General features: G+C 55.9%; 5 protein-coding genes and 1 long non-coding RNA gene across 11 annotated transcripts; 3 read left to right on the top strand and 3 right to left on the bottom strand.

Annotated features, from left to right (window-relative positions):
- Positions 1-4,871: 4,871 nt before the first annotated feature.
- Positions 4,872-18,824, top strand: LOC120409470 (inositol-trisphosphate 3-kinase B-like). Of its 2 annotated transcripts, none has more exons than XM_039547607.1 (8): positions 4,872-4,984; positions 8,449-9,228; positions 12,610-12,694; positions 12,954-13,167; positions 13,444-13,648; positions 14,110-14,211; positions 14,565-14,636; positions 15,014-18,824. In XM_039547607.1, exons 2-8 carry the CDS (start codon positions 8,782-8,784, stop codon positions 15,251-15,253), a joined length of 1,365 nt encoding a protein of 454 aa, XP_039403541.1. In that variant the 5' UTR covers positions 4,872-4,984; positions 8,449-8,781; the 3' UTR covers positions 15,254-18,824. The 2 variants fall into 2 exon arrangements, with proteins under 2 accessions (XP_039403541.1, XP_039403543.1); XM_039547609.1 differs by having other exon boundaries at positions 4,876-4,984; positions 9,126-9,228.
- Positions 18,825-20,259: 1,435 nt separating this feature from the next.
- ATG2A (autophagy related 2A) lies at positions 20,260-58,282 on the bottom strand. Of its 3 annotated transcripts, XM_039547605.1 has the most exons (42): positions 58,112-58,282; positions 52,224-52,386; positions 51,109-51,252; positions 50,079-50,181; positions 49,482-49,644; positions 48,985-49,131; positions 48,611-48,707; positions 47,211-47,375; positions 46,516-46,658; positions 46,196-46,280; positions 45,002-45,239; positions 44,248-44,407; positions 42,155-42,253; positions 40,919-41,092; positions 40,509-40,761; positions 39,704-39,806; positions 39,222-39,381; positions 38,637-38,779; positions 37,806-37,966; positions 37,301-37,458; positions 36,592-36,742; positions 35,570-35,763; positions 34,993-35,073; positions 33,842-33,948; positions 33,122-33,214; positions 32,219-32,289; positions 31,621-31,697; positions 31,071-31,241; positions 29,829-29,955; positions 29,235-29,458; positions 28,728-28,957; positions 28,509-28,644; positions 28,045-28,239; positions 27,480-27,581; positions 25,737-25,821; positions 25,226-25,415; positions 24,652-24,724; positions 22,703-22,785; positions 22,279-22,400; positions 21,733-21,887; positions 21,090-21,242; positions 20,260-20,872 (listed from the first exon to the last, which is right to left on the bottom strand). In XM_039547605.1, the coding sequence occupies exons 1-42, from the start codon at positions 58,280-58,282 to the stop codon at positions 20,636-20,638; spliced, it is 6,087 nt and encodes a 2,028-aa protein (XP_039403539.1). In that variant the 3' UTR covers positions 20,260-20,635. The 3 variants fall into 3 exon arrangements, 2 of the variants coding, with proteins under 2 accessions (XP_039403539.1, XP_039403540.1); XR_005601310.1 differs by lacking the exons at positions 20,260-20,872; positions 21,090-21,242; positions 21,733-21,887 and having other exon boundaries at positions 22,346-22,400; positions 24,652-24,762; XM_039547606.1 differs by lacking the exons at positions 20,260-20,872; positions 21,090-21,242; positions 21,733-21,887; ... (1 more) ...; positions 22,703-22,785; positions 24,652-24,724 and adding an exon at positions 26,967-27,081 and having other exon boundaries at positions 25,393-25,415.
- On the top strand, positions 56,771-70,192 carry LOC120409471. The gene is made up of 3 exons (XR_005601311.1): positions 56,771-56,898; positions 68,798-68,957; positions 69,782-70,192. It is a non-coding gene; the product is annotated as an uncharacterized LOC120409471 (long non-coding RNA).
- Positions 70,193-73,358: 3,166 nt separating this feature from the next.
- On the bottom strand, positions 73,359-81,239 carry LOC120368835 (solute carrier family 22 member 6-B-like). The gene is made up of 10 exons (XM_039481483.1): positions 80,871-81,239; positions 78,231-78,334; positions 77,770-77,924; positions 77,154-77,322; positions 76,720-76,843; positions 76,363-76,481; positions 75,283-75,500; positions 74,700-74,808; positions 73,855-74,058; positions 73,359-73,431 (listed from the first exon to the last, which is right to left on the bottom strand). The coding sequence occupies exons 1-10, from the start codon at positions 81,237-81,239 to the stop codon at positions 73,359-73,361; spliced, it is 1,644 nt and encodes a 547-aa protein (XP_039337417.1).
- Positions 81,240-86,094: 4,855 nt separating this feature from the next.
- On the bottom strand, positions 86,095-94,444 carry LOC120369055 (solute carrier family 22 member 6-like). Its single transcript, XM_039481945.1, has 10 exons — positions 94,073-94,444; positions 93,620-93,723; positions 91,362-91,516; positions 90,647-90,815; positions 90,198-90,321; positions 88,340-88,449; positions 87,290-87,504; positions 86,702-86,810; positions 86,297-86,500; positions 86,095-86,167 (listed from the first exon to the last, which is right to left on the bottom strand). The coding sequence occupies exons 1-10, from the start codon at positions 94,442-94,444 to the stop codon at positions 86,095-86,097; spliced, it is 1,635 nt and encodes a 544-aa protein (XP_039337879.1).
- A 4,626-nt stretch (positions 94,445-99,070) lies between these two features.
- On the top strand, positions 99,071-121,387 carry PPP2R5B (protein phosphatase 2 regulatory subunit B'beta). Of its 3 annotated transcripts, none has more exons than XM_039547698.1 (14): positions 99,071-99,186; positions 103,950-104,772; positions 111,305-111,501; positions 111,803-111,904; positions 112,261-112,353; positions 112,988-113,118; positions 113,919-113,978; positions 114,341-114,449; positions 115,898-115,951; positions 116,036-116,086; positions 116,453-116,572; positions 116,982-117,109; positions 117,487-117,588; positions 118,069-121,387. In XM_039547698.1, exons 2-14 carry the CDS (start codon positions 104,574-104,576, stop codon positions 118,214-118,216), a joined length of 1,494 nt encoding a protein of 497 aa, XP_039403632.1. In that variant the 5' UTR covers positions 99,071-99,186; positions 103,950-104,573; the 3' UTR covers positions 118,217-121,387. The 3 variants fall into 3 exon arrangements, with proteins under 3 accessions (XP_039403632.1, XP_039403633.1, XP_039403631.1); XM_039547699.1 differs by having other exon boundaries at positions 99,087-99,186; positions 104,071-104,772; XM_039547697.1 differs by lacking the exon at positions 99,071-99,186 and having other exon boundaries at positions 102,391-104,772.
- Positions 121,388-123,348: the final 1,961 nt, after the last annotated feature.

Here is a 123,348-nt window from a genome sequence, read left to right on the forward strand (position 1 = left end):
GCACAGTGAGAGGCGGCTCCTGCCCTGAATTGCTCCCAGTCTAGATGGACAAAGGAGGGATTATTCTCCCTGTTTGACAGATGGGGAAACTGAGGAGCAGAGGGATTCAATTGCTTGCCCAAGGTCAAGAGTGCTTGTGGCAGAATCCAGACCCCCTGACTCCCAGTCTGGTGCCTTCCCCCCAAGCCACTCTAGCTGAGAGGTCCCCAAGTGGTGAGGACACAATGGGATATGGCTGTGAGGTCGTGGCAGGTTCTGGAGCAGCCCATGTGCCTGGCTGTGGCAACTCCCTGGGGATCGGGCCATGGCTGCCCAGGTATGGTCTCTGCCCTTCCTGCTGCACTGGGCTGTCCTGAGTGGGACCCTGACCCTTGGCTGGGCCGAGGGACCCTGTGAGAAGCAATTCCGCATCAGGCAAGAGGGGCCTGGGGCCGAGGGCCGGGCAGGGAGCCCAGTGCAGGTGGTGATGGTGTGTGGGGTGGCTGTGGCTGTGCTGTATGGCCTCATCAAGGCCGTGGCATCGGATCCCGACTGTGAGGAAGAGGAGGAGGCCGAGGAAGCACAGAGTGAGGTGAGGGTGCAGGGATGCCACCCTGGCAAAGGAGGTGGGGACACCAATCCGACAAAGAGGGAAGAACCCTAGCCAGGAATAGGGGCAGGCACACCAGTCTGGCAAAGGAGGGGGAACCCCTGGCCTGGCATGGGTTGGGGGCAGGAAAACTGACCTGGCAAAGGGGAGGGGGGCAGGGCCACCAGTCCAGCAAAGGGGGTGAGAGCCTACATCAGTCTGCCAAAGAGGACAGGACTAAAGCCTGGAGTACATGTCCCTTGGCTGACAGCTTCTGCCATGTGGCTCCAGGCCAGTGCATCACACACCCTCCCATGGTCCCTGCATCCTGGGCTGGGATCCTGCTGACACAAGGGGATGGGCTGCCTGCCTTGGACATCCCAGGCCCAGGCCCTTGCCCTCTGTTGCTGAGATACACTGCTGGTCAGGCATGCAGAGAAACTGCCCCAGGGTGATCACAGCCGGAGACAGACGGGGGTGAGGAGAGTGGGGGGCACACGACATGAGACAGACACACTGCCCTTGGCCTGCCAGGGAGGGTTTGCCATGGGGTCCTTGGAGGATCCGGGGAGACAGTTACAAACGTCAGGGTGGGGGAGGATGGTGGAATGTGCAGGGCCACTATGTACTTCTGTCCATCCACCTTCATACAGACCCCTCCATCTATCCATCCCCCCACACCCCTGCATCTCCCATACCCGTTCTTTCATCTATCTCCCCCATGCTCCCTTTCCATCACCTCATCTAGCCCTATACATACTAATCTGTGTATTTATTCACCCGTCAAACCAGCCGCATACACATCCCCCTCTATCTATCCATCCATCCATCCTCTGGTGGTGGGGACTCCCCCAGGGGAGAAGAAGTTGGAACTGTCCTGGCCCTGACCCCAACTCTCTCCCCTTGGCCAGGCCAGCGAGGGTTGCAGCACGGTAGGCAGTGAGGTGGGCAGCAAGGCAGTGGCTGTGCCTCCGCGCCCTGTATGCACACCGAGGAAGGCCAAGGAGAGACACCTACGAAGGCTGAGCCAGATGGAGAGGGAGCTGCAGGGCTTCCTGAATGAGCTGCGGAGGCGCAGGGAGGCGCTGGAAACTCGGGGGCTGCAGGGGGCTTGGGGGGCCCAGGGAGAGGAGATTTGCCCACCAGAGTGGGACCTGGACAAGCTGCGTGTCACTGTCTATGAGATCTCAGAGGACTCTGACTAAAGGGGTAATAAAGGACTGGAAAGCCTGCTCTGTCTGGTGCTGTTGGATTGTGGGGAGATGTCTGGGGAATGGGATGTAGGACTGTGGGAGAGACAGGTGGCAAGAGGATGGGGGGGAGGGTCAAGTGGTGGGGGATTGGGATGGAGGATCAATGATGCAGGGATGGGGGAAGAGGGTGGAAGGGGACTGGAGTGGGGAATCACTGAGGGGTGGATGTGGAAGGTGGAGGGAAGAGTGTATGAAGGAATCTAAGCTTCGAGATACTTGGAGAAGAAATTATGTAAACAGGGATAGAGAAAAAATGAGATAGTGGGGGGGCATGGAGGGGGCTGAAGTTTATAGATCCAGAGAGAGAGAGAGAGAATTAATAAAAGTAGAAATTAATTAGATAGCTAGATTCATAGATGGGTGTGTGGATGGATATAGGGACAGAAGGATGGATATGGAGGTGGATGGGTGGATGCAGGGGCTTGTATGTGGATGGATGGATGGGTGGAAAGATGCATATGGAGATTGTTGGGTGGTGAATGGGGATGGGTAGATGAATGAGTGGCTATGGGGATGAACGTGTGTGTAGGTCTTTATGGGTCTAGGTGGATGGATGTGTATGTATGGAGATGGGTGGATGGGTATGGAAATGGATGAGTGAGTGTGTAGAGAATGGGGGTATGGTCGGATGGATGGGAGTATATGGAGATAGATGGGTGGGTTTATATGGGATGTGTGGATGGACAGATGGATATGGGAATGGATGGGTGGGTGTGTATGGGGCTGGGTGGATGTGTGATGGGTTGGGTTACAGAAACCCACTTGGGACCGCCACCTGGTGTGCTGAGACTACCTCTGAGCCCGTTTTCCCTGGCAGATTGGGACTTCAATACCATGTCTTGTTGAGCCAGACGCTAGCCTGCTGCAAACACAGACTCAGATCTAAACCACGTCCCCCCAAAATTGCAGACTAACTGAAAACGGCTTAGAAAGTATTCCTGTCTCTAGCACCTAGTTCCCAATGGGATCTAAACTCCAAATAAATCCATTTTACTCTGTTTATAGCTTATACAGGATAAACTCAAAAATTGTTTGCCCTCTATAACACTGATAGAGAGAGATGCACAGCTGTTTTCTCCCCCAGGAATTAATTACTTACTCTGGGTAATTTATAAGCAAAAAGTGATTTTATTAAATATAAAAAGTAGGATTTAAGTGGTTCTAAATAATAACAGACAGAACAAAGTAAATTACCAAGCAACATAAAACAAAAACATGCAAGTCTAAGCCTAATACAGTAAGAAACTGAATACAGATGAAACTTCACTCTCAGAGATGTTCCAATAAGTGTCGTTCACAGACTAGACTCCTTTCTAATCTGGGCACAATCCTTCCCCTGGTACAGTCCTTGTTACAGCTCAGGTGGTAGCTAGGGGATTTCTCATGACTGCAGCCCCCTTTGTTCTGTTCCACCCCCTTATATATCTTTGGCACAAGGTGGGAATCCTTTGTCTCTCTCTGGGTTCCCATCCCTCCTTCTAAATGGAAAAGCACCAGGTTAAAGATGGATTCCAGTTCAGGTGACATGATCACATGTCACTGTAAGACTTCATTACCCACTTGCCAGCACACACATATACAGGAAGACTTACAAGTAAACAGAGCCATTTACAACCAATTGTCCTGGTTAATGGGAGCCATCTAGATTCCAAACCACCATTAATGGCCACACTTTGCATTACTACAATAGGACCTCAGAGTTATATTTTATATTCTTACTTTCAGAAACAAAAATGATACATTCATACAAATAGGATGAACACACTCAGTAGATCATAACCTTTGCAAAGATATGTTACATGGCCAGGGGTGGCTCTAGGTATTTTGCCGCCCCAAGCACAGCAGGCACACTGCCTTCCGCGGCTTGCCTGCGGGAGGTCCCCGGTCCCGCGGATTCAGCGGCAGCCTGCGGGAGGTCTGCCGAAGCCGCAGGACCAGTGAACCCTCCGCAGGCATGCCGCCGAAGGCAACCTGCCTGCCACCCTCGCGGTGACCGACAGAGCGCCCCCCATGGCTTGCCACCTCAGGCATGCGCTTTGCGTGCTGGTGCCTGGAGCTGCCCCTGTACATAGCATATCTAGCATAAAACATATTCCAGGTATGTCTTATTTACATTCATAATCATATTTCTATAAAGTATTACGGGGTGCAACATCACAGGATGGATGGGTGTATATGGTATGGATGGATGGACAGATGGATATGGGAATGGATGGGTGGGTGTATATGAGGATGGGGGATGGACAGATGGATATGGGAATGGATGAGTAGAGGTACATGGGATGGGTGGATAGACAGATGGATATGGGAATAGGTGGGTGGGGGTACATGGAATGGGTGGATTGACAGATGGATATGGGAATGGATGGGTGGGTGTATTTGGGGCTGGGTTGATGGATGGGTTTATATGCAAATGGATGAGTGAATAGATGGATTGACGGGGGTGTGTGTTGATGTGTGGCTCTGGGGACGGGTGGGTGTATATGAGGATGAGTGGGTAGCTGGAGCTATGCCTAGGGTTTGGTGTTCAGCTCTAGGGGAATTAGGAAGATAAGAATAGCCCTACTGGGTCAGACCAAAGGTCCATCTAGCCCAGTATCCTGTCTTCAAACAATGGCCAATGCCAGGTGCTTCAGAGGGAATGAACAGAACAGGAAATCATCAAGTGATCCATCCCCCGTCGCCGATTCCCAGCTGGCAAACAGAGGTTACGGACACCATCCCTGTCCAATAGCCATTGATGGACCCATCCTCCATGAATTTATCTAGTTCTTTTTTGGCCTTCACAACATCCCCTGGCAAAGAGTTCCACAGGTTGTCTGTGGGTTGTTACACTTGAGGCTGGATCTGGATTTCCTCAGCTCTAATCCATGCCCCGTTGTGGTTCCCTCCCACGTCCGGACCCCGCCCCCCTCCCCCATTAGAGCCACCCTCCAGCGCCCCCGCCAGGCGCAGCCTCCCTCACTCCTGCAGCTCCCCCTGGCCTGGACGGAGTCAGTCCCTCGGCTGAGCAGCAGAGGGCAGCGCAGGACTAATTTTACGGGGGCAATTTGTCAGCCATTCTCCCTCCCCCGCCCCCGCCATCCCCGCCCTCTCCCTGCCGCGGCCAGGCTCGCTGCGCGGGGATGCCTGTGCCACACTAGCCCGGACCCCGGCTCGGAAGGTAGGGGACATCGCGCAGCGTGGGTGGGAGGGTCCTCGGGGTGGGGGCAGCTGAAATCGGGGGAGGGGAGATGCCCCGTCTGCTCCGCAGCAGGACGCCCCCCCCCGGGGGCCGGAATGGGGCATGGACGCCGCCCCCCCTCATCCACGCCCGCCCTCGACCCGCGGGAATTCCCTGGGGTTAGGGGTCACTGTAGCACTTCCTGGTCCACATGGCGGAAAGGACCCCAACCTCTACCCCGGGAACGGGAGGGGAGTGGGGGTCTAATCGGTTAGGCTGGGAGCCAGGACTCCTGGGTTCTAGTCCCCACATCCGATCCTCCTCGTCCTCCTCTCCCTCAAACCCATAGCGCCCCCTTGGGCCAATGAACCCACTGATGGCTGCAGCTGCCCATGGGATTTTCCATGCACACGAATCATTGTGGAAGGGCAGCAAGACACCCCCTCTCCTCATCCCTTTGTGCATCTCTGGGGCAGGGAGAGCTCCCCCCCAGCCCCCTTTCTGCATGCACACGCACAGCGTCCCCTAACAATATGCCCTTCTTTGCCCCACAAAGGAGTCTAGTGGGTAGAGCAGGGGGCGCATAGCCTCATGGCTCATAGTGAGCGATCCCAGCCTCTTTCACCCCCTCCTGTGTCCCCCTCCCTGCCTCCCAGCTGTTGCCCTATGGCTACAGGCCACCAGGCTCCCCTCCCCCTGTGCCCACAACCCTGGCCTGGGATTCAGTTTGTTCATCTCATTCCCAACCCCCTTCTGAAAAGCCCCAGGCAGGGGCTCTTTGCCAGGGAGAGTGCTGGGCCCGGAGCCAGGCTGGAAAACCCTGTTGAGAGGCAGGGCGTGAGGTGGTGGTGGTGTTTAACCCACTTTTCCCTGCTTTCCCCCACTCTCCAGCCAGGGGCGGCTCTAGCTTTTTTGCCGCCCCAAGCACGGCAGTCAGGCTGCCTTCGGCGGCTTGCCTGCGGGAGATCCGCCGGTCCTGTGGCTTCAGCGTACCTGCCACCAAATTGCTGCTGAATCCGCAGGACCGATGGACCTCCCGCAGGCACACTGCCGAAGGCGCCTTTGCAGGGACCGGCAGGGCACCCCCCATGGCTTGCCGCCCCAGGCACGCACTTGGAGCGCTGGAGCCTGGAGCTGCCGCTGTCTCCAGCATGGGGACCCAGCTACTCGTCCCCCTTCTTGGACCTAGGACAGTGTTGGTCCCTGTGGTCCATTCCCCAGGGATCTGTGCGGATCTAGTTTTCAATTAACAAAGAGCTAAGGATCGAAGGCCTTCCCCCAGGTAGAATGTCCCAGTAGATCCCAGTGTGCCACAGCAGATCTTCTTATATCACTACCCATATTGGTAGAGCTCCATAGATAACAGCAGATCCCAACACATATGAGCAGGTCTCCGTAGATCCAGCAGATCAAAATGGGTCACATCAGAAGATCAAATCATAATAGTTCCAATAAGGGCGTAAGATAACACTAGATCATCCAGTCTGCCCTATTGTGTATCAAAGGCCATTAAACTTCTCCCAGGTACCTCTCTGTCAAGCTCAATGACTTAGTTAGACGGAAGCATTTCAGTCCTCACAAGACCAAACTGTTGAGCCCCAGGCAGAGAAAAGGACAGAGCCAGGTGTCATCGGTGTCTAAGGCCCCTGTGGTGGCAGGGAATTGGTGAGATGAGATATAGCTGGATAATCCCAGCAGACACCTCAAAGACACCCCTGCCAGTCTGACCTCTGGGGAAATTCCCTCCCAACCCCAAATCTGGCCATCAGTTACACCCTGAGCATGGGAGCAAGACCTGCCAGCCAAGCAGCTAAGACAGAGGAATCTCTGGACCATCTCAGACCAACTGTCCTCCCCATACAGTGTCCCCTCTTCATTTGTGGCTGATCTCTGATGCTTCAGAGGAAGGTGACCCCCTCTGCCACTGCCCTGAATCCCTCTGTTTGGTTGTGAATTGTGGGGGGAAAATTCCTTCCTGACCCCAGCAGGTAACCGGCTGAAGCCCTGAAGATAAGATTGCAGCACATCTCATCGGATCTCACTAGATCATAGAATACCACAATGAGATTACAGCAGATAAAAACAGATCCCGCAGATCTCAGTAAACCCCAGAGCAGAGCACAACCCATCTCAGCTGATCTGTGGGGACATTTCAGCAGGTCACAGTATATGACAGTAATTCTCAATAGATACCAGAAAATCACAATACATAACAACACATCTCAACAGGCAGGGGCGGCTCTACCTTTTTGGCCGCCCCAAGCAGTCATGCTCGGGAGGCGCCCCGGAGCCGCGGGAGCAGTGGACCTCCCGCGGGCCTGACTGCAGAGGATCCGCTGGTTGCGCGGCTCGGCTGGACCTCCCGCAGCTGCGGACGGTTCGCAGGTCCGGCGGCTCCGCTTGAGCTGCCGCAGGCATGCCTGCGGGAGGTCCAGCCGAGCCGCGGGACCAGCAAACCGTCCGCAGTCATGCCTGCGGCAGGTCCGGTCCTCCCGCGGCTCTGGTGGACCTCCCGCAGGCATGACTGCGGCAGGTCCGCCGGCCCAATCTGCCGACCCCCCCGGGAAAGGGCCGCCCCACGCGCATGCTTGCCGCGCTGGGGTCTGGAGCCGGCCCTGTCAACAGGTGTCAGTGAACTCACAGCACATTAAGTAGATCACAATCTCATTGGCTCTCAGCAGTTCACAAAGTCTGCAGCAGATCTGAATGGATCACAGGAAATCTCAGTGGCTCTCAGCCAATCAAAATTGTTTCCCACAGGTCCTAACAGAACAAAAGAGTAGATGACAATCAATCCCTATATAGCTGACCAGACCACAGCAGATCACAGTACAGCCTGAGAGACCAGGCTAGATCCTGGAGTAAATCACACACTGGCTGAACGTTGACTGACATAGATCACAACTGATCGTGACAAATCATATTAGATGTACTAGATTACGGATCACAGTTGTAGTGGATCACAAGCAATCACACTAGATCATAGGGAATCAAAAGCGACCAGCTGCAGTTAGGAGTCAGGATTCCTGGGTTCTTTCCCCAGCTCTCGGGGGAGAGTGGAGTCTAGTGGGTTAAAGTGGAGGGGAGGCTAGGAGCAGGACTCCTGAGTTCTGGATCATGGAGACAGACCCCCTCACTCTGCTCTGTGCCTCAGTTTCTCTCCTAGCCAAATGGGGAAACATAGCTTGGTCTGTAACGCTGCATCTCCTGGAGAAGGGGGATCCTGGCATCCCCAAGATTAGGGTGACCAGATAGCAAATGTGAAAAATCAGGATGGGGGTAATAGGGCCCTGTGGAGGGGAAGAGGGGGCAGTAATAGACAAAAGCCCCTAATATTGGAACGGTTCTGATAATATCAGGATGTCTGTTCACCCTACCCAAGATGGGCTGGGCCTCTGGGGGTGCAGAGCTGGTTAGGAAAATTCCCTCACAGCTCTTTTCTGTTCTCTCTCTTCCCCTTTCAGGCTCGTTGTGAAATCACTTTTCTCTGGGCCCTGGGGTTCATGCCAGGCAGAGATCACAGGTCTGGAGCTGGGCTGGCTGGGGGAGTGTAGGGGGAAGGTGCTCCTAAGGGCTGCCACCAAACATCCCCCCCCCCCCCACCAGCATATCAGATTAACCCTTCCCTCTCTGTGCTATTTTCCCCGCAGGGCAGACCCCACCCTTTTCCAGCAATGCAGCGCCCCAACCCGCTCTCTGTCAGGCTCCCCAGGGCAAGGAGATGCCACACGCAGTCAGTCTGAGCTGAACCCCAAATTGGAGTGCCCTGGGGAGACAGTCTAGGAACGGGATCAGCCATGGAGGGGCTTAATGGCCTCAAGGCCTGTCCAAAAGGCATCTCCCATGCTCTGGCTCAGGGAGGGCAGAGCTGCCCTGCTCCCTGTGTGGCAAAGGAGGGTGCCCCGGGGGATCCCGAGTGGAGAGGGGAGCTGGTCCAGGGCCCAGGGCTCCCCATGGATGTGGGGGGAGAGGGGCTGGCCCTGGATGGGGCAAAAGCATCTCCTGAGGATGGCTCTCCAAAAGGAGTCCAGGCCCCATCTCCTCATGGGACCAAGGGGAATGAAGGTCCCCCAGAAGCCCCCAAGCTCCAGCATCTTGCCATGAGTGGGCTTAGTGGTGGCCACGGCCGCTCTGTCTCCAGCTCCTCCACCTGCTCCTCCTTCGAGTCCTCGCAGGAGTCCGATGAGGTCTTCAGTGAGGAAGAGGAGAAGGGGAAGCCTGGGCGGAGGAAGATGCTGAGGAAGGTGAGACACAGGGCGCGGGGAGTGGAGCTAAATGCTGCCTTTGGTGTGTGATGGTCTGACCAGGGAACTGGGCTGGTATAGTATGGGGCTACAGATTGGGATTGAGGAGCACTGGCAGAGCTGGTGGGGGAGCCCAGGGCTGGGATAGCAGGGGGCTGCAGGTCAGGATTGAGGGGTACCAGCTTTTGTAGCACCCTTAGGTGACTCTCAGACTCCCTCCTCCCCAGCACCTCAGGCCTGGCTGGAGCTGGAGAGGCGGGTGGGAAGAGCGGCCCCTTTCCGTTCCCCCGCATCTCTGGTGCCTCCCACGCTTTCCTGCCCACGGCCATGAGGTTGGCCCTGCTGCAGGCGTGGGCGGGAGGAGGTCCCTGGGTGCATTAGCTTCACCCTGCTGGTGCAGTGACACTCCCCTACACACACGTACACACACAGCCATTCCCCTGGGGATAGGCCTGTGCAGGTTACTGCAGAGATGTTGTGTGGTGCTGTGTTGTGTATGCTGCAAGGAGGAGTTATTACACAGAGGCTGTGTTGGGAAGGGCTTGTGTGGTGTTGTGATTGCACTGCACAGAGAGGTGGGGTTGTGTTGTGCATGCTGTACAGAGGGGCTGTGTTGCATGGGGGTTGTGCTGTGCATGCAGGTTGTGTTGTGTTGTGTTGCAGGAGAGGGGCGTGGGGCAGGCCTTCATTGTGTTATGTGGGGGTTGCCTGTCTCTCCCTGCTCAGTCTCTCAGTATCTGCAGGAGGATTCCCCTCTGGGCTCTGACATCACTTCCCCTCCCTGTATGTGGTTTCCTCAGCCCTGACTGAGAAAATGGCCCCCCCTCTCCCATCAGACAATAGAGCAGGAAACTGTTGTGGGGGAGGGCTGGCTGGCTCAGCAGCTGGAAATAGGGCATCCCCCTGGTAGCTGGATCAGTGCCTGGGTCCTGCCTCCTGGTGCCATGGAGGCGGAGGCCAAGCAGTAATTAATGGGGGGTGGGGGGAGTGCTGGCTGCCCTTAAAGGCCTCCGGGGTCCCCTGTAGCCAGCACCGGGGCCAAGGGCTTTGTTCCCTGCCCCTCCTCCTGGACTCATGCCAGTCCCTGTCTTTGAGCATCGCTGGTGCCAGCTGCCTGCTGGGGGGAGGGGCAGGGAACCTCCCTCCCCAGCCCTCTACTCCCTTCCCAGGCTGAGCAGGCACCTGGAAAGTCAATACTCCCCTTGCATCTGCTACCACAAACCCCCATTGCCCTGGCCTGGGGGGGTGGGGAATGGGGAAGAGCAGGGGTCTCTAGGCTCCATCCTCCCGCCCTCCCCCCCCCGGCGCAGGGGTAGGGGAGGGATATGAGGGCGCATCCTGGCTCCAACCTTTCTCTTGGCGTGTCAGGGAAGGAAGTGGGGGGTGGGTGTAGAGGGGGATCCATGTCCCCTTCCTATACCCCTCCCCCACCAGCACCCAGCTCAGCCCCACCCACTCTGGACACTCAGATTTGGATAGATGAATTCCCCAGGGACCTGCTGGGTGAGGACAGGATTGGAAAGTCCCCCATCTCCCTCCTCCCCCCCCCCGCTGGGTTTCCCTGTGCTCCCCATGTCTCATGCCTCCCACCTCCCCTGCCCCCAGGAACCTTCCCTGCTCCCCGCCTGTCCTGTGCTCCCCAGGACACCTGCCTCCTCTGCTTCCAGAATCTACCCCCGCCCCACTCCTTCCCAGCTTCCCCCACCCCCTGAAGGGTTAATATGACTCCTGACAGAACCAGGGGCTGGCTGGAGCCGACTGTTGTGGAAAAAGTGAGTTCTTTTGGGTGGGTGCCAGGCCTTGGGTTTCCTCTGCAGCCTGCAAACCGGTTGGGAGCGGGTGCTGCTTGGAGCAGGGCCAGCGCCGTGCCTGGAGGGCACAGGGCACCCACAAGATTGCATAAGTGTGCCTAGTGCAAGCTCTCCCTGCAGGGCACTGCAGCCAAGCTTCAAGGCTGGGATCAGTGCATGGCACTTGCAAAGTGTGTGTGAGAGAGAGCAGCAATGCATTGCGTTGCGCGCGCGCGTGTGTGTGTGTGTGTGTGTGTGAGAGAGAGAGAGAGAGAGAGAATGCATTGCCCCTGGTTGTGTCTCTGCAAAGCATGTATTCATATGCAGTATTGCTCCATACCTAGCTCAGGGGCTTTCTAGGGGTTCGTTTGCATCCAGCATGCAGGTTTGCATCACTGCAGGGGGCCTTGGCTCCAGGGCTCTGTAGTGTGTGCACAGCATGCCAGTGTGAGCAACAGGGCATGATGCCCAGCTCAGCCCTCCTGCAGTTTGTGTGTGTGTGTAGCAGTGCATCACACCAGGCTGTGCAATGCGTGAACACACCAGACCCACTCTGCCTGCAGCATGTGTAGTTGGGTGCATGCGTGAGAGGCAGCTGGGAGCTCCCTTCCTGTGGGCCTAGGCCTGCCAAGGTTGCTGAGCTGAGATTGGAGTCGCTCAAGCATGTTTGTGAACACACACACATCCAGGAAACAGCCCCTCCACCTCCTTGGCAGAGCTGCACCTTCCCCTTTGAAATCCAACCAGCCCTTCACCCTAGCCCCCCAGCACTACGGGAAACTGCCCAGCCCTGTGTGGGAGATGGGAGCACACCTGCTCCCCGAAGCGTGCACCATCCCTCATGCAAGCACCAGCCCCTCCCTGACCCCCATGCGCATTTTAGTAAGGCGGCTGCAGCCGGCTCCGGTGGCAGGAAGGACGGTTGAGCCCCAGCACCGGAGTGACTCAGCGCCAGGCAGCTCACACAACAATGAGGCTGAGGCAGGGACTGCCTCGCCTGGGGACACCGCAAGCTGGAGATGCAGACGCCTTTCGGATGGCGCACAAGGGCTGTTTATATAGAGCTCCCTCGCCCACTGCCGAGATGCAGCCACCTCTGAGGTGGGGTGCAGGGACTTAGGGCTGATCTACACTGGCAATTTACAGCGCTGCAACTTTCTTGCACAGGGGTGTGAAAAAACACCCCCCTGAGCGCAGCGAGTTTCATCACTGCAAAGCGCCAGTGTAGACAGTGCACCAGTGGTGGGAGCTATGCCCCTTGTGGAGGTGGTTTTTTAAGAGCACTGGGAGAGCTGTCTCCCAGCGCTGTGCCACGACCACACAAGCCACATTAAAGCACTGCTGCTGTAGATTAGCTCTTACAGTGATCCTTCCCCTGGTGCTGAGCTGTAACCATCTCTGTGATGGGGCACAGGGGCTGTTTAAATAGGGATCTTTCACCCAGTGCTGAGATGTAGCTACCTCTGGGGTGTGGCTCAGGGGCTGCTTATGTGTTAGGAGGCTAGGATGAGAGTCTCGCTTTCAGAGGGGAGGGAAATATACTGGGGGGACAATCCCTTGCCATGCTGACAATTGCCTTCTTTCCCTTTAGACCAAGTCATGGAAGACATTTTTCACCATGGTGCACTGGTCCCTGCGGCGTCACAGCTCCTGGGTGCAGCTGGCAGGGCATGAAGGTGAGAAGGGGTTTCGGGGGGCACTCCAGGCCAGGTCCCTACTGCAGAATGAGAATTGCTGGGTTCTCAGCCCATTTTATGGTGGCTTGGATGTCCAGGTGGCCTGGGGAATTCCCTGCCACTGTCTCTCAGTGTGGCAGCATCATTGGCCAGGGGAATTCCCTGCCACGAGGTATTGCCCCACACCCATTTGTTCCCAACTAGCCCCAGGATGCCAGGGTTCCTGCCTGGCCCTCATTACTCCCACCCCTTTCCTTAGGTAACTTCAAGCCTAGTGAGGGGGGCCAGATCCTGAAGAAGTTCAGCACCGTGGAGAACACCTGCCTGGAGGCGCTGATGGGTGACGCACTGCGGCCCTACGTGCCTGCCTACCACGGTGTGGTGGTGAAGGACGGCGAGCACTACATCCAGATGGACGATCTGCTGCGTGGCCTTGACGCACCCAGCATCATGGACTGCAAGATGGGGGTGAGGTCAGTGCAGCGAATGGGGGACATATGCCTGTGGAACCCCCTGCCACTGGAGAGTGGAACCGATGCCCCCTAGAGGAGAACGGGCCTCTGTGCCATTCCCCACCTGAGCCAGCTGGAACTCCACTCTGTAGCCACATCGGAGGCGGTTCCCCCTAGAGGCAAAAGGCCCCATGTCCCTTTCCTGCCCCCCTGCCGTGGGACCAAATTGAAGCTGGCACCCCCTAGAAGCAAAAGGCCTCCACGTCCCATTCCCACCCCCTCTGCCTTTGCCCATAGGACGTACCTGGAGGAAGAGCTGACCAAGGCCCTGCTGAAGCCGACCCCACGCAAGGATATGTACCAGAAGATGGTGAAGGTGGATCCAAGCGCTGCTACGGCCGAGGAGCACAGCCAGAGGGCGGTCACCAAGCCCCGCTACATGCAATGGCGCGAGCACATCAGCTCCACCGCCTCCTTGGGCTTCCGCATTGAGGGCGTGACAGTGAGTGAAAGGGAAATAGGGGCTCCCAGCTCTACAGGCTTGCATCCGACGAAGTGGGTATTCACCCACGAAAGCTCATGCTCCAAAACGTCTGTTAGTCTATAAGGTGCCACAGGATTCTTTGCTGCTTTTACAGCTCTACGGGGCTCTGCTCCAGGCTGCAGCTCCCTGTATAAACAGCCCCACCCCAGAGGAAGCTGCATCTCAGCACTGGGCAAGAGATCCATGCATCAATAGCCCCTGTGCCCCACCTCAGAGGTGGCTGCATCTCAGCACCAGGTGAAGGGGCCCTGCATAAACAGCCCCTGTGCCCCACCCTAGAGGTGGCTGCATCTCCACACCAGGTGAGGGGGCCCTGTATCAACTCCCAAGGCAGTTGCATATTCTCACTGGATGGCTGCTGTACGGGGAAGTCTCCCCGGGGCTGCCTGTCTGCCTGAACCCTGCTGTGTGTCTCACAGATAGAGGGGGGAGCTGTGCAGAAGGATTTCAAACAGACCCGGACCCAGGAGCAGATCATCGACACCTTCCTGATTTTCACCAAGAGACAGGGGAGCATCTTGGTAAGGGAGGGGCACCAGGTCCCATGGGGTCACTGCCTGGGCCCCTGCCACCCACTTCATGGCACTGCGGGAGCGGGGAGGACAGGGAGGGGCAGTGGGTGATACAAGGCTGGCTGGTGGTATTTGGAGAGCAATCGGGGAATTTCAGCTGAGTTGTGGGGCTAGCTCACAGAGGGCTGGGGCTAAAGCACGGGGCCATGGGGCAGTGTGGTCATGCTATACTGGACTTGCCCTCAGGTGGGGAGAGGCAGCTTGGTTGTCTGCCCTGCTCCATGCCCCTCTGCCCCACAGAGCAGAGACACCCCCCTCTCTTGGGTACCCTCTGACCGCTTCCCCCCACCTTTACCTTACAGAGAGCCTACCAGAGCCGCCTGGAGAGCATGCGGAGCGCACTGCTCGAATCAGCCTTCTTCCGCACCCATGAGGTGAGTCTAGGGGAACCCAGGCATCCAGGACTTCCCCCTCTCCCAGCACAGTCTGAGAGGGCCCACAGCACCAGGTGCAGGGCAAAGGAACAGGTTCGGCAAAGAGAGGGAGGAGGGAAAAGCAGCCCCCCCGTACAGCAGAGGGGTGTGAGGCCAAACTCACCCCCCTAATAAGGTGACAACCCCCCCAAGCTATGAGCCTGCACCTCCAAGAGGGGAAAGGGATCCCTCACGTCAGCCAGCACCCTGGCCCTGGGGCTGGATTGAAGCTGATGCTCCCTAGAGGGGAAATGCCCTGTTTCCCATTCCCCACCTCCCTGGGGCTGTAACAAAGCTGGTGCCCCCTAGCTATAAATGCCCCTGATCTCTCCCCACAGGTCATTGGGAGCTCACTGCTCTTCATCCATGACCGCCAGGGCCGGGCCAATGTGTGGATGATCGACTTCGGCAAGACACTGCCGGCACCGCCCCAGCTGGCCCTGCGCCACGATGTGCCATGGACCCGCGGCAGCCACGAGGACGGCTACCTGATCGGCCTGCACCACCTCACCCAAACCCTGCAGGCTGCGCAGCGTAGGCTGGGGCCAGAGGAGATGCCAGCCCCCAGTGCTCCCTGAGGACCGGGCAGCCACCTCCTCCGTGGAAGCCCCAGAGCTGCTCTCGCCCTGAGCCTTACGTTGTGGGACCCTGTGAGACCTCCTCTGGACGTGACTCACCTGCCTCCTCTCTAGGGCCGTTGTGGGGGAGCTGTGTGGGGCTCCCCAGGACCCCAGTGCATCTTTGCTGGCATTGATGGAGCCTCCCCCGGTGGGGCAGGGCTCAGTGGGTCTTTCCTCCATAGGACACCCCAGGAGACACCACCACACTCAGGGTGCAGTATATCCATCAGCCCAGCCTCTGAAATCTGGGACCCGGCTCTCAGGCAGAAGGGTTCCACAGCCCGGATTCATGCTACTAACTCCTAACAGTCAGCATCAGGAGGGGACAGGCAGTGGGGTCAGGGCCCAGATTGGCCCTGCTTCTACCAATAGCCACAGCCTGGGGTGACCTTTAGTAGCAATTGCCAACAAGCACCAGGCAGCGTTGGCCCCGGATCTGGTTACCCAAATTGGGGGAGGGAGTCTAAAACCCCCTTGGGCACCTGAAATGGGAAGGAGATTCTCTGCTGTGAAATCAAGATGACAGCGCCTCGCTGCCCCAGGCAGCCCTGAGGCTACGCCGCCCTGAGCAGCCTTTACTAGCCCCCTCTGCTGAAGCTTGAACTGGATACAAAACAACATGTTATGCAGTGTGCAGATAAACAGCTCCCATGCCCCACCCCAGAGGTGGCTCTCTCAGCACCAGGCAAGGGGTCCCCCTTGTACAAACAGTCTGCGTGCCCCACCACAGGTGGCTGCTCCTCATGCTGGGAGGGGGAGAGGGGAGGTGGACAAACAAAAAGGGGTGGGGTGGAGGTGGAATTTGGCCAAGAAAAACTGGAACAATTAAAGCCCCAGCCAGTTAGCTTGGAGGAGCTGGTGCTGCTCCAGTTTCACGGGATCAGAAATTAGGGCAGGGTTTAAATTTAAGCCCCAGCAAGTTCTGTGATTCTAGAACGGGGGTGGGAGGGAGGGACGCTAGTTTTCCCCATGTTGCTTCTTCAGGCACAACAGGAGGGGTCACCCCCCCATGGAGGGGAATTAATGAGGTGTCAGTCCAGCCAAGCAGGTGCCGGTCACCTTACCCCAGGGGCTAGAGTTGGCCCCCCCACAGAAAGTGCCGGGAGCCCTTGGGAGCAGGACTGGCACATCCCCACACCTGAGGTGCTGTGATGCAGGATCATAATGACCAGGAAAAGATGGTGGCACAGGGGGGAGGTGGCCCCATCTGTGGAGGTTACAACCCTCAAGCCCAGCTCGCTGCATCATCCCCTTAATAAAACCTTAGTGTATCTTAACCCAGCAGCAGCCTTTCAGCCCCTGCTTTCCCCTCCCTGTGTAGAGGCACCTGAGGGCCCTGGCTGAGGGGGAATGGTGGGGGGACATTTCATGAACAGGTGGTAAATCTGAGCCCAGCTGTTCTGGGGAAGGGGTGTGTGTGCACATTTGTGCAAGGAGAAGGGGTAGGGTCCAGGGGTTAGCACACAAGGGGGTTGGGAGTCAGGACTCCTGGGTTCTAATGTTGGCAACAGCTGTGGGCACAGAGTGGGGGGGGGGGAATACACAATCACTTTCCCTACCCTCTCGTTTGCACAGGGATGCTTGTGTGCACACGCGCACACACACCACAAATTGCACTTCAACAGACTCAACTCCACTTGTCAGCCACCCAGCTCCCTACCGCAGCCACATATCTCAATCTTATCTCAGCCCCACGTGCTGTCCCTCAGCCACCGAGCTCCACTCCCCTTGCAAGTGTCTATCACCCCTCACCCCCCAGGACAAACAGCTCCATGTCTCTCTCACACCCACAGACATTGAAGGGGTGCACCTGTCTACATGCACTAGCCCACCACATGCAGGATGGGTGCTGGGGGCCCCCTAGCACAGTACAGCAGGAGAGTCAGTGTGGCAGGATGGGGGTTGGGCCCCTTTGTGTGTGAGGATTCCCCTGAAGTGCTGCTGTGTGTGTGCGCATGTGGGGTTCCCCACAGGCATGTTGTGGTCAGGGCTGGCTAACATTCCAGAGGGTTCCCCACCCCGTCACCATGGGTACCAAGGCACAAACAAACCCAGGCCCAGGGCCGTGCCAGCAGTTGCCCCAGGGCAGCTGGGAAGGGGACAGGGATGGGAAGGGGGAAAGCAGCCAAGGGCTCCCTCCCTGCAGGAGCTGGGGAGCCAGGACTCCTGCACCTCTATGCCTGATGGGGGCAGGGGTCTAGTGGTTAGAGCAGCAGAGCCAGGATTCCTGGCTTCTAGCCCCACTTCTGCTTCCTTAACCAAGTGCTGTTCTCTCCCCCCTCTGCCCTGGGGCTGGCAGGGGGGCCCTGCTCTTGGGGCTGGTGCCTGCCCCTGTTGATGACAACGCCCCAGAGCTGGCCCCCCGCCCCTCCTCCACCGTTAGAGCTGCATGGGGGAGGGTGGCAATCACAGGCTGTGTTGCCATGGAGACTGTTGATGCCAAGGTTACAGGTTGGGGAGAGAAAAAAAACCCAGGGAAACCAGCTCATTCCAGAGCTGTGCACACAGGCACCTGCAGCCATCAACCTGCCCCTGCATGGCTGGGACAGGCCAGGGAGACACAGCTCCCCCCGGGCATGCTCCACCTGCCGTGCCCCCCCACCATATCTACCCAAACCATCTAAGCTTCCACTGCTAAAAACTTGCTCCCTTCAGGCTCAAGCCTGCTTTTCCCAGCCCAGGGGCCCTTTTCCTCAGGCTGCCTCCTGGCTTAAAGGTCCCTGCCTGGAAAGGGAAGTTGCTTCCACTGAGACAAAGACCACAGAGAAAGGAGCACAAGGATTTCTGGGACTAGAAAGGACCCTAACTGGGCATCTTGTCTGGGCTCCTGGCTAATGCCAACCAGAGACCCTATCCACCCTCCCCCTACTCCCTGGAGTATCTGGGCCCCTTGCCATCTTTCCAGGATTTATCCTCAGCCCTCCAGCAGTGCTGGTGAGCACTATAGGCAGAGAGGGGCAGGCACTTCCCAAGCTCCTATGCCAGAGTAGGGGGTTCACCCCAGGGTGCTCACCTCCCAGCCCCAAGTATGTTATCAACCATGATGCAGTTACCCCTTCACAGTCTCTTTCCTAAACCAACCATGACACAGGGCTGACCCCTCCCACCCTTGATTTATTGAACAGGACACTCAGTACATCCAGGGCCGGCTTTAGGACGGGCAGGGCCCAATTCGAAAGAGCTACTGCTGAAATGTGTCCGAAGACAGCGGCAGCGATTGAGCTGCTGCCGCAGATAGCGGCAGCAATTCGGTGGCAGCTCAATTGGTTGTTGCGGTTTCAGGCAGCACTTCGGCGGAGGGTCCTTCCTCGGCAGCAGTTGTCTTCTGGGGCTTTACCTTGTGGGGCCCTCTTAGGCGCAGAGCCCGATTCATGGGAACTGGCCTAAAGCTGGCCCTGTACATACACACCCATGGAATGGGAATGTGTGTGTTACACTCTGAAACCCGGAGACCAGGAGAGGGGAATCACCCTTAACCAAGGGCAGGTTAGAGGCTATGACACAGCTGCAGTTTCTTACCCCCACTGTAGGGAGCAGGAGTGGGGCCTGGGAGCTGAAGCACCCACAAAGGGCAGACCCGGATTTCTAAAGTGGGGGTGTTGGTTTCTCCATGCCCATGTGCTGAACTGGGGCCTTGGCTTGAGCTAGGAAAGATGCTAGAGGGTGCATGGCCCCCTTACCTACTCCCACCATGTCCAAACCCCCGCCCCCCCCCCAGCACCAACCCAGAGCAGCAGCCACCTCCACTGTGCCAGCCTGCCACCTGCTGGGGGGGGGGGGGGGGCGTAATCCAGCCCCAAAGCCACCATCCAGCCAAGGCCCACAGCACAGAACACTGCTGCTCCCCCTGGCGGCTGAAGCTCAGTATTACACAGACAAGGGGAAGAAGGTTCTAGTGCTGGATCCGAAGAAGTGGGTATTCACCCACGAAAGCTCATGCTGCAACACGTCTGTTAGTCTATAAGGTGCCACAGGATTCTTTGCTGCTAGTGCTGGACTGTTCAGGCGGGTGAAAGGGAAGGTGCAGGGCCCCCCCGTTCTCCCTCAGTCACCTTCATGCACTGACAGAACTATGGGGCACCCCCCTTCCGTTCATCCCTGGCTTCCCCAGGAAGCTGACTCTCTCCCACAGCATGGGCCCTGCCCCTCAATGCAGAGCTCCCCCCTGCCAGAGGCAAAGGCAAGATAGGACCCAGGAGGCAGAGCTGGAGCAGTTTAGCCTGGGCAAGGTGCAAATATGGCTGTTAGGAGATAATAGCCTATTACCGCTGACAGAGAAGCTCCTTTAACTCAATTGGTACAAGCCTGTTCTAGGAGGCTGGGGGTGCCAGATTTGTTTCCTGCTTGCACCCCCTTAGGGATAAAATAAGCCAGGCAACGGGTGCACCGGTTTCCAGTGGCTGGCAGGTCTGTAGGGACCTTTCTGCAGCGCTCCAGGGAGGGATACAAATGGGGGAGAGGGGGCAGAGAAGGGGTGCCAGGACAGTTTGAGGCCCAGAACACCTGCCTTACAGTGACAGACTAAAGCAGCTCAGGCTATTCGGTATCAGCACAAGAAGGCGAAGGGGGTGACTCTTTCAAAGCAGCTCAGTGGCACCAGCTAGTACCACATGCCAGCAGCTGCACAGCCTGCTCCACAACACAGCAAAGCGACAACTGGGATGGCATGGATAGGAGCAAGCAGGGCATTACCAAAGTTGGGGGAGGGGGAGAACATAGCTCATGTGGGCACTGCCAGCAACAGGACAGGCCTCTGGGCCCCTCACCCCTGAACAGGGCCACCATCCCCCACCCGAGGCCAGGTGAGGTGGATGGTTTCAGCCAAGGATCTTGTTACCCCACAATCCCCCACCATGCCAGCCGCTGGGGACAGAGGCAAGAGGGGGACCAAGGTCCTTATTCCCTGTAATCTGATGCCTGGCCCTTGGGGAGGGACATGGGGCTGGAAAAGCCAGGCCAAGGGATCAAGTGAAAACCACTCACTTCCTTTAATACTCAGTCTCCTCATTTGGTTTTGGGGGAAGGGGGCTGCAGGGATCATGCAGGGGAGAACTCAAGGGGCTGATCAGTATAAAAGCAAGTCCCAAGCAACCATGGGGGGGGGGTAAATTAGGGTTCCCCCCCCCCTCTTGTCTCAAGTTGACAACATGCCCCCTTCGCACTACGGCTCCTTGGTTTGAATTGCAGTCCCTGCCCCACTGTGTCCTTGGCACGGCCTGGTTGGAGGGGCCAGCGGCTCCTAGAAAGGGAGGGGATTTGGCGTCCCCCCTAGAGAAGGAGGGGATGGCCAGCTGTTGCAGTGTCTGGGGGGCTGGGCTCTATGGCACAGTCTGTACCCCGTCAGTCCTGGCTCTCCTCCAGCCGCCACTTGAGAGACTCCTCCTTGCGGGCATCTGGCTTGATCTGGTTGCGCATTCCCCCCAGCAGGTTCGAGGTGGCCTCCGAAGCCACAATAAGGGGCTTGACCACGGTGGGAGGGATCTGGCGCAGGACTCCGCCCACCGCCCCTGTGATGCCCTTCTGCTCATGGCCCCGGGCAGCCACGTCGCAGATGGTCTGGGCTGTGTCAATCACGCCCTGCAAGGGAGCAAAGGGGAGCGATTAGTGGGGGGTCAGGGTTAGCCTGTGGAAGTACCTGACACCGGCTCTAACTGGAATCCAAACAATAAGACTCCCAACCCTAATGCTTCTGGGCCCATCACCCAGCAGGGTTAGGAGGGACTCTCCAGCGGCAGGAGTAGCCTTGGCCCCCTACATAGAAGGGGATGGGCCTTAGCGCAGGGAGGGACCATACCTCTCGGAAGGTATCATAGGCCTTGGCCACGCCCTCACGGAGGTCAGCTGGCTGCTGGCCCCGGCGCAGTTTCCGGGCGTGCTTCTTATGCAGCAAGGTCCGTGTCACAGGGGAGGTTGGAGACAGGATGTCATAGACTGTCTCAGCTGTGGCCTGGGGGGGGGTTACATTAAGAGATAAAGAGACCCCAACAGCACCCCCATTGAGACACCCCCTCTACCCCAGATTGCTCCCCCACACCCTATACACACAGACCCCTTCTCCCCAGAGACACTCGTAGTCCCCACTGATCTGGCCTATGAGCCTTTCTGCAGGGCAAGAGGAAAGCATCCTGGAAGGGGAGTAGGGGCTAGCTGGTTAGAGGAGAGTGGGGGACTGGGAACCAAGACTCCTGGGTTCTGTTCCCAGCTTTACCACTAAGTTTGGGCAAGTGCCTTCCCCTCTCAGTTTCCCTCATGACAAGGGGATGGGGGGCTTAGTACCTGAAAATCCCTTTCCGATGCTATTGCAGACCTCTGCTCCTTTCCCCACCCCCTGCCTTCCACACTGGCTGGAGAGGGCCATGCTGCAGCCCCGCCCCAAAGCCCCAGGGTGGGGAGCGGCCTGTCCCAGGCTGTGGATGGATGGGAGGGAGGGTTCTCACCTGTATGGCCTGCACCAGGCGGTTGCTGAGCTCCAGGGCAGCTGAGGCTGTGGAGGTCCCGAAGGAGGCAGCCCCACGTTGCAGCCCCCGGATGATACGCCCGTCCTTGCGGTACTGCTCGATGGGCAGCCAGAACAGGTCACGCAGACCGTGGACTGGGGGAGGAAAAAAAGAGGCCAACTTAGCCAGAAGTGGGGGAACCCCAGGGCAGAGATCACAGGAGAACAGCCCCCTCCAGGGCACAGCACCCTTTCAACCCTCCCACTCCAGACACCATCGTGTCCCTCCCGCCTCCATCACCCCCACCACACTGGGCCCCCATGCCCATCACCCACTCCACACTCATTCCAGGCCTCCATCCCCCTTACCTCCCACCTCTCCACGCTCACCCCAGCCCCTCTCTCCCCCATCTCCCTTCCTCCTGCCCCATGCCTTCCACCCCTGGTCTAGAGCAAGGTGGTTTTCCCTGCACTGGGGCTTGGCACAAAGCTGGGTGGGGGTCCCTGTGCAAGGAGAGGGAAGGGGGGGGCTGTGCCAGGAACTCACAGAGCTGGACAACGGAGTGCATGGGCCCCACACCACCCAGGATGCCTGGCAGCTGGTTCTTGCGGATGTCCGTCAGCCACTCAGTGAGGGCGTAGCTGATCACCTTGTCCACACCCAGGAGCCTGGTGGGGAACAGACAGAGGGTATTGTGGGAAAGAATGAGGCGCCCCCACCATGCCTTCTTAGAGAGGACTAAGCCCTGGAGCCACGCTATAGACTGCGCCCCACCCCCTCCCCAGCATCTAGCAGGGCTCCAGTGACCAGCGGTGCCAGTCAGGGTAAGAGAGCAGGGCAGAAAGAGTCAGCTCCATCCCATAGTCTGAGCCCTGCATGGGCACAGACCACACCCCCTGCCTGCATTGACTCCGCCTCCCCCGCCCCCAAGCCCAGCAGGATTGGGCACATCCCAGGCCCCACAGTTCACCCATGTCTGCAGCAGAGGCGCTTGAGCTTGAGCTCAGAGCAGTTGAGCTGGGCCAAGCCGATGAGGATCCCGGCAAAGGTGCCCTGAGGAGGGGGAGAGAAAGGGTTTGTCATAAACAGATAGTTAAGGGTTAAAGTCTCTTTTTACCTGTAAAGGGTTAACAAGCTCAGTAACCTTATGAACACCTGACCAGAGGACCAACCAAGGGACAGGATAATTTCAAATCTCTGTGGAGGGAAGGCTTTGTCTGTGTTCTTTGATTGAGTTGTGTGCTCTCTTTGGATCTAAGAGAGGCCAGACATGTCTCAAAGTTCTCCTGGAGTATTTCCTACTATCCAGTATAGTGAGTATTAGAAAGGCGAATTAGTCTTATAATTTGATTTCTACATTTGCAATTGTGTGTTTGCCGGATAAATATCTTTATTTCTGTTTACTGTTACTTTGATTATTCTGAGAAAGGGGGGTGGGGGAGAGCCTCTCCAGGTTAGACCCTGTATTTTTTGCATCCTGGTAATACAGAGATAGAAAAAAAAAGTACACTTTCTTTAATAAAATCTTTTCTTTTTTAGAACTTGATTGATTTCTTCCCTTGTTTGGATTTTCAGGGGAAGGGGAGGGGGAAAAAGTGAATCCCTCTTTGTTTGATTCAAGGAGTTTGAATCAAGGTATCTCTCCTAAGTACTAGGAGAGGGGAGGGGGGAAATGGATTATTTCCCTTTGTGTTGAGATTCAAGGTGTTTGGATCTGTGTTCCCCAGGGGAAGTTTTGGGGGAACAGGGAGTGTGTCAGACACTTAAAACTTGACTGGTGGCAGCGAGAACCAGATCTAAACTAGGATTTTAGTTTAGAGGAGTCCATGCAGGTCCCCATCTTGTGAACGCTAAAGTTCAAAGTGGGGAATAAACCTATGACAGGGTTAAAGCGCTGCTGATGCACGGCCCACACTCCTTCCCACAGCCCACCCCTGCATCCCCCTCCACAACACTCCCTATCCCACACAGCCCCCCCCAATGCCACTCCCCTCGTATCATGTGTATCCTGCATTCCCCTGCTCCCACCCCCTGGCACTGTCCTACCCCACAGTGCCATGCACACCCCCACAACCTCCTCCCCCAAATAGCAGTGCTGCCAGCCAGGCACTCCTCTGTTCTAAACCTGGTTCCCACACTCAGCCCTCCTTGCCTCAGTTTCCCCAGTTGTAGAATGGGGATTACATCTCCTGTGAACCACCACCTCCCCCACAAACGCAGGCATGTCTCCACCCCCACCCTCCAGATACCCCCTGGTTACAAGAGAGGTTAGCTCTGTCCCCACAGCCCAGGCAACCAGGTCAGTTTTGATGGGATCTCCCTAGGCCAGTCTGATTTCAACTGACACCACTTTAATTTGTTTCACACCAGTTAACACCACCCTGACCCCAGCAGGATTCAAACCAGTGACCTAAGGGTCAAAGGCATCATGGATGGTCCCACTGTCCCCGCTAGTGCCAGCTCCTGGGGCTACATTAAGGGCCACCTGACAATAAGCCAAAGGGGTGGATTCTGCACCCCTGGAGAGGCTGCTCAGCACTGCACCCCCAGACCCAGCAGAGAGGGAGCAGCATCCCCACCGCACAACTCTAGAGCCTGCCCCACTCCAACCCCTACCAGTACCAGAGTTGTCCCCCCCCCCACACACACAGACACCCCACCATGGGCCAGATCCACCCCTCCCCCAGAGCCAGATGCCACCCCACTACCAACCCCCACCCCCATGCCCACTCCTACCCAGGACCAGATCCTGCCCTCAAGTCACAGAACTCATCCAACACTATCCCCCTCCACCACCAGTCCTTCCAGCAGGAGGCAAGAGGCTTTGGCTAGTTGGGTAGTTCCAGACCCCTGCTCCCTCCACACCACCTCTGCCCCACCCAGAGGTTCACTGGCATCTCCCCACCCCGCCCCACTTACCACCTGGTCCATGGTCATGTGCTTCCCATGATAGTCCAGCCAGATGGGCACTTCTGATGTGAACCGGAACTCCCTGGGGGATCAACCAATCGGGACAGAGAGCTAGAGAGACTGGCAGACGAGGGGGCAGGACTTACAGCCAGGCCACCTCATGGGCACAGATCTTATGCTAAGCAGGGCCCGAGCCCAGATGGAGAACACCAAAATCTTGGAGCTGCAGGCAGCGGGGTGGGCACTCAGCAGGGGGCACTCTCCCCCTGCAGTGAGTGCTGACCCCAGCGCGGTGCTAGGGGGCTCTGTGCTGCAGGGAGCAGAGATCAGTATGAAGCACTCTGCCAGACAAAACATGTAACTAAGGTCCTGCTGCTGCGTGGTCATTGCTGGTCCCCCGGGTACCTCCTCTATGGATCAGGCTGTGGGGACCCCTGTGATCCAGGCCGTTGTCCTAGCTTCCATCATTTCTGTTCTGCCTCCTTCACCCCTCATGTTCCCCCACCCACCGCTTCAATTCAAAATAAAATTCCCCTTCGCAGCACTTCCTGCGCCCCACCCCAGAGGCAGCAGCATCTCATACCTGAAGTAGATGGGTTGGTCCGTGGAGGACGAGGCATTGGAGGAGGAGCTGTTTTCGCTCAGCGTGGTCTCCACAGAAGCTGTCATTTCTACCCCCACCAACCCTGGCCCCCGGCTCCCCTCCTGCTCCTTCCCCAGCGATTCGGACTCGGTGGCTGGGCTGGCTCGGACCCCTGGATCTGGGTGGGCTACTGGGGGGAGGGGAGAGAAAAAAGATGGTCAAGGAGCAGGGGCTTCACCCCGCCCCAGGCTGTACATGCTCTTGGCAGCTCAGGCCTTAGCAACACCCCCATCTTGTGGTGACAGGTGGTAGTGTAGCAGGCATAACAAGCAGGCAGGAGCCCAGATTATAGTCATTGTTAACACTTGGTGTGATCAGACGCTCACGTGGCCCGAGAGTCTGTCCCCCTGCCTCAGTTTCCCCAGCATGAGGAAGGTTTATGCCGGGGCTACAAAGAGCCAGAAGATCCCTCCCCAGCCAGCCAGCACCTCTGGGCTACTCTGCAACTTACCTTCTGTCCCAGCCTCCAAGGGCAACACAGGGTTAATGCTGACAGCCAGGCTGGTGAAGAAATCCTTCAGGAAAAACAAGGCATCCTGGTGGGGGGGGGAGAGGCAGCAACAGGCAGTGTTATACTGGAAGGTGGGCAGCCCTCAGTCACAGACCTGGCTGCGCTAATTACCCTTCTTTTAGGCTAAATGGAAGGAGAAGTTAAGCCCCTTTATGAGGGAAAGAGCTGGAAACAATAAAAGCCACTGCCGGAGGCCGCAAGCCTGAGCCATGTGGGCTGTGGGGTTTCCAGACCGCCTGCAAATGCAGGGGCTGGGGGATTGCTTGGCAAGCTGGGTGTGTGTGCGAGGCAGAGGGCCAGCAGACAGCCAGAGAAGTGGAGGTGAGTGTGCCCCTGGAAGACAGCAGGGGGACAGAGCCCCTTGGGCACCGGGCTAGCTGGAGAGACAGACTTGGAAACTGTGAGCAAGGAACCAGCTGTTCATTCCTGGTGTGATCAGGGACACAGGACTGTGGGCAGGGGTGAAAGTGGGCATACCGGTAAGAAGCCGGTACCATCCCGTACGCAGCCCATGTTAAAGTGTTGCTGCGACAGTGTTTTAACGTCGCTGCCCCTTCCCCGTCAGCAGCCCTGCCGGCTGCCGATGGGGGAGGCAAAAGGGGCAGCTGCCCCGGGGCCAGCGATTTAAGAGGGCCCGGGACTCCCAGCCATAGGTGCCGACTCCATGGGTGCTCCGGAGCTAGAGCACTCACAGGGAAAAATTGGTGGGTGCTCAGTACCCACCGGCAGCTCCCCGCCCAGATCACCTCTGCCTCCGCTCCGCCTCCTCCCCCGTGCACCACCTGCCCGCTTTCCCCCCCTCCTTCCCAGTGCTTGCGAAAGAGCCGTTTTGTGCAGCTGGGAGGGAGGGGGGAGGAGGGGGAACACGGCGCTCGGGAAGAGGTGGGGCCAGGGCAGGGATTTGAGGAAGGGGCTGGAGTTAGGGCAGGGACTTTGGGGAAGGGGTTGTAATGGGGGCAGGGCCGGGGGGGCGCCAGCACCCACCGGCACTGGGGAAAGTTGGCGCCTATGCTTCCAGCCACCGCTGCAGCAGTGGCCGGAGCCCCAGACCCTTTTAAATTGCTGCCGGAGCCCCTGATCCCCCAGCCCGCCCCTTCCGCCCGAGGCCCTGCCCCTTCCGGGGGCTGGAGCTGGCCCCCATACCCGGTAAGAATTTAATATTACTTTCACCCCTGACTGTGGGGACGCTCTTTGTAAACAGACAGGATTGCACCAGAGAACTTGCCCCCCTCGCATCATCAATTTCTCCTCCTCTTGGAAACAATAACTCGGCAAGACACCAGATCTGGAAAAAAATCGCTCAGGCCAAAGGGGCACCAGGCAGAGTCAGAGCCCATCATTGGGAAAGGAGCGGGTGGGAGAATCCTTGAATGGGGAGTGGGGAGGGACAATGCTGAAGCCCAGGAAATTGGAGCTCTAGGAGAGAAAGTCGGTTCCGAAGTTCATACATGTAGACACAGGCCTTTCTGCTCTAGGAGGCACCAGCTCTGATCCAGCCCCACAGCAGGGAACTGACATACAAGGCCTTTCCCCTCGAGGGGGTGCTGGTCTGAATCCAGAGCCAGGTCATTAGGGACCTGGGGGGTGGAAAAAATGTATCTGGATCAGGGCTCCCCCAGGGTGCGAGGCCAGGGCAGGGAGTCTCTAGGCAGGGCCCATGGAGCTATCTGCAGCCCCCCTCACCTGGTCGATGTTGAGGCGCAGCGGCAAGAGGGAGACACGCAGGCAGCACTCGGGGCCGCCCAGCCCGGCCTCAGGGCAGACATGCAGGGCCTTGATGGTGAGCTGTGAGGGGAGGTGGCAGTCACTCACGGGGGGGGGGGGGAAGGGGGGGTGTACGGTCCACTTCCCTCCCTCAGCAGGGATGGAGCAAGCACCCCAAACCTCCCCCAGTTCAGATCTCACACCCAGCCCCAGCACCCACCCCACACCAAAACGCTCCCCCCAGAGCCCTCCCCCTGCCCAGATCCCATCCCTTCTTCCCAGAGTCCACTGCCCCCTCTCCCAACCCCAGTGCCCAACCCACACCAACTCCCTCCCTTCATACCCACCCCAAATACCTTCCCCATCCCCAGCTGCAGTGGCTGCCCCACATCACCAGCCCTCAGAACTCACCCCTAACCCAGGCCTGGATCCTACCCCACAACCTCTCCTTAAGCCCCAGCACTCATCTCATATTAACTCTCTAGTATCTGCCCCATCCCACCCCAGCCCCTTACCCATCCCTCTGTCAGCCCCCTGGCAGTACCATGTTGGAGTGGGCCCGGCGTGGCATCTTCTCGCTGGTGTACAGGTAGAGGAACTTGTTGATCTGGGAGGAGGCCAGCCGGTCACGGATCTCCAGCTCCTGCACGATGAACACCTGCCGCGACACTGGCTGCTCCTCCAGCTCCGCGGACGGCTTCTCTGCCCCACTGGGGTAGGTCTCATGCTGGAAGCTCACCTGGAGGGAGAGGAAGAGGCTAAGGCTTGATAATAGTGTGTGTGTGTGGGGTCCCTGACAAGCCAGACAGCCCCCGCCACCCCCCCGCAGAAGTGCTGGGAACAGAACACGGCTCTACAGTGTCGGGGGAGTTGAACATCATGTCTATGACAAGGAGGTCAGACCAATGGGCCTACCCAGCCGCTATCCTGTGGCAGGGAGTTTCCCAGAAGAGCCTTTGTGGGACAGATGTAAGCCCCACCCACTCACACACACACACCCTCCCTCACCTTGGTGAGCTGTATCTCCATGAGCAGGTCATGGAGGCGCCCAGTTCCACCCTGCATGCGCCAGGTGTTCTGGGGCCGGTTGGCCATGGAGGAGCGGGAAGGGGAGCTGCGGGCGCTCGACGGGCCGGGCCTCATCCTGCAGGGCGGGGGAGAGACAGGATCAGAGCTGCTCAGCCCAGCCCCAGGGCAGGCCGTGCCTGCCAGGCAGCGAGGTCTCACCTGGGTGAGTGGGCGTGTCCTGGGGGCGTGCGCCCAACCCCAAAATCCCGCCCTCCATAAAGGTGCCAGACCACTGAGATCTCACGCAGCATGACTCGGCTCTCAGGCAATGGGAAGTGTGCCGGGGCCTTCAGCAGGTCTGTGCTGCCCAGCGGGCGCGAGAAGTAGCCGTCCTTGATGGGCACTGGCCCTTCCAGCAGCTTTGTCACCACTGGCTCTCCATCCTTGGGCTGGGGTGGGGGGTGAGACACACACAGAGGCAGGCCTCAGAGAAAATCAGTGGACCCAGGTTCCAAGCCCTGCCCCCAAATATCCCACTACCTCATCCTTCCTAAAAAAAATCCAGGCATTTGGACCTGGCCTTGCCCTGCCCCACACCCAACCTTTCCTTGTCTCTCCCAGCTCCCCATGGACCCCAAAGCCCCACCCCATATCAGTTACAGCCCCCCAGGCCTTCCCCCTCGGTCCTCCATCCCCATGTGCCCCACAGGCTCTGCCTCCCCTTACTGGGATGCCCATGCCGGGTGCGTCCAGGATGCAGAAGTCGTCATTGTCGGTGGCCTCGCTCTCCTCCTCGCTGCCCTCCGAGGAGCAGAAATCTAGCCCCACTTCCATGGGGGCCGGGGGCAGGGCTGCAGGGGGTGGGCGGCAGGGCTTGCCCCCAGCACTGTTCTCCCCTGGGAAGAGATACACTGAAACGGGGGAGGTTTGGTGCAACTGCCCGGCATCTCCTGGGAGGGGAGAGGGACATGGGTGAGATCAGCCCCAATGAGATACTCCTGCCATCCCGCCCGACATTCCCCCTGCCCTGGATCGAGTCAACCGCCCCTCTCGCCCCACATTCCCCTCCCAAGCCCCGGATCAGGCCAATGGGCCCCTCCATCCCTGGAACAGCCCATTCAGCCCGCTGACCATTTGGGAGCTAGGGGTGACACTAATTTCTCTAGCTCTGCAGCAGGAGTGATGCAGCCACATGCCACCCAGCCCCCAACCATTCCCCTCTGCCCCCCGCCGTGCCCAGCAGCCCCCAAGGAGTTGAAGAGGCAACGAGGGGACAGCGTGGTCCCCTCGGCTCCCCAGGCTCTCGCTGGCACCCCCTACCAGACTCTAATGTCAAGTCCCTCAGGCTGCGGTCGGTGTCGATGAGGGCGTCAGTCAGGTCCCGCTGGTTAATGGTGGCCGTCTCGGCGGGCAGGCAGGAGGGCAGCGAGGCCGGGCTCTCTGACAGCTGGGGGCCAACGAGAACCAGGGGGTGTTATGTACCAAATGATGGGTACCCATGGATCAGCACTGCCAGGGGAGAGCAGCCCCACCCTGCTCCCTGGGGCACAGCACACACTAGCACTGTGCGGGGGCACTTGGGTCAGTGCTGACGGCCAGGGGAGACACCCTCTGCTGAGCTAAGTTCCCTTCAAGCTGCGCAGCCTCCTATTAAGCCCCACAGGCCCCAGCACGGACCTGCCTCGGCTGGGGAGAGAGGAGCCCCTCCCTCAGCCCAGTCCAGCTGGAGCTGCCGTAGCTGGGGAGAGAGCTGGGGGGAGTCCTGTCTCCTCACTGCAGCCCTGGGACAGCCTGCACTCCAAACCCCTCATCCCTGGCCCCAGCCCAGAGCCTGCACCCCAACCCTCTGCCCCAGCCCTGAGCCCCCTCCCACACTCCGAACCCCTCGGCCCCACCCACACGTCACCTCCATATTGGTGCACATAAAATTCACTCCCCACATCGACGTAAAAAAATTAGAGGAAACACTGCCCTGGGCCCTCCTGTCCTGCAGAACAGTGCCCCCTAGCGCCGCAAGAGTCTGCTCTGATTGCTAGGGCAGAGCACCACCTACTGAACTCCCCCCGTCCCTCCAGCATATGCCTTTCCTTCACAGCTGTAAGGCCCAACCATCAGATCATCCTGTCCAAGCTCCCACAAACCGCAAGCCAGAGAACTTCCCCATGAGATCCCTGCATCCAGCCCAGATGTGATGGTTGAGCTACAGTGCAGCTCAGAGACAGTCTTGATTTAAAGGCCTGGAGCCCACCCCGCATCCCTGCATAAGTTGCTGCAATGCTGAATCTCTCCCTGCTAAAAAACAGAGACTGCCTTATTTCTCCTCTGATTGGTGCAGCTTCAGGTATTGGATCTCAGTCCTCCAGCCATGCCCCAAACTGGCTCAGCCCCACCTAACTCAACTACCAAAGATCCCTGAGCATGTCCCCCATTCAGGCACTGAACTGGCGTGACCCTGCTTAGCTAGAGCTTTGGAAGATCCCCATGCAGGTCCCCCATCCAGGCACCAAGCCAGCCTGACCTTCTCAGCTAGGGATGACACCAGTCCAGCCTTCCTCTCCCTACCTGCACCTTCTGGCCAGCGATCTCTGTTGGGCTGTCCTGCCGGGGTGGCGGGTGGAGGTCCCCGTGGTTGACCACGTACTGGATAAGGTTGGCCAGCATGGCGCAGGAGTCGGCACAGGTATGGAGATGCACCACATTGTTGGAGCAGCGCAGCTCGAATAGTGGCTGAGTCTGGGGTGGAACAAAGCGAGTGAGAGACAGTATGTGTCATACTGGGGTGGGGAGCTAGAGCAATGAGATGCCAGGTCCTTGGGAGAGGTCAGTGCAGGGCTCCTGATGGGAGGTGGGGCAGCTTAGGTCCCACAGGCTCAAATCGCAGCAAGGCTGCTTCGAAAACACAGAAGCTGCACTGGAGAAGACTCTCACACCGCAAGGCTACAGCGATGGACAAGGAGGGCTGAGAAGTCACCCACCTCCTGCATCCAGCCACATGGAGTATCCTCCCGACCCTGCGCAGTCACCTCTTAAGTGGGGGGTTCTCTCCTGGGATTTCCATTGCAGTTACCAGGCCTGCCCCCACCCCGCCCTTTCTGGCTGGGCTGAGCCTCACCAGCTTCCCGTCGGCGCTCCCCTTCCATGTGGTGATGACCAGCTCGAGCAGATCCACGTCCAGGACGCACACGTAATCTGAGGCCAAGGGAGAGCAGAGATTCAGCCTGACTGGATCCCTAGGTCTATCCTGGGCTCTGGGAAGGGAGCGGGGCCTGATGGGTTGGAGCAGCGGGGGCTGGGAGTCAGGGCTCCTGGGTTCTGTTCCACGTTCTCTCTCTAATTTGGGCATGTCCTCCCCCCTCTTCTTTGTGCATTAGTTTCCCTGCAGCAATTAACACACCCAGGACGGGGGACGGTTAAATCCATTCAAACATTTGGGAAGCCCCTTGAAATCCACAGATGGAAAATTGTTAAGCAATACGGGGTGTCTTCTACAGAGCCACCTGCCAGCATGCTGGGCTATGAGCGACAGCTCCCCCATCCAAATACTGACCAGGCGCAAGCTTGCAAGACCTGCCGAGAGCCCAGCCTGAGGGGCTATGGGGGCATGATGCTTGAGGGATACTTGCTGCTCCCCAGCAGCCTTTCAAATAGCTGCTGTTTTCAGTGCCCAGAGCACAGCAGAAGGACGGACATGGGGCCCGTCCAGCTCTTACCCTTCCGCAGATCGACCATCTCCACATCGCATTTGTCAGACAGGTAGACGGCAGAGTCATCCAGAATAAACCTGGGGGAAGGGGCGAGCGACTTAAACCCTGCCGCCCCTCCAGTAGGCACATGCCAGCCGGATCGGGTACAATCAAGATCTTGTCCATCACTGTACAGTAACCATGAACCCAAGGGCCCCACACAGTGCAATAGGTATCAGGTTGCACTTCTGGCCCTGGGACACAGACCCTGACTCCCACCCTGGGCCAAGCGAGTAAGCGCTGGGGAGTGGTGGCTCAAGGAATAGGACATGGGTCCTTTCCCCTCTATAGGGCATTGGTGCCAATCCAGCCCCGGGTGGGAAGACAGGGAATGGCACACGGGCCCTTCCCCTCTAGGGGTGCTGGCTCTAATCTGGCCCCAGAACAGTGGGACTGGCTGGCTCGAGAGGATGGAGAACTGGATATAGAGCCTTCTAGGGGGGTCGGCTTTGTCCTGGCCCCAGCGTGGGGAGACTGGCTGACTCAGGGGGGCAGCGTGCCAGCTGGCGTGAAGAGACTGTGCATGGGGGTGAGACTCCTGCAATAAGCATGCCCGGCCCAGCAGTTCATGGCTACACACCCCAGGTAACTGGAGTAGACACAGGTAGAGAAATCACTCAGGATTCCATCGTACTGGGCTCCTTCTACCATGCCCACCACCATGGCATCCAGGCACCCGCACGATGGCAGTTCCAGAGCTACTGACCCCAACTTCTTCCACACAAGCCACCACTTGGTTATTGTGCGCAGCCCAGGCCTGACCCAGAGGGAACGGGTCTCAAGCCCCCTGGTCTCACCAGCCCGGGGAGAGACAGGCCCTCCCTGGAGAGGGCAGCTCCCTTGGGTTGTCCCCAGCTGGAGGACGCCTACCTGAGCAGGAAGATCGAAGTGTCCACAATGATGTTGCTGGACAAGGTGAAGGTCTCGGCTGTGATGAGCACGCGGATGGGGAGGTACAGAGGCCTGAGGGGCGAGATGGTAGTGACAGAACCAGCGTGAGGGTGGGGTGTGATGGGAGGGCTAAAGGAGCCAGGGAGAGTCCCCGCATGGCAGGGTTATCCCACCTGCCCCCGCCAAGATGGATCTCAGCCTTCACAGGGGACAGATGAACCACGGCTGCCCTCTGCTGGGTCCTTACTCCTTGCTCTGAAGCATGCGGTACTGGCCACAGCCAGAGACAGGACACTAAACCAGATGGACCTCAGTTCTGATCGTGTCTGGCCGGGCCAGCGTTCCTGTCCCTGCTGAGACTATCTCAAGGTGACAGAGGCTCCCACCATCGCATCCAGGATGCCAAGATAAGAAGGAGAGCCTACAGCAGAGATCAGGCCAGGTTTTGTTTTAACAAAGACCCCACTCCCCTCCCAGAACTGGGGAGAGAACCCCGGAGTCCTGGCTCCCAGACCCCCCTGCTCTAACACACTAGACTCCACTTGCCTCTCCGAGCTGGGACAGAACCCAGGACCAGATCTACCAATCTAACTTCTCTATCTCACCTCTGTTCTTCCTGTACAAACAGCCAAGGGCCTCTCCTATTTTACAGCCACCCTTTTCCCCGTGCGGCTCACTCGCCTCTGCTCCCCTCAGTACCTGTAGTCAACTGCACAGCAGAAGAGGTGGGTGTGCAGCACCGTAATGACGGTTGGGGGGACAAAGCCCAGAATCGGATCGTCCAGTACATCCAGGAAGTCAATCAGCTGAAAGAAAGAGCGAGAGTGTGAGCGTGCGCACCCCAGGCAGCAGGTCTTCATGGGGGCAGAAAGGCCAGAGCCAATCCCCCAAGCTGGAGGACACCCCCCAGCCCCCCGATCCCTGCATCTAGCCCGTCTCCTGTGGTTGAACTAGGAGGATTCTCTTTAGACCAGGGGTGTCGGACATACAGATCCAGCCTGGCCAATGCATTTGTGTTGGCCGGAATCTCAGATTTCATGAAAAAAGGAGTCAGTTTTTAGGCCTCACAGCCTCCTCCATGTGCCTAGAGTATAACCAATTTCATAGCCTCTGTCTGAGTCTGCCAAGAGCCCGAGCCAATGGCTGAGAGATGCGGGAGCTGCACTGAGTGAAAGTGACACAGCGAGCTGCTAGTCTCAGAGCTGACGTTTCCACTTGACACTCTCTCATCTGGCCCCAATCTGTACCAGATTTATCCTCACAAAAACACCTCTTGGAGGCAGGGTTCTTATCCCCACTGCAGATTGGGAAACTGAGGCACAGAGAGGCAAAATGACTTGCCCACGGTCACCGCAGGCCAGTGGCAGAGCTGGAAATAGAATCCAGGTCTCCTGAGTCCCAGTGCAGTGCTCTAGCCATTCGGACACCCAGCCTCACTCCAGCACCACTTTATAAGTAGGGAAAAAGAGGCCCAAAGACTTGCCCAAGGTCACACAGGGAGCCTATGGCACAGCCAGAAATTGAGCCCAGGTCTCAAGTCCCTGATGAACACCCTAACCACTGGGCAATGTCCCCAACGCCTGCAAGGGGCAAAAACTGCCACAATTAAACAAAGATTCAGGCCCTGCCCAGTGAATGAGTTTGACTCCCCTTAGCTGGACACCAGGGCATGAGTCCAAGCCATGTAGGATCCAACCTGTCCCCTGGGAAAGCTCCACACCTTATAGCCATGCTGGTGTTGGCCCAGCTTCCACTCCTGGCCCCAAGTCTCCCTCAGCCCCATGGCTGCTACACTGCAGAGCTCCCTCTGCTATTCACTCCAGGATGGGTGCTTCCGGCCCAGGACATACCTGTGTGTACCAGCTCTGATTGGTCAGCGCCATGTGATGTCGCATGGTGGCCCCTTCGAGCCGCAAGGTGACCAGGAACTCCTGGATTCGGGTTGCAAAAGGGGAGATTGGGGAAGCAAAGTTAAAAAGAAGGGAGACCCACCCCAGATGGGGCAAGGCTCTGCAAGGGGTGGGATGGGGGGAATCCATTTATGAACCCCCTTAGGACATCTCCCCCCAAACCCACCAGGCCAGCGGGCTTCTAGCACCCCCACATGCCAGTCCACCCCAGCTGGGCCCCATCCAGACCCATGGCCGTTCATGCCAAGTCACCCCCACAGGGGGCAGAGCACAGGGAGACAGGACTGTCCCAGTGGCTCCCTGAGGTGGGGAAGGAACAGAGGAGATCCTACAATAGCCTCTAGGAACAGACAAGTCAGATGAAAGCTGGCGCTGAGATGTTTTAAGTTAAGACAATAAATGCTGCAATCCAGGGAGGAGTTGCTTTGGCTCTTAGCCTGTTTGGAGAAGGGGGAGCAGAGGGAGCCCGTCCAGCTGATTACCCTCCTCCACGACCCCGAGAGTGGAGACAAGATACCTTGATGTTCTTCTTCAAGTCCAGGTTGATGCGGATGGCAGCCGAGAGCATCTTGAGGGGCCTGTCCTTCCTGCCGCCCGCCAGCCCGCTCAGCACCCCCTCCTCCGAGGAGTAGATCGTGGGGTGCAGCCTGTCAGGGGGGGTGAAGCTGGGGATTTCCAAACGACTGGCCAGGAAGTAGTCCTCTACCACAGCTGAGGGGACACAGAGAGTTTGGCTGGCTGGCCGGTCATCCTTCCCACCAACCCCCTCCCAGTGCCCTGTGGGACACAGCACTAGCCTGGGACTCAGCTCTGCCACTGGCCTGCTGGGTGATGCCAGGTAGAGAGTCACTGCCCCGTCTCCCTTAGTAAAATGGGGTAATGATCCTGACTCCTTCGTAACCCACTCCAACAGCTACTGATATAACCTTGGTGTTAACTCTTGCAGCTGCATCCCCACCCTCTCCAGCATTGCTCTGTCTCTTTAAGAGCCACCTCCCCCCTAGATGTCCCCCCTCCCCACTCTGAGCTGCTGCTGGATGCAAGAGCCTCCTCCTTTGCAATCCCCACTGCAGGGAACTGCCTCCTGGCAGGCCTTAGCCCAGCTGCCTCTTTGGCCCATTGGCTGCTCCCACCGGAGGTCACCACGAGGTTGGGCACAGAGGGCAGCGCAGGCCTGACCTGCTGCCCTTTGGACTGGATGGGCCAAGTGAAACCCCAGCTCCACCGCACTTCATGAGATCCCTACAGCGCCCCCGGAAGCTCTGAAGAAGGCAGATGGGTCCAGTGTGCCAGGGAGCAGGGCTGCGACTCGGCAACCCTGGGATCTATTCTGTAACCCTGGGCCCCTGCCAGTTGCCCCAGCCACTACATGGGGATAGGTATGAATCTATGGCTCAGCGGGAGAGTCCTAGCTCCCAGCCCCCACTGCATCAGCCCATCAGATACAGGACCACAGCCCCTACTCTAACAGACGAGATCCCCCTCAGGACAGAACCCAGGAATCCTGACTCCCAGCCTCCCCCGCAGTTTGAACCATACCTTTATGATAAAGGGTGACTCTCTCTGACTCTATACAGAGGTAGCCAAGCTCCTTCTGGCCCTTGTACTGGGACACGCTGAAGATGGTGCAGTTGTCCACATCCAGCACGATCTCTCCATGGGAGTCATCCAGCTTCTTCCCCGCCTCACCCTGGGGGCAGAGGGGAAGGATGATGAGGGTCAGATGCCCCAGTGCAGACCATTGTCCTTCCATCCCAAAGGGTCAGATGGCAACAGTGACCCAGCACTGAGGAGCAGAAGCCTCTGGGGTTGGATGTGAGGCTATTTATATAGGGATCCCTCACCTGGGGCTCAGATGCAGCCACCTCTGAGGAAGGGTGCAAGGCTTATTTAAACAGCAAACAGCAACAGCACGCAGCAGCATGGTAGAGTAGGGAAGGATCCAGTACCTAACTGGAATTGCAGAGGGAGTTGAAGGGTGGCGGGTGGGCATTTGGAGAGACAGAGGAGAATGACCAGGTTTGAATTTGTCCTGGACACTCGAAGGAGTAGCTCAGTTCTAGGGAAAAGCAGCAGCCCCCATCCTGGTCCCTGCAGCACAGCGCCACACTGGGATCCCCACTGGCTCAGAGGGAAGGGCTCCGCTCCCTTGCTCCCTGCAGCACCCAGAGATCTCCCATCCAAGGCCCTGTCTAGCTGGAGCTCAGAGGAGATGGCCGGGCAGCGGGTCCCCGGGGGTTGCCCTCACCTTGGCCTCGCACAGAGCCGTCACCCTGCCCTTCAGGATAGAGACCACGGCTGAGAAACGGCTCTGCTGGCGTTGGCTCAGCTGCTCCCCCTTCCTCCGCTGAGCCACCGCCTCGTCCACTGAATAGAAGTGAGAGTCCTCATCCTCGGAGTCTGAGTCTGACGGGGACAGGGAAGAGGAGGGTTAATGGCAGCTCTTGCTGCATGGGGAAACTGAGGCACAGAGGGGCAGGTCTTGCTAAAGGTCATGTCAGGGCTGGGTATAGAACCCAGGAGTCCTGACTCCCAGCCCCCCTGCTCTAACCACTAGACCTTTGCTACCTTCACAGAGCCGGACACTGGACTCACAAGCCCCTTTCCTTATCCTGCATCCATCACAAAGCAAGCAACCGTGATGCTATTCCCCACCTAGAATCCTTCACTCCCCATTTCCATTACGGCGTCACAGGTCAGTGCAGGTGATAGGAACCTTTCACTGGGTTTGGGGGAGGGGCGTGGCTCCTTACCCAGTTTAAAGGCAGACTTGCACATCTTGAAGTTGTCCTGCCAATACTTGGGAGGGGGCGGATGGCTGGGGAAGAAGGCCCCAGGTTCAGCGCCTCCCGCAGGCCCAGAGGAGCAGAGGAATGGGCTGACTGGCTCCCACATCAGCAAGTCATTATTTATCCTGGGGAAGTAAAGGAAAGATGCTTCACGCCCACAACTGCCCTGGCCTCCCCAGCCCATGAGCCCCTCAAAGCACCCCCAATCCTTCCCCAGGCCCAGCGGAGTTTGTTATAGACCTGGCCTGCCTGGTTCTGAGCGTGGCACTGACACAGAAGGAGACAGCCCCTGCTTTAGAGAGCTTACCACCGAGTACTCTCAGAGGGTGCCTCTAGGGTGCTGCAGGGAACAAGATGGGCCACTCAATAGGCGCCACCTCCCATTTTGCAGGTGGGAAGACATGCACAGGAAGCAATTTGCTCAAGATCACCTGGCCAGTTGGCAGCAGAGGTGGGGATGGAATCCAAGAGCCCTGACTGCCAGCCCTACCCTGCTCCAACCACTAGAAGCCACGCCCCTTGCAAAGCTGGGACCAGAACCCAGGAGTCTTGGGCCACCTGAGATCCATCTGCTAAGGCCTGGCCTGCCCCAGCCAACAGCTCTCCAACCCCAAGCACAGGCAGGGCTGGGTCCACGTGAGTTGGGCACTGCTGGTGCCCCGTTCTGCAGATGGAAGGTCAAGAGTCCAGAGGGCAGGCAGGGAGGATTCAGGGTCTGACCCTTAGAGGCTGCCTGGCCCTGTGGCTGCTCCTTGCCAGCCAGGATACACAGCTAGATGTCCCCTCCTCCGATACCTGTTATAGATGCTCTCGTAGAACTCCTTGCTGGGCAGGAAGATGTGGACACTAGGCAGGGTCACTTCTAGGGCATATTGCGAGGCAGCCACTGTCTTGGCCTGGAAATCTGCCATCTCCTCAGGGTCTCCAGGGATCACCATCTTGGGGGGAGGCCAGCACAGGAGGGGTTAAAGACTTAAAGGGACAGGCACCCGCTTTGGCCAACCAACTACTAAACCGGAGGGTTCTCAGCATGGAGGCGGTGACCCCCATGTAAGAGGTCATGACCTCCCTCTGTCCTTTCCTTACTGGTTAATGGGAGGGGAGAGCCCAAGCTAGATGGAAAGGGGACCTGATATGGAAGGGGGTTAAGAACCCCCAAAACTGGGCTGTTCTCACATCTCCGAGGCTCCTCCCTCAGGATCATTGAGCCCATACCCTAGCTCCTCCCTGCTGCATCCCTTGTAACCACCTGCCCCAAAGAGACCACTCACGCCTTTCCTGGCGGGATCAGAGCCCCTTGCAGGCAGGGCAGCATTCCATGCTCCCAACCGCAGCACTATCGCCTCCTCACTGAGCGCCAGGGAGGGCTGCCCCCCTTACCTCCTCAGTTTCATACATGGTCCTTTTGGAAGAGAAGGGGGAGGGCTCGGGCCGCCGCAATTCACAGGGACTCTCCACCATTGACAGATCCATCTCCTCCTTGTCCATCGCCAAGTCCCACTGGGACAGGCTGTGCTGGGGGGTCAGGGTCACCATGATCCTGTGCAGGGCCGGGAGGAGGGAAAGTCAGAGGGCACAGGGTGAGCCATGTAGACCCCCACCCCATACGGGGCTACCTGCCCCCTTCTCAGATGCTGCAGTGAAATTTTGCCCCAACACGTCTGAGCTCCCCACCCCCCACCAACCCTGTGCACCATCGCAGGGGGCGCTCCATGCAACCAGAGAATGTATGATTGGATGACAATCAGCTGAGATGTAGATGAGGGAGGGAGCTGGTGGGATGGGAGGGGCTCTGGTGGAGGGAGCTGCTCCTACGAGGGTGCACATGGGGCGGGGAGATCAGCCCCCCAAAGCAGACTCACTTTGGGAAGAGGTATTTCTTGCCCGGTCCTTTGGCTGCAGGGTCAAGGGCTTTGCTCACCCGGATGCAGGGTACAGAGAGCCTCTCACCGTCTTCGTACAGACCTGCAAGCAGAGTGGCTGGACTCAGTGCCCTGACACACCTCCACCCCCTCCCAAACACTGCCCGTCTACCCTACACCCAGGAGGGCTTTGTAAAGAGGCTGGGGGAGAAGTGAAGATGCAGGACTCCTGGCTATCCCATCCCCAGCTCTGGGAGCAGAGCGGGGAGGGGTACAGGCATCAGGATTCCTGGGTTCTGTTCTGGGGTCTAATGGTTAAAGCAGATGGAGGTGGGAGTGGAAACCAGGACTCCTGGGTTCTATTCCTGGATCTGGCAGACTGGGAGGGCAGCCTACTGGTTAGAATAAAGAACTGTGTCAGGATGGCTCTGGTAAGAGCATTCAAGTTTTTCCAGGGTCTACAAAACCAAGAGGGTTCCATTTAGAAACATCCCCTTCCTATTTTACAGCAGAAGACATGGGGCCCCATGTTCCCCACAACTCAACCTGAACAGAGGGGGTCCCTGTGGGCCTCATGCCTTGTCCCTGCAGCCTGGGACTGCCTTCCAGCCCCTCAGGGGAACAAGACAGGCAGCAGGGACCCAACCCTGGACCTATGGATTCTAGAGCCAGAGCAGCCACTGTCCAAGTCCACTAGCCCAGAGGCTACAGTAGCCTCCTAACCTCCATAGGGAACAGTGAGCCCCACTCAGGGCAGCGACAGATTTCCCAGGAGGCCTTGCAGCTCAGCCCTTCCCACGCTCACCATGTAGGTCACTTAAGGTCACCTCCAGCCGGGTGGGCTCCGCGTGACCCCCCGGCCCTGCCCGCAGCTCCGTCTGGAACACCACATCAGTCAGCTCCAGTCGCAGGCTCTCTTTGCGCACGGCTTTCTCCATCCAGGGCTGCCGCTCCGGCTCGGGCCGCAGGTCCGGCACTGGGAACTGCAAGCGCAGGGTGGCCTTGGGTGCTGCCAGCCGCACGGTTGTGTGCCTCTCGGGGGCATGGAGAGACTCTGCCTGGCACCCAGCCACAAGAGGGGGAGAGAGGAAAGGATTAACAGGGGCCTGGTCTCCCTCCGGGTCCCCCACCCATTGCAGGCGCAAGCACCTCCCCATCTGCAGCCATCTGGGAACAACGCCCCCTCCTGGCAGACGTTCCATCCCCCACACTCACCACATGCATGTCCGCATGGAGGCCGGGGGCTTGATCGTGCATGGACGCCGATGCTGCCAGATGGAGGAGGGACCCAAGCCGGTCTAGGGCACCCAGGTCCACATCAGAGTGGAACTCTGCCAGCTCCGCCAACAGCTCCGAGCTTCGCTTAGCCCCAGTCTTCTTGAGATTGCTCTGCAGGGAGAGGTAGAGCCATCAGAGCCCTGGGAACGCCTCCCCAACCAGGGGAGATGCTGCTCTATGTGGGGGTGGGGGTTCGTTCTACAGAGCACCGGAGTGAGGGGGAAGCTCAGGTGCTGGCCCCGGTCGTCTGGGACTATACAGACTGTTGTATTATTGTAGGGTCTCTTGTGATTGCCAGTGTGTTATTCTAGGGTCAGCCAGGGAGGCTGGGGCTTCCTTCCGTCTCCGCCAGCTTGACTTCCTCTGCTGCTGATGCAGCCCCACCCAATCTGGCTGTGTAAGATTACGTGTCTCTGCAGGTCCCAGCGCGTGGAACTGAGATCTACTGGCACTTAGCCACATGTCCGGTCAAGCCAACTGACCACAGGACAGCTCCTGCCACTGTCAGGCCAGGCAAATGGAGTACCAACCTCAGGAGACCTCTTGCCACCCACAGGCCAAGCCAACAGAGCACCAACCACAAGAGACCTCCTCTCCCCCCACCCGTTCAGGCACATTGTTGAAGGGTGGGCATGTGGTTTAAGGGACTGGATTGGACTCTGGACACTTTGGTACTATTCCATTGTGTGACCCTTGGACCAGTCACTTCGCCGCTTGCTGCCTCAGTTTCCCCATCTGTAAAATGAGAATAACCCTTCCTTTGTCTAAACAGACTGAGCTCTTTGGGCAGGGACCATCTCACTGTGACTGTGCAGTGCCCGGCACAATTGGGCTTTCCCTCCTCTTCCACATCTCAGCTGGGGACTCCAAGTGCTACTGGAATACAATTTAATAGTAGCCAGGCAGAACCAACAAAGCCCTGACCTCATGAGCACTTCTACTCCCTGGAAGAGGGGCAGGACCAATGCTCCCAGGAGTGCTCCCATCACAGCAAAACCGATAACCCAGGGCAGCCAGCATCCCCCCACCTCCCTGCTGCGAGGACCCAGTGCAATGCCATCAAGCGGCAGCCTGTGATGGCTCTGCTCCCTGTGAGTGGGGCGGAAAGGGAGAAAAAAAACACGTCAATTTCGCTGAATCTCAGACACCCTCCAGCCTCAGGCTGCTGCTCACCTTGGATGGCAGCTTCTCAGACTGCTTGTAGTGGATCTGGGCACAGGGCCGGGCCGAGGAGTTATAGGTGAAGGCACTGGGGTTCTTGAAGGTCATTAGCTGTAGAGAGAAGGGGTGGGGTGAAGGCTTGTGCAGCAGGTCCAAACATGAGAGGCTTGGTCAGTTTCCCCAAGAACAGATTCAAGCTGCCTCACACCCACCCACCCTTCTCTGGTGTTTCATCCCATTGGCTGCTGGCACAGTAGCTGTCAGGGACAGAAGGCTCAGGTGGCCTGGTCCCCTCCTAGCAATGGACAGAGTCATCAGGTCTCATCTCCTTTAGCCCACACAGGCTGTTCTCCAAGCCAGTCCAGCCTACCATGCAACAGGGATCCTGCTGGAACACCTTAGGGAATAAGTCTATGTAGACTGACGAATTCCATTCGCTGTTTGTGACTGGAACAGTCTGTGTGGATTAGACCTTCTGGTCTGTGACAGAAAACAGACCATGTCTGAGAAGCTGAAACAGGACCATCAACTTTCAATAGACCATTTCTGGTGAGGCCGTACGCCCCCTGCTGGACACACCAGGCTACTGTGTTTGGACCCGTGGGCTTTAAGCTCCCCTTTGTCTGTGCAGGCTTCAGTCACCATCCCTGTCCTTGGCTTCTCTGGCGCACTTCCTGGGCACAGACTGTCAGATACCCCTCCCCGGAAGTGGGACCTTGCAGCCCAGCTGCCCTAGGCCCACAGTCTCCTCGTCCCCACTCCCCCCCACCCCACAAAGACACCCCAACAGCTTACACCAGCCCTTTCCCAGAACTCCACCTGTGGGCAGGGCACTCTGGTTTATAGTTTAAGCCTTTGGGACACATGACAGTGGAAGGCAGCAGACACAGACTTGCAGAAGGATTTTTGCAACCATCACTGTTCAGACAGCACAAGAGATCTACGGATCCAGGTAGACCCAACGCCTACACGTCATTCCCTGCCTCCGTTTCCTCACCACTGGGGCATTCTTTGTCATGGATGTTTAACAACCCCTGTGCCCAGCAGTGCCAGAGCACGGAAAAGCCCAGCATAAGAAGAGAGGCAGGAAGAGGTGTCAGAAGTGGCTTTCCAAAGAGAAATGCTCTAGCCAAGGGGCCAGCCCGTTGCAGAACCAGGAGGCTGAGCAGAAGGGCCCTGGCTTCCCTGAATGACACTGACCAGAACCCAAAAGACTCTCAGGAGTGGGCAGGGCTCGGAGGGACTGCATTCAGGTGCTGTGTGTTTGTCCACAGATCCGAACTCTCGTGTGCTTTCCAAGAGCAGAGTATGCATTGCGAGTGGAGAGGGGGGTTTAAGGAGTCCCTTTGCGAAGTCTGGGTCCCTTGCTTTAACTGCAACATGGTCCCAAAGGGTTGAACTATCTATAAGCTGGAGAGCTCATGAAGGCAGAGCTCTGGGAGCAGCATGCATAAGCTACTGGGGAGATGTGGGACAAGTGTCAGCACTGGTTTGGGGGCCCACGGCAGCTGGGCTGCAGCACCCCACCTCTCGAGGAGGGCCAGAAAGGGAGTCTGCACCTCCGGAACGTGTCAGCAAGGCCAGGACCGAGGCAGCAACTGGACGCTGCTCAGGCCCAGTGAGCTTGAAAACATGTGGGATCCAAAGATTGGATCCATGCACCAGCCTGGTGATTGGGTGTTCACTGGGGGGGGACTCTGCCAGGGCTCTAACACCCCACCCCTGCCCTTTACCCTCTGGATTAGGATACCACAGGCTTAGCCCTGCCTGGGCATCAGCTGGCCCAGCTTCCCCCTGCCCACAACAGTAATTTCCCTCCCTCCTTGGGGTTCACACCCTTCTGTTCCTTGCCTTGCACGTGCTCTTCTCCTCTCAGGCAGAGCCCATGGAGCACAGCTAGCAGGAGCACTCCTCCGCTCCCAGGCAAAACAGATCCTCCCCACCATAGCCAGCCCTGACCCTGGCGCTCAGCACACCATGACTGCAGGCTGAGGTCTTATCCCCCTAGACACCCCCGAGCAACAGCCACGGTCAGGTCGCCGGAGAGCCATGACCCCAGTGCCCAGCCCTGGGTGTGGCTATGCCATCCGCTCACCACCCATTACCTCGGTGTACTCTGGCTTCTGCTGCCTGCACTCTGGGCTGGCGCTGGCCCGCAGGCACTCCAGGATCTCCAGCATGCCGAAGCTCACCTCCGAACTGAGCATGTGCAGGGAGCCAGCTGCTCTCTGTTGGCAAGTGACCTGTAGGGCTGCTCCAGTAAGCCTGGGAGCAGGAAGGCGGAGTCAGAGCCTGCAGGGGGGGTTTGACAGCCCCAGTGCTGCGCCCAGGCAGACCTCACAAGCTAAGCAGGCACAGGGACAGTCAGCACATGGATGGGACACTTCAAGGAGTGAGGTGGGGGGGACGCTGTCCCCTCACAGTCAGTGCTTACCCCAGTGCTGCAGGAGCGATACTAGGGGGCACTGTGCTGCAAGGAGTGGAACAGGGGTGCTCTCCTTTTCCCCCAGCTCAGCACTAGAGGGCACTGTGCCACAAGGAGGGGGTGCTCTCCTTTTTCAGTCAGTGCCAACCCCAGTGCAGTGCTAGGGGGCACTATGCTGCAGGAAGTGGGATGGAGGGGCACCTTCCCCTCACAATCAGTGCTGGCCCCAATACCCCAGCATGGCACTAGGGACGCCATGCCCTCCTCTCACAATCTATGCTGGCCCTTCCTCCCAATGCCCCAGTCCCCTGGAGATCATACATCTAAAACATCCCCTGGTACCTGCTTCCACACCACTTCCCAGACTGGGGTAGGGAGTAGCCAAGGTGTATCATGTGTCCCCCACGAGGGGCAGGGAGCTGCACCCAGCCTACCTGAGGTTACTGCAAGGACAGGCCTTCTCAAAGCACTGGCGCAGATGCCCAAAGTCCCGCCCACCGAAGGCAGAGTCTTTGAAGAAGGCCAACTCGGCAAAGAAATGCTGGGCCAGCTGGGGAGGGGCAGGCGGGCCGGGGCACTGATGCGGGATCGTCAGGGTGAGGCCGCCCACCGTAACTCTGAGCAGCGTCTCTGGCCGCAGGCTCTCCAGGGAGGGCAGCTGGGGGGCCTTGCCTGCAACAGATCAGGTACCTCGGATCAGACAGTCCCGGCAGCGAGAGCTCCCCACCCCCTAGGCTAGTCCCAACACTCCTGGGCTAGCCTGACTAGCAAAGGGACTACAACTGGCTATTCTCCCCACTGCGGGGCTCGCATCAGGTCTCCCACACTAGGCAAAGCTGGTGCATTACAACCAACCCCCAGAGGATTCTGGGAAACCTGCTAGGGCACTCTTCCCTCCAAGCAGGGGATGCCCCACGGCAGAAGGGGTGGGATTACCAGGCAATGGCAGAGTTGTGGTGGGGGGCAGGGAGGGGCTGGCGGGAGCCCAGTGCTGGGAATAGAACTCAGGAGCCCTAGGCCCCACAACTTTGCAGGGAGAAAGAGGGGTTAGGGCAATGGAGGTGTGGCTTTCCAAAGGGGAAGGGTCAGGGTGGAGGGGGAAACCAAGGCCCTTCTTGCTTGTTGATCCCCTGCAGGGGTGAGGCACTAACCTAGCTGCCCCAGTCAAGTTCCAGTGGGGGGGGGTTATTGCCTTCTACCTCTCTCAAACTCACCTGGATGTGGCAGCCCCCATGCCCCAACCCAGAGGCAGCTGCATCTCTGCGTCAGGTGAGGGATCCCTGTATAAACAGCGCCCTCGCTCCACCCCAGAGGTGTGTACACTTACCCCTAGATGGCTGAGTCAGATTTCAGCCATGAGTGAAGGAAGACTTCTACAGTCAGTGAGCTTCAGGGATGGACTCTAAGCCTGCAGCCCCCCAAGCAGGGAATAGAACCCAGAAGCAGTGACTCCCAGGCCTCCACCTGCTCTAACTCACTAGAGCCCTTTGCCATCCCAGACCTGGGATAGAACCCAGGAGTCCGGGCTGCTCTACCCCATCAAACCCCACTGCCTTCCCAGCACTGGGTGGAACCCCATGTTCCCCACTGGAGTGCAGCACGAACCCAGCAGGATGGGCCCCACTCACCTGGCAGTTTGCTCAAGCCCTGCAGGCCCGGGAGGGTAGCAGCAAAAGGGGAACGGCCATAGCGCCTGGGGCTGCTCAGGATCAGCTGCAGAGAGAAGCGGAGGTTAGGGATGCGGAGCCAGACCAGGGGGGCACAGACGAGGTTTGGTGGCAGCAAGGTGCTCCCGGGACCACGTGGCTTTGGGAGCAGAGCAGGCACAGACAGCTCCAGGGGGCTCTGCCTGGTTCTAGACATGGGAAAGGGGGGGAGCTGAGGGGGAACAGTGCCAGATGCTGCCAGCTATGCCCTCCCACTCCGCCCCCCACCAGCAAGTTCTCACCCCCGGTGTGAAGGAAGGCGGCTGCAGGGGGCAGGCGCTGTAGTCGCTGTGCAGAGAGGAGTCGAGCTCGATGTCGGAGAGATCACTGACTGAGCGCACGGAGGTCACGCTGCTCGTCATGGCAGCCATGGAGAAGAACATCTCTGGAAGGCAAAGGGGGAGAAGCAGGGTCACGGGAGGGAGGCGGAGCCCCAGCAGAGGGACAGGCAGCCTGTTGTACTGGGAGACCATGCAGCATGGGGGCAGGCACACCACAAAGTGCTGCCCTCATACAAGGTTTCACACAGTAAGGGGGCTGAGGGGCACCAGCAGAGCTGGGGCGAAAGGGGAGCAGGGCTGGGATAACACACAGGCGGTGGGTTGGGACTGAGGGACACCAGAAGAGCTCAGTGAGAGTCCCGGGCTGCACAACTCTATGCTCTGGCTTTGTAGTGCATCAGTGTGTAATCTCCATCGCCCTACAGCGGCAGGGCCACACAAAGGATAAGAGACCTGCTGTTGCTGCCAGCTGAGGGAAATCCTCCCTGAGCTCAAGTGGGAGTGGCCTATGCTGCTTCTGGAGCCAACGGGCCAAGGCTCCTCATCCTGGTTCCCCAGGCAGGGTAGGGGTTTGTCTGCAGCACACAGGCTCCGATGTAGGGCAGAGTCTAGCACTGACACCCCCGCTCCCGCAGTGCACCTCGCCCAGACGTCACCTCTGTTCTCCAGGCCCACGAAGCTCTCCAACTCCTCCTCAAGCCGGCCCGGCCCCAAGCCCTGGCCCCCGTGCAGCTGTTGGCTCAGATCCTGTTCTATCAGCTTCAGGTCCTCAGAGTCCAGTGGGCGGCTCTTGCTTAGCTTCTCCTGTAGGCCATTGGCTTCTTGGGTTGGGGAGAGGAGGAGCCGTGGGGGTTAGGGAGGTGCAGAGAGGAGATAGCCCCTGGGGACCAGCTGGGGTACTGGTGGGGAAAGAGGGGCTTGGGCTGGATCCCACTGGCACGTGGGTTGCCAGGCAGAGACAGCTGAGCCCTACTAAGCGAGGATCTCCCCACCCCAAGGGCAGTACTGATCTCGGGAAGTTGGCACAAGTCAGTCCCCCAAGAGTCACGAGATGTTTGAAAAGAGGACGGCTTTGGTCTGTCTCTGGACTTGCCCTGCCCATTCCATGCATGAGGGGGCGCGCTGCCCATGCCCCTTGACTAGGTAAAGTGATGTAGGGCAGGGGGGTGAGAGCTCCTGCAGCAGAGGCCGCTTCTGCTCGTCCCCTGCCCAGCACTTAATTCTGCCTCCCCAGTGTCCAAATCAAACCTGTTCCCCCAGCCCCATCTGCTGTGGCCTCACTTCAGCTCCTCCTGGGGTTCTCCACCGACCCACTTTTCCCAAGCTAGGCATTGCAAGGAGGGAGAGGGCAGGAGAAGAGCTATCTTGAGGTGCTGGGCTGTCGCTGCTCCCTCCTCCTCTCAGCCCACCTAAGCCTCTCTCATGGGGTGGGGTGGGGGGACACACACAGTGAACCCTCAGGACTGCTCTTCTCCCCTCCACCTCCCCTCCTGGGGGAATGGTTCAGGTTGCTGACCAAGGGAGAGAGAACTCTTCCTTCAGCAGCTCTGATTGGTTGCTCTGCCCCAGGAGGTGGGCAAGTGGGTCAGACAGCCAATCAGAAGAAGCTTCCCCCAACCACCTGCAGGGGTTAAACTCAGGTAAAGGGCTGAAGCTTCTGGCACCCTCCCCAGACAGGGCTGCAGCCCAGCCAGCACCTGTCACTGGCAGAGCATCCAGAGAGCTGGCAAGGGGCATGTGGTGCCCAGAGAGACAGCCGAGCCCCGAAAGCAGGGGCACAGGGATACTAGGCATGGATAGCTGAGCCCAGATCACAGCAGCAGCTCCTCCGAGATTCTCACAACTGAAGGAGCATCAATCCAGCAAACCAGGTGGTGATTCCCCGATTCCTCTCCCCAGGCATCCTGACTCCCAGCCTCCTCCAGCTCTAACCCACTGGACCCCCTTCCCCTTCCAGAGCTGGGGACAAAACCCAGGAGCCTCTCTAGGTGTTACCAAGAGCTGTGTTTAGCCGGGGTGGAGGAAAGGGTGGAACGACCTCCCAGCGTTGGCTCACCTGAGACACTCAGTGCTGTCAGCAGGTCACGCAGGTAGAAAATCTGCTGGGGGGAGACCAAGAGGTGCAGGGATCCCAGCTTCCCATCCAGCTCCAGCTGGGGAGACGAGAAAAGCAGAATTCACTAGGCAGGTTCCTCCTTCTTCCCCCCCACACCTCCACTGAACAGACCAATGGGCCCATGCAGCTCCTCCTCCCAGATCAGACCAATGGGCCCATCCAGTCTGGCTCCCCTCCCAGCCACAGGATGTTCTTGAGGCAGCGAGTTCCACAGGTGACTAACATTAGGTGGTGCACTGTGCCACATCTCCATGAGACCCCCTTTCAGCTGGGAAAAGGGGGGGTTGGGATCTCCCCCACCCAATGTTTCTCACCTTGGGCCCGGGAAAGGCCTCGTTCTGCTTGAGTTTGATCCTCATCTCCATGTAGCCAGAACAGCTGCCAATTTGCAGGGGACGGTCAGGACACTCGGGCGCCTCTCCACTGGCTGAGGACAACGACTCGCTCATCTGGGGTTGGGGCTGGGAAGATGGAAAGGAGAAGAGTTTGGTTGCTACAAATGGATGAGGCTGGTTTGGGACCAGCAGCCCCTCCCACCCCAAAAGGATTCAGTGGGCTCTCCCCGCATGGTAGCCAGGGAATACCGAGCTGCCAACGCACACAGCTGGGGAGAGAACCCAGAAGCTCTCTCTTACAATCCCATGCCTTGTGTTCAGATCAGGATTCCTGGGTTCCTTCCCAAGCCCTGAAAAAGGAGTGGGGTCTAGTGGTTTGAGCAGGGGGCTGGAAGCCACGACTCCTATACATTAGACCCACTCCCCTCCCCCAAGCAGGCCCACCTCTCCCCTCCCATTGCTGTGCCTGGAGGTACCTGGGGGCCAGGCACAGGCGAGGCTGCGCTTTCGGGGAACTCCTCGTAGTACAGCTGCACGCCACTCAGCTGCAGGATCTTGTGCACGAAGGCTGGGGGTTGGTGGATGTCAACTGGGAGTACCTGGTTGGGGTCCTTCACTGCCTCGTCGCAGTAATCCAGCCTGGGGGAGTGAGTCACAGGGGACGGAGTTAGACACAGCCCCATGGGTACCAGAGCAGGGCCAAAGGTGGCCTCAGACAGCCGGGTACTTAGCACTTAGAGCAGTGAGGGGGCCGGGAGACAGGATTTCTAGTTTTATCCCCAATTCTTTGGGGAGAGTGGGGCCTGGTGGTTAGAGCAAAGGGATGCTGAGAATCAGGAAAGCACTGAAAGGGGGAAGAGCACCCCTCACTGAAGCCCCCACATAGCTCCTGTACCACCCCGTTCCTTCTGGGATGTCTCCCATCCAGGTACCAGCCTGACTTGACCCAGCTTAGCTCAAATTCTGACAGGATCCCCAGGGGAACAGTCTCCTTCTCCACACTTCATCGGATACCCCCCTCCACACTCAGGATCCATCACCCCCTCCACACTCAGGAGCAGAACCCCCATTACCTTTTAATATGCACCTCTAGGGCCACTCCAGTCTGAGAGCTGCTGGGTACATGCTCCACCCGAACAATGGTGTCCAGGAACGTCACCTTGATCCTCCGCAGCACTGGGCAGGGGATGCCAGAGAGAACCAGAGACGTTAAGGGACCATCTTGCAGTAATTACCTGTTTCCATCTGTAGCTCTCAATGTGCTTTACAGAGGAGGGCAGTATTATTATCCCCATTTTACAGATGGGGAAATGGAGGCACAGATATTTGCTCAAGGTCACAGTGGTGGGAGACCTGGATTTTATTCCCGGGTCCAAGTTCCTACTCCAGTGCCCTATTCACTAGGTCATACTATCTCCCACCCCAGGGATCTCTGCACTAAGCCTCTCTCCTCTATCCCATATTGGTTCTTATGGAGGGTGGGTTATCTGGCTTTCAGCCACACAACTGACATCTGCCACACTCTCTCTCCAACCACTCCCCTTGGGGAGGTTGGGGGTGCAGTGGAGTGGTATGTTTTGGGAGCATTTTATCTATCTTCTACCCCAGTGGTCTCCAAACGCACCCCTATCAGTAAAAATGTTTTGAGCATGCACCCCCTGCCACGCCGGCTCTACCATTTTTGCCGAAGCCAAAAAAAAATTAAAAAAAAAAAAAATGCTCCTCCTGCCGTGCACCCCTCACTTTGGAGACCACTGTGCTACCCTTCTGTACATGTTACCCTGAGTTTATACCAGACAAGAAAAGTTGCTTACCACTGAGAGTAGTGGTTAGACTGGGAGCCAGGACTCCTGGGTTCTATTCCCTGCTCTGGGACAGGAGTGGGGTCTGTGTGGGTTAGAGCCAGGGAGGCTTGGAAACAGAACCCAAGAGCCCGATCTCCAACTCTAGGACTGGATTTGGTTATAACAGGTTAGAGCAGAGGTGGGACCATGAGTTAGGATTTCCGAGTTCCATTCCTGGGTCTCCACCTGCCCCTTGGTTCCCCATCTGCAATGAGATTCTCCTTGGCTCTTGCCCTACAAGATCCTGGGAGAGACTCACCCGTCTCGATGGTCTGGGCGAACATCTCGAGGCCCTCAAGAGGCTGGGGGGGCTCCTCAGCCTGGTCCTTCAGGCACTCCTGGGCCAGCTGCATGCTCGTGGTCATGCATGATGACCAGCTCTGAGACTCTGTTCCCGGGGTGGCTGCGGGAACGGAGGGACACTTCGTTACTGAGGGGCAGTGAACCCTGAAGGCACTGCCAGCCCCATCCACCAAAGGCAGTGCCCAGCAGGCACACACTCACCGTCCACCTCAGAGCGCAAAACAAAGGCACAGAACAGGAAAGGGACTCAGGCAGAAACAGGATCCAAGCCCCAGGCTACCCTAGCCACTAGGCCCTGGTTTCCACACCTAAAATTGGGGATAGTTCTTCCTCTGTCTCTCACTAGGTCTGTGCAGTACCCGGCCCCAGAGGGCCTGGTCTCAGGCCTGGAGGGGTCTGTGCAGCACCTGACAGTGATGGGGGTGGGGCTCATACTCTCACCCTGGGCAGGGGGAGGGGAGAGATGTCTGTAGGAGCAATTTTAAGAGCCCCTATTCATTATTTCTGCTGGCATCCAAGCAGCCCCCCAGCTCTGAAAGGGCTAACGACCCTCCAGAAGCAGCCACCCGCTCCCAGAACCCCAGCTGGTGAGGTCAGTCCCCACCCTGGAGCCCTCACCTCAGGTGCAGCCCATCTCCATGCGGTGCGCTAGCAGAGACCCCAGTCGAGGCCTGGCTGGGACGGGGGCAGGATCCCCAAGAGGTTAGTTAAAACCACCTCTCCTGCAGGTAGCAAGGCAAAACTCACATTGGGGAGGGGACCCCACTTCACACAGTTGGCCAGCTGTGACCATCACCAGGGCTTATGGGAAATGTGAAGCAGGGCGAGAGATGCTGAGCACCTCTGCATTGCAGGGAGGAAGAACAGAAAATTAAGACGCCAGTGCCAGCTACCGGCCTGCCCCTGGGACCACACACTCCGAGAGCTCAGGCCTCCGCAGCTGGAGCTAAAGGAGCAACACCCCTAATGGGCATGGGGAGCAGGCACTAGCCAGAGCTCAGGCTGCTGTGGCCATGTCCCTACACCAGGGGGAGGCTGGGAGCAGCCCCATCCCTCAGCCCCAGCTCTCACCACTGCGGTACTTGGGCTGGCACGTGATCTGCAGCCCTGTCACCTCCACGGTGCAGTTCTCGGTCACCAGCGCCGACCAGGGGATGGTGACCGCGATGCTGTTGATGAAGCCATCCACAATCTCCAGTGGGGCGCTCACTGACTCCAAGAGCTCGTTCACCGACTGCAGGGAGAACAGAAGAACATTAAGACAGAGATCACTCACCTGGGACAGAGATGCAGCCACCTCTGGGGTGGGGCAAGGGGGCTGTTTATACCAGGATCCCTTGCTCAGCGGTGATACAGCTACCTCTGGGGTGGGGTGCGGAAGCCAGCAGATATTCCCTTTGCTGTCGCTCAGGGTTATTTGACCAAAGACAGCAGAGAAAGTGCATGTCAGTTTTCAGAGCTGTCCTCAGCTGAGAGCTTCATGGAGTTCAAATCTATTTAACCTCCAGGCCCCAAAGTGATTTTGTCAGGATTCAAACTGGCGGCATCTCTGAGCCAAGGGATTTCCAACTTGTTGCTAAAACCACTACGCTCCTGCGCTCCCATGGGCTCCTACCCCTTCAAACCTTCCCCAATGAAGAACAGAGGGGTTAAGCATCACACCAAGTATTAAAGGTAACTTTACTGCCTACCATTCTCTGAAGAGGTAAACTGAGGCAGGGAGTCTGGGGTCACACAGCAAGCCAGGGCAGAGCTAGGAATAAAATCCAGGAGTCCTGACTCCCAGCAGCCACCCCTGCTTGAGCCACTGCTTGGCTTGCAGTTTGCTACCTTTTTGGAAACAGGGAGCTGACTCAGCACTGCATTCCCTAATCCTCCAAGCAGAGGCAGCTCACAACTTCCCAATGCCTGGAACAGCCAGATTCCACTTCAGGGCCCATCGTTAACCTCAATGGTGAGTGGTGAAGTGTGTGAATCCAACTGACCTGTCCACATTCCAGCAGGGTACAAATACCCAAGCTGCACTTCCTGTCCTAGGCTAACATGCCCTGTAGTGCCCCACTCCAGAACTGGCTGCATGTCACCAGCGGCCAGCTGATTCTTGCATGCTGCACTCTTATCTGGGAATCCTCCCTCTGATGCCAGATGACAGAGATTGTTGTTCTAAAATCTACTCTGGTGACAAGGGCTGGGGAGGTCAGGTGACTTGGTTGCAAAACTATTTCAGCAGAGGAAGTAGCAGGCTGTCTGAACAAGGTTTCCAGCTAGTTAATTGTAGGCCTCATAGAAATGCTAAGTATTAAGGCTACTGGATTATTCTGACAATAACGCTTGGGATCCCGACTCAGATCGGAGACCCTCCTCATCAGGCCAGAGGTTGCACAGCCCTGCCTCGCCCTCTCCCAAGATCAAGGGCCCTATGGCGCCAAACATTGCACACAACAAGATCAGGGTCCCCCGTCATACCAGGCACCACATAGACCAAGATCAGGGTCCCCCAGCACTGCACAGATCCCCCCCAACCCAAATCAGAGGCCCCCATTGGGCTGGGAGTCACACAGACCCCCCCCCAGACCAAGATCAGGATCCCCCAAACGCATCTGCCCCCACACGGACAGTGCTGGCCAGTCCCTGACCTGATGAGCTTCTAATTGAAACAGACAAAGGATGGGAGTGGAAACTGAGGCACAGAGAGACAGTGGCAGAGCTGGGACTAGAACCCAAATGTCCTGCCTCCCAGCCCAGTGCCCTGGCCACTAGACCATACTGACACCACGTGTCACACACAGCTCAACAGGAGCGGAAGGAGGCAGCCAGTCCAGGGGCAGCCAGCTGAGGCTGCATTGCGCCTCGTGGAACAGCTTCCTGGAAAGCCAAGAATAGGGAGGGTGATTGAGACATGGCAGGGAGGGGAGGGCAAGTAAGGAGGGATAGTGGGACATAGCAGTGGCGGTGGGGACACACAGAAGACCAGTCCCAACTTGCCTGGGGAACATCATTCTAACAGGTGTACAGTGACCGCAGCTGCTAATTATAACCCACTCATGAAGGGCAGGAGCCCCGTTCCCCAGCAGGTAGGATAACAGCCACCTCCGTGCAAGGGGTGGGACTCACTGGCACTAGGATTACAGGCTGGTTGGCCAGCCCAAAATGGCAACATCCCCCACCGCCACCCCCTGGCCTGGCAAAGAAACTAAGGCAGGGCTGGGCCAGTGCAGAGAACAAGAGGGAGCAGATTTCCTGAGGGGATCTAGTGGGTTAGAGCAGGGGGGCTGGGAGTCAGGTCTAGCAGTTAGAGCAGGGGGCTGGGAGCCAGGACTCCTGGGTTCTATCCCAGCTCTCCTGTTAACTCACTGTGTGCCCTTAGGAGGTGCAGCCCCTGTGCCTCAGTTTCCCAATCAGAGACAATGCCTCCCCTCTCCCTCTCCCCACAGGAAAGCTCTGTGCTTGTTTTGAAGCCAGTCAGGAAACCCTGAGTCACAGAGCAGATTAATGAGCAGCTCCAGGGCTGGCGTGAGCCCAGGGCATTCATCAGCCCTGGGGTCTGATCGCTCCCCTCCCTCCCTTGGCATTTTCTGTATCCATGGCACACCACCAATACATACATGCAGAGCAGCCTCACCCGCGGTGCCAGGCTAACCCCAGCAACCAGCGAGGCACAACCAAGAGCAACTGGTATTACCAAGCCACTCGCAATATAGCGCCACCACCTGAGGGCCTAGAGCTGGAGAGAACCCAGGAGTTCTAGCTCTTTGCCCCACTCTGACCCTCTTGACCCCACTTCCCCATTTTGATAATGACATCAGAAACATCTCCCCCTCAATTGCTACACACAGCAGTGGGGTTCAGTGTCTCACTCTGCCACAGAGCCCCCGCGCAAGCTTGGGCCAGTCACTGCCATTGCTCTGTGCCTCAGTTTACCCATGTGTAAAATGACCTTTCGGGGGGGAGAGAAATGGAGAAATCTATTATTAACGTTAGTGAGGCTTCCACAGAGGATGCCACAGGTGCAGCTTAGTAGAGACCGGGGGGTCCATTCCCAAAACAGGGAGCCAAAGAGACCCTGGCAAATTCCAGAGTGGCCAGGCAACTGTGGACAGAACAGGATTAAATGAGGCAGCAGCACCTCAGAGGAGAGATGCCATGAGGAGCCCATTCCCCCTTGGCTGTCAGGGCCTACCAGCCGGGGGAAGCAGTGCAGGCATTGGGGGTAGCATCAGGCAGGGATCTCTGGGCAAGAGACAGCCACAACCCATTAGCAGACTGTCCGCCAACAGCCTTGCTTCTCCCATGGCACCTCGCTCCAATCAGACCCCATTCCCCTTTCCTTTGTCCCAGGGCCCAAATATCCACCAGCCGTGAGATGTCAGTATCTGAGATGGTACAGGTGGCAGAAACCTATGGGGACTCTCCCCACACCCCCAATCCTCCCAGCTGCCCCACCCCTAAGGTGGTTGCATTTCTGGGGCAGGGGAGTGGAGAACTGGGGCAGGAGATGGGAAGGTGGATGGCCACATGCATCGGCTCATGGCTTTACAGCGCCCAAACCTGGAGGCCAGCCAACTCACCCAGCTCCTGTGGTGACCACCCTCTGTGTGACCGTGACCCTGTCCCATCTCCATTAACAGCACATGATGCAATAATGGGGGCTCGATGACCAATGACCCCACAGGCAGCAGCCATGAAAGCTTCTAGCAGCCTGGGGAAGACGCAGAGGTACACACATACACTGCACTGGGATCAGCTCCAGAGGAAACAGACACCCAAGAGCCATCTACTGCCAGAGTCCAATTCCCAAAGGTTGGATCAGAACCAGACCACAGCCACCAGGGACATGTCACACAAAAGCACCACCCCACAGTGCTAGGGACACTTGCAGCGAGTGGGGGGCTCAGGAGGCAGCACTTTCCCCTCCCAGTCAGTGCTGAGCCCAATGTCCCAGCCCCAGGGTGGTGCTAGGGGGGGCTTGTGCTTCAGAAAGTGGGGTGGGGACTCAGCAGGGGGTGCTCTCCCCTCTGCAAGAGTTCAAAGGTGAGTCACAGCACATGCCTGCAAGCAGGGGTTCTCAGACTGGGGATCGGGACCCCTCCGGGGGTCATGAGGTTATTACCTGAGGGGGTCACGAGCTGTCAGCCTCCACCCCAAACCCCACTTTGCCTCCAGCATTTACAATGGTGTTAAATATATTTTTAAAAAGTGTTTTTTAATTTATTTGGGGGGGAGGTCACACTCAGAGGCTTGCTATGTAAAAGGGGTCACCAGGACAAAAGTTTGAGAACCACTGAGCATAACCCATCCCTCAGCCCCCTAGGCTCTTCTTCCCCCCCCCCCCCCCATTCTGTTGATGTCCCTCAATTCCAAGCCACAGCCTCACTGAGTGGCTCCACTCTGATTCTCCTTCCCAACCTCCCCCACCCCCCCAAGCAACACACCCCAGGCCCCATGCAGCTTCCTTGTCCCCTCATTCCCTTCACAGTGGGGCACTGGAAACTGGGCCCTGACACTCACCACAACACAATGCTGGGCTATTATTTGGGACCTGGTGACATGACCCACGACTCAGGGACATACCCCACTTCCCTAAGACACTACACCTGGGGTGACAGCAAAGTTATTAACCCAGCAGCTACAGCAGCCCCTCCCCCAACCCAAGGTGGGCAGAAGACAAGGAACGGTGGCCCAGCTCCAAGGGAGGTGGAGAAACTGAGGCACAGCACTGCTGCTAATATAAACCAGGGGAAGAAATGTAAGGGTAGGCTAAGTGGGTGAATGGCTCAGATACAAGCACACACCCCACATGGGGTAAGACTACAGAGTTGGGCTCCCCAGGAGTGGGGATGAAACTTCTAGCATTAGCTTCATACCAGCCTAGATAGGGGTAGGAGGCAGAACACTGGACTAGGAGAGAGTGGGTGGGTGTCTGTCTGTCCAGCCCTTTTCTGGTTGTCTCATATTAGCCAGGAGACTGGCCAGACAGGCTCAATGGAACTTCATCAAGGCAAATGAAATCCACAAGGAACAGGCCATGGAAATATATCAGCATCAGCACCCCACTGACCATCCTAGCACATAGGATGGGAGTTGGGAAGTGGCCTCATGGAGGAGTTGGTTAATCCAAGTGGTCCGTCCCCCCCTCGTCCCAAAAACACACAGTGCAGTTAGTGCTCTATAAGCTGGGTATTTCAGAGACAGGACCCTGAGCATGGAGTACTGCCTGGGCAGCTGGGAGGCAGTGGAACACACAAGGGGTGACAACCCATCCTGAAGCTAATTTCTTCCTGGTGGGATCAGTCACTGTCACTAATCACACGCACCCTCTCTTCCCAGTCTCCTGTCTGCTCTCTGGCCCTGCATACACCTAGTTCCTACCCCATCCCCCTCTCACCCACAGAGTCACACTGCCCTGTGTCCCTCACCTACGTATATAGGCAGAAGCCTCTCAAGGTCCTTGCTCCTCCTCCCTGAGCCCCATCCCAGGCCCTCAACCCTATGGATCAGGGAATGAGACCCCCATCTGGGCTCCCCACATCACCTGGTTCTCCCCTCTTCCCCTTCAGCTCCCAGCTACAGATCTAGGCCCATGCCACCTCCAATGCCTCAGCACAGATTCCAGCCCCACCCCAACCAACCTTGCCCTCCACCTCAGCATCCGGTTTCCCCTTTGGCTCACACTGTCCTTCTCCAAGGCCCTACAGTGTCCTGGACCCCAGATACGGACCCTGTCAGCAGTTCCCAGCCCCTCAGCCATATATTGAGGTCGATGTTCCCCAACCCCCGGTACCAATCCCAGCCACAGCCATCCAACGCCCTGGCTTCCCCTAGTCCCAACCAGCCCCCTCACCCATGTCGAGGTGGAGGTCGTGCAGCACACAACCCCTCCCCTCCAGCTCCCCACCCCCCACGGCGAGGTGGATGTCCCGCAGCGCCCCCACCCCTGCTCCCTGCCCCCGGCCCCTCACCCAGATGTCGAGGTGAATGTCCCGCAGCGCCCCGGCGCCCTGGTACAGGTCCAGGCTGAGCTGCTCCAGGCTCAGCCGCTCCTCCAGGTAGTGGCCCAGGTAGTGCTGCAGCAGGTAGCGGCAGGCCCGCTTCTTGATGGAGCTGGACCAGGGGAAGAACCAGCGGGACATGGCTGGGTGAGGGACGGGGGCCTGGGGGCGGCTTTACCCGGCCCGGGGTGCGCCCTCCCCACCTCAACTTCGCTCGGCCCCCCCACGGCTCCGCGGCCGGCTTGTTTTCCCCCTGCACTGGCCCGCTGGCAGGGCAGGCCCCGCACTGATTGGCTGAGAGAATGTGGCCCGTCCCCTCGCGCTCTTGTTCTGATTGGCTCCGCGGGGAAGAGCCACAAAGCGACCCAGACAGGTATGAAATAGAGTCCAGAGACCGAGACTGCGTGTGCGCACGTTTTTGCCGCTGTGAAGGGGCTCGGACCGTGCATGCGTCCTACTGACCAGAGCAACAAATGGACTCTCCGGGCGCTAAATAGGTCCCGACGCCTCCTTACTGCGCATGGGCACAGTGGGCTGAGCTAGAAAGCGACACCCCTAGTGCCAGATAGGTGCCACCCACCCGTCCGCACAGCGCATGCGGGAAGGGGCCAATACCAGGAAGTGGAGTGAAATAGTTCCTAAGGCCCCATTTTACAGACAGGGAATTAAGGCAGAGGCTACGTGACTTGCCCAAGGTCACACGCAAATGAATAGCAGAGACTAGACTTGAGTCTTTTGAGTCCTAGCCACTGGACCGTCAGCCAAGAGCCCCAGATAATACCATGCCTGGAAGGGGACATGGTGAGGGATGGGAAAGGTTCAGTTAAACATTGGCGGGGACTTAGCAGGATGCAATAACATTGTGATGTCCTCTCAGTGGAATGTGATGTCATCATTCTGTGTGGTGATGTCATTGTGCTCCTTTGTGGTGTCATTTCACCTTCCTGTAATGCCATAATAAAACTGGGCCCAGCGAGAGCCATGCCTGTAGCACATAACAGTTCAGTCTCCTGAGGACTGAAATGCTTTAGCTGTGATGTTAACTAAAATATTTGAGCTTAATACACGGGTAACTGGGTGAAATTCTCTGGCCTGTGATATAGAGGAGGTCAGACTGGAGATGATCTAATGGTCCCTTCTAGCCTTAAATTCTGTGAAACTGTTAAACCAACCAGAGACTCCAGCTGGGAGGAACAAAAGCAGCCAAAACAAGGACCTTTGCACAGCCAGAGAACTGCCCACAGTTTTGGTTGGACTTTCTCTGCCATATGCTGATTGGCTGTTTGCTCTAACCCTCTACTGCCCTCACACACTCTTCATCCTGCTTCACTCTACACCTGTCTCTCTTACCATCTCCTCCCCTGCCCTGTCCCCCTCATCATCCTTTTCTACACCTTTCTTCCCATTTAGCCTCTCCCTTCCAAAATAAAACCTCCCCACCCACCAAAAATCATTAAACTTACATGCTATTTGCTGCCATCACATAGATTGCTCTGCCTGTGTAGGATACCCCTTCCCCCACGCTGTGTCTGTTTGATCTATTGAGACTGTAGGATCTTAGAGGCAGAGTCTGCCTGCTACTCTGTGTTTGTGCAGGGCTTAGCACAATGGGGTACCATTCTTGGCTGGGTCCTTAGGCACTACCATACTAAACTTGATGAACAACAACAATAATAGTGCTGCATTCTAACATCACTGTGTTACATTGTGATATCATAGCACTGTATTTTGATGTCATAGCGCAGCATTATGATGTCATTGCATTGCCTTGTGATGTCCTAGCACTATATTATGATGTCACTGTGTGAGACTGTGATACCATCATGCTAGCTGTATTGTGATGTTAGTGTGCTTCCTCATGATGTCGCAATGCTGTATTGTGATGTCACTATGTCACATTCTGATATCACATTGTGATTAGCTGTGTTGTGATGTCATAGTGCTGCATCATGTTGTTACAATGCCATTGCACCCCAGGAAAATGTCAACAACTGGCATGGATAAAAGCCAGTGAGGTATTGTCAAAACATCACCCAATTGCACCAGAATGACCTCCTAGTGGTAGTGCAGAAATGTCACCCTGGCAGCACATGCAAAGTGCCCTCGCTGTGGCACAGCACCACAAGCTGGTGTCCATAAGCTGCTGCAGCATCGAGCACAACATCATCATGACAACCCAGGCAGCAGCATGGCACATGGAGGGGGTGCTGTGGTATCTTATGCTCTCCCCAAATTCTCCTGGCAGCTGCCAAAATCCCACAAACCGAATCTTCCACAAGGAAAGTGGGAAGATTGTGGAGAATCCACAATGGGCAGCAGCTTCAGCTGTGGTTAGACAATTCCTTTCCTATACTTGTTCTGTGTTTGTACAGCTCCTAGCACAATTGGGGCCTGGTCTGTGATTGCAACTCCTAGAGCTACTTCAATACAGAGAACAAATAACAATAGTGTGACATTCTATACTTTGGGGGAGCGTACTGTAACCCCCATATTCCTCATTTTCATATAATCATGATCTTACATATAAAGCATGCCTTGTAAGGTATCAGGGGAAAGGTCATGATCTGCTGAAAGTCATTTCTCTATCCATATATGTGCATCATTAATGCATTATGAAGTTATGAGAATTGTGTTGTATGGTGGTCACTAAAACATGCTGTAAATTGGGGAATCAGCCAGATATTAGCTCCCTAGAGGCAGCAGGCGGGGTGTCAAACAACCCATCAAGAGCCATTGTCCAGCAAGGGAGCTACAACGCAATGACTCACCTGCATGAGGCCACAACAGGGAATTGCTCAACCTTGCTTGGGGAGACTTAGCAATGCCCCCCCGACATGCCTGGACCATGTGCTCCCCAAACACATGGACTGAGTGTTGTCGGAGAAAAACTCAGTTCTCGCTTTTTCGTTTGGGTGCAGCAAAATCAAATACTTTATTATTTCTCCAGTAATTACAATGGAGGGAGAGAGTGCCATAGGACACAGGGTCGCCCCAGTCCCGGACAGGTCTCTCAACTGGTAAACAATTACAGCAAGCCTTTATACCTTTGTTACAGACAATTTCTAGCAATAATACAGACGGTAAAAAGCAACAAATACATTTTGTTTATACATAAGCCTTTCTGCTATCTTATTTGTCTCACTCCTAGAAGACGCCAGCCTGCATATTTGGTTATCAAGTTGCAAGGTCGTAATAACTTTTTACACAGTTCTTTCCCTCTGCCTCACACTATCCTTGCTTCTACAAGTCTCACGTCATTAGGGTTACAGCTGGGCTAACTCTTGCTAACTGACTGACATGCATTAAGATCCCCTTCAAATCCTTATTAATTCTTTCCCTGCTTCCACACTCCCCCCTTTTGTACTTCTAGTACAACAAATATTTTCAAATCTCTATTTGCATTAATTCGTGGATTTCAGATTCTACATCAGATGTTTCAACCTTAGGGGTTTTGATTGGATGTAATGACAATGCATGATTAGCATGAACATGAAAGGTATTGCTATTATTACGTTGGGTTTTTTTTACAACAACAACAATAACATAATCCTAAGCTAACTAACAACACTACAAACAATAACATTCCCATAGGAATAATATAATGGGGCTGTTGTACAATTTTGGTTACAAAGCACAAGACATCATACTTAGTACATAAAGTAAACACTCTATAAGCTGTATGAAAGGCATTCTTTTCAGCTTGATATATATTCTGAAGCATGTGAATTTGCCCTTGCAATTCAGAGATTCTTTAAACCTCTGGTAACAATAAAAGCAAATTTTGAAACCGATCAGGCACTACTCTAGTCCAATTAAAATACACCTGAAATCTAAGAGCTACTTGCAACATTCTATCTGCAGGCCAGTAAATGATATGATTGCCTGCAGCAGTGGTAAGATTAATATGTATATCTTGCAATGTGGTGGCTTTAACGTACACACAGCTATCATTAGCTTGAAAAAGTGGGTGTCCTGTCAGGGTAGTTCCTTGACCTCCACCCTCTCAGCAAATATTGTCATAAACAGTGACAACTTCCCCTGGCTTCAGTTTATAGATACACTGAGCTGTGGTGGTTCTAACGGCCAAAATGTCCATTGACTCTCTATTCTTATCCAAAATGTCAGGTGTTATTCCAGGGGTACTGTCTATAAATCAGTTAGGTATACCAGGTGGTCTAATTTCCCAGATGTCTCGGTAAATAATTCAGTCCCACATGCATCCTCCCCATGGACCCGGCAGGATTCAGTATGTGGGAGCCCACACCCCCCCTCACCGGTCCAAATGCTTGGAAGGAGCACTGTAAATGTTCACACTTCTATCCAGAAAGTGTCCAAGTATGCTTCCATGACCATAGATCAGATGGTACTCCTGATGTGTCTGTAAGGGCAGTGGGCCAAGTCTGGTGCTCAAGATCACTCGGAATGGCCATCAGCTGGTCATTCAGGAAATCCTGGATTACTAAACATACTAGATCCCACTGCAATGCCTTCCCAGCCTCAGTGATATTCAATACCATCTCTGTTAGTAACTTCTGGGTCATAGAACTAAGGGTGGAAATGACATGTAACTCACCAACTTCAGCCTGTACTTAAGATAGCTGAGCTTTAAAAATAAGGCTAGTGGCCTTTTCTAGTTGGCCCAATTTCTTATCATGTTCTTGGCTTTTAAAAATATTCCAGATGGCTACTACACTATTGGCCCCAGCCCACAGGGATCTGGTCAATTCCCTTCTTTCCAGAGGAAATAACCCAGGCTTTTTGTTGTGCTAATCTACTGGCAGCCCCTTGTGAGCAATCTGGGTATGTAGAAGTGATCTGAAAACTGGATAAGGGCAATGTCATTTAAAATCCAATTAGGGAGGGCAATACATACTGAAGGATTTATCCAAAACACAGGGCGCAGCCTGTAGAATAAACCCCAAAATCCAATTAATACCACATTCCCAAGCATGGGTCCCATAAAAATTTTTCCTGCCAGTGTGTAATTCTTTGTTTCTTCACCAGGGTCAGTTCTTAATGTTCTTTTCAGTCAGGAATTCTTGGACTTTGGCAATTTCAGTGGAGTGAGTGTTTCTTCTTCTTCTTTCCCGAAGCAGTCGTGGTTCAGCATCCTACAGGGGAGATTACCAGGACATCACCCTGTAATGGTTTTGCTTTTTCTAGAAAAGTTCAAAGGCACAGTAGGTCTGTCAGTGGACAAGGGAGAGGTTGCTAGCACGTCACCTTGTCCTTTTTCCTGCTGTCCAGAAGCACAGTGGAGCTAGAAGGAGAAATAGACTAATCATCAGTAGGAGAATTCTCCTGAGGTGGAGGGGTCTTTTTGCAGTGAGAATCATGGGTCCAGGCAGTCAGTCTTTGGCACTTCACAGCGGTGTTGGTAGTCAGCAGGACTTAAAGGCCTTTCCAGCATGGAGCCAAAGCAGTCTTTCGTTGATGGATCTTTATGTAGACCCAGTCTCCTGGTTCCAACAAGTGGCAAGGTTGCACAGGATCCTTCGGTAGTGCTTCCTTCACCTGTGTATAAAAAGACTTAACACATTTCATTAGTGCCTGACAATACTTAAGCATTATGTTATCCATCAAATGAATGTCCATCTGAGCTGGGGTTAGTGGGGGTGCAGCTGGTAGTCGCATTGGGCGTCCTGTCAAAATTTCATGAGGGCTGAGTCCAGTCTTTCGATTGGGAATGGCTCTCATACTCATCAGTGCCAAAGGAAGGGCATCTGGCCACTTTAAGTTTGTCTCAGCACAAATCTTGGCCAGTTTATTCTTTAAAATCCGGTTCTGGCGTTCCACTGTCCCAGCAGACTGTGGATGGTGAGGGCAGTGAGCTGCACATAACTCCTTTACAATCTGTCCAGTAAAATGAGTTCCACGATCACTGTTGATACTCACAGGGATGCCAAAACGTGTATAAAAATCTTTAAGCAGAAGTTTCACAACAGTCCTGGCATCTGCTTTCCTGCAAGGAAAAGCTTCAACCCAATTGGTAAATACATCAACTAAAACTAATACATATTCATAACCACAACATTTAGACATTTGAATAAAATCAATCTGAATATTTACAAAAGGTCCCCAAGGGGGAGGGTGGGCTGCCCGCTGCTTTAACAGCTTTACCAATGTTGTGCTGTTGACAAATCACACAGTGTTGACAGTAGGAATGTGCTACAGAAGGGAAACTCGGTGCACACCAATCTATGTTAACTGCAGCAACCATCCCCCCTTTGCTCACGTGTGCCATTCCATGGTATATGCGAGCAAGATAGGGCAGTAACATCTTCGGTGCCACCAGGCGACCATCCAGGGCACACCAAAGATGACCAGTATGTAAAATGCATCCAGCAGCACTCCAAGAGTGTTTCTCGGTTCTTGATGCTGCCTCCTGGATCATAGTCAGATCCTCAAGGGAGGCCAGTGAAGGCTGCTCTATCAGGACACAAGTATTTTCAGCCTGAGGTATGGAAAGGGCCGCTGCTTTGGCTGCAGAGTCTGCCAAAGCATTTCCACAGGTAACTTCATCATGAGGGGTCTTGTGAGCGGTACATTTAACAACAGCAATAGCTTCCTACCATCCCCAGCCCTCTGGCTAGAAATCTGAGGTAGCCAGAAGATCCCATGTACAATATGGGGAGTGGGTTAACTTTTCATGTCTTTGCTTCCAAAGACCGTCGGTATGCAAATTTTAACAACAATTCGTAATTAAAAGATTTGGCCAATGTAGTTTCTTTCTCTTACTTAAGAAAATGTATTAGACTTTTAGTATATCACATTTGTCTGATGTATCCAAACACTTTGTATTCCAAGTTGAACAAAACAAGTATCTGCATTTCAATCCAACACTTCCGCTTGATATCAAATCAGACCATCCCATGAAAATATTAAACACAACAATTCTGGCCACGAGACAAACACCACAAGACAGAACATAGAACACACAACATAATTTTTACTCTGTCAGTAAATGCATGGTATGTTGAATGCTGTTCAGCTGGCATTAGTTTTCTTTGATTATCTGAAAGACAAAAACAGAGGTCTACCCCTTCTGGGCAGTCAATTACTTAAAATATACAAATACCCTTGTTGATCTCAGGCAAAACAGGGGAATTACCCCATATTTTCTCGTATGTGTTTCATAGGTAGCCCAGGTTTCAGTGGCTCCTACCTTATCAGTTAGATAATTTGCATTAACACAGATGCTTTCTGGATTGCTTTTTACTTATAACTTTTGCTTTTAAACACTGAAAGAAAACATCACCACTTACAGTGCCCTTAGAGCCTAATACAATTTTCATTACATAGCACTGTATACATTCTTCAACTAATTTAACAAAATTGTTCATAGCCAAATGATTGCAATCTAATAATTTCTTTGCCTGGATTTATTTACAAACATTTCAAAGACACCAAAAACTTTTCTCTTTAGCATTTTTACAAAGTTCAACTGCTGTTCCCTCCAGCAACTACAGAGTCAACTTTTCACTTTCCTTTAAATCACTTGCTTTGTCTTCCAACAGCCACTTATCAATTCAAATCACCATTCCAAATATCCTTCTGACTATTCGAAATCCTCACGCTTATACTCACTTACTCCTTCCTTCCACTACACCCTCAAAAGTTTCCAACCTGTTTTCCAATCTCTTTGTCTGTTGCCTTCCCGCCTGGGCCCGATCCTGTTTTTCTCGCTGAACTGTCCCTTCCATGGGTACTAGCTTGTTCCACTACCAGTTTAGCTAGGAGGGTGGGCTTCTCAACTAGCCCCCACCCTTCTGGTCTTTGCCCTAGAACATTCTTACTTACAAGACTATTCGAATCCTCCCTCATGAGGCTTGCCACCTGGGCAAAAATACATGGCCATTGGGTAAAGGCCATTTACTTAACACATAATCCAAACCCCTTTAGGGGGTCTACCCAGAGACCCACCCATTTGTCTGCTGACACTTAAACAGAAAAGAAAATTACACAGAAAGCAGAGAGAATTACAGTCTAAACCAGATTTTTTTACTTCTAGTACATTGTCCGTTACAGGGGGCGGGACAGAAGGATCTCAATACAACCTCAGAGCTTCATCGCACACATGGCTTCCACCCTGAGGAATTACGAACGAGAAGTTCAGTTCCGCCCACACACCTAACGCCCAAATGAACAGAGCAGAAAAACAACAGTAACCGGTTAAACAGAACAGAACCAGAACCAGATAGTGCACCAAAACCAGATAGTGTTTCCTTATTCTATTAGGGCTCACCATTAATCATGCAATTCTTAAAATATAACACCAATAGTACCAAACAAAGCAAACATAAAATAACAAGGGTAAAACAGATAGATGGTGTAAATTCTGCAGGGCTACCCCATTCTTAATTGCTCACCAAACTGTGACAAATATCTGTTACCAATTTATCCCTCATGTCAGGTGATCAGGCTGACACTGCAGGAGGTTGGGGGAAGAAAACACAGCATATAACCAAATTTGAAAGCTTCATTAAAAATAATAAAACAACAATGGAGAGTGTTGGGAACGCTCCCACATCACTCGGGAAAAATATGAATGCTCCAAGCCTTAAGCCACTTTAATACTCACACATGTCCAGACTGACCACGTCTGTGTATAACGGTCAGAGAAGGGGGAATAGGTGGACGGCAGAATATCCTGTATACAGCTTGTTCAGAATTTCCAACATACTTCTGCTCTTGGGATGGCTGTTCTTTTACACCCTGGAATCTCCTGCGGTGTTTCTTTCAGAGATTCCAGTTCAGGTCAGCTGCCTGTCCGGCTTCGGGGTTGCAAAGACTGTTGGATCTCACTGAACAGTTAAGCTTTGCAAATGTAATTTCAGTTCTGTAACTTGTATTGCTTTTGGTTTGCCTCTGTCTCTATTTTTCCACAACCAGCTGGGGCTGAAAGCAGTTTTTCTTTGCACTTAGCATAGTCTGTGCTGATTCTTGACCTTGAACACAAAGCAACTTCTCTTTATCTCTAGGCTAAGTTGAATTTCAAATTAACCCGTTCCTAGACAAATTGCTCACACTGTGTCAGAGGCTTTTCTTTGGTGATTAAAAGCTCCTCTGAGATGTATGATCTTATCTATATTGAAGGTTCCTTCTAATGGGCATTGTTTAGATGGATCTTCACGCGTGTGAAGATTCCAATTCTCTAAATACCTACAGGTTTTAGGACCATAATGTACATACATGTAATATGCTGGGGTACCCTTAGGGGGTGAGGTGGAATGTTTAGACTGTCCCTTACCCATTTTCCACTTACACACACAGAGAGGGTGCCCTGTCTGCACTAGTGGCTCAGAAATTAAGGATCTCTCCCTACAGGGCACTCACACAGGAGAGACTAACAAGGATGATCATGACTCTCTTACACCTCCCTTCAGCAAAGAGCGTCGGCTAATCTCTGGGAGACGACGCCGCTTACTCTGATTGCATCCAGTGAGATGATCAGACTGTCAGTACCCCACATGGAAAGGAAAGGGGAGGGAAGATGGGTTCACATGCTCCTAGACCCAGGCAGCTTCCTCGCCGGACTATGCCAGGCCGAGTCAGCCCACCGTGGGTCAGATCTCCTAAAGATCCACTAGTTACCGGGCTTGCGTTAGAGTAGTCCTGATCATGAGCGTTCGCTTCACAGGGTACTCTGGGCGTCTTCCGGTAACAGTCACTCACACTGGTGTACATACACACACACACCAAGGCCTCTTTTTTTTTTTTCTTTACCTCTGGTTTTTTTTTGTTTTTTTGTTGTTGTTTTTTTTAACCACGATGCATCTTTACCTGGTCTGGACCAATACCATGAGGCGGTATGACAACCCCTCTTGAGGCGGTAAAAACCCCTCAGCACCGGTGCATTCGAATGCATTTACCTATGCATTACCTTATGCATTTACCTATGCATTACCTTGTTGGCCAACTCAGCAGTTCCCAATACTGTTATAAACTAACCTTGTTGGGGCCTTCCCCAATACCACTCTGCATCTGATCTTGCTGCACAGTCAATAAGTTCAGATGGCGTGAGCCCAACAGAGACAGACGTCCTCACGGACAGTCCTCCTCCGATACCCCAATAGAGATTTCAAAAGGTCTCATACCTCTCATGTGGCGCCATGGGGTTCGAAGGGGAATGATCCGTAGTAGCCGTCTGTGGGCGTTGCCATCCCGGACGAGCCCCCAAATTGTCGGAGAGAAACTCAGTTCTCGCTTTTTCGTTTGGGTGCAGCAAAATCAAATACTTTATTATTTCTCCAGTAATTACAATGGAGGGAGAGAGTGCCATAGGACACAGGGGCGCCCCAGTCCCGGACAGGTCTCTCAACTGGTAAACAATTACAGCAAGCCTTTATACCTTTGTTACAGACAATTTCTAGCAATAATACAGATGGTAAAAAGCAACAAATACATTTTGTTTATACATAAGCCTTTCTGCTATCTTATTTGTCTCACTCCTAGAAGACGCCAGCCTGCATATTTGGTTATCAAGTTGCAAGGTCATAATAACTTTTTACACAGTTCTTTCCCTCTGCCTCACACTATCCTTGCTTCTACAAGTCTCACGTCATTAGGGTTACAGCTGGGCTAACTCTTGCTAACTGACTGACATGCATTAAGATCCCCTTCAAATCCTTATTAATTATTTCCCTGCTTCCACAGTGTATAAAACAGACAGAGTTGATGCATACTGGGCCCTTCTCCTGCCCACACGTTCTCTGCAAGCAACTAAGACACTGAGAAGAAGACAAGACTCCAACAGAGGAGATTGGCCCAAGTTTAAGGAACAAACTGTATATTAAGGACTGCAATATCCAATGGGGTGAGAAAAACTGCTTAATCTAGATGTTGCTCAGTCTAATAGGGTTGAGAGTTTAGACTGCGTGCTTATCTTTTATTTTATTTTGGTAACTACTCTGTCTTTTTGCCTTAATATCACTTAAAATCTATCTTTGTAGTTAATAAATTTGTTTGTTTATTCTACCTGAAGCAGTGTGTTTGGTTTGAAGTGTGTCAGAGACTCCCCTTGGGATAACAAGCCTGGTACATATCAATTTCTTTGTTAAATCGATGAACTCATATAAGATTGCAGCATCCAGTGGGCATAACTGGACACTGCAAGAAGGAGGTTCCTAGGGTTGTATCTGGGACTGGAGATATTGGCTAGTGTCATTCAGTTGCACAATCCAAGGAGCAGCTTATGTGCTAGAGACTGTGCGTGAACGTCCAAGGAGTGGTGGTTCACGCAGCAGAGCAGGGTAAGGTTGGCTCCCAGCGTCAAGGATTGGAGTGACGTAGCAGATCACCAGTCCGGATAACACCAGAGGGGAACGCCACAGTCATCTTATTGTCTAACAATAATAATCTTATTTTCCATCTGCCTCCAACAAGCAACTCCACAGGCTCCTCAGCAATCACAAAATCAGTGGCCAGAAGGGAACAATCAATTCCAACATTTCAAGGACTGTTCTAGGTCTCAATGGGCAGTACCCTCTGGATTATGGGGAAATTCGGAAAACCAGAAGAGCCCAGTTTCCACTACAATAAGGCCAATTTGGTGCAGCAAGCAGAGGAAGCTCTGTGGAGCCACCTGCTGCTGCTTAGGAAAATCACAGACAGTAACATGATGCTGTTCTTTCTCATCAGGTGTACTGCCTGGCCTCCACCAGCAACGAAATAATAATGTACAGCGCCTAGCACAATGGAGCCCTGGCCTGTAAGTGGGGCTCCTGGGAACAACTGAAATGCAAATCCCAAATACCAATGTGAACTCCTGAACACCCACACCTGCTGTGAGGGTTTGTGAGCTGTGACAGAGTGATCAAAGGACATCAGCACTGAATGGCTGTCTCCCGGGGAAACAATCGGGTAGCTACCGGCAATGCCAAAGGGAATCACTCTTCCCAGAAGCCTGAACACACGGCTGCACCTGATCCACAGGGGCAGAGACTGTGCTTCTCCCAGCCAGAGGGTGGCATTTCTATGGCCACAGACACAACACAAGGCCCAGAAGGAACGCTTGCCTCCACAAAGGGCTGGGACCAAACCCAGGGCCTTGTAAAGGGGGCTGAGGTGCAGGAATTTGCTGTTTTCCATAGACCTGTAACGCTCCAACGCTTTAAGAGTGTATGTGTGTGTTTGCGTGTGCGCGCGCGTGCGGTGCGTCCCTGCTGCCCACAGCCAGAGGGAATGAGCCCTGCTTTGCGTGCAAGCACACACACATGCATAAGAAATTCCTTTGTTCATAGAATCATAGAATTCGAGATCAGAAGGGACCATTATGATCATCTAGTCTGACCTCCTGCAAGATGCAGGCCACATAAGCCGATCACCCACTCCTTAAGCAAGCGACCCCTGCCCCATGCTTCGGAGGAAGGCGAAAAACCTCCAGGGCCACTGCCAATCTACTCTGGAGGAAAATTCCTTCCCGACCCCAAATATGGCGGTCAGCTGAACCCCGAGCATGCGGGCAAGACTCTCCAGCCATACCCTCTGGAAAAAGGCTAACAATATCCTATCATTGACCCATTGTACTAATTACCAGTGTGGCACTTAATTGACCTATTGACTAAGCCCGTTATCCTATCATACCATCTCCTCCATAAACTTATCTAGCTTAATCTTAAAGTCATGGAGGTCCTTCGCCCCCACTGTTTCCTTCGGTAGGCTGTTCCAGAATTGCACTCCTCTGATGGTTAGAAACCTTCGTCTAATTTCAAGCCTAAATTTCCTGACTGACAATTTATATCCGTTTGGCCTCGTGTCCACATTAGCACTGAGCTGAAATAATTCCTCTCCTTCCCTGGTATTTATCCCTCTGATCAGGGGCGGCTCTAGGCACCAGCGGGCCAAGCGCCCGCTTGGGGCGGCATCCTGGGGAGGGCGGTATTTGGCTCCGGTTGAGCTCCCGCCGGCATGCCTGCGGCAGGTCCACCGGAGCCCGGGACGAGCGGACCTGCCACAGTCATGCCTGCGGCGGGTCCCGTCTTCCCGCGGCTCCGGTTGAGCTCCCGCAGGCATGACTGCGGCAGGTCCGCTCGTCCCGGGCACCGGTGGCCCGGCCGCAGGCATGCCGGGCGGAGCTCAACCGAGCCAAACACCGCCCTCCCCAGGATGCCGGAGCCGCGGGAAGAGGGGACCCGCCGCGGGACTGGGGAAGGGCGGCGCAGCGCTCCGCGCTGCTTGGGGCAGCCTACTTTGTAGAGCCGCCCCTGCCTCTGATATATTTAAAGAGTGCAATCATATCTCCTCTTATCCTTCTTTTGGTTAAGGAAAACAAACCGAGCTCCTCAAGTCTCCTTTCATACGACAGGCTTTCCATTCCTCAGATCATTCTAGTAGCCCTTCTTTGTACCCGTTCCAGTTTGAATTCATCCTTCTTAAACATGGGAGACCAAAACTGCACACAGTACTCCAAATGAGGTCTCACCAACGCCTTATATAACGGGACTAGCACCTCCTTATCCCTACTAGAAATACCTCGCCTAATGCATCCCAAGACCACATTAGCTTTTTTAACGGCCACATCACATTGCCTACTCATAGTCATCCTGCGATCAACCAGGACTCCTAGGTCCTTCTCCTCCTCCGTTACTTCCAACTAGTGTGTGCGTTCCCTCCTTTGCTGTTCAGTTATCCCTGAACAGTGTAACTAGGAAAACCAGCGTTCCCACAGTCAGGTAGACTCCAGGAGAGAAATAGATAAGCAACTTGAGGACTCAGGAGGACTGGGGCACTGTTTCCAGGGTCTAGGCAGCTGAAGTCCCACTGCTCAAGAAGGGTGTCAGAAATGGGATATAACCCTGGGAGACCCAGCACAGGGACAGGGATCAGACTCAGACACAGGGAGCTAAGCAGGAGGGATCCAGCAGTTGGAGCCCATCACAACAAACCAGTGCCCATTTGGAAACCAGGATTGGACCAGTTTGTGACCCCAGGGTATTAGCAGGTGGCTTTCCCACCTGGCTACTTAACATAGCAAACACACGCTGCATACGGTCCATACAATCCCCAGGCTTGGACCATTGCAGTCAGTACTACGTCAGGAGGAAGAGCATCCCACTGATTCCTCAGCATGGCTTCTAGTCAGCTGATAATGCTATGGCAGGGGGAGTGTCACCAGATGGTGCTGTCACACATAGCATTACAAGTTATTTTCCCCAGCCTTGAGTCTTTGAAGCCACACTGTATCACTGTTGGTTTTGTGATGTAAATATTTTCTTTTCAGATACGCTGCTGTTGCAAGCAGCAAGAGAATTTTCTCTTTGCTTTAATCTTTTTAAACCGCAGCAGTTCTGGGGGGTAGAGCAGCTCCCTGGGAACTGGGCATGGGTGTTTGGATGGAGTTTACAAAAAGAAGGGATTGTCTGCAGTGCTGTTTGTGTCCACCTCTGTTCCAGGACTGGTGCATATAGCGCAGGGGATAAACAGGCTACACTAAGAAAATGCCGACTGATTCTGTCTCACTTACTTCTCCTCTGATAGGAAACCAATTTACAAGGTTCTGACACCAGCTATGGTTGATGGGCGGCAATATTAAATAGGTGCATTTCAACAGAGGTCACACAAAAGGCTTTCCATGTCAAAACCCTTTCTAGCAAAGGGGATTTTCTATACAGCTAGTGGATATGGAGAAAGGTTAAGTATACAGAATAAAACACCATCATGTTAATATGTGCTAAGCAAATTGATTCAAAGTCCAATCTACCAATTCTGCCCCAGCATTTGCCAGTCCCTGATGAGCCATGTGTAAATCAATTGTGAAAAGCACTGCAAGCAGGTCAATTCCATGGTAGTATTGGATATGTGCCGGAAAGAGTTAACTAACTCTCTAAGGGTTTGCAGTCAGCCTAGTGGGAAGAAATGTGTCCCCTCTTCATCCTGTGGTAAATGAACACCGAAAAAACTAAAAATCCAAGCTGCAGAATCCCAGATAAAAAGGACCCTTTCAAGATTTTGCTTCTGTGATAAAAAGCTGGTTGTCTGGTTCTATCTCTATCTAGTTCTGTAGTGGGGCCTATCATGCTAGTATCTGAGCCTCCCATAGATTGATAGATTTAGCCCCATAACCCCCACGGGGCAGGGAAGCATCATTAGCCCCACTTTACAGATGGGGAAATTGAGCACTGAGCGATGAAGTGACTCGCCCCAGGTCACACAGGGAGTCAGGATTTGAACTCAGGTCTCTAGAGTCCAGTCCAGTGCCTGACACAAGAGCCTGTGTTTAAAATTTGGTTTTCTTGGTTCCCCTGGCTTCTTTCCTCAGTTCCTCTTTCTTGCTCCTTTTCTTTCTTGCTCTGAAAACAAAGGGAGAAAAGAAGAACAAAAGCACCAAACAGCTGGATCATTACAAATAACAATTAATAATTAATGACTCTTTGTCCTTTCATCCAAGGCTTGTGTAAAGTGTTTAAGATCTGTCCTTCTATCCATCCCCATATATGCCTCCTAGATAGCAAGCTATCTATCCACTCCTAGATAGCAAGCTATCCATCCATCGCCATGCACCCCCCCCAGTCATCCCAAACACCCCAGCTATCTATCCAGCCATCCCCATACACACCACCCCTCTATCCATCCACACACACTGCATCCATCTAGCTATCATACATTCACACACCCGTGTCCATGTACACACACACCCATGTTCGCGCACATACACTCAGGCTCAGACACACACAATCCTGCCTCCGCCCTCACACAGTGCCCATCATACCCACCTGTCCTCCACCTGCTTCATCGTGTCGGCTAGTGGGACCCCCAAGGTCTCTGGTAAGCAATTGACCAGGATGCCAGCTGTGATGGGCACTGCCCCGAACAGGAGCAGGGGCAGGAAGGAGACAAAGGCCTGGGTCATCTCCACCATGGGGGCTGCCACCGCTCCCAGCCGGGCCATCATGTAGGTGACCCCCAGCCCTGTCTGCCTGGGGAGAAAGAGAAGCCACAGAGAACTGAGCAATCCCATTAAGGCTGGATACGTTATAAAAATAAGCAGATGGTCTAATTTGCATATTTTATGAATAAGTAACTCTTTATTTGCATAACCCCCTTGCAGCCAAATCCATTCATTCCCACTCCAGACCCATCAGTTCTCAGCTCCGCCTCCCCACTGGACACGTAAATACATCACTGGCCTGCTCCCTCCATCAAGATCTGCCCCAGGCACAGCTCCAGGGCTCCCCCAATGGGACACTGAAGCAGCTGCTTTAGACCCCAGGTGGGGGAAGCTGAAATCAGGAGTGTCCCAGCCAAATGGGGAGGCTCAGCAGGATCTGCCCCAGCAGGACTGGAGGGCGCAGATGATTGGAGATATCCACAGAGCTCAACTGTGTCCCAGCTGAGGAGGGACTGGAACGGCTAGCTGAATGAGGGAGGAACCCCAGGGAGGGACACCTTGGACCTGAGCAATGGGACCCTTAGGCTGGGCCTCAGGGCATCATTCCTCACTGTGCGGGGGGTATTAGATTGAACATCTCAAGTCACTAGGCTCCCAGCCCTGCTCCCTGTGCTTCAGGCAATGCTGCCTCCATTGATGCTGTCCACCAGAGGGCGCCGCCCCACTCACCTGATGACAGTGGGGTAGAGCTCAGTGGTGTACAGGTAGGAGCAGCTGACGGAGAAGGAGAAGACCCCTTTTCCCAGGACAGTCAGGATAATCAGCAGCACCTCCATGTCTAGGGGGAGAGAGGGGAGGAGGACCCAGAATGCATCAGGCTGAGAAGAGCCCCCACCCCAATGCGCTGTATCCCCTTTTGCTCTGGGGGTGCCTATCTCTAACTCAGAGACCCAGTACTGGGTGATGGGCAGCCCAGGACCAAACCCGCCACGCTGGGGTTTCATGGTGCCATAGCTGGGCAGGGGCACTGGTCACTTACCAGTCCCCTGGGCCACCTGTAGGGCTACAATCTCAGCCACTGGCCAAACCTCCTTCCCACCACCAAAGCCACCCCAGCTTCCACCGCACCATCACCGGCTCAGTTTCCTGCCCAGCAGGGAGGACGGGATACCAGGCTGGATGGGCCCATTGGTCTGATCTGAGATGGCAGGGAGTGGGGGCTACCGGGTCTGATCTGGGCTGGGCTGCATGCTGGCGAAGCCCCGGGCAGCGGGGAATGCTATGCTGACTTGGCCGAATGCCCTGGACTCACCCTGCGGCACGGGGATGCTGGCCAGGATGAAGAGTCCCCCCAGGACCAGGCAGGCGGCCTGCGTGAGCCGGCGCCCCAGGCGGTTGGCGACGACAGCCACCAGCATGCGGAAGGGCATGTCCACAGCGCCAAAGATCAGCTGCACCAGGAAGATGCTGATGCCCCTGAAGCGCTGCAGGTCCAGGGCCAGGTGGTAGAAAGAGAAGCTGTGGGAGAACCTGTCGGATGGGATAGGGAGAACCGGGGTGAGCGGCGGCTCAAATGGGGAGAGTCTGGCTGCCTCCCAGCCCCATTCCCGTCTGTTTGTCTCTCCCTCCCTCTTCCGTCTGTCTCCCCTTCATGTCTGTCTCTCCCCATCCTCTGGTCTGTCTGGTTCTCCCTCCCCATTTCTGTCTGTCTTTGTCTCCACCTGCTGGGGGGGGGGAGACTTTCCTGTTCACATGGGGGGATCCCCACAGGGTTTTGGTGACACCCACATTTACTTACAGGGAGTTCCCCCACTGGAGAAACTCCCTGCCTAATTACAAACCCAGATACTTGGGGGCCAAAGCAAAATTGAGCCTTCTCCATGCCTCCTCTTAGCTTAAGTCAGTGCTGTGGGGATAAACACTCTGCTCCCATCCTGACCATGGAATCCTCTGGGGGAGTAAGCAGCATGGGGACTAGAACTCAGATCCTCCTGCCATCTGAGCCCCAAGGGGAATCCCCCTCCTCAGCCAGCAGTACAGGGGCTCTGACTAAGTCTGCCCCTAAGTCTCGCCCCCGGCTACCTAAGCCCGAAGGGAATCCCCTTTCTCTGCCCCTAAGCCTCACCTCCTGCCATCTGAGCCCCAGGAGAATCCCCCTCCTCTGCTCCTAAGTCTCACCTCGTGCTGTCTAAGCCATGGGGAATCCCCCTCCTTGGCCAGCAGTATAGGGGCTCTGACACACAGCTGCCCCAAAGCCTTGCCCCCTGTCATCTAAGCCCAGGGGAATCCCACTCAACAGGAGACAATGGTGCAATCACCCTCCCCAGTCAGTTCATCGCACTAGTATTGTTAGCCTGGGGGGGTACTTATGGGGGCAAGGGGAGCCCCTTACCAGGCCAGCATGAGGCAGCAGGTGACCCCACGCATGGGCGCTGTCCGGAACAGCTCCAGGGCAGAGCACTGGGAGGGCCCTGAGCTCTCTTCCTCCTGCTTCATCTCCAGCCTCAGTGTCTGGGGAGGGAGACAAGGTTGGAGCTGAGAGCAGGGGAGAAAAATCACACCTCTTCTCCAGAGAGGGAGATGGGCAGAGCCAGGGAGAGAGAACCCTGGGGCTTGACACCCAGCCCCCCCATCGCTAACCACTAGACCCCACTCCCCTCGCAGAGCCAGGCATAGAACTCAGGAGCTCTGACTCCCAGCCCCCGCATCTCTAGACACTAGACCCCACAGTGTAATCTGTGCCCCATACCTCCAGGGAGATGCCCTCCCCCTCCAGCTTCTCGCCATTGATCTGGGCCACCCGTCGCAGGTTCCTCAGCGCCTTCTCAGGCCTGTGGTTGATGATGAGCCAGTGTGCGGACTCTGGGATCCACCTGGGGAGAGGGGGGGTTTGGACCAGGGCTCAGAGAGAGAGAGTGGAGGGCATGGTGCCCGCTGAAGACTGGGCACCCATGTCCCCAGGGCTCTGGGCAACAGATCTGGGATTTTGTGCTTCCCTGACAATTGGTCTATCAGGGGAACAGGGCTGCAGGGTCTCCATTTGGACCAGGCGATAGGCTACCGCTGCCATGGGGTGTGGGCCCCCAGACATAGAGTCCTGCGGCTCCTGAGCCCATAATGCCATCCCTGCCTGGAGCCGTGGCTCCCTCTGGATGTGTGCCCCTCAGCCCCAAGGGCACCTACCAGCTGTAGAGGAAGAAGAGAAAGAAGGGCACTGAGGATGCCAGCTGCAGCTGGCGCCAGTCACGGATGGCGTATGCCAGTCCAGCCAGGAGCAGCTGGCCAAGCGTCAAGCTGCAGGCGAGGATGGTGGACACCATGGCCCGGAACTGGGATGGGATCCACTCCAGGGCTGGGGGCAATGAGTAGGATGAGACGCGGCACCCTCCAACCTCACCCTGCCTGCCCAACCTTGGGGAGCAGGGCTCAAGCCTGCACCCCTCTGCGCTGGGTGGGCCCAGGGTGGGGCAGTGGGGGGAGAGCTGCCCCCCATGCACCCACACATAGAGCCCGCCCCCCAGAACCCCCATACACACTTCCCTCCCCTCCCCAAACAACCTCCCTCATATTTCCCCCTGCCACACAGCCCCCCAAAATCCCACAGTCCCTCCCACACAAAGCCCCCAATCACAGCTCCCCCACAGCCCACACCACCAGCCCCCACAAACATCCCCCCTTACACACATGCCCCTCACTGCCCCCCAGTCTTCACCTCCCCCAATCCCTCAGGCCCCTACCCTCAACCTCACACTCGCCCCCGCATGCCAGCTCCCCACCCCTAGGCCCCTCCCACACTCACTCAGGCTGGTGCCATTCAGGATGAAGCCCGCAGTACCCATGCCGCTGAAGAAGCGGAAGGCGCAGTAGGCTGCCAGGTTGGGGGCGAAGGCGGCGCTGGTGCCCATCACACCTATCTGCAGCAGGCACCAGAGCAGCAGTGCCCGGCGCCCCAGTCTGCAGCAGGGGAGACAACACCACTGGAGAAAGGGAGAATACAGGCTGGATGGGCCCATGGGGCTGATCCGGGGGGGCAGGTATGGGGCATACTAGGCTGGATGGGCCCATGGGGCTGATGCAGGCTGGGATACTAGGCTGGGCTGATCTAGGGGGGATACTAAGGTGGATGGGCCCATAGGGCTGATGTGTGAGGGGGGTCGCAGCTGGATTGGCCCATGGGGCTGATGTGGGAGGGAGATACCAGGCTGGATGGGCCCATGGCATGATCCAGGGGGGCAGGGAGGGGGGATCCTCTTTACTCACCTATCCGCCAGGCCTCCGAGGACCGGTGCTCCCACCAGCACCCCCACCATGTAGATAGACTGGGCAAAATCCTTGAGAGTGCGCTGGCCACAGACCAGGTGCCACTGGGGAGGAGTGGGGAGAGGGGTGTGAATCCAGGGGTGCCCCATGGCACGCCGCACTGCTGGGCAAAGGGCTGACTGCATAGTCAGATGGGCTTCAGGGACACAGCTGGCACAAAGGGCCAGGAACCACACCTATGTCTCCTCTGCCCACCTGAGCTACCTGAGCCCTTGCTAGTATCTGTACCCTGGCAGCAAGTAGAGGCCAGGGCCCTGCTGTGCCAGGCATATGTCCAGCTGAGCCTCCCACATCAGTCAGTGCCCAGCTATGCCACCCACCCACACTTGTGCTGCCCATGCCTGTCTATGACAGGAATCCCCAACTGCGCCATCCATGCCCACCTGAGCCCACCTCCGTCCCCTGAGCTCACCCCATTCCACCTAAGCCCCTTCTGAGCCCAACTCTGGTCTCCAAACCCCAGCATCCTCCTATGCCATCCAAAGCCATTGATGGGTTCTGAGTGCCCATCTGTGCCCCTTCCCCATTTGCCACTGGGCCATCTGAGATCACCTGCACCCATCTGGACCCACTTGGTCAGAGCCCAGCTGGGACATCCCAGCTGTTCCTCCTGCCCATCCCCACCAGCACCAGCCCAGCTGCCCCTGCTGCCCATCCCCACCAGCGCCAGCCCAGCTACCCCTGCTGTCCATGCCCATCTGTGCCATCCAAAACCTCCCTTGCATGCCCACCTGCAGCTCCCATGCCCACCTGAGCCCTGTGACCCCCACACCTTGTGCCCAAGCCTGCCAGCACCCATGCCCTTCAAATGTCCTCTGCCCCTTTTATGCCCTGCTGATTCCACCACACTCCCGTGTACCACCCATTGCTGCTGACAAAGCCCTTAGCCCCGCCTTGGCCCAGCACTGTCCGTGCAGCCAGGACTGGAGCTGAGATTCCACAGCCCCACACAAGGGCTCGGGGGACAGGACAGCGTCCCTCCTCCCCTGCCAAGTCTGGGGTCTGGAATGATGGGTGGGGCCTGGACCAGGGGATCATGGGTTGTTCCAAGCGGGTTACAATGTAACCCAGCTGGGCATGGGGCAGCTGGCAGCATGATATGTCACGGGTGCGCTAAGAACAGGAGAAGGGACGGGCACAGGATCCCCGCCAAGGAAAACACCAGGACTGTTATCCATTATCCTGGCTCTCAGAGGGGTGACTCAGGCTGAATTTCTGCCACAGCAGGGCCCTGTGGGCTGGCAGGAGGGACACAGAGGCACAGGCCCTTGGGCAGCACCAGGAGGGGTGATGCCAAGGCAGAGGTGCCACCCTGTAGAGCAGGACTGAGCCCGGGCGCTGCTCCATGGCACACCAGCGCCTGTTGAGCCCCCCCCCCCATTCCCTGCAGCACAGCCCCCCCTAGCACTGCGCTGGGGTACTGGAGTCAGCACTGCCTGCGAGGAGGCAGTGCCCCCTACTAGGTCCCCCCTCACCTGGCTCCCTAAAGCACAGAGACTCTCAGTGCCACGCTGGGGCCAGCACCAATTCAGAGGGGAGTGCCCCCTGCTGAGCCACCTAGCTGGCTCCCTGTGGCATGGCATCCCCTACTGCTGGGGTCAGCACTGAGAGCACCCCCTAGGGAGCCACCCCCCTTCTCCCTGCAGCAGCACAATCAGTGCACACTCCACAGGAAAAGCAGCCCCTAGTGAGCCCCCAGCCTGGCTCCCCAGAGAAGCTGGGCACTCTGTCAAGATCTCCCATCCAACTACTGAACTAGCTGGGCCTTGCTTAGGTGATGAAACCGCTGAGAGGGCATCTCGGGATCTCACTGAGTCATCATGGAGCATGGCCAACCAGGCAGCCTCCAGGCTAGCTCCCCCCACCTCCAGCTGGCTCAGAAGCCCCGCCCTGTGTCACCTCCTGGCCGACATTGATTGCGCAGGCAATGCAAGGGCTCCCTCTAGTGAGTCAGGGCAGCACGGGGGTCCCTGCACCGCAAGGCTGTGAGCACCCACCCTTTGCTCCAGGCCCTGCCAGGGCACAGCCTTGGTCCTGGTCTACAAAGGCATTCATGGATCAGATCATAGCTACAGTGGAGACATCTCCTCCATGTCAGGCTGGCAAAGGCAGGGAGCTCCTGCAGGGCCATGGCGACCACAAAGCCCAGGCTAGCTGCCACAGAGATAAGGCGTGGCCAGCCAAGTGGTTCAGGCCCGGGGAGAACTTCCAGAGGACATGCAGCTAAGCCACAGCCCGATAGTCCCACTGCTTGTTAGATAACACTTTGCCACCAAACTGATCCAACAGCCCCCTACAAGCACAGTCTGTATGCCCCCAAGAGGAAGGAGAGCCAGAGATGCCATGTAGTCCAGTAGGCACCTTGCTATGCCACTCTAATGCATGAGACAGGCTCAGATACTATGGGTGAGAGCACAAAACCGAGGGGGAGGGGTGGATGGATGGATAGGTGGTTGGGTGGGGACATAGATAGATGGGTCGGTGAATGGATAGGTGGCTGGATAGATAACCAGCCTGTAATGTTGTCACAGCTCCAGGTCCCCGCTCCCCTGGAATGATCCCTCACGCTCCCCTCTGTACCTCTGTGATGATGGTGGAGTTGAAGACACTCCTGTCGTACGCCCACCCATCCAGGCAGGGCTCAGTGGCGTTGGTGCTGGTGCCATTAGGGGCCAGAAGCTGCCACTGTGGGGTGCTGAACCGCAGGCACCTGTCTGGCTCCTGGTTGCCATCCATAGGAACGTAGATCTTCAGCAGGTCTCCAGTCACCTCTGCGGTGGCATTGTCTCCCGCCGGGATGTAGCACCGGTGCCTGGGGACAGCAGCTGTGAAGTTCTGCAGGAAGTTATGGGAGGCCACCATGAGGAGAGGGAGGAAGACCAGGGCGACAAGGATGGTTTGGAAGAAGCCCATACGTTGCTCCTTCTCCAGCTGGACACCAGGGGCCATGGAGGCTGTGGGGAAACTTCTTCCTGACTGCCTGGTTGCTCTTCTTCTCCAGAGCCCCTGGCTCGTATAGCAGTCAATCTATCTGCCCTAGCCCGGCCTTTGGCCCTGGTAAATCTTTGACCAGCATCAAGGGCAGAGTCAGGTGGGAGGTTGAGAATGTGGAGGAAGTGGGGAAGGGAACAAGGTCCAGCAGAGGACATACGTCTCAGAAGCATTACTCAGCTACTAAGGTGCTGGGGGGATGGGGCAAGTAGCTGGGTCATGAAATGGGACACAGACTCTTTCCTCTCTAGGGGGTGCTCGCAGCAATCCAGTGCCAGGGTGGGGTGCTGGCTTGGTAGGGGCGGTGGGGAATGGAATACTAGGGCATTTCCTTCTAGGGCTTGGGTTCCGATTTACCTCTGTGACTGATAGTCATTCCCAGGTGATGACTCACATGGTCGGAAGCTGTGGAATCCACTGAGTCCCGCTCCAGTTCCCCCACGTCACGGATGCTTCTGAGAGCATGCGGCATTAATGAGTCACAGAGACCCAGTGGGCAACAGACAGGAGTGTTGCGTTTGGTGGGAGAGGATTTAACCGGAATGGGAGCAGACCCCCAACGCAGCCTTCCCCCTGCCTGGCACTGAACTTTGTGGGTGGGTAGAGCCTAGAGACCTGGATTGAGAATGAGCGAGGTCCTGTACCAGGCGCGGCACAGACCCCAGCCGAGATCAGGGTCCCTATTGTGCCGGGTCCTGTACAGACCCCAACCGAGATAAGGCCCCATTGTGCTGGGCGCTGCACAGACCCCAGCCAAGATCAGGGCCCCCATCATGTTGCATGGTCACACAGTGAAAGACATGGTCCAGAAGACCTGACTATCCAAACAGACCAAAACCAGATTATTCTCCCTGTGACGGGTTGGACCCCCCATCCTGGATGCCACCTGATGTGCTGGGGTTCCACTGAGCCCGCCTGTTCCACCAGCCTGGGCTTCCTCACTCTGTCCTTGCTGTGCTAGGCCCTCATGCCTTCCCCAGCACACACAGGTAAGGCCACACCCAGCTGCAGACACAGACTGAAATCAGCTGTATGGGAGAATTCAGCTCAGCACTCACGTGCACACCTCCTTTGGGGTGCAAACCCAAAATCACATTGTTTTTCATTCTATAGAGAGATCTGTACAGCCTAAAAATCGCCTCCTCCCTCAATGTGGAGGGAGACATGCACAGTTTCCCTCCCCCGCACATGAATTGCACAAACTGGGTTTTGAAATAAACAAGAAATAAGTTTATTAACTACAAAAGGTAAATTTTAAGTGATAATAAGGGATAGCAAACAGAACAAAGCAGATTACGTTAGTAAATAAACAAAAACACAAACTAAGCTTAACACGTTAGATGGGTAGGATATAAATTAGCAAATTCTTACCCTGAGTGATAAACAGGCTGGCAAATTCTTCAAGCACAGGTTGCTTTGGCTTTCCCAGGCTTTCATACACAGGCTAAAAATCCTTCTAGCCTGTGACCATCACTTCCCACAGTTCGGTCCTTGCTCCTCAGGTGTTTCCAGGTGTGTTGTTGTAGAGAGAGTGAGGCCCCCTCATAATGTCATTTTCCCCCTTTTATATCTTCTCCCTGGGTCAAACAGTTCCCATTGTGTAGTGCTATCTCTGAGAGGTTTCTATTGTATGCAGTCCCTGGGGTAATCCTTGTGCTTGTGTGCATTTCCTCAATAAGCCATTAACATTGTTTGGCCTTTTTACTGTTGTACCTGAAAGGCTGCTTGTGGGTGTTTTCAACCTCACGACATGTTTCAGTAACACATACATAGCCAAGCTTCAGAACTTCACATACGACGACAGAACATACAATCCAACGAGATATTACTGTCTAGTGGATCAAGACTTTTAGAACGATACCTCACAAGGCATACTTTGTACAAGACATATCCTAATTACATGACAGTGGTGAATATTGGGGTGCCAGGGTGTCACTCTGGGCACCCCACATCAGTGGCCCCTTTTGTTCAAGGTGTTGCCCTATCGGCCAGCCCACATGCTGACGAACAGCTGGGGCTCTGTTCCTGTGTGGCAGGCCATCGCCACTTCGCTTCTGTCAGGGCTCTGCTCTGCTTTGCATCTACAGCACTCAGCTGGCTGTGTCATTTCTCCAGATGGCAGCCCTGGGGGTGGCCAGTGCGGTATCTCTGTGGGCAAGGGGCACCTCCTACACCCCCAGGAGGGATCAGGGCCAGGAATGCCCCTGCAGGCACCAGCCCAAGGAGATCTTCCAGTCCAGGGCCAGCTCAATAGCAAACTTGGGAGACCATCTAAAACAGGGGTAGGCAACCTATGGCACGGGTGCCGAAGGAGGCACGCAAGCTGATTTTCAGTGGCACTCACGCTGCCCAGGTCCTGGCCACTAGTCTGGGGGGGCTCTGCATTTTAATTTAGTTTTAAATGAAGCTTCTTAAACATTTTAAAAGCCTTATTTACTTTACATACAACAATAGTTTAGTTATATATTATAGATTTATAGAAAGAGACCTAAAAATGTTAAAATGTATTACTGGCATGCGAAACCTTAAATTAGAGAGAATGAATGAAGACTCGGCACACCACTTCTGAAAGGTTGCCGACCTCTGATCTAAAATCACCCTCGATAAGACTCACAAGCACTTCTCACATCCCCCTACAGCCTAAACTGTGGGTCTGTTGATCTATCACTGCACATCCCTCTTCTCTGCCGCACCCCAGCCACTAGGGCACCCATCTCTGCCTCTCCAACCACCCATCCCTGGGGTACCCCCAATTTACCCCTCCCTAGCCCTACACCATCCACCACCTCTTGGCAGTTCTGCCACCCTACATAGATTGGTGATTACTGTCTGGGATGACCAGAACAGGAGACTCACCTGGTATCCTGGGCTATATTGTTCCTTCCAGTCTTCGCCCTAGGGGATCTATTATCCTACCACAGCACAGGGGTAACACGGGGGTTCTCATATCGTCAGACGCTCATCCCCCTTCTGCTAGTAGCCAGCACTTGAGGCAGCTTCTTTAGGGTGTGGAACCTGCTATGTACATGGTCCCCAGCACCCCAGGCAGGAGCCTTCCTGCCTCTGACCCCCATCATCCCCATGTGGGGAAGAGTGTGGTTCATCATGGGAAAATGCAATCTATCCTGGGAGCCCAGCCTAGAGGAGAATGGGTGTATGAGGCACCCAAACTACATCACCCATGATGCACCAGTCAGGGATTCCCAAGATGCATTCCCTTCCCATGTACAAGAGGGAAGTCCATGGTGCATCATGGGAGATGTAGTCTGGCCAGGGCACCCATCTCACAAAGAAGACAGGAGCAGGAGTCTGCCAAACTATGTCTCCCATAAGGCACTGCAGTGGCATTTCAGAATCAAAATGCTTAGATTTTTGCTGAAAATATCAACACTTTCTGGAGGGAGAAACATGCCCCTGCCGCTGTTTCCAGAGGAGCTCCAGTCCTGACTCCATGGGGTGGTTGGTGTGCAGGGATCAGAGACATGGAGCAAGGGAAATTTCTTAGTGTGGCTGAGTACATTTCTTAGTACATTTACAAAATGTACAGAAGGCCACAGGAACAGGTGCAGGAAATCTCACCTAGGCAACCCCCCCCCCCATACACACATCCTGTCCCTGCTGCCTGGGGGCTCATACCCAATATAGAAGGGTCACTCCAAACTCCAGCCCCATTGATGAATGTTACAGTTTGGATCCAGCTACCCCACCTCCTGTACAGCCTCGCTGAGCTGCCTAGCTTCCCCCCAGCTCCCTACACCTAATGGGGAGCCCTCGACACCTTCAGAGCCCCCAAGCCCTTCTCCCCACTCTGCTCAATTTGCCCCAAAGGGGGTCAGAGCATGAGTTCGGCCACAGGATCCAATCCAAGCCCAGCTTGGTAGTGACTCATCAGCAGCTATGAAATCTGTTGGCTGGGTCTCAACTCACAGTAGGACAGAAACCTGCATCTCATGAACCATCATTGCTGGCTGGATGGGCCACAGATGCAGAGCTCCCCTCCCCCAGTAGGGAGGGTCACTTTAGAGGGGTGGATGTCAGGCCAATATACACCACCAGTTCACAGCCCTACCAGGCCGGAGGAGGGATGGGTGTCAGGCCAAAACACATCACCAGAGGGAGCCAGTTCACAGCCCCACCAGGCCAGAGGAGGGGTAGGTGTCAGGCCAATACACACCACCCACAGGAGACAGTTTAAAGCCCCACCAGGCTGAAGGAAGGAGCGAGTGTTAGGCCAATACACACCACCAGGGGGAGCCAGTTGATGCCCCTGCCAGGCCGGAGGGTGGGGCAGGTGTCAGGCCAATATACACCACCAGGAGGAGCCAATTCACAGTCCCACCAAGCCGGAGGAGGGGTGGGTGTCAGGCCAAAACACATCACCAGAGGGAGCCAGTTCACAGTCCCACCAGGCCGGAGGAGGAGTAGGTGTCAGGCCAATACACACCACCCACAGGAGACAGTTTAAAGCCCCACCTGGCTGGAGGGCAGGGCGGGTGTCAGGCCAATATACACCAGCATGTACAGCCGGTACAGTCACATTTGGCAACATTGTTCGGGGAGGTGTCTCCCTGATCTGTCCATGCCCCACAGGCTGCCTGCTTGTGTAGTGGAGGGTCCCCCACTAGGGGGCAGCTCAGTGGCACAACTCAGAATCCCCCACCCCCGCATTTGCCCTGTCTCTTTGAGGGGGCTGATTCCTAAGTTGCAAAGGGAGCAGCAGGTGCCTCCTTCCTTCACGTGGGCCCTTTGGTGCAGCCTGCAACTGTGCCCTGGGGGGGCCAGGACTGGGGGCTCTGGGGGTGGGGAAGGCTGCTCAGATCCTGGTTGAGTGGACAATGTGAGCCATGGTCTCCCCGGCGATCGCCTCCTCGCCTTTCCTCCTGGCTCTGGAACAAAAGAGGGAGGGAGTGAAAAGGATGGAAAGGGCAGGTGGGAAGGGATTGATGGGGAAGGAAAAGAGGTTTGCAGGGGGAAAGGGCAGCGGGAGATGTACCCCAGCAGCCCGTGACTCATACCTGTTCTCCACCTCTTCTATGGTGTCCAGCAGCGGGACGTTGTGCATCTCTGGCAGGAAGCAGGCGGCGATGCCAGACACGACGGGAGCCACCCCGAATATCACCAGTGGCAGGAAGGGAAATTGCTGCCCGGCCATCAGCACCACCGGGGCCACCATGCCGCCCAGACGAGCCATCACAGTGGTGAAGCCAGTGCCTGTCTGCCTGCCAGACACAGCACGCTGTGAGAGACTCGTAACAATAACAGCATGCCCCGCACAGAGATGCAGCCACCTCTGGGGTGGAGCACAGAGGCTGTTTATACAGAGATCCCTCGCTCAGTGTTGAGAGGCAGCCGCCCCTGGGGAGGGGCGCAGGGGCTGTTTATACAATCACAGAGATGGGGAACCCCAGTCCTGATTTTACCTGACAGCAGTTGGAAAGAGCTCTCCCCCATACAGGTAGGAGCAGACAGAGGAGGCAGCCAGGCATCCTTTTCCCAGCACCACCAGAGCCAGTCGCACCATCAGCATCTCTGGAGAGGGGAGAGATGGGGATGTGGAACTGGCCTTCCCAGAGATCACAAAGCCCAGTGCACGTTTTAGTCACTGCAGTCCCACGTCACAGCTGTCACATGAGCCATGCAAAGTATCACAGCAGCATTTCACAGTGGGGAAACTGAGGCATGGGGCTGCACGGGTGAAGTGGCTTGTCTGAGGCAGAGCCATGAATAAAATCCAGGAGTGCTGACTCCCAGCTGCCCACCCTGTTCCAATCACCAGACTCCACTCCCCTTCCAGGACTGGGGATAGAACCCAGGAATCCCGACTCCCAGCCCCACCCTCCCACTCTAACCCCCGAGCCGTCTCCCCTGAAGATCATGGGACAGGAGACTCTTGGCAGAGCCATGTCACAAGGGCTCCCCCCGCTTCCTAGCTCAGTGGGACCAACCTGGCTCCCATCACTGCTGGAAGTTGAGTGGGCTGAGAACCTGGGGTTCAGGGGGCTTCTTACCTCTGGGCACAGGGATGTTCCCCAGGAGAAAGACACCGGCCAGGATGAGGGAGCTGGCCTGGATGGCTCGGCGTCCAAAGTAGCTCAGGGCCAGGGCACAGGCCATCTTGGCCAGGATGTCAATGGCCCCGAAGAACGTCTGCACCAGGAAGATGTCCAGGCCAAAGGCCGGCAGGTCCATGGAGAGCCCGAAGTAGGCCAGGTTGGTAGAGAAGCTGCTGAGCAGAGCGGAGATGGGTCAGAGGGCAGGACTCACAGGTGACATGGAGAGCTCAGCGAGGTTGTGACAGAAGGGGTATAAACATCCCATCCATCCCCCTAGATACATCTGTGTCCATCCCTCCCGCCGTCCATCCCCCTAGATAGATCTGTGTCCACCCCTCCCCGTCCATCCCCCTAGATACATCTGTGTCCATCCCTCCCCATCCATCCTCCTAGATAGATCTGTGTCCACTCTTCCCCCATCCATCCTCCTAAATGCATCTGTGTCCACCCTTCCCCCGTCCATCCTCCTAGATGCATCTGTGTCCACCCTTCCCCGTCCATCCTCCTAGATGCATCTGTGTCCACCCTTCCCCGTCCATCCTCCTAGATGCATCTGTGTCCATCCCTCCCCACATCCATCCTCACAGATGTGTCCCTCTGTCCATCCTTCCACCCCTCCTCAGAGATTTAGCTGTGTCCATCCATCCATCCATCCATCCATCCTCGCACAGGTACCTGAGTCCCTCAGACCCTCCATCCTCTCCTTAGATCCAGGAAGATGTATCTGTGTCCATCCATCCTCATTACTAAATCCTAGATGTTGGACCATCTGTCCATCCCTCCCTCTCCCCATGGATCCTCTTCTCCTTTTCTGTCTATCACCACAGCTGACCTTCTATCCAGTTCCAACCCTACCCTTCCCCCAGCACCATCTAGCCGGGCCCCAATAGGGACCCTTATCCCGCAGAGGACATATGGCTCTGTCCATCCCCTCCAGGGAGCGGGAGGGTCACTCCCTGGTGCTGGAGCTCTGAGCTGCAGGCTGGCTAGGCAGAGGGCCCTTACCTGACACTCATGAGGCAGCAGGAGATGCGTCTCATGGCCGGTGTGCGGAAGAGGTGAAGGCAGGAGCAGGTGCTTTTCCCAGTGGGGCTGCCCCCGACCTTCTCCAACATCTAGGAGAGAGAAGGTGGCTCAGCAGTGCCCTGGCCACTCAGGGCCCCAGGCGAGGAGGAGGCTGGACACGGACTTGCCCCTTACCTTGGCCCCACTGGCCCAGCCCAGGACCTAGCCAGTCCCAGAGCCCCACCCCGCATCTTGCCCTAACTGGGACCCTTGCAGGGCTGAGGCTGGGGGGCAGGAGCTCAGCACGAGACCCCAATCATGGCTTCTGTCCTTGGTGTCTGCCCTGGGAGCCTGGCCACTGGGAGAGGGTAATGGAGGGGAGGGCAAATCCCAGCCCTGAATGTTGGGAGAGGGCCAGCACCAGAGCAACAGATTGAGGGAGGGAGGGAGGGAGGGAGGGCTGGATGGGTGTGTGTGGGGAGGGAGGGACAAAGGGATGGCTGAGTGTGTGTGGGGGGAGGGAGGTATAGACATGTGTGTGTGAGGGAGAGATGGATAGATGTGTGTGGGGAGGGAGGGATGGATGGGTGTGTATGGGGAGGGACGGAGGACAGGTGTGTGTGGGTAAGGAGGAATGGATGGATGTGTGTGGGGAGGGAGGAAGGGAGGGAGGGACGGGTGTGTATGGGGAGAGATGGATGGGTGTTTGCGGGGAGGAAGGGATGGATGGGTGTGTGTGGGAGGGAGAGATGGAGGGTGTGTATGGGAGGGATGGGCAGGTGTGTGTGGGAGGCAGGGATGGATGAGTGTATGTGGGAATGAAAGGACGCATGGCTGTGTGGGGGGTGGCAGGGATGGATGGGTGTGCAGGGGGAGGGAGGGACAGAAGGAGGGACTGGTGTGCGGGAGAGAGGGATGGAAGGATGGATGGGTGTGGGGGAGGGAGGGAGGGATGGACGGATATGTTTGGGGAGGGATGGAGGACGTGTGCGTGTGGGGAGGGAGGGATGGACGGGTGTGTGTGGGGCGGGACGGAGGACGGGTGTGTGTGGATAAGGAGGGATGGACGGGTGTGTGTGGGGATGGAGGGATGGGCAGATGTGTGTGGGGAGGGAGGGAGGGACGGACATGTTTGGGGAGGGATGGAGGACGTGTGTGTGTGGGGAGGGAGGGATGGATGGATATGGTTGGGGAGGGATGGAGGACGGGTGTGTGTGGATAAGGAGGGATGGACGGATGTGTGTGGGGATGGAGGGATGGGCAGATGTGTGTGAGGAGGGAGGGATGGACGGATATGTTTGTGGAGGGATGGAGGACGGGTGTGTGTGGATAAGGAGGGATGGACGGATGTGTGTGGGGATGGAGGGATGGGCAGATGTGTGTGAGGAGGGAGGGATGGACGGATATGTTTGTGGAGGGATGGAGGACGGGTGTGTGTGGGGAGGGACGGAGGACAGGTGTGTGTGGGGAGGGAGGGACGGACACATGAGTGTGCACAGAACTGGATGGTTGGCTAAATTAAGCCCTTTCAACCCTAGACTGGATCAGGGCCCTCGCCCCACGTGATGTGCGCCTCTTGCCCTCATTCCTTTCCCCCCCGGCTCCATGCCCCACAAAGGAACTTCCACCCCCCTCACTGCCCCCACTGTATTTTGGGGGGGCTCCTCTCTGGATAACATCCTGCCCCCTTTTGGCTTTCCCAGCTCCCAGTGCCATGCAGGCGAGGAGATGTGCCAGGTGCCAACCCTACTGGGGCTTCCCCAAGGACCTCCCATCCCCCTTGCCAGGGCCAGGCCCAGCTGGGCATCAGGGCTGGGACATGCTGTGACCCCCTAGGGGTCAAAGGGCACCGTCTCACCTCCAGGGAGATGCTGTCCCCACCCAGCTGCTTCCGGTTGATCCGGGCCACCCGTTGCAGGTTGCTCAGCGCCATTGCAGGCCTGTGGTTGACGATGAGCCAGCGTGCAGACTCTGGGATCCACCTGGGGAGGGGAGGAGCCGGGACGCCACTCAGACAGGGCTGATCCCTGGGGGATCTCAAAGCACTTTTCTGTCATTTCTTCAGCCCTCTGTTTTATGGATGGGGAAACTGAGGCATGGGGGGGATGTGATTTCCCCCCACCAAGGTCACAGAGTTAAGCTGTGGCCAGGCTGAACAGAACACAGTCCTCTCCCCTGCTCTTACCACTGGACCCCACTCCCCTCCCAAAGCAGAAAGTAGGACCCAGGAGTCCTGGCTCCCAGCCCCCTGCTCTCACCACTGGACCCCACTCCTCTCCAAGGCCCTTCTGGGGATGGGGGACTCACCAGGCACAGAGGAAGAAGATGAAGAAGGGGATGGAAATGGCCAGCTGCAGCCAGCGCCAGTCCCGGATGCCGTAGGCCAGACCAGCCAGCACCACCTGGCCTGCCGTGCTGCAGTAACTCAGCCATGTCACCACCAGGGCGCGGGACTTGGTGGGGACCCATTCCAGACCTGGGCAGGGGCAGAGGGATGCAACATCTGAGCTGGGGGGTGACTCCTGAGCGCCTTTCTCAGCCCAGACCAGCCTTGAGGATGAAGAGGCTCATTTTTGTGGTCCTTTCAGCCTCCCCACTCGAGCCTCCCACAATTAGGGCCAGCCGAGATATTCCTGCTAGGAACTGGGCTGAGACACAGCAAAGTCACTGCATGCTACACACTGCGACGCTGGATGGGGAAGGTCCCTGGGCGTCATTAACCTGGATTGGAGTTGGTGCCCCCTATGGGGAAGGGCCCCATACCCCATTCCTCACCCTCTTAGGCTAGCCAGTCCCTCCGCTTTGGGGCTGGATTGGAGCCAGTGCCCACTGGTGAGGAAAGGCCTCATATCCCATCCCCCGAAGCCAGCCAGCCCCGACTCTAGGGCCAGATTGGAGACGGTGCCCAGTGGAGCAGAAAGCTCCATATCTTATCCCCCACAAGCCAGTTGGTCCCCCTGCCCTGGGGCTGGATTGTAGCTGGTGCACCCTGTCCCATTCCCCCTGCCCTGGGGATACTCACTGAGGCAGATGTAGTTGAGGAGGAAGCCAGACAGACCAACCCCGCTCAGCAGGCGGAAGGCGCAGTAGGTGAGGAAGTCTGAGGACAAGGCAGCCCCGGTTCCCATGACAGCCACCAACAGCAGAGAACACAGCAGGATGACCCGCCGCCCAAACCTGCATCACAGGGGGGAGCGTCCAGGGTAAGACCCCAGAGGGAGCAACACAGCTCTCACGTGTCAGACCGTTCACCTGCGGTACTCACTGCCACAGGAGACTGCAGCACTCCATCAGGCGTCTCTGATTGTTTGGAGCCAGTAACTGACAGATGATAATCACTGATCAACAGTAACTGCCCCAGCTCACTGATCATTACTGGTAAATAACTGATCATCGAAACAAGTGACCAGCACTTGATCATTGTTCATTGATAGCTGGTAACTTGTAACTGACCGAGCTTGGCCGTACACCCAATTCCCTGGAGTTTCTCATTCTGTCTGCAACTCAATAACCTTTGAGTGCTGTGTCTGATCCAGCCCAGAATTTCAGGGAATGTTCCAGGCACCAATTGTTAAAACCAGGGGTGGGCAAACTACAGCCCCAGGGCTGCATCTGGCCCTTCAGACATTTTAATCCAGCCCTCAAGCTCCTGCCTGGAAGCAGGGTCCAGGGCTTTCCCTGCTCCGCGTGTGCCAGGGCTCCACCTGGCTCCCAGAAGCAATGGCATGTCCCCTCTCTGGCTCCTATGCTTAGGGGCAGCCAGTGGGCTCCGCATGCTGCCCACGGCCCAAGCGCAGCCCCTGCAGCTCCTGTTGGCCGGGAACCACACCAATGGGAGCTGCAGGGGCAGCGCCTGCGGACGGGGCAATACTCAGAGAGGCCTGCCTGTGCCTCCACGTAGGAGCCGGAGCGGGGACATGCCGCTGCTTCTGGGAGCTGCTTGAGGTAAGCACTGCCCAGAGCCTGCCCCCCTGCCCCTCTCCCAGGCCCCAATCCCCTGCCCCAGCCCTGATCACTCTTCCGCCCTCCAAACCCCTCAGTCCTAGCCCAGAGCACCCTCCTGCACCCCCAACACTCATCCTCAGCCCCACCCCAGAGCCCGCACTCCCAGCCAGAGCCCTCACGCCCCCTGCCCCAGCCCGGAGCTCCCTCCCGCACCCTGAACTCCTCCTTTCTGGCCCCACCCGAGAGCCTGCACCCCCAACCAGAGCCCTCACCCCCCGAGTCCCCTGCCCCAGCCCAGAGCTCCCTCCCGCACCCTGAACTCCTCATTTCTGGCCCCACCCGAGAGCCCGCACCCCCAACCAGAGCCCTCATCCTCTCCCACACCCCAAGCCCCAATTTTGTGAGCATTCATGGGCCCCATACAATTTCTATTCTCAGATGTGGCCCTCGGGACAAAAGGTTTGCCCACCCCTGGCTAAAATCCTATGGGGAATTTGGGCACAACTGGAAGAGGGAAATGGATGGTATCCAGAGCCCCAGCAGCACTTTAGCAGAGCCACAGCCTCAAGCACCCGAGATCAAAAAACTGGCTGAGGGCACCAATGAATGCACTAGCAGCATGACAACACTCCATCTCAGCTCTGCCCATCCTCCCAACAGAGTGTGTGGGGGGGAATGACATCTCCCAGACAAATAACAATGGGGGGAGGGTACATGGGGGGAAGGGTGTGTGCCCACAGCCCCTGGCACTGGGGGACAACGGGTGACCCTGGCATGAGAGAGGCGGTAGGGGGCTTGCAGCAAGTCCCTGAACTAGAAGGGGCTGGATGCAGCAGAGGGAGCTGTGCAGGGGATGGAGGGATGCACAGTGTGTACAAGTGCTGGGCCAACAGAAGCAGCAAAGCGTGGGACCCCCTTGTTAATAACCAGCCCTTGCTGACGCCTGTTGGCTGAGTGCCGAGCACCGATCAGCGACAGACGTGCCTTTGCTGACAGCCAGGGTTGTCACCCACAACCCATGGTTAACAGGCAGTGCTGGAGAGCTGAGCATCAATAACCAGCCAGCGACAGGTGAGGAGCAAACCACTCGCAAGAGTAGGGTGCATCTGGGAGTGTTTCTATGCATCATGGAATAACCTAACATTGGACCATGCGTCTGAGCCAGGGCGGCAGGGGACACTGGGCTGGATGGGCCCATTGGTCTGATCCGGGGGGATGGGGTAGAGGGGATACCAGGCTGGATGGGCCCATTGGTCTGAGCCAGGACAGCAGGGAGAGGGGATCTGATCCAGGATTGGGGACGTTAGTTTCAGGGGGACACCCCCCGTCACTCACCTGTCCGAGAAGACTCCGAAAAGGAGGGCTCCAAGCAGCACCCCTGCCATGAACAGCGTCTGCGCCAGCGCCGGGAGGGGGCCCAGATCACACACCAGATCCCACTGGCAGACAGACAGACAGTCAGTGCCCACAGAGACGGGGTATGGTGCCCCCAGGGGGCCCCCTCCCAGTCAGTGGCTCGACCTGAGGAACTGGAACTCCATAGCCATGTATCCCCCAGCACCCAACCTTCTCCCACATCCTTCTCTGGCCCTCTCCTCAACTCTCCCCATCCTCTCTCTCCTCTACCGTCCTCCCAGTTCCCGCCCCTCTTCATCCCCCACCTCCCCCCCCCCTCTCTCCCCACAATCCCCACTCTATCCCCTCCCCCTACTTGGGTCCCCCTTCCCTGCCCCCACCTCATGGCTCTGCCTTGGGGCAGCAGGGAAGAAGTGGGGCTATCAGCCATACCTCAGTGATGATGGTGGAGGAGAAGGTGCTGCGGTCGTAGTACCACCCGTCCTGGCAGGGCTCTGTCTCGCCTGCCCTGCCCAGCGAACCGTTGGGTCTTGGATGCTGCCCACGGGTGCCCACCAAGCGACAGCGCTGCTCTGGGCTCGGGACCAGGGAGAGCACCCCATGAGCTGCAGTGGTGTTGCCCACCCAGCTGGCGTTGGTGCCTGGTGGCAGAGGGCGGCACTGGTGCTCAGGGGAGGCGGCACTGAAGTTCTGCACCAGGTTGTGGCTGGCAATGAGGAGGGCAGGTGCAGTGAGCAGCAAGACACAGAGGAGCTGGAAGGGACCTGCACTGCCCACTTTCTCCAGGAGGTCTCCAAAGGCCATGGCTGGGGGGTGGCAGGGGACACCAGATGGTGGGGGAGATGGGCACAAGACCCTCCTGGGGTGACTGCAGGGAGAAACGGGCACCTCAAGGGAGAGACAGTGACCGGTACCTGCAGGGAGAGATGGGCACAGGTTCCCTTAAGGAGCAGCTCTTCCCAGCTCCTGGCTGCCTTATATACCGAGCAGAGGGGAAGGTGGGGAGGGGGGTTAACGATTGACTCTTGCCATGTTATGCTGCTAACCGAGAGTGCCCTCCCCTCTTCTCCCCACAATTAGAGGCAGCTGCTAACAAGGAGGAAGCTGGCATGGAGGCAGGGGGTAGTAGGCACTGGAGACTGGGAACTGAGATCCAGGGCTGGGATTGAAGAGAGAAGGCTGGTGCCAGACTGGGCACAGCCACTGGGGACCAGGCACTGCCTCTGCCCTGGCACTGGGGACCAGGCACTGCTTCTGCTCTGGCACTGTGGACCAGGCACTGCCTCTGCCCTGGCACTGGGGACCAGGCACTGCTTCTGCTCTGGCACTGTGGACCGGGCACTGCCTCTGCCCTGGCACTGGGCACTGCCTCTGCCCTGGCATTGGGGACCGAGCACTGGTTCTGCCCCAGGCACTGGAGAGCAAACACTGGCACTGCCCCCAGCACTGGCTCGGCCCCAGCAAGCTGGCACTAGTCACAGACCCAGTCAAGAGTGTTGCTAATGATGCAGAGTGAGACAATTCTGGCGTGACCTGCCCATCTCTGCTTCCCTGACCCATTTCTCCTGGGTGGGGTGGGGGATCCTTTGCCAATGTGCCTTGCATGTGCAACAAGCTGTGTCAAGTTTCAGCCCCTGCCAGGAGCCCTGGCTATGCCCTCATTTACCTTTCTATGTCTCTGCCCCTTTAACCTTCTAAACCCTTAACTCTCATCTAGCTCCTCCACACCCCCTTCACCTCACATCATCCCTTTAAAGACACATCCATCCAGCAAACGACTTTCCTTCCCCGCCCCACATCTTGATCCAAGGGGATTGGGTCTGGCCACCTCCCCACAGGTGTGCCCCCGTTCTTACGTCAGAACAGCACATTTAGGGTTAATCATTACCCTCCTACCGGATTCACACACCAGCCCATTTCCTGCGGGAACCAAGATAACCGCCCTGACCCCCAATTTGGTGCCTTCAGTTCTGCTACTCAGTCACCTATTGCTGAAGTTTGGCCTCCACAGCCTGGTCCGTGCATCCACTTCTCATCCAGCCACACCCTCTCATGTCGCAATGGGAGGGAGAGGGGTTCACCTACAAGAGGGGTCCCCCTCAAAATCAGCCCCCAAATGTCACAATGTTAATGGTGCTAAGCAAGGGGCCAAAGGGCTGGCCCCATGCGGGTAGAGAGGGGGGGCAGATGGATTGAGACCAGGCAGACTCATCACCCAGTGAAGGGGGTGGTCCCCAGCAGGAATCCAGCTCCAGGAAGAGGGGCTGAGACCTGCCATAGACTCATCATATGCTAGGACGGGACTGGCCCACAAGTCCTCTGTCAAGCGCTGGTATATCTCATTCCACCCACACACCCAGCCTCACCCCTGAGCCTCTCCATGGCATGTGCCCAGGGCTTACCTGTCTGCCCCCGGCATTGCACCTTGCAATACCCTCTCCCTGTCCCTCTGAGCTAGGCCCAGGGCAGGGCTGGGTTGCCAGCACCTTGCAGTCCCCATGTATCCCAGAGGACACCTTCTCCACCCATTTAACCACCCCACTGTGGCAACAATTCCCACCAGCACCAGCTGCCCTCTGGTAGGCACAGCAGCATGTATGTGGGAATTCCCGTGTGCATGCACACACATGTATGTATGTCACACACATGTGAAGCAGTCAGTAGGGGCACTAGGGACCCTCTCACTGTAGGGGCTGCAGATTGGAGGAATGGGGGAGGCCTCCCATAGCATAGGGTGATTTGGGGGTGTCTGGGACAGAGGTGACCTTGCTGTCAGAGTCTCAGCAGGGGGCTGCTCTAGCCATGGGGATGGGGAGTTTGGAGGGGCACAGCACTTGCCCCCCTCCCTGCAGCCCCCCTGCACTTCCCCATGGCCCTGCTCTGCGGGGCCCAGCCATCCCCCATCCCATGTGCCATCTCTGTCCTCTGGACTGACCACTCTCCCTTCACCTCCCTCAGCCATTAGCCTTAAGATGCTTAGGAGCCCCAAATCCCTGCTCAGCTTAGCCCACAGCACCTCTCTCCCTGCTGGAGACAAGTTTAGCCACACATGAAGCCATGGCATGGTGGGGGCCAGGGCTGGCTCTGTGTGGGGGACCTGCCCTAACTCCACAGCCCAGCCCAGGGCTGGAGCCCTAGAAACTGGGATTCAATGTGTATTCCCAGGCAGTGGTACATCAGACCCATGGGCCCTGTAGTAAGAGGAGGCCCTAAGATATAAACCTTGGTATCAGAGGCCTGGTATGAGGCCTGAGGCCTAAACTAAAGTAATGGTCAAGACTTTGCTAACATAAAGCAAAGTTAAGCTGTGAGCCAGAGGCAGGCCCTGCTCACAGAAGCTGGCAAGGAAAGGGCTGATGCTGCAAGAAGATATGTACCTAAAAGGTACTGAACACTAGATATCAGAATATTCACATACTTGCACATTCCACTCAAATAACAAGGAACAAGCTGACCCATCCCAATGACAGGGGCAAAAGAGTAATATGATGGATAGAGTTGTTTTGATCGAACCAACATGTACAAGGTGAGAGGCGGCACCTTACTACGTAGAGGGGTTGTACCTCATACGTCAGGTGTGATGTGTAACTTGTTTGTACCTGTGTATAAGAATGCATCCCTGGGGCAGTGTCGTTGTCCGGCTGAGGGGGCAGTGGAAAGTCCCGCCACTGACTGAGCTGGGTCCATTGCCAAGAGGCACTTTCTCGTAGTATGCCCTGAATTAGACTAAGAAATCTACAGGGAACTGCAATTGTGTCCAAGGTCGCAATAAACCTAGTTGACATGACTTTGCATCTTACTAGACTCTCTGGTTATTGGGGGTTCTCGTCGGGTCTTCTGTGTCAGCTATCTTCGAAGAGCTGGGGTAGCACACAAAGGGAATACACGCACGCAGCCGAGTGATATCAACATTGGAGAAAGCAGAGCACCACACTGGTAGCACTCTGACAACAGGCCCCTCCAGCCCCATACCTACTTCCCTGCCATCCCTGGTCCCACCCATGGGCCCCTCCAGTCAGGTATTCCCCCCACGTGCTGCCACCCCAGTCAGGTATCCCCCATCCCTACTGCCCTGGTTACACCCATGGGCCCCTCCAGTCAGGTATCCCCCACTCGTTGCCACCACTGGTTTCACCCACAGCCCCTCAAGATAGGTATCCCGCTTCTAAGAGTCTCGTAATGCAATTCTACTCCATGTGACCTACTCCAACGCATTGCAACATGGTGCAATTAAATGTGACAGCCTCCATCTCAATTCATCTACTTCCCCTGTCCCCCTAGTGCAGTGCAGCCCCTTGCATTTCAAGGAAATGCTGCTCATTGCATGCAACTCTAGCCAGTGAAATGAAATGCAGCAGAGTGCTTTCTGCTTCAACGCAACTGCATCATTGTGAGTTCAATCCTTGAGGGGGCCATTTAGGGATCTGGGGCAAAAATCTGTCTGGGGATTGGTCCTGCTTTGAGCAGGGGTTGGACTAGCTGACCTCCTGAGGTCCCTTCCAACCCTGATGACTCTATAACACAGAGCCAAAATGCTCTTCTCATTTAGGGCTTGAACCTTTGGGGAGCTGAGTAGTTGAGGGTGCCTGGTAGCTCGCAGGTTCAAAGCTATACATTATGCTGTCCTATAGCAGCCCCTTGTGGCCTAGGACAGCTCTCCAGGCTCCTTGCCTTAGTTTCCCTATATGTATTGAGAATAATCCAGTTATACCCAGAGTCTTTAAGAACAATAGTCCCCCTTTCTTAGGGCTAATTAATTCAAATTAACCAGCTACCCTCTTTAAGTTCAGGGCTTCCCAGCCCTCCTTCTTGGGACTGGGCGATTTCAGTCCTGGTCTGCCTGGCCTGCCCTCAGATTCAGGAGGTTTCACAAGCCATCCCCGCTGGGGCTGTGTTCCAGCTGAGCTCTTCCTCTCCATCTGAGCAAATCTCCCCTTTCCTGGGCTTGGAGCTTCCTCTTGAGTCATCTGGCCAGTCACTGTTCAGTTTCTTGATCCTCCCCAGGTGGGTCTAAACTCCAAACCTTGTTTGTGCTGGATGGGAGAGGGTGGAGTTTTGCTGTGCCCACTCTTCAAAGCTCCTGGTCCTAGGCCCTTCAAGGAGTAATGGTTTGGGATGGTCCATTACCTTCCCCCTTTGTGACACTCTGTACCCTAAAGCAATACCCTGGCACCCCCATATTTACCATGGTGATATGATTATTATATGTTTTGTACAAAGGATGCCTTGTAAGGTATCATTCTAAAAGTCTTGACCTGTTGAACATTAATATCCTGTTGGATTGTATGTGTTATCGTTGTATGGGAAGTTATGAAGTTTTGCTATGTGTGTGTTACTGAAATGTGTTGTGAAGTTGGAAACACCCCCAACCAGTCTTTCAGGTACAGAAACTATAAAAAAGGGGAAGTGACATCATCACTTGGCCTCACTTCCCCTACAACTCAACACCTGGAAACATGTCTGGAGAACAAAGACTGAACTGGGGAGGTGGTTCCAGGCTGGAAAGGAAAACCCCAGCTTGTGTATTAAGGAACTAGACCATCAGGGTGAGACACTGCTTGATTCAAATCCTGTCTAGTTTATAGAGCTCAGGTTGTGATTTTACTTTTATTTCTTAGGTAACCGACTTTGATCTCTATGCTTACTACTTATAATCATGTAAAATCTATCTTTTTGTAGTTAATCAATCTGTTTTATATTTTACCTTAAACAGTGTGTTTTCGTTGAAGTGCTTGGGAAATCTGCTCAGTGAACAAAAGCTGGTGCATGTCCTCTCCACATTGAGGGGGGGGGGCAGACTGGTTAATAAACTTACACCGGTCAGGCTTCTGACCAGGGCAAGACAGTACAGCCCTGGGGTCCTAGGCTTGGGGAATTGACTGGAGCCTAGTTTATAAGCGGCTAGGAGAAGCATTCATATATCTCAGTTGGGTGTGTCCCTGCCTGTGGATGGCTGTGTAAGTGCAGTACCTGGAGAGGTTTTAGCTAGTCACAGCATCACACTGTGAGAGGGAGCCTAGGTTGGTATGCCAGGGTACCCCAGATCCAGGTTGCACCTGGGGAACCTGTCACACCCACCCAGACACTAACTGCTCCCTGGGACCAATTTCCTCTTTCCTAATGGTCACTTCCATTATTTTTCCAGCCTTCATCTGCTGGCCCCAGACATATGGCATCAGGGTATATGGCCTCCCAAACTATCCCCTCTGGCCTTAAAGGCCAGTACATTTTTCCAGCCTTCATCTGCTGTCCCCAGCAGGGGCGGCTCTACCTTTTTGGCCGCCCCAAGCAGTCATGCGCGGGAGGCGCCCCGGAGCCGCGGGAGCAGCGGACCTCCCGCGGGCATGACTGCAGAGGGACCGCTGGTCCTGCGTGGCTCGGCTGGACCTCCCGCGGCTGCGGACGGTTCGCGGGTCCGGCGGCTCCGCTCGAGCTGCCGCAGTCATGCCTGCGGGAGGTCCAGCCGAGCCGCGGGACGAGCGCCCCCTCCGCAGTCATGCCTGCGGCAGGTCCAGTCGTCCTGGGGCTCCGGTGGACCTCCCGCAGGCATGACTGCGGCAGGTCCGCCGGCCCAGCCTGCCGCCCCCCCCGCCGGCTGCAGGGTACGCCCCCTAGATTTTGCCGCCCTAGGCGCCAGCTTGTTTTGCTGGTGCCTAGAGCTGCCCCTGGTCCCCAGACATATGGAATCAGGGTATATGGCCTCCCAAACTATCCCCTCTGGCCTTAAAGGCCAGTACATTGTTACAAAAAGCTTCCATGGAACGGATGCAGTGACATCACTGAGATGATACAGAGTCATCCAGAGGAGAATTTGGCCCTGTGTGAATTCCAGTGAAATTAACTGCACTCCCAGATTGAGACACTGCAGTGCAATTCAGCTGAATGCAACGCAGTTCTGTGCTGTCACGCCAGCTTTAATGCAGTTCTCTTCGGTGTGTTGCACAGCAGTGCAATGTAATTCAATGCAACACATCCTCCAAGTTTGGCACAGCTTATGACTCCCATTTGTGTGCAATACAGTCCAGGGCAATCCTCCCCAGTGCAAGGCAGCAGCCACCTGCATGGCAACAGCTGTGCAGAACTGCATTTTCCATTCCCTGCTAAAGAGGGACCCATCGCTAAACCTTCCTAGGCCCCTTTAAGAGCAGGCCTGGCCCACCCAGTACATCACTAGAGGCAGCTATTACAGATCCAGGAGCTTAGGGCTGGGCTACAGAGCAAGAAGGAGAAGCAGCAGGATAGGCTAGAGTCCCTGTCATGCACCCTCTGCCTACAACTCCCATGCTGCAAAGGGGCAGGATGCTGATTTAACCATTTAGTGTGGCATGCTCCTGCAAGCAGCAATAACATAGTCCCTGACAATCAGGTGGCTTATTTTGGAGGGGATTTGGGCTGAACCCCAAAGTTCTGGGGTTGTAGTATTTATGCAAATAAACATTGGGAAGGGAGGCATTGTTAGCCATGGTTCCACTAATAACTGTTTCTGAACACCCATGGTGTATCATAACCACTAAAAAGGAATAGAGTACATAGCACTCTGCCAGAGCTAGGTGCTCTCAGGAGAGGACCTCAAAGCACACAATGAAAATTCATTAGTAAAGGTTTGCCAGTCTCCTGCAAGTGCTATTATCCTCCTTCTACAGAGGGGAGAAACTGAGGCAGTGGCAAAGCCAGGAATATAGAACGCCTCTGATCCTACTGTTTGTTGTGGGAGTGGAGCAGGGTCTCCATCAACTCGCACTCCCTGCTCTAGCCCACTAGAGCACTCTCCCCTCCCAGTGCCAGGACTAGAACCCCTAGGTCCTCCTGCTCTAACCCACTAAAAAATCCCCCTCCCTCCTGCATTTTAGGTGAAATTTTGCCCTGGATGATTTCTGGTTTGTTCTAAAGATGGTAGTGTAGGATTTCTTGGGTTTGGTGGGTGGACCCCCCATGAGATGCAATTGTCCAGCCTCACCAGCTGGGACTGAGACCCCTTTATTCCATCTCTGGTGTCCAATCTCCCTTGTCATTTATTTTGAAAGCCCCTGTCTGAAGTAGCACAGAGGAAATCAGGTTGTAATCATGTCAGATTCAAATGATGAATGCTAATGTTCCCAGCGCTGGGGATGGGCGCTCTCCGACTGCAAGGCCAAAACCTCCTTACATGCGTGACTTGAAGCTATCAGAAACCTTGCACACACTCTGTTCGGGGAATGTCCTCATGCAATAATGTGAGCGGCCTGCGGTGCAAGTGATACTACAACTGCGTGAGGAGCTCTGCTGGCACCTGTGAACAACTCCTCCTGCAACAGGGCAAGCAATTCCTGCAATAGCTGAGCAACCCCTAGTGCAAACGTGTGAGCGGTTCCCAGTGCAGCTGCACAGCTCCTGCTGCCTCCTGGGCATATGGGCCCCAGTGGCAGCTGCAGTCATGTCACTTGAGCAACACCCTGGTGCACCAATGTGGGCAATTCCTCGTGGAGGTGCAAAAGGTGTGAGCCGTAGGAGCAACCCCTAGTGCAACTGAGCACTACCTGCTGAGCGCCTCCCAGTCCAGCCGGGAGCGCGCTGTGCCTTTAAAACTGGGCCGAGTCCTGCTCTCAGCCCAGCCAATGGCCGCTGGGGGTGACATCATCCTACAGCAATGACGCAGGTTCTATTTTTAAGGGACCAATGGGTTGGCCGGAAGGGCGTCACGTGGCCCGGAGAGGTTACTTAATGTCAGCCTAATGAACGGTGCAGCATCAAAGAGAGGCAGGGGAGGCTGCTGCCTGGGGAGGGGGGGGCCTTGCGGGACCAGGGGGTTGGCGCTGCCTGGGCCGGGATCCCATGCACCGAGCTGGGCAGCTGCTGCATCCGAGCCCCTGACCTCGGCCCCAAGCCATCGGCTGCTCCCTGGATGCGCACAGGCCGAGCTGCAGAGGGGCGCGGGAGCTGGTCCGTGAGGCTGCAGGCATCCCCGGTGGGGCAGCCCCCAGGAAGAGGAGACGAGCCGCGCGCCTCACTTTAGCTTCCCCACTGCGTTGCGGGGCGGGGGCCTGGGGTTGTTTTTGCAAGGCCCGGCTGCACTTAGCTCTGGGGAGGGGGGACAAGAAGGGAGGAGGCCTCGGTCTCTGCATTGCAACAAGGGCAGGCTTCGCAACGGGGGCTGTTATTTATTTAATTTGCTTGACTGTTTACGAGCTTCCCAGCAGGGCAGAGTGTTGGGGAGGGAGTCATGGTAAGATGAGTCCAGCGTCTCTCCAGAGCCCTGACCCTGCCACCTGAGGAAGGCAGCAGGGAGGGGAGCAGGTGTGGGAGTGACCCCCAGTCTTTTCCCCCCTACACAGAGAGCTCTTGCTTTCAGTACAACTGGCCGTAGGTTGGGGGATGCAACTTGGTACAGAATGACCCATCCGCTGCATCGGTGGCTGTCTCCCCCCTGTGCTCCCCAAACCTATCGCAGGTGACCCTGTCGGAGATGATTATATGACTGGCGACCCTCCTTTTTCCCCTCCCAGGACACACATTTCTTCCTTCCTTTCCGACCCTCGGATCCTGGCCACATCAGAGAGAGACCAGAATCTCCTTCCAGTTTTTTATAGTAGGGTTACATTTTCGGGTGTGTGTGTGTGTGAAATCCTAGATCTGTTACATTTTGGCTTAAATATTGTGGCTTGCCTCTCTCTCCAAAGGGACAGAAGCTGCCTAGGTAAAGGGCAGAGGGGATTGAGCTACTTACAGCATCTTTAAGCCATAAGCTTTGTCAGTGAATGGAAGATAGAGTGTGTGTGTGTGTGTATTATTTATTTGGTGCATGAGTTTGATTTTTTTTTTTTAAAGGGTAAAGTCTTCCATTTAGTTTGCAAACCAAGCTGGGTAGCTGTGGGCACAGTGCTGTAAAAAGCATTTAAATTTCTATTCCCTATAGTGACAGCAGGGTGGGGAACTGCAGTCTTGTCATTTTAGCAACTTCCCCCTTTGTAAAGTTTTTGCTGCTTGGATGGGGGTGGCAGGTCAGATTGGTGTGTGCAATTTACTACGTTGCTGCTAAATTCAGGGGTTGGTGTTGCATCATTGCTTTGGCTTGGGGGTTGAGGAAGCTGAAAGCAAATGAACTTAGGGAAGTGTCTAGTTTTGGAAGAGATGGTTTACAAATGTGTCTTTTAAAATCCAGTCTTAAATCAGAGAGAGCACAGTCTGGTTGGCATTGAATGCACTAATACTTAGGGGTTTGCAAAAAGGGATAGGGGTTTTGCTGCTAGAATTGCCCCCTAAAATTTATCCTACAGTCACCAAAGTTTGAAGGGAGCTGGTTTCAAATCCTTGTTGGCTTCTGATTCGTCAGGGTCACTACTAAGGGGAGAGGTGTCTGAACTGGGCTGCCTGATTCATTCCCCCTTGGAGACACGTTGGGAAGAGAAACTTGGAATTCAGAGTAAAAACTCTTTGCTTTCCAAATGCACCAGGAACTTACCTTAATCCATGCTTGAGGAACTGCCTGGATTTCAGCTGAACTTGTCCTCTGCATCGGGCTGCCCCTGGAATAAATAGGCGATCCCCCACCCCTGCCATTGTAGCCAAGTGGGGGACAGGTGTTTGTGTGTGGGGGAGAATACCTCCTGCAAAGATTCATGCCAAAGCAGGTGTCTCGTCGGGTCTGAAACTTTGAATGTACCTGTGGACCTAAAGTAAGGCTCCAGGCCTGGAATCCTCTTGGAAATCGGAAACTGGACGATCACCCACACCCTGCCCCGGGGCGCTAAGGGGAGCTGTGTTGGATACGTGCTGCCCTCTTGCCATGGGGCGCATGCTGAGGATGCGAGTAGCTTATATTCCTGCCATGTTGGACACCTCTCCAGAGTGCTAACAGGCACTGCTTTACCCAGCGTCCTCTTGGCTTAGCCAGAGTGGCCCTGTCTGTTGGAGGAGAGGAGCCAAGTAGCTCTGAAAGCTGCCCCCACCTGCGAACATGGAGACCAAGCTGCCCCCTGCTGGCACCCCCACCAGCCCCTCATCCCCAGGAATGTCGCCTGTCCCCCCTCCTGATAAAGTGGACGGTTTCTCCCGGCGCTCCCTGCGCCGCTCCCGTCAGCGCCGCTCTCACAGCTCGTCCCAGTTCCGGTACCAGAGCAACCAACAGGAGCTGACACCCCTGCCCTTGCTGAAAGGTGAGTGTCGCACAACTGGTGGGGCTGGGAGTGTGACTCCTGGGTTCTGTCCCAGCTCTGGGAGGGGAGAGGGGTCTAGTTGTTGGAGCAGGGGGTTGGGAGTCAGGAGTCCTGGATTCTCTTCAGCTCTGGACAAGTGCCTCCTGTGCCTCAGTTTCCCCATCTCTGAGAGGTGGGGATTTCTGCTCTATCTGCTTGAGGGATTACACTGATATTTGCACAGGGCTTGACCCATACAGCAGGTCAGGGAATGTTCAGTGTGAGCTGAGACTGTCATTTCCTGTCTGTCCTTCTTAGCCCTGTGTTCCCTTGTCACCCCCGCCCTGTCATGCACAGCCAGACCTGGGCTTTCAGTGCCTTAGTGTTATCCTGCCCTTGGTGATTCCAAACAGCACCCCATCCCCAGTGTCACCCTGTACAGGGGTCACGGGTGCTCTGGGGCTAACTGATCTCGGGCGTTGTTAATGTAGGGTTTTCTAGGAGTCCTGGTGCTGTCTGTACTGGGTTTGTTATGGTACAGCCTTCTTGGGAGCATCAAGCCTGGCTTTGTTTTTGTAGGGTTGCCTGTGAGTGCTGGGCTTTGTAATTGTAGGGTCTCCTGGGAATCCTGGGGGCTGCTGCTAACTGTGCTGTAGGTCCTTTAGTGGAGCTAGGCCAGGTTTGTTGGAGGGTCGTGCTGATTTTGTTGGTGGGTCACATGGGAGCTCTGGGCCTGGTTTGTTTGTTGTAGGGCTGTGTGGTAGTTCTGGGCTTGTTGTGGTGGGGTTACTTGGCAACGCTGGTTCCGGTCTGAGCTTGGCTCTGCTGCCATGTGTTCCCTGCCTGCTCCTGCAAAGAGGGAAGTGGCTGGAACCCCTTAGTCACCACACCCCTCCCTCTTGCCTTTAGCCCCTCTTGGCCCAGTGACTCAGCCACCCTGCATGACCCAACAGGCCCCTGGGAAATGAGGCAGCCCCATGAGGACTGGCTTAGAACCAACCACAGGGCGGGGGACTGGCTGCTCAGGGGGCAGGGGATGGGCTGTTGGCACCAGTTCCCATCCAGGCTGAGTTACTGGGACATCACTGACCTCTGATGCCCATTTGGTTGCCCACAGCATGAGATGAATTTGCCAAGTCCCAGCTGGGCTCCAAGCAGGACATGTGGCTGCACTGCACAGCCAGTGCCCTTGGGACACAGAGCAGGGCTGAGCTGGACTGGTCCTATCCTGTTAGTTTCCAGTCTGCAATGGCAGGGGTGTGATGCTGATGCCCTGCTAATGCCTCCCCTAACAGCACTGGCAGCTCCTTGAGCCCTCCATGCCCTTAGTTCAAACCTTCCCCTTCCTTACTTCTTTGGGAATCTCCAGGCCCTGGCGTGCTAGACAGTCTCAATCGCCTTAGCGTCCCATAGGGGAGTCAGACTTGGGAGGAGCCCTGGTATGGAAGCTAGGGATGGAGGGAGGATCTTTTGGGGTCTCGCACCATCATTCAAGCTCTTAGTGGGGGGCAGGCCCACCTTGGGCAGGGAGGTGTCCCGTAGGGGCCACTGCTCCCTAGTTGTCTAGTGCTTGTCATGTGTACAAGCTGTCATGCTGCATCAGACCCATGGGCCCATCTAGTCTGGCCTAGTATCTAGACTTCACTTCCTGAGCTGGGGATAAAACTCTAGAGTCCTAACTTCCACCCCACCCCAGCTCTAACCAGTGGACTCCTCTCAGAGCTGGGAATAGAAGCCTGACTCTCAGCTCCCAACCCCCACCCCGCTAGACCCCCTCCCCCCTCAGTACAATGCTGGGTGTTTGCTTGGTTTCTCTAAGTGCCTTTTGGAGCCAGCAGCCAAATTGATGCTGAGTGTCTCCCTGGGAACCTTCCCAGATACAGATATGCACTGGCTCTCTCAGTGGCTGGGGGGAGGGGGGGTTATGTATGTGGGAACTCAGGGCTGCAAGTCAGCATGAAGAATGGTTTGCAGTTGACTTCAGACACCAGTCTGGTATAACTGACCTGGCCATGCGTGCACCTGGGTTTGATTTGCCATGACGCTCGTGGGCCCTTCTGAGCCAACTTCAAGCAGGCTGGGGTCAGTGTGCAGCTGGCCTTCGCACCTGGGGCCAGCGAGAGGCTCCCCCACGCTGTGGCCAGAGACAGTGTGACAGCTCGCTGGCGATAGCCCTCCGACCAGATTGGATGGTGGGCTGAGGGCTTTGCCGCAGATTGGCTTGGCAAGCTCCACATCCGCTAAGAAGCACTGGGCTAGGGTAGCAGGTGGGCTGTGGGTTGGGATAGAGGGACCCCAGCAGAGCTCCATGCATGTGCGAGCTCAGCTCTGCAATAGCGAGAAGCTCTTTAAGCTCCAGAGATTTAAAAACTCAGTGTGGGATTTGGCTTCCTGCACGACTGCTGCCTGAGTTGAGGGATCCCTTGGGTGTTCCACAGATCGTGTCCTCACCCCCACACTGTGATCCCTGCCCTGTAGGCTTCTCTGTGTTCAGAGTTGCCTGGAGGCTGGTGCTGCTAGCTGCATGGGGCTGTCACTGGGGGCTTAGGTGAGACCTGGAAGGGAGTGGGACTGAATGGCCTTCCCCTCTAGGGGGCCCTGGCTCAGGTCTGGCCCCAGGGTAGGGGAACTGGCTGGCTCAGGGGTGGGGAATGGGACATGAGGCCTTTCCCCTCCAGGGGCCACCGCTCCGCTGCAGACTGCTTGGTGGCCTCTGCCTGGAGTGAATTTGTCAAGTCTCAGTCTGGTTCGAAGCTGGGAGGTCAGGGGAGTTTGTGCCACCCATCTGTCTGCACCTTCAGTGGCTGAGGCCCTGGTGGTGAATTCAGCCTCCCTTCCCTTAAAACCCCCCCTGCTCCAGTGTTCAGCATCCCCCAGTGTCTGACTTAAAGATCTCGCCTGTCAATCCTTACCCCCGCCCCCATGCCAGCTGTGCCCCTGGTATCTTCCTGTGGGGTGGGGCAGAGCTCGAGGGCAAGGAGGCTCTGGTGGCAGAATTTGGAGGTAGGGGAGATGTGCTCCATCTATGTCCAGCCTGGAGGTGCAGGTGAATTTTTGTAGGCCTGTTTTATTGGGTCTCCTGTTTCTCTCCCTGCCCAGAATGGAACATGAGGCACCAGAGCTGCCTGGCAGGCAGGGAGGGAGGTGAACGCTGGGGACTTTAGGGACGGGACGCTGCCTTGCTTGTGTCTGGGGGAGCAGGGGCTTCTGCTGGGGCTAGATCATGGGTCCTGGGGAGCCAAGTTCTCTCTCTTGGCTTCAGGGGACCATGTCCCAGCTGTGTCTCTGGCTGGGGCTGCCTCCTGTGCTGCTGTCTCCACCTGGAGGGCAGGAAATTGCCTGCCTTGGGGGACAGCCCTGGGAGGAATATGGCCATCCTCTCTCCTCCTCCCCCACATCTGGCTGCTCCTCCCCCCCCCCCACCCTTTCCCAGAGCTCTGGATGCTGTTGCTTCCTCTCAGATCTCTGCTGCCGTGGAGATGGGTCCTGTGGGGCTTGCTACCCGCTGGCCTCCCTGAGGAGAGCACCAGGAGTGGGCTTGCTGAGCCAACTCACTGCTGCTCCTCAGTCCTGACCCACGGGCACCTCTGGCTCTAATGCTGATGCATCTCAGTCTCACCCTGCAGCACCCTCTACTGTGTCAAACTCCGTGTTCGTCTTTCCTGCCCCAGATGCACCTCCCCTGGCCCAGTGCTTGTCATGAGTGGCCAGTGCCTATATTCACACCCAGGTCCATGGAGGCAAAAGGCCAGTCTTGCAGCAGTGCCTCCCAGTATCCCACCTGCCTAACCAGGACCCCGCCTCCAGGTCTCCCCACTCTTATCCCAGCCTCATGTGCCCTAGCTATGCTTCCACATGTTGCTGGAATACTGAGGGGGTCACAGGCAGGGGCTGTGCCAGTCCCAGCTTGGTGGCCACTTGCTGGGGTGGGGGTGGGAGCTGCCTGTTCTTGCTGATCAAAGCTGGCGCCAGTGCCATCTCCCCAGAGAGCTGTTGGGGCTGAGTAGTGTCTGGAGTTCAGAGTGAAACCTAGATGTGGGGCTGGGGAGGGGCTCTGATGTGTGGAGAACAAGGGGTGTGGAAGCCGAGATCATCTGTTCAGAGTTTACCGGAGCTTTGCTAGATTCCCCACCCCATGTCTGCCCCACTATTTTTAGGGAGACTCAATGCCGAGCCAGTGGCTGGGAGGGCTGTAATCTGAGCATTGAGGGAGGTGCACTGGGGCGACTTTCCCTGCTGGCCCCCAAAGAAAATCCATGGGAGTGCGTTAAGAAAACCAGAGACAGGCCTGGCAGTTTTACTGCAGGGTCCCTGGCTGTCTTGGTGCTCCCTGCTGCACACCAGGTCTGGGTGGCTGTAGGGGCAGGTTGAGTGGGGTCTAGTGGTTAGAGCACTAGGACTCCGGGGTTCTATTTCTGGCTCTGCCACTGACCATAAGCAAGTCTCTTCCCCTCTCTGTGTCTCAGTTTCTCCCTCCCATCCTGTACTTTTTGAGTGAGGTCTTCAGGGCAGGGACTCTCTCTTGAAAGTGTCTGTTCAGTGCCCAGCTTGACAGGCCCCTGATCTTGGAGGGATTGGGGCTCTCTGCAGTACTATCGTCATACCCATAATTATTCTGGTTCTTGGTCCATTGTATTATCTGATTTCATAATGAGGATGCTACACAGAATACTGGACTGGCACTCAGGGTGCTTGGGTTCTATTCCTGGCTTTACCACTGGCCTCCTGGGTGACTTCAGACGAGTCCCTTCCCTGCTCTGTGCCTCAGTCTCCCCATCTGTAAAATGGAGATAATGATGCTGACCCCCTTTGTAAAGTACTTTGAGATCTATGGGTGAAAAGTGCTAGACAAGAGCTGGGGATTATTACCCTGTCTCCCTCAGCAGGAATCTGAACTGATTTGCTTTTCAAGGCACTTTGAGCATCCAAGAAGGAATCCCTGGTTTAATCTGTGGGTTCACACAGGTATAAATCCCAGCTCAGGTAGACATACATGGGCTAGTTCTGCTTGAGCAGGAGCCTAAAAACAGCAGCATGGCTGCAGTGGCTTGGGCTGGCTGCCCTAGTACGTGCTCAGGGAGTCGGGCAGTATTGTACTCGCTTGGCTAGTCCAAGCTGCCACTGCTGTTGCACTGCTATCTTGCTAGCTCAAGCTCTGTCTACCTGAGCTGGGGAGCACACTCTGAGCTGCTGTGTAGGTGTGCCCTGTGTCACAGCTCCTCCAAGAAAGTCACTAATGGTGGCTAGAAATGGTGTGTGCATCCCATCCTGAGGTGACGTGTTCCCAGTCAGTATGGGGATAGTTGAAACCCCTCCCTCTCCCCCATTACTGGGTTTTCGATTTTTGTTGCCTCTCTAATCTCCCTGAGAATTTCACCATCCTGGTCCGGGGGGTCAGCACTATAGTCCTACTGCTATACTCTTATTATTCAAGCATGACATTTTTATCCCTAGAGATTCTGTGGGACAGTTTGATTAATTTAAGGAATGTACTATATGTCTATCACATATAGTGCCACTCTTCCACCAGCACAACCTACTGTCATTCCTGGATATTTCCCGGTTATTGCAGTGTCCCATTGATTATCACCAGTTCACCACGTTTCTGTGATGCCTATTCTATCAATATCCTCGTTCAATACAAGGCACTTGAGTTCATCCTTTCTGGCCTTAGAATCTGTGGCCCTGAATCACCACAAAACCCAGTGTGGAACTTCTTCATTGGCATTAACCAGGCCTTGGATTGTTAATTATTTGCATTGCAGTAGTGCCTAGGAACCCTAGTCATGGACCATGGCCCCATTGCGTTAGATGCTGTACAGACACAGAGCAAAGACTATCCCTGCTGTAACGGTAACATGGGAAGGGATCAGCTTGATGTGAATGGATCTTTCATGCCAAAGGGATTTGCTGACAGAGAGACACCCCTGGGGAGAGCTCCCTAGAGTAGGGACTGTGGTGATTCTCTACAACCCCCCAGCGCAGTGAATTGGCTTGGGGTTTACCTTCTCTTTGGCTGTTCTCCCAGGGTTAGGGCTTGGGGCTAAGCCCCCTCACCCATCCACCTAGGATTGAACCACTTCATGCTGGGGGCGGATGTTTGCTCAGTGCTGACTCCCCTTTCCTTAGATGTGGCAGTGCTGAACCCCCTCCCCTGTGGGAGTCGTACCCCTTCATGCTGGTGGCATGCTCAGTGTTGCACCCCAGCCATGTGGGAATGTACCATTTTATGCTGGGGAGGATGCAGTCCATGTGGGATTGTACCCCTTTACACTAGGGGTGCATGCTTGGTTCTGAACCCCCAGCCCACAGTGGATTGTACCACTGTCCAGTGAGGAGGTGTGGTGTTGGGGCCAAGCCACTGGACCCACATGGGATTGTATCACTTTGTGGGGGGTGGGGGTCAATGTCAGGCTAAGTGTAAGTCCGTGTGGGATTGTACCACTTTTCCCATGGGGGGTTCATCGTCAGGGCTAAACCTCTAATCCATGTGTGGGTTTGTACCACTTTGCGGCGGGGCGGTGTCCTTGGTGCTGATGCCCCCTTTCCCCAGACGTGGCGGTGGCGGAGCTGCACGAGCTGCTGTGCAAGAAGCTCCAGCAGTGCTGCGTGCTCTTTGACTTTCTGGACTGCGTGGCCGACCTCAAGGGCAAGGAGATCAAGCGGGCGGCACTCAACGAGCTGGTGGAATGCGTGGCCACCAACCGTGGCGTCCTCATTGAGCCCGTCTACCCCGAGATCATCAAGATGGTGAGGGAGCAGGGCAGGGTGCCAGGAGGGAAATGGGGTCTGATGGGCTAGAGTGGGGGCTGGGAGCCAGGAGTCCTGGGAACAGAACCCAGCTCTGGGAGGGTAGAGGGATCTAGTGGGTTAGAGCAGGGATGGGGCTGGGAGCCAGGATTCCTGGGTTCTGTGCCTTTTTCCATTGCCTCTTTGAGCATTCTAGGTGGGACTGACTCAATGGAGAATGGGGGCTGGATTGGGGTGCGAGGGCTAGGTATGGGGGGTTCCCCAGGCCCAACTGACCCTCCCCACCTTCTAATCATGCCAGATCTCAGTCAACATCTTCCGGACGCTCCCACCCACTGAGAACCCTGAGTTTGACCCTGAAGAGGACGAACCCAATCTGGAGCCCTCCTGGCCCCATCTCCAGGTGAGACACCCCTCAGGGAGCGTGTAGCAGGAGGGCAGAGGTCCGGTGCCACTGAGGGCTGTGGGATTTGATCCCATTGCTCAGAGAGGCAGCAGAATATAGTCACAGTTGGGGCTCCCGCCCAGATTTGGCAGCACTCCCATCCAGTTGGCTGCAGGGCAGGGGTAGGGAGAGGGGCATGATTTCTATCTCTGCGCCTGGGCGGAACTCCCTGCCATTCTTAAGGAGGATGCGTACTTATGGGCAGTGGAGCAGGGCTGTGCCACAGAGTTGGGTCTCAAAGTGCTAGGATGAAAATACTGCCTGTGGTAGGGAGCCACCATGCATCCAGCAGTGGTCTCAATTCTCTCACTCAGCTGGTCTACGAGTTCTTCCTCCGCTTCCTGGAAAGCCCTGACTTCCAGCCCTCTGTGGCCAAGCGCTACGTCGACCAGAAATTCGTGCTGCTGGTGAGTGGTGCTTGGGAAAGTAGCTGTATTGGTGGGGGCTGAGGAATATTGTGGGAGTGGAAGATCATGAGGGGCTGCTGCTGTTGGGGTCTGTTACATCATGAGGAGTCAGTGGGGTGGGGGTAATGGCTGCTTTGATTCCCCTCCCTCGATCTACATTCAACGGGGCTCTTGGCCTGGGTGATAGGAGCCTGGCTCCTAACTGGGGTGCAGCAAGTTTGTTGGCTCTTGGCCGGACTGGGCTCCAAACCTCCATCATGATGGGGCGCGTTGGCTGGCAGCAGACACACCCCCAGGACTGGACAGGCCCATTGGGAGCCATACTCCCTGAGGTGGGTGCCTGGGGGGAGGGGGCTTCACCCATTGCAGCCGATCCTAGGCTGGGGAAGCAGGCAGGAATCCCAGAGCACGGGTGGGTGGACACGCTTAGAGCAATTCTGGGATCTGGGTCGGTCCCGCACCTGGTGGGGGCAAACTAGTCATTGCACCTAGTGTCTGGGGTGGGGGAGAATGGGTCATTTGTGGGATATGAGCTAACTCCCCCAGGGGATATTCAGGCTGGGTGTCAGGATGAAGGTTGGCAGGGAGGCAGGCTGCAAGATCATCTGTGTGACCCCTCTCCGCTGCCCCCCAGTTGCTGGAGCTGTTTGACAGTGAGGACCCGCGGGAGCGTGAGTACCTCAAGACCATCCTGCACCGGGTCTATGGCAAGTTCCTGGGGCTGCGTGCCTACATCCGCAAGCAGTGCAACAACATCTTCCTCCGGTGAGCCCCCCAGGCAGCGTGGAGCCTGCTATGGGGCAGAGGTCCCCTTCCAGCCAGTCTCAAGCCAAGCGCCCTGACCTAACCAAGGAGCATGGGTTGCCATGGCTCTCCAGGAAGTTCCTCCTGGAGAAGGTGGGACTTCCTGGGGATGATGATTTGTGGGCAGGGTTGGGATTCCCTGGCATACCTCTTTGGGGGGCAGAAGGTTGGGACTTCCTGGAAGTATGTCTCCAAAGCAGAAAGCCCCCCAATCCCGTTCTGGTTGGCAGGTGCTTGAGTTGTGTCCCTTGGTCTCAGAGATGGGGCAGGGCCCTGAATTCCACCACTTACCCAGGTCTCCCCCTGCCTTATGGGGGATGATGTGCCCTGAAGGGGCTCTGCCCCAAATGCCCAGTATGTGGGGTGAGGCTGGGGAAATCACCCCCTAAATTTGACCATGGGGTTGGGGTGACCAGTAGAGGGTCACTGTGCCTCGGAGTGTCCATCAGGGAGCAGTGGACTGCCCAGGCTTTCTGGGAGTGTTCTCCAGTTGCTCGGGACTGAAGCTGGTGCTGAAGCCGTGGGGGAAGTATTAGCCTACCCACAGCAGCCTCCCCTAGACCTCCCCGACTCCCCGTTCCCTTCAGAATTCACAACACCTGTTTCCTCCCTACCACGCTGCTGGGCAGGACTGGCTCCTCCCCACACACACAAATGTATGGGGGTCCAAGGGGAGCACGCTCCAGTGGGGAGTTGAGAATTAGTAAAGAGGCATTGGAGGCATTTTCATCTCTTGCCTCTCTCCCCTTCCCTCTCCCCAGGTTTATCTACGAGACGGAGCATTTCAATGGTGTGGCCGAGCTACTGGAAATCCTGGGCAGGTAACGGTTGAACCTGGGGGCAGGTAGGCGGGGGGGGACGACACCCAGTCTTACAGGCCCATGTTCTGTTTTCTGGGAGTCAATAGAGGGTGCCCCATAAGGATTCAGCCCTCCCCAGGGCATCCCCCACCAGTAACCATAGAGTAGCCACCAGGGCACCTTGTACCCTCCCCCCAGAGGGTGCTGGGATCTAGGGCTCCCTGCCCCCCATCCTACCACACCCCACAGCTTATCCCATCCCACTCCCAGATGGAGCCAGCACAGCTCCAGCCCCCCGTCAGCTGCTGGATCCTGATCTCCGTCCCCCCAGTTGTGTGTGTGTGTTTGTGTCACCACCTGTCTGTCCTCCCTTTAACGTGCAGCATCATCAATGGCTTCGCCCTGCCCCTGAAGACAGAGCACAAGCACTTTCTGGTGCGGGTGCTGATCCCGCTGCACTCGGTCAAATCCCTCTCCATCTTCCATGCCCAGGTAAGTGCCACCTCCTTCTGGGAGTGGCCCTGAACTCCCGACCTTTCACCTCCAGGTGAGATAAGGGGTCACCTCTAGGGGTGTGAGCTGCAGGAGTCTGCTTCTGAAATTGTGCAAGGAATAAGTGATCCCCAGGGAAGGGGACTGGGAATGGGATACAGGGCCTCTCCCCTGTAACAGGGTCTGGCTCTCATCTGGGAGATTGAAGAGTGGCCTCAGTGGCCATGCCGTAGCGCAGCAGCAGTGTGGGGGACCACTGTGCAGTTCTGCCAGGTCAGCGCTGCCTTTAGCCCCTCTGAGATTTGATTTCCCCTGCCCTCTACACCCACCTTGCAGGTGGAAGTTGCCTCACTACTGCCCCCTTGTGGCTGCCTTATGTCATAGCAGCATTGTTGGCCAAAGCTGGGACAGTGTCAGTTATAGATAGGGCCCTACCAAAATCATGGTCCATTTTGGTCAATTTCATGGTCATAGGATTTAAAAAATCATAAATTTCCTGATTTCAGCTATTTAAATCTGAAATTTCACAGTGTTGTAATTGGAGGGGTCCTGACCCAAAAAGGAGTTGGGGGTGGGGGGTCGCAAGATTATTGGTGGGGAAGGTTGTGGTACTGCTACTCTTACTTCTGTGCTGCTGCTGGTGGCAGCACTGCCTTCAGAGTGGGCAGTTGGAGAATGGTGGCTGCTGGCTCAGATCCCAGCTCTCATCAGCAGCACAGAAGTAGGGATGCCAGGTATGGTATTGCCACCCTTACCTCTGCGCTGCTGCCTGCAGAGCTGGGCCCTCTGTCAGCAGCTGCCACTCTCCGGCCGCCCAACTCTGAAGGCAGTAGCACAGAAATAAGGGTGGCGTGGTATGGTATTGCCACCCTTACTTCTGCACTGCTGCTGGCGTGGCACTGTCTTCACAGCTGGGTGCCTGGCCAACAGCCACTGCTCTCTGGCCACCCAGCTCTGAAGGCAGTAGAGAAGTAAGGGTGCCAATATCATGACTCCCCCCCCCCTTAAATAATCTTGCAATCCCCCCCAACCCCTTTTGGGTCAGGACCCCCAATTTGAGAAACACTGGTCTCCCCCATGAAATCTATATAGTACGGGGTAAAAGCACACGAAAGATAAGATTTCATGGTGCATGATGTGTTTTTCGTGGCTGTGAATTTGGAAGAGCCTTAGTCATGGACCCTGCTGATGAGAATCTGACCCCTTGGGGGTGGGGGAAATCTGTAGGTTGGGAGGGATCTCTGGGTCTGGTGCTGCACATGGGATGGGCATGGGGAGTGGACCCCCTGAGTTCTGGGGAGGTATCTAGGTGGTGGGGGAAGCCCTGTCTCAGATGCTTCCACCAACTGCTGATGGGATTTGAGCTCAATGGGCTAGGGAGGAATCTAGGGGGTGGGGACCAGTGTAGGGGATCCCTGTCTCTGATGCTGCCCCACTTACCCTTGCAGCTGGCATACTGCGTGGTGCAATTCCTGGAAAAAGATGCCACCCTGACGGAGCATGTAAGTGCAGCCCCATGGTGGGGGATGGGATCTAGGGCCCAGCGGCTCTCCCCTCTAACCCTCTCATGTCCCCCCTTCCCTCAGGTGATCCGGGGACTGCTGAAATACTGGCCGAAGACCTGCACTCAGAAAGAGGTGGGGCTGGGGCTGGGCGGGGGGTCTGCTAGCTGGGGAACAGGCTGATATGGGGAACCTGGAGGCTAGGGTTGTGGGGAGGAGCCTTGGTGGGGGGCATCTGTGCACTGCACAGGGGCCTAGAGGGATGGGAGGGGTGAAAGACTCGAGGGCACTGGATGGAGTAAAGACTGGGTTTTGGGGGCAGGCACAGGGGGTGGCCATTGTTCAGGGGACACTTGTTGGGTGTGGGGAGACGTGGTCTGTGGGGATCAGGGAGCACTGGGGAGCACACAAGCTGGGGTGTGACCTGGGTGGGGTATTGAGGGTGCCTCTCCTAGCCCTGTAGCTCACAAGGGGAGCTCTGCCTCTCCCCACCCCCGGCAGGTGATGTTCCTGGGGGAGATTGAGGAGATCCTGGATGTGATTGAGCCCTCACAGTTCGTCAAGGTGCAGGAGCCGCTCTTCAAACAAATCGCACGCTGCATCTCCAGCCCCCACTTCCAGGTGTGTGCAGGCTGGGGGGGCGGGGCCTAGACCCTCATGAGTCTGGGGCTTCCCCCATCAGGGCTCTAGGGCACCAAGGGTCACTGCCCCCAATTAGGGGCTGGGGAGGGGGTCCAGACTCAGCCAAGGTGGGGTTCCCTGAGTCTGGGCTGGTCCTGCATCCTGGTTCCCCCACCCCAGTTTGGGGGCTGAGGGGGTCAGGGCTCCCTCCTCTGGCCAGGGTTGTTGGTGCTGAGGGACCCCTGGTTTCCTCAGGCCTGGGGTGCAGTCAAGACCCCCTGCTGGTGGGGATCAGACTTCCAGAGGGCAGCCCCCAGCACTGACCCCAGGTGGCGGAGGAGGTGAGTGGGGGTGGGAGGGTGCAGGGCTGTGCAGCCCCCAGGACTCAGCCTCTCTCCTTTGTCCCCAGGTGGCAGAGCGGGCTCTGTACTTCTGGAACAACGAATATATCCTGAGTCTGATTGAGGACAATTGCCACACAGTGCTGCCTGCCATCTTCGGCACCCTTTACCGGGTCTCCAAGGAACACTGGAACCAGTGAGTGTGTGAGGGACGTGTCTCAGCTGCCTGCGCCCTTTAGCCCCTGCAGGGCTCCGGGCACTGAGGATCCCTCCCCTCTGGGGAGTCTCTCCTCCTAGGGTCTCGCTGTTCCCCACAGCCCCTCTCTTGCTGTGTAAGGAGCACGGGGTGGTTGCAGGGGGGTGTCTCAAGTGCATTGGGGAACTGGGGTGAGGAGCCTGGGCAGGAGGCTGTGGGGTGGGCATCTTGGCAAACCCCATGATGCTTTGCAGGGCTGTGTGGGGTGAGCATTATGGGCAGTGGTGGGTGGGTTCCCTGGGGCAGGGAATCCAACATAGGGCTGGCAGCTGAAGCCAGTCATGGTCTCACCTCTCCTCCCTCCCCTGTGCCCACAGGACAATAGTCTCCCTGGTCTACAACGTGCTCAAGACCTTCATGGAGATGAATGGGAAACTCTTTGATGAACTCACGGCCTCCTACAAGGTGGAGAAGCAGCAGTGAGTGAGGGCCAGGTGTTGGAGGGAATGTGGGGCATCCAGATGTTGGAGTGGGTGCCAGTCTCCTCCCCCCCATGTCCTTAGGGCCAGCCCCCTCCATGCAGGAGTCCCTGGGGGATTCTGGGAGAGGAGGGCACTGCTGTCCAGTCATGTGACCTGCAGCCTGGCATTCCATAGGCCATACTTGTCGCGTAGCCCTTGCACAGGGTTGGGCTGGGAGCTGGGGAGTGAAGAGCCCCCAGCCAGTTTGGAGTAAGCGCCCCCAGCGGTGTGCAGAAGTGGGAGGCCAGGGGATGCTGCCGAGCTATTGTCCCCGCACAGTGCCCTCGGGTGGTGCTCACCTCATCTTGGCCTGGGTTTCCCAGTGGCTTCTCCAGAGCCCCTGTGAGGGTGTTTGACCACAAGTACTGCCTTGGGTTATTGGCGAGGGGCCAAGTTGCATGCTGCTTTCCCCCTCACTCTGCCACCCTGTCTCTGCAGGGAACTGAAGAAGGAAAAAGAGCGCCAGGAGCTGTGGAAGCAGCTGGACGAGCTTCAGCTGAAGAAGCTGCAGGGTCTGGAGGAGGCGCAAATGAACCGGATCAATCTCCAGCACAGCCTGGGCTTGCAGAGTGGCAACAAGAGTTAGAGAGGTGCCCAGCCAGCCGCCAGCCCCTCCCCTGCCCAGCCTGTGCCAAATCAGAGCCAGCCCCTCCATGCTGCAGGAGCCCACGGCCCTCCAGCCATCACCATCCCATCCCACCAGGGACACGGATCCAAAACAGGACTGGAGCGGGGCACCCCTTCCTTGGCAATTGCACCCCACTTGGGCTGGCACTTCTCCCCATCACATCTCCATGGTGTACACTTAACACATCACCCCACGTGACCTCTGTGGGTCCTAGCTGGCATAGGGGCATGTTTTTAGGGGTAGCCCCAGTGCCCCCCATTCCTTGGGGGTGCAGGGTCCAGCCTCAGCCCCTTGCCAAAGGGGCTGGGCCAGGCTACGTCTTGGGGTAGGAGCAGGATAGGGACACAATAGGCTGCAGGGGCACAGGACCTGTGGTGAAGGGGTCTCCAGGGCTGCTGGGGGCAGGGTGAGTTGCTGGTGATTCCTGCCTTGGCAATCAGCCTGTCTCAGCTGTTCTGGTCCAAGGAGCCACCTCTGTTTGGCATATGGGATATAACAAGGGATTAGATGGGGGACCCAGCTTAGCTCTCCCCAGTGCAAGCTGAACCCCCAGCCCCGCTGCCACACTGCAGTGGGTTGTGGCTGGCTCTGCTGTAGGGGCCGGATAGGGGGGCCCCCTGTGTTTCTTAAAGCAATAGACCCTCTTGTTTCAACCTAGGGCTCCTAATGTAAGAGTAGAGGGAGTAGAGCCCCTTATGAGAGGCCAGGAGTTCAGTTTCTGCCCCCCTCCCCCTCTGCAGGATGGGTGTTATGCTAGTACAAATGGGCAGGGTCTTCTGATGAGCCTGGAGGTGGGGAGACTGAGCTGCTGTGATGGGAAGGACTCTGAAAAAGAGATCAGCTGAGCCTTGCATTGATCCTCCTCCATCTATCCCCTTGGCTCATTACTGCAGCCCCGAGGCAGATCCATCCCTCAGCCCTGGAGCCTGCTCCCCAAAATTTGGCAATTAGCTTAGTGGGGCATTCTCTGAGCTCCCCCTATTCATCAGTGCACCCCACTTCACTCCCCTACAGAAACAGCTTGGGTGAGATCTCCCCCCAGTACAGTGGGGCACCCCACAATCCTGATCCCATACATCAGCACACCCCACAATCCTTCCCTTATCTCCATCCCCATCTGTCTCCTGCACAAACAGCATGGGGGAGATTCCCCCCAATATATCTGTGCACAATCCTGACTCCCCTGCACAAACATACTTTGGGGAGACTCCCCCGTCATACCACCCCGCACACACACACACCCTGATGGAATCCAGACTTCTATGGGATCCTGTTTTCTCCCCCCACACTCCACTGCTGCTCCAACAGTCAAATGTCACTAATTGGGGGCAGTGACCCTAACATGAATGCCCCGATAGCAGAGATGTTGGAGGGGGCCGTGTAGTGCCCTCAGGTACACGACCAGCAGCCATGGATGTGACAGTTCAGAGGACAGAAGGGATTGTTAGTGGGGAGGCAGGAGGGGAGGGCCTGTTATCAGCCACTATCTGATATTTTTTTTGGACACTGCTAAGGGATGGAGAGGGAAGCAGCTCAGGAACTGGACCTGGGGTCCATGGGTATGTGAGGGGGGAGTTACCCCTCCCTGGAGATGGGTGGTGGTGGAGAAAGGCAAGAAAGAGAGCAGCTTTATAGCCCTACAAGGTTAATACCAATCTCCCCTGCCTCTTCCCCGCAATTCTCTTGGTTCAGCTCTTGCGGGTACATTCCTTCTTGCCATGACCCCTCCGCCCAGCAGCTGTCAGCTGCGACTGTCACTTTAAAAGTTTGCTTCCTCCCTTTTCAATTTCTGTTGGAAACTCTGTTCAAACCATCCCCCCCCCCTGCCCCCAGATGGTGCACGCTATCCTGCAACATTCCCCCCCAGATGGTAGAGTCCGTATACCTTCTCCCTGTTTAGATGGTATGGTCCATTTTGCTTCTTCCCCTTAGGGAATGATCAAGTTGAACCAACTCCTTTTCCAGCTTGGAGCCTTAATAGACAGTACCATCTGGGGAAATAAAGGGATGAGGCTGAAGATTACTATATGATGTGGTCTTTGAGTGGATTGTACCATCTGGAATTAATTGTTGCATATTTGGGGCTAAAGAGGGAGGGGTCTGCATAGGTACCACCATACGGAAGGGGGAGAAGGGTGTTGAATCGTCTGTACCATTTGGAAGGGCTGAATAGGCTGTGCTATCTCAGGAGAGGAGAGGGATTTAGGACTGTTCCATTCTGGGAGCAGGGGGGAATTGTATAGATTAGCATTGCTGGGTTGGAGAAGTTAAACTTGACTGTTCCAACTCTAGCAGTTGGGAGGAGCGGGGGGAAATAGACTGTACAGTGAAAGGGTGAGGGAGGTTGGACTTGGCATTCCAGCTCTGGGAAAGGTATGAGTGCATAGTTTCTATTATATTAAAGGGGGTGAGCTGGATGGAACCTGCCATTGCTGGGAGGGGGGGCAGTTTACTGCTCTGTCTCGCACTGAATGGACTATACCATTTGGCTGGGTGCATGGCAATGTATCTCATGGGTGGGAAGGAAGGGCCTGAATAGACTGTGCCATTTGAAGGGGGTGTTGAATAGACTTACCATCTTGGGGTATGGGGGTTGAAAAATGCTCCATTTCTAGTCGTGCTGAGCCCATGCTCTTGCATCTCCACGGTCTTAATTTTCTTCCCAACTTCGAGTGCCGGCGCTGGCCAAAAGGCATCCTGGGTATCACATCGTGCCCTCAATACCAGGCATGACTTAAAATATTTTACAGTTCCCTGGGAGTTTTGTTATTTTTTAATTACTATTTTATTGGTGGGAGTAGTGGGATATTTTTTAATTTAAACCTTAATTTATTTGTAGCAACTCACGCCATACGGTGACTGTAGTAACCGGGTGCACAATTGTTGTCTCTTAGATACAGCGGCGACGTAGTTACCGTGAGAGGAATTGGGGTTGGGAATGGACACCAGGGGTTATTTTTGAGGGAGGAGGAATTCGGGGGGAGGGGTTGAGTAAAAAAACAAGAAGTTAAATGACTATATTTAAAATAATTTGGTTTAAAGCTGCCCTCCCTCTTCCTCTTCCCCCCTCCCTCCTTATTTTCGTTTGCTGGATAAGTCTGTATTCAATAAAGAGATAATTTCATGTCACCGGGCTGTGCAGATTCCAGTCACAAAGTGTTAGGCTGTGAAGGTGGGAGAAGGGGCATGTAGGTTGGGGCTGGGCGTTAGGACACCTGGGTTCTTTTTCGCAGTCACTGACTTGTTCTGTGACCTTGGGCAGGTTGCAGATTACTGGGTTGTTCTCTTGGTATGTAAAATGCACTCGCCACGGGCTGTGGCAGAGTTAATTGCTGGGCTGCAGTAGATGAGGGCAAAGTATTAACTCTCTCATTGGGCAAAGAGAGAGATACAAGAGTTGAAAAGCAGGGTGGGAAGAGCACTAGGCTTTCCCCACCCAAAATTCGCCGTAGAACTCCGGACTCCTGGTAACCAGCCCTCCCCTCCCCCCAGCCTTCAAAATTGGTGACTGGGCTGTGACTCAGGGGAATCTGTATATTAGCAGGATATGGAGTTTGATGGGTAGAGGATGCTAGTGGTCCCCTCTGTTGGGGGAGGGGCAGACCTATGGAGTTCAGAGCTTGCTCTTAAATTCTTCTGCAGGGGATGAAAGCAAGAAGGCCAGCCATGCTTGCTGTGCCCTGGGGCTGAGTGCCTGCCTGTTACCCCCTGCCAACAAGCAGAGCAAAGAGGGATACCAGTGTCCTAGTGGTGAGCACCCAGTAATGAACAGGTGGCAGCTCTCCCCCCAGCAAGAATAAAAACCAGCACTATTTGCTCCCTACAGCCTAGGAAGGGCTGGCCTTATGGGTGCAGCTCTGTGGTGAGACCCTGGGGGGGGGGGTGTTTCCCCATCTCTAAGAGCGGGATCATAGCATTTCCAGCAGGGTCTAATCCCAATCACACTTGGATGGGTCAGATACTCTAGGCTGGGGGATGCAAGGACTCTGCTATTGGCTCAGGCATTAATCTCCATTTGCTGTTCCACTAGCAGGGCTGTTATCCTGCCCCACTAGGCTGTGCTCTAGTCACACTCCAGGGCACAGCTCTGACTCTCCAGAAGAGGGCAGCAGCAATCACCCCACTGAAGAGCCTGTATATCAGCAGCTCCCAAACAGTCATGCAATCAGCAGAGGGGGTTGGGGCAGTTCCTAGTAGGCCAAAGGATGCTATTTAGCTCTGCACAGTGTGAGCCCTGGGTGAGAGGTCATGATGCAGGCAGGATGCCATTTTGCTCTACAGCCTGGTATCCTCCACACACTGACCTTGTGTGCTCCATATGGATGAGATCACACTGCAGAGTCTGCCATTTTTGTAGAGCAAAATGGCCGCCTCTATGCAGCATGACCTTGCATGGACAGGGGGTGCATGGTCTTGGTCACTGTGCAGATAATAACCTTTTGCTCTTCAAAATGGTGCCCTCTATGCAGGCTGGGGTCCCAGCAGGAAATACTTTGTTAAAATTCACTTGTGTCAGCAAAACTTTGGGAGGTGCTGATTTATATGATCTGCTTCTAACTCAGTCCCTTTTGCTCTCCCCCCACTCCCATCCAAGGGCAGGGATCCTTGTATTAAATACATCACTCCCCAGGCAGTTGTATGTTGCAGGAGGCTGAAGAACCCCATCCTGTAGCTGCCCCACAGGGAACCCTCTCATCAGCTCTGCACCTCGAGCTGCTACTGGAACATCAACCCCAGCATCAACCCATTGCATGTCTTCCTGCAGGCACTGATGCTGGCGATGGGGGGTGGGAGAGGGGAGCATTTTCACCCATGTGCTATGAGGGGGAGGGGAATCGGTGAACTGAACCCTCAGCCAGTGCCTTGGCTCAGGGGTGGTGCTATTAGGAGGCCCCCTCCAGGAGGATGCTGGGGCAGCAGAGGGGGGGGGTACCTGTTGGTTTCTGCCCCTGGAGGATGCTGGGAAAATGGAGGCATGGCATTGAGATTCAAGCCACAAATACATCTTCAGCAGGCAGACCACTTCTAATGGGCCAGCAGGCTTCCAGAGGGGGTGTTGCCTTCCCCGTGGGGCAGCCAATGAGTTGCCC

Source organism: Mauremys reevesii, linkage group 7 (genome assembly GCF_016161935.1).
Source record: "Mauremys reevesii isolate NIE-2019 linkage group 7, ASM1616193v1, whole genome shotgun sequence".
NCBI classification, from domain to species: domain Eukaryota; kingdom Metazoa; phylum Chordata; order Testudines; family Geoemydidae; genus Mauremys; species Mauremys reevesii.

Bases quoted from the DNA above. Each gene is read 5' to 3' on its own strand.
- LOC120409470 (XM_039547607.1), top strand. From the start codon at position 8,782: ATGGAGGGGCTTAATGGCCTCAAGGCCTGTCCAAAAGGCATCTCCCAT. The intron at 14,212-14,564 runs GTAAGGGAGGGG...TTTACCTTACAG, and splicing joins AGAGACAGGGGAGCATCTTG to AGAGCCTACCAGAGCCGCCT. The intron at 14,637-15,013 runs GTGAGTCTAGGG...CTCTCCCCACAG, and splicing joins CCTTCTTCCGCACCCATGAG to GTCATTGGGAGCTCACTGCT.
- ATG2A (XM_039547605.1), bottom strand. From the start codon at position 58,282: ATGTCCCGCTGGTTCTTCCCCTGGTCCAGCTCCATCAAGAAGCGGGCC. The intron at 49,645-50,078 runs GTAATGGGGGTT...TCACTCCCCCAG, and splicing joins CTAGAGGTGCATATTAAAAG to GCTGGATTACTGCGACGAGG. The intron at 25,416-25,736 runs GTAAGTTGCAGA...CCCTCCCCCCAG, and splicing joins CTTGGAGGCTGGGACAGAAG to TAGCCCACCCAGATCCAGGG.
- LOC120368835 (XM_039481483.1), bottom strand. From the start codon at position 81,239: ATGGCCCCTGGTGTCCAGCTGGAGAAGGAGCAACGTATGGGCTTCTTC. The intron at 76,844-77,153 runs GTAGGTGCCCTT...CCCTCTCCCCAG, and splicing joins CTCTTCTTCCTCTACAGCTG to GTGGATCCCAGAGTCCGCAC. The intron at 75,501-76,362 runs GTAAGGGGCTCC...CCCATCCGACAG, and splicing joins TGCTGCCTCATGCTGGCCTG to GTTCTCCCACAGCTTCTCTT.
- LOC120369055 (XM_039481945.1), bottom strand. From the start codon at position 94,444: ATGGCCTTTGGAGACCTCCTGGAGAAAGTGGGCAGTGCAGGTCCCTTC. The intron at 88,450-90,197 runs GTGAGACGGTGC...TCTCTCTCCTAG, and splicing joins GGGACAGCATCTCCCTGGAG to ATGTTGGAGAAGGTCGGGGG. The intron at 86,811-87,289 runs GTAAGAAGCCCC...TCCCCTCTCCAG, and splicing joins GAACATCCCTGTGCCCAGAG to AGATGCTGATGGTGCGACTG.
- PPP2R5B (XM_039547698.1), top strand. From the start codon at position 104,574: ATGGAGACCAAGCTGCCCCCTGCTGGCACCCCCACCAGCCCCTCATCC. The intron at 104,773-111,304 runs GTGAGTGTCGCA...CCCTTTCCCCAG, and splicing joins ACCCCTGCCCTTGCTGAAAG to ACGTGGCGGTGGCGGAGCTG. The intron at 114,450-115,897 runs GTAAGTGCCACC...TTACCCTTGCAG, and splicing joins TCTCCATCTTCCATGCCCAG to CTGGCATACTGCGTGGTGCA.